This window comes from Eretmochelys imbricata, chromosome 10 (assembly GCF_965152235.1).
Source record: "Eretmochelys imbricata isolate rEreImb1 chromosome 10, rEreImb1.hap1, whole genome shotgun sequence".
Classification (NCBI taxonomy): domain Eukaryota; kingdom Metazoa; phylum Chordata; order Testudines; family Cheloniidae; genus Eretmochelys; species Eretmochelys imbricata.
The window spans coordinates 35469635-35611483 of NC_135581.1; the positions used below are offsets into that span (position 1 = coordinate 35469635).

General features: G+C 51.6%; 1 protein-coding gene across 2 annotated transcripts; it reads left to right on the forward strand.

Moving 5' to 3' along the window:
* Window positions 1-474: 474 nt before the first annotated feature.
* CAPN15 (calpain 15) lies at window positions 475-96087 on the forward strand. Of its 2 annotated transcripts, XM_077828152.1 has the most exons (14): window positions 475-596; window positions 24543-24843; window positions 25548-25587; window positions 71235-72717; window positions 80335-80543; window positions 81803-81986; window positions 84663-84886; window positions 86104-86229; window positions 87371-87523; window positions 89230-89391; window positions 90285-90514; window positions 91380-91525; window positions 92224-92402; window positions 92756-96087. In XM_077828152.1, exons 4-14 carry the CDS (start codon window positions 71257-71259, stop codon window positions 92931-92933), a joined length of 3252 nt encoding a protein of 1083 aa, XP_077684278.1. In that variant the 5' UTR covers window positions 475-596; window positions 24543-24843; window positions 25548-25587; window positions 71235-71256; the 3' UTR covers window positions 92934-96087. The 2 variants fall into 2 exon arrangements, with proteins under 2 accessions (XP_077684278.1, XP_077684279.1); XM_077828153.1 differs by lacking the exons at window positions 24543-24843; window positions 25548-25587.
* Window positions 96088-141849: the final 45762 nt, after the last annotated feature.

The window sequence follows — 141849 nt, forward strand, 5'->3', positions numbered from 1 at the left end:
CTGCGGGCAGCAGCAACCCCAAGTGAATGCGCGGGGAGGTGCCCAGCAGCTTGGGCTAGGAAGTTGCATCCCAAGCGCAGAGCACTATGGGACTTGTAGTTCCCACCTTCCAGTCCCCCGCTCCCATTCTCGCTGCTCCTCATCCCCGGCACCTCAGCCCAATGGACCGCCGCGGCCAGGAGGCCTCCTGGGTTCGGCGCTGTAGCCGCGGCCTCAACAAACCCACTGTCGGGGGTGGCAGTGTGCCCGAACGGACTACAATTCCCACAATGCTTCGCGTTCCACAGCAACTTCCGCTCCGGCTTCGCAAAGCCCCCTGGGGCTTGTAGTCTTCCTGAGCGATTCACCGTGACTCTTACGCTGTCTCCTCGACGTAGCCCCTTTGGTCCTCTATAGGTTGCTGCGCTACGGAGTTGGCGTAAGGCCGGGTTTCTGGACTCCCGGGCAGGCTCCGCTTGAGCTTCTCATTGAAGGGAGAGGAAACAGTTTCCGAAGCAGCTGGGAGCCGTGAAGGGAGAGGGTCAAAGTTACTCTGCCCGGGGGAAAGTGAGGGGCCCGGGGGACACGAGCTGCAGCCCAGTCGCCTCTCGCCAAAGGTAAGTGCCACCCGCGAGGGAGGGGCGCAGGGGCTGTGGAGTCCCCCGCCCCATGGAGCCGGGCCGGGGAGCCCCCTCTCTGGATCCGGCGGAGGGGACGACTAGGCGCTAGGGAGCGCCCCCCCCCGCCATGGAGCCAGGCGGTGGAGTTCCCCCTCCCCAGGGAGCCGGGCGAGTTTAGAGGGGAGGCAAAGGAAGGGGGCAGGGAGTCCTCTCCCCATGGAGTTTTCTACAGCTGGGAAAAGGGGATCCTCTCTGTAAAACCATTGGCTAAAAGGAGGGAGTAGTCAGCAAATGGGGGGCAGCCCTTCTACAGTCTATCTAGCTTTCTGAGCCCCGCCAAAAGAGGGGGATCCCCCAGCATTCTTACCCAAGTAGGAATAACCAGGAGAGAAGAGTGCAGCTGTATCTTGCTCTGAGCCTATCTAAGAGTGCCCCCCCCGCCGCCAAATGTCTAACTGGGAATGGAGAGTGAAGGGGCAGCGTGTGTGTGTGTTGGGGGGCGGGGGTGTTGTCCTGTCCTGTCCTGGCTGGGAATGGGTCCATAGGGTGTAGGAGACAGTGGGGGAAGAGGAACTCCAAGTGGTCCTTTTCCCTGGTTCTTTGTTAAATCACTTGGTGGTGGCAGCATACCTCAGACCAAAGACAAATAGAGATTTGTGCCTTGGGGAAGTTTTTAACCTAAGCTGGTAGAAATAAGCTTAAGGGGTCTTTCATGGGGGTCCCCACGTCTGTACCCTAGAGTTCAGAGTGGGGAGGAAACCCTGATAGGGGTGTTGTCCTGTCCTGGCTGGGAATGGGTCCATAGAGTGTAGGGGGCAGTGGTGTAGCTGGGGGTGTCAGGTTGGATCATTACAGACAGGGCAGTGGAGACTCTCTCCTCTTGTTGAAATAAGATGAAAGCTAAATGAACTGGGAGAGAGAAGGTTGCAGGATGGGTGAGATATTTGCTGCTTGAAACTCACTGACTCTCCTAATGGCCCAGAAGCATTTTAAAGCCCTCTGGAAGTTGGGACTGACAATCTTGGCTTTTGCTGGCTATTGCTAATTCACACTCACCTGATTCCTTGTTGGGCCCTGTGCTTTCTGTGCGTTTTATTCCTCACAGTATTTTGCTGTGGTTTGTTCTGCCTCTTGTAAATAACAACCACTCCCTTACCTGCCCAACCTCACCTGTTACTGCTCAGGGACCTGGCCCTGATGTGCTGTGTAGCAAGGGGACTGCTCTTTATAACAAACCACAAAGTGGGCAGAGCTACTGGGCTCTCTCTCTTCTGCTAACACCTGGTCACCTTGCATGAAGAGGAATTTTTAGCTGGATTGGCAAAGTAGATCCATTCTGAAAGCTGGACTGCCTCAGGTCGATGGGAACAGCTTCTTAATAGCCAGGATAAAATATGGATAAGAAAACCTGGATGCAGTCCCATATAGGAATATAGTCCAGTAAATATAGGACCAATGGGCAGCGCTGCTGAGGTTGTGGTTGTAATTATTGCTGTATAATAGTGCATATGATGAGCCTAAAATTATGCCTATCCCCTTAATATTTCTGACTTTATTTATAATTGGATCCAGATTGCTTAAAAAAAAAAGATTATAGGGCAGAAACAGAGATGCTGTGGAACCTTAGTGAATCCCTCCCAATATAATGAATTTATTTATTAACACTTTGCACTTCTGCGGTGCTTTCCAGTCCCTGAGTGCTTCACAAACAGGGATGAATTTAGCCTCCCAATCCCACTGAGAGACAGGGAAGTATTGTTCACGTTAGGTTATATCAAGGAAACGGAGACACAGTGTAGTTAAATGACTGCCTGGAGGTTGAACAGTGAATCAGTGGCAGAGCTAGAAAAAGAACCCAGAAATCTTGCCTCCCATTTGTACGCTGTAACTGCTAGAACAGGACTCCTGTCACTATCTGAAGCAGGGTCATGTGTTCAAGTGTTTAGGTGCTATTGCCTGTTTATTGTATCCACCTGTTGTCACCTGTCTCACATTGTAAGCTCTTCAGGGACTTAGATCTGTCTTTGTGACCCCTCGGTGTTACTACACTGCAAATAAGACTTAAATACATCACTGTAAGTCTGATACAGTGCATGTAATGGGCTCTTTCCTCTAACCAAAGCCTCTGTTATTTAAATAACTTTCATATGCCCTTCTTGCATTCAGACAATTGAGTTTTACATCTCCTCCACCTTGCTTAGCCCGAAAGCAAATTCCATGGAATGGTTATCCTGTGTACTAGCTGGTAGACAAGATTATACACATGCATGTTTGAAAATGCCTTTTTTTTTTCATTTCTACAACAGGAGAATACATTTGTGCTTGATATTCTGTAGGCTTTTCTCCGCGATATGCACTAGTGCCTGTGAATAGCCAAACATAATGAATGGTTTTCCTTAATGTACCTACTGCACATGCACAGGGATATTATCAACTGATAGTGGGAGACAGTAATGGTTTGTTCAGGAGTTACCAGAGGCCCTGCTATTAATGTGCTGAGACTTAAGGCTAGGTTGGGCAAAGTATAGACCAGAGCTGCCTTTTAATACAGACAGGGTGGTCCCAAGAGTCTTACGCATCCTAGGTTGCAATGCTACTTATTAATCTGAGTGACCAGATCACAGTGTAGCAGTGCATGTTGGGACCTGTAGTTCCTAGGGGTTGCCTGTTGTGTTAAAGGAAAATCTGGTTGCCATCTGTTCATTGTACGCATTAGGTGTGGTTTTTGTAAATGGTAACAGAAATCTATAAGGCCAGGAAATCATTTTCCTTTCATCTTGAGGCATGCTGAGGACCAGCTGCACTGAGTCTGCTGGGTGACTTCCTTTGCAGCTGCATTGTGGGACCCACTGGCACGATAAGCAGCATAATCGATTAGTTTATGTCTGAGTGTGATCCCGCACTGTTCAAGCCGATGGGAGTTTTCCCATTGACTGGCATGGGACCAGGATCGAGTCTGGCTTGCGATGTTAAGGGATCAAGAGTCCAGTAATGTATTGGGAAAAGTGACTTGCATCACCCCACTTCATTTGGGATGTAAACATTACCCTGTATTGAACTGATACTTGGAATCCCTGAGTACATATGAGATCCTAATGATCCTTATGAGTAAAAGTCTCTCATGCTTCACTCAACCTCTGTCAGAGCCTTGATCTCTTGCCTTTTGGGACACAAGGGGTGGCCCACCGTCCCCCACTGCTCCCCAGATGTTTGGGGGCTGAAAGGCCTTTGATTGCAGTGGTAGGTTTTTATGTATTTGTGTGTGTGTGTGGGTGGGGTGGGGTGGGGTCAATTCCTTGAGGTGGGAAGAGCAGTCTTCCCTATTCTGATGACTTATTGTACAGTTAAGGAGGGAGCCCAGGATGTGCCAGGTGCGTGTTGTCTTTGTAAATCTGAATAAATATTAAGCCACAGAAAAGTTTGAAGTACCACTAAAAGAGTCCGGCATACTGCTAAAGTCTGTGTTACTGAGGTGCTGGAGTGACCCATGTAGGCAGCCAGGTATCCCTGGTGCACAGACAGGCGTGAGTGATGGTACATGCTGGATTGTGTGCGCCAGACTTGGGCGTCCTCAGGACGCCCCATTTATCTTTGCTCTGAATTCCTCCTGCTTTGGGAGTTTAAGCCCAGCCCTCGGCGTTACCTCAGCACTGTTTGTCCTTGTGGCAGGCTGGAGTATGTATGGTATAATTGGCTTTGTCATGTGGAAAAGAATTCACTGGGTTTTGTCAAGAGGGCTTTGAGTAAGTTTGCTGGGTTGCTCCTCTGTTGATACAAGACTGTTGAAATCACTGGGGAGGGATATCCTCATAGAGTTGCCAGTGCCTCTCCCCTGAGTTATTGGCACCTACAAGCACAAGCCATATTCATATCCTAGAGCAGGGGTAGGCAACCTATGGCACGCGTGCCAAAGGCGGCACGTGAGCTGATTTTCAGTGGCACTCACACTGCCCAGGTCGTGGCCATTGGTCCGGGGGGCTCTGCATTTTAATTTAATTTTAAATGAAGCTTCTTAAACATTTTAAAAACCGTATTTACTTTACATACAATAGTTTAGTTATATATTAGACTTATAGAAAGAGACCTTCTAAAAATGTTAAAATGTATTACAGGCACACGAAACCTTAAATTAGAGTGAATAAATGAAGACTCGGCACACCACTTCTGAAAGGTTGCCGACCCTGTCCTAGAGAGAGAGCAGGCCAGATCTGTTGCTGCTGCAAATTGGCATAGGTCCACTGAAGTCAGTAGAGCGAAGCTAACTCTCACGTCCTAAGGATCTGGCCCCTCGCTTTTGGGGCATGTGGTTATTTTAAGTTAGGCTAGAAAAAAATGAATAGACATTTTTCCTCTCTTCTTTTCCATCTAAACCCTGTTCCCTTCTCTGCTTAGTCCTCTGTGTCCCATCATGAACTCTTGCCATGCATGGGGGCAGATGAGACCATTCTGAGCTGCTAGCATCAGGGCTCAGTATCACTTAGGGAGGAGAGGGAAAGGAATGGAGTTCAGAACAGTGATTGCTCTAAGCTAGTAGTGTTGGGCATTAGCAGTAGCTAATAGCTGGTCGATGGAATGAGGGGCACCGTGGCTCTGACAAGGACATGTGAACATGGCCTCGCTATGAGAATCCCCCTGGGTAAAGCAGATCCTGCTTGTAATGTAGTTCAGGCTGCTGAGTTAAGGTGTCCTCCTTGGTTTTCTTTCACTAATCCGCCTCCTTCCCCCTGCCATCCCAAATGTAGCTCCATGGGATGTACCTCTGTGAGGCTGGAGTGTATTGAATATGGCTATCAGGTTATACCAGGGATTGGCAACGTTTGGCACGTGGCCCACCAGGGTAAGTCCGAGGGCTGAGGGATTTGCTGGCTGCTGCTTCCCGCAGCCCCCATTGGCTTGGAGCAGTGAACCGCAGCCAGTGGGAGCTGTGATTGGCCGAACCTGTGGACGCAGCAGGTAAACAAACCGGCCTGGCCTGCCAGGGGGCTTACCCTGGAGGGCTGCGTGCCAAACATTGCCGATCCCTGGGTTATACTATATATGAGTCTTCATCTTTGCCTTGGACTAGAAGGGGTGGGGTGGAGCAGAACAGGCTCCCAGTACACTGAGTCCTGGGTAGTCTGGAGTGCCAATGCTTGTCTAGTGTTTGTTGATCACTATCGAGGAAGCAAAGGCAGGGATAGGGGCCTGTGCATAACTCTTGCCTCCCTCAACCTCTCCCACGTATTAGAGGCTCTTGCCTTAGTGGATGGAAAATGCCACAGAGGCTCCCTAAAGCTGCTTATTGTTCCTGAGTTAAAGGATGGCGCGGATGGGGTGTGTGTATTTCCTCACTCTCAGGGGAAGAGCAGCTGCCTCTGTTTTTGGATTGGAAGAGGGAGAGTGCACCCGGAGGGAAATTGAATCCAATCCAGAGAAGTGGGTCACCAGCAGCAAGGGGGATTTTTTCCCCTGCCTTTACATCGCAGAGGATTGCTGTCCTGTCAATAGCGCCAATATTTGACAGCCCAGATAGTGCTTTTATATTGATGTAATTAGCAGGCCCTGGGGTTTGTTGTTTGTCTCAGGGGCACTGTGCTTTTCACTCGAAATCACCTAAATACAACAGTAGGGACTGGAGAGCTGCTCCCGTGGGACAGGAGAGTGTCTGCGGCCTGTGCAGCACCCTTCGGGCTTTTAGAGGGTCAAGTCCATCGCCACTGAGACTTCTTGGTGGGTTTCTTATTGCCTTTGGGAGGAGGACAGCGTCTTGCTTCTTTTGGGACTGGCAGGCTGTTTCTGAAAAGCTTGAGATGATCACATTTGACCTCAGAAATCTCAAGCTGAACATTGGATCTTTCTACCTACATTTCAAAGTAATGATGATTTTGCCTGTGTATGCTCATTCCCATACAAATGGATCCTGCAGCGCTTTGCTGATGTTGTGTGGGTATCTATACATCAAGATATAAATTGCTTCACTCACCACTGAAATGCAGCTGATTCTGGGACAGCACGTAACACCTGGTTAATGGTGCACAGCAAAACCACGTGAGCCTTTGGAAGGGATGTGAGGAATACTGTATCCATGTGAAAATTCAGGCAGGCCAGATTGAATGGTCCAGACTGGAATTGTGCCAGGACACTGGGATTAATGGCTCTCTTCTTAAAAAACTGCTGTTGGATCAGCAAAGACCGCAAATGGTCAGGACATCTGTTTTTACTCCCTTTGTGAAAGAGCACCCCCTACTACCTGCCAGCGACATAACTGACTTGGAGGGAAGAGCGCCACCTACTGAATCCCAACCACCACTACCTGCAATACCTAGACATCTTCTTGCATCTAGGTATCAACCCAGCCCAGTCCTGCTTAGCCTATTGAGTGCTGACAAGATCATAGCAGGCCTCACTACTTTGTTTTCTGTCACACTGTTCTCCTGTCTGCTGAAAATCTGTCCATCCTATAAAATAAGTGTTACTTGGAAGCTAAATCATTAAATGCTCTGCCAGGTGACATATTAACTAGCTTGTTTTTGTGCAGCGCTGTTAAGATATGAAGCCCTATTATTCAACTTGAGGCAATTGGTTTCCTTGTGGTGGCAGGCAAGACCGTTGCGCTGTGCTGTGCACTTCTCTCCCTGTCGGCTCGGTTTTCTCGAACGGCTGGAGGATTGAAATGGACAAGGATCTTGCTCTCAAATTCTTGTCCATATCAGTTGCCCGCCTGCGCTAAGATCAGAGCAGACAGGCAGGGTAGTGAGACTGTGACATACCCACGTTCAACTTCCTGTGCCCAAGCACAGTTAGGAGGTTTGTATGTGCACACATGCTTCCAAAAGTGATGTGGAACCATCTATCCTAATACCATCACTTATGCTGCATGTTATCATCTGGCATCAATCTGAAAATGTCTCATTAACTCTGAGTTAGCGGCCATCTTCATGAGGAACAGAAATAAATAGTTTTGGAGCTGGAGTTGGAATGGCCTGAATATCTGGCTGTCTTATAAAAGATGTGCTCTAGGTCAGCAGGAACATACTGGGATTGCTTCAGGAATCACCGGATGAGATTCTATGGCCTGTGCAAGAGATCAGGCTAAAATGTTCGCAGTGGTCCCTTCCAGCCTTAATCTATGAACTTGTACTGGGCCTCAGAGTCTGGAGGAGTTTCTTGCCTGCTCAGTATCACTTTTAGCATGTCTTGTATACTGCTGGTTAGATGCTATTAGCAGTGCCTACATCCAGGCCTGAATTCATGCAGTGGGTCTGATTCTCCATTGCCTTGGCATCTGGCATCCCATGTGCCTGTGCAAAGTATCTGCAAAATACTATGAAATAAAATTCTCTGCTTGCCTGCGCTGATGGTTACCCACTTTGCACAGGTGTAACTGACAGCACAAGGTGGAAGTTAGGTGCAGAAGCATGCTTGTAATTTTAAAGATAAACTGTAGTAAAGTTTTGAGGGTTTTTTTTAACTCCTCCCCTCCCCCCCCCGTACAATTCACAAAGTATATACCTAAAAGTAGGTAGCCTTGTAGTTTTAACTCTTATTCACTCCACAGCCCTGAGCTGCAGCTGTTCTAGTGTCTCTGTGGGACACTGTGGCCACTCTGAAATGTAGATTAAAGGAGCCAAACAATTACAAACAGGGGTTCTTCGAGACTTGTCACAGGGCTATAATTTCTCATATGGTGTCTCAGCCCAAAGGAGACTGGGAGCAGGGCTGGGATAGGGTGGGTTTTATTAAAATCCATTGAGCTGGTTTAGAGATTTGAGAACATGGGGGAAATGCATCTTTTTTAAAATAGCTGTTTTTTTGCAGTAGGATAACAAAAATTAACCTTTAAACTTCAAAGCTTACTAGGTCTTAGTGCTCACAGGGGACAAGCGCATTTAACCTATTCAGAGGAATCTTTGTTCATAAATTTCTAGTAGATGCAATTGCTAATGACACACTGGCCATGCCGAATAATTAATGTCTGTTACTGTATTTGAACACGCAGGCAGTGGGACCATCCGGAGAGCCGGGTGGGCATGTGCGGATCCCTCCGGAGATCCTGCCCCTGTTCCTGATTGTAGGAAGCTACCCAGAGTCCGTATTGTTAGGATCCTGCTGAGTTTTCTAGGTGTCAAAGAGCCCTCATTGAGCTAGTGACAGCAGAAATGGTAACAGAACAGTGAGGCGACAGCCTGTTCTGAACGGAGAGCAAAAGTCTCTGTGTAACCCCTAACCACAACAGATAGGCTCCTGTCTCCAGGCAGGTTCAGACACTGATGCTGTAAGAAGCCCCAACGCCTTCTGGGAGTTGTAGTTCTGAAGAATCCACAAGCATCGTGAATGACTTAAAAATACGGAGTGTATTGTATGCATTGGTGAGGTGCTCATCAGCGTGGTATCTCGACAATGGTTTATTCATATATTCGTTTTCCCTCCATTCACCGACCCCACACCAGTGTCAGTTGGTGCTGATCCTAGCAGACTGTAGCCGTCATATAAATAACAGGCCAGATCCTCAGCTGGTGCAACTTACATACATTGATTATGGTGGCACTTTGCTGGCTTACACCAGCTGAGGATCTGGCCTATAGAGTGGAAACCAAGATCCAAGCCACTGGTTCACAACCTTTTTCTATTCTTATCATGGATGGCAGGAGGGGTTCTATCCTTTCTCTCCCCCTTCTCTGTATCCCCTTACCCCAGTACAGTCTGCACTACCTCCCCTTTTCCCTGTCTGTTTTCTGACTTTTTCCCCTTCACTCTTTGGTAATGCTCCCTCCTTGTATCAGAAGGCTCTGTGCTGCTGGGGCTGGGTTGCATGTACTCTTGTGACCAAAGTGGTGCTGCGACAGCCGGGGAGAGAACCTTGGCCTAGTGGGATGATGGCCTGAGCTTTGCAGCCTTATAAACTGGAGCTCCCCAGACAGTTGGCTGTGTCGGAGGCCATCTCCAGAACCGGTAGGGCAGGCAAGTGGCTTTAAGGAGCCCCATGCTGCTTTACCTGGAGTCACCAGCGTATGTGATATTTCCAGTTTGGGGAGCGGGGCCCACCAGTGGGACAGAGATAAGAAGCGGCAGGGGAAGATGGATCTAGGGTAATGCAGCTCTTACTGCTCCTTTGCTCCACCTGAGGAGTGGAGATGGGTGTGTTTGGGCTGGACTTGCGCCTTCAGTGTTGGCTTGGCTGCTTTTTCTCTAGAGGACTTCTTTCTTGGCCAGTCTCACATCCCAGTGAACTAGGAACATGGCTAAATTGGGCTTATCCTGATCTTGCCTTGTAAGGATCCCATTGTGATGGGTTTGGTCACAGAGACCCCCTTGGGACTGTTACCTGACGTGCTGAAACTACCTCTGAGCCTGTTTTCCCTGCCAACTTGGGACTCCAGAACCTGTCTTGTTTAGCCAGACACGCTACTCCGCTGCAACACAGACCCAGGGTCTGAACCACGACCCCAAAGCTGCAGACTTCAACCAAAACTGCTCAGCAGGTTTCCTATCTCCAGGACGCAGACACCCAGCTCCCAATGGGATCCAAACCCCAAATAAATCAGTTTCACACTTTATAAAACTTATACAGGGTAAACTCATAAATTGTCCACCCTCTATAACACTGATAGAGAGAGATGCGCAGCTGTTTGCTCCCCCAGGTATTAATCACTTACTCTGGGTTTAATAATAAATAAAAGTGATTTTATTAAGTATAAAAAATAGGATTTAAGTGGTTTCAAGTAATAACAGACAGAACGAAGCAAGTTAACAAGCAAAATAAAACAAAAAGCGCAAGTCTAAGCCTAGAACATTTAAGAAACTGAATACAGGTAAATCTCACCCCCAGAGATGTTCCAATAAGCTTCTTTCACAGACTATACTTCTTCTTAGTCTGGGCCCAATCCTTTCCCCGATACAGTTCTTGTTAGTTCCAGCTCAGGTGGTAACTAGGGGATTTCTCATGACTCCAGCCCCCTTTGTTCTCTTCTATCTCTTTTTATATCTTTGGCACAAGGCGGGAATCCTTTCTCTCTCTCTCTGGGTTCCCACGCTTCCTTCTAAAAGGAAAAGCACCAGGTTTAAGATGGATTCCAGTACCAGGTGACATGATCACATGTCACTGTAAGACCTCATTCTCCATTCTTGCACGGCTTGCCTGCACCTACCCAGGAAGGTTTTTGAGTAAACAGAGCCATTCAGAACCAATTATACTAGTTAATGGGAGCCATCAAGTTTCCAAGCCACCATTAATGGCTCACACTTTGCATAGTTACAATAGGACTTCAGAGTAATACTTCATATTTCTAGCTTCAGATACCAGAATGATACATTCGTACAAATAGGATGGGTTTCAGAGTGGTAGCCGTGCTAGTCTGATTCAGCAAAAAGAACAAGGAGTACTTGTGGCACCTTAGAGACTAACAAATTTATCTGGGCATAAGCTTTCGTAGGCTAAAGCCCATTTCATCAGATGCATGCAGTGGAAAATACAGTAGGAAGATATATATACACGTACAGAGAACATGAAAAAAAGGGGTGTTGCCATACTAACTCTAACAAGACTAGTCAATTAAGGTGGGCTATTATCAGCAGGAGGAAAAAAAAAACTTTTGTAGTGTTAATCAGGATGGCCCATTTCAAACAGTTGGCAAGAAGGTGTGAGTAACAGTAGGGGGAAAATTAGCATGGGGAAATAGTTTGTACTTTGTGTAATGACCCATCCACTCCCAGTCCTTATTCAAGCCTAATTTAATGGTGTCCAGTTTGCAAATTAATTCCAGTTCTGCAGTTTTTCGTTGGAGTCTGTTTTTGAAGTTTTTTTGTTGAAGAATTGCCACTTTTAGGTCTGTAATTGAGTGACCAGGGAGGTTAAAGTGTTCTCTGACTGGTTTTTCAATGTTATAATTCTTGACATCTGATTTGTGTCTATTTATTCTTTTGCATAGAGACTGTCCGGTTTGGCCAATGTACATGGTAGAGGGGCATTGCTGGCACATATCACATTGGTAAATGTGCAGGTGAACGAGCCTCTGATGGTGTGGCTGATGTGATTAGGTCCTATGATGATGTCCCTTGAATAGATATGTGGACAGAGTTGGCAACAGGCTTTGTTGCAAGGATAGGTTCCTGGGTTAGTGTTTTTGTTGTGTGGTTGCTGAGAGTATTTGCTTCAGGCTGTCTAAGCAAGGACTGGCCTGTCTCCCAGGATCTGTGAGAGTGAGGGATTGTCCTTCAGGATAGGTTGTAGATCCTTCATGATGCGCTGGAGAGATTTTAGTTGGGAGCTGAAGGTGACGGCTAGTGGCATTCTGTTACTTTGTTGGGCCTGTCCTGTAGTAGGTGACCTCTGGGTATTCTTCTGGCTCTGTCAATCTGTTTCTTCACTTCAGCAGGTGGGTATTGTAGTTTTAAGAACACTTGATAGAGATCTTGTAGGTGTTTGTCTCTGTCTGAGTGATTGGAGCAAATGTGGTTGTATCTTAAAGCTTGGCCGTAGACAATGGATTGTGTGATGTGGTCAGGATGAAAGCTGGAGGCATGTAGATAAGTATAGCGGTCAGTAGGTTTCCGGTATAGGGTGGTGTTTATGTGACCATCGCTTATTAGCACTGTAGTGTCCAGGAAGTGGATCTCTTGTCCAGACTAGTCCAGGTTGAGATTGATGGTAGGATGGAAATTGTTGAAATCATGGTGGAATTCCTCAAGGGCTTCTTTTCCATGGGTCCAGATGATGAAGATGTCATCAATGTAGCGCAAGTAGAGTAGGGGCGGTCTCTACACAAAAGAATAAATGGACACAAATCAGATGTCAAGAATTATAACATTGAAAAACCAGTCGGAGAACACTCCAACCTCCCTAGTCACTCAATTACAGACCTAAAAGTGGCAATTCTTCAACAAAAGAACTTCAAAAACAGACTCCAATGAGAAACTGCAGAACTGGAATTAATTTGCAAACTGGACACCATTAAATTAGGCTTGAATAAGGACTGGGAGTGGATGGGTCATTACACAAAGTACAAACTATTTCCCCATGCTAATTTTCCCCCTACTGTTACTCTCACCTTCTTGTCAACTGTTTGAAATGGGCCATCCTGATTATCACTACAAAAGTTTTTTTTCCTCCTGCTGATAATAGCCCACCTTAATTGACTAGTCTTGTTAGAGTTAGTATGGCAACACCCCTTTTTTTCATGTGTATATATATCTTCCTATTGTATTTTCCACTGCATGCATCTGGTGAAATGGGCTTTAGCCCACGAAAGCTTATGCCCAAATAAATTTGTTAGTCTCTAAGGTGCCATAAGTACTCCTCGTCCTTTTTACAAATAGGATGAACACCCTCAGTAGCTTATAAGCTTTGTAACGACACCTTACCAGAGACCTTTTGCATAAAGCATATTCCAGTTAAATTATATTTACACTCATAAGCATATTTCCATAAACATATGGAGTACAATGTCACCTGCTCCTTTTCTCAGCCCAAGGAGTGGAGATGGGTGTGTTTGGGCTGGATTTGCACTTTCAGGGTTGGCTTGGCTGCTCTTTTTCTAGAGGACTTCTTTCTTGGCCAGCCTCACATCCCAGTGAACTAGGAACGGGGCTAAATTGGGCTTATCCTGATCTTCCCTTGCAAGGATCCCATGCCTTCAGGGGACAGACCATTTTTAGGGCCTGGAAGCTTTACCCTGGATGCTGTCAGCTTGTCAAAGAGGGGAAGCCTCCAAGATATCCAGAGCTTTGTAGCTAAGAACCAGGACCTTGAACTGGGTTTGGAATCAAATGGGGAGAGGTCAGACTGCAAGGGGTACCTGTGTGAAATGCTCTCACCAAGTCAGCCCACTTTATGGACTGGATGGAGTCTCCTTGGCATCCAGCCTCAGGTGAAGAGTTGGGGTGATCCAGCCTGGGTCACTGAGGCCAGTTTTGGGGTATAATCTCCTGGCCACTTACAGGCATCTCTCACTACAGCTATCTGAGGAGTAGCGATGACCCGGAGGCTATGCACTGCCTTCACAAAAGAAGGATGAGGTCAGCCCTTCCACCTATTGCCTCTGGGTCAGTGACTTGGCTAGTTCCTGTCATACCCCCTTTTAGTCTACTGCTTGCACCCTGTGCCAGTGTGCCCCTTGGGCCGCTGCCCAGACCCAGCAGTGTGGTCTCCTTGCAACACATGCAGCAGCCTCTGTGATCACTTTCCGTTTGGTGTGAGCTGCAAACTCAACTCTTGTGTTGTGACTCCCGTGCCTTATTGTCATACAACTTGTTTTCCAGAGTGAAACTTTTCTGCCTGTCACTGGGTGTGGTAGCCACTACCTGAGAGAGAGAGAGGGCTGAGATGGAGGGACTACCAGTGCAGTGATGCAGCATGACCGCATGTCTAACCAGGCACCTGAGTGTTACATCTGGAGCAGGTGATATCTGAGCTGCTCTCTTTAATGGCACTCTGAGAAAATCTAGGGGGGTGGTCTTGGAGTAGTTGTGGATTCCTTCCCCACCCACTTCACAGGGGTCAGCTGCTGGTCACCTCTGCATTGTGCGTTTCTCTTGGAGGGAGACCCTAGCTATAGCAAGTACGATGCCATTGCTCGTGCTCTGGTCTGGATAGCCACACCAACTCCCTGAAAGCATCCATGTTATTTTGAAGTCTTGCCTTTTAGGAAGTCACCTGTTCCCCATGTGACCGTTTTCTTTGTTCATTGCTGCTGTGCTGGTTAAGTGCTGCTAAGGCTTTGTCTGAACACACTAGTTATACTGGAGTTGTGAAAGTGGCACAACTCCCTGTAGGGTCGAAACAGTTACACCAGTATAAAAGTGCTTACATACCCTGTATAGCTAGTCCCATTTTGGAAGGGGAATAAGCTGCATTAGTATACAGCTGCTTTATACTGGTATAACTGCATCCACACCAGGGATTGTACCTGTATAACTATTTCATTAAGAAATCACTCCGAACTGAAGTAGTTACACCAATATAAAATCTGTGTACTGGTCTACAGTGGTGTAGACCAGACTATTTGTACTTTATATAGAGGGGCCTGGGGTGCGTGTGCAGACATTTGGGCAGTTCTCAGTTATTCCGATATCTATCTTTTTAGGTTTGTTTCTGATGCAAATACCAAATAACAACCTACTGCCTGTAACGCTCATCTGACCTCTCCACTTGCTTGAGGCCAGTTCCGAAACACTGGCCCTCCAAAATCTAGAACAGTGAATTGGAAATAAGGACACAGTAAATGACTAGTTCAGGGAAACTCCAAACCCTGTAACCTGGAAGAAGGGTTCTCGGTAACTTTAGCTGGCTAACTTAATATCTGTAAGTCTTTCGTTCCCTGTATCATGAAAGGAGGCTTGATAAAGCACAGCAAGGGCTTAAGAGCGGCTCTGTAGACTGGGGCAGGGATGCGGTATGGATGCTGCACATAGCCCTCATCTCTCACATTGCAGGATAAGTTCTGTAAGCAAGATATTGCTACCTAGCTACCATAGGATTTTCTATAGAACCCATCACTCTGGCATCCAAGTGTTCCCCAGATGAACTATAACTAAATCTAGATCTGCATTGCCCAAGGGATAGTGTCAGAGGGTGGGATGCCTACTTCTTCCTGCTCCGAGATCTGGCTCTTCCAGTCCCTGCCTGATGCATGCTCCCTCTGGTGACTCTGAAACTCCACATCTTATAGCAGCTGTTGGCTGTGTCCTGTGTTGATGGGCTAGCCCTTCGTCCACTTATCTCTGTGGCTTAGCTGGCATGCAATTACATACACTCCCTTTACCCTGTGGAATATCTTCAGTTTTGTACAGTGACATGGAATGCAATGTGTTTTAAAACCTCCACTGAAATACAACCATACCTGTGATCACTCTACCCACCATGGGGTAGCCTATTAGATGGGTTAGAGGAGGGGTGGGGAAATAGATGCTGTATAAAATGTAGTTAAATCTGCTCATCTCATTGATGGGGGTGATCCTCGACTCAGGAATTCACTTCCCTGCTGATCTAACACAGCCAGCCTTTCATGACTGTCAGGGCACAGAGAAAGACCTGGTTCTTTATTCAGGCCTGCCTGAAAGAGCTGTGTAAACACGGTTTCTTTCGCGTAGTTTTTTGGTGAGTTTTTAGTTGACTTCATTCCTAGTTATTTCCAAACGTTGTAGCATTAAGTGACCGTAAGAGCAGCTGGTTCAGAAGGGGTGCATAGTTTGTAAATGGCAGTCAATACAGAGGATCTCTTCATTTTAGCGTCACTTTCATCTGGCTTTCCCTTGTTATTGCTCTAGCTGCTCCCCCGTTGATGCTGCTGTATGGAAAGATGGTGTCAGAAGCACTCATTGCACTGAATCAGGGAGATCTGATAAAGCGGGTCGAGTGAGGAGACAGTGCCTGGTTCTTACTCATGTTTATCTCTAGCTGTGAATGTCCAATAACAACAATCCTACCCTGCACAGGCTGGCACAGCCTCAGACGGGAGGATCGGCTCTTGACCAATCAACACTCAACTGTAGCAAGAAAGAGAAACTGTTTGTTTTCTGGCTGCAGGGGAAATTCAGAGTTAGGATAAATCTGTCTAAAAACAGGAAATTTGTGTGCATGTCATCCAAGAAGCATTATTCTAATGAGAGTCTCGCATGCTTTCCTTTCATGGAATCTTCTTGTTAGACTCCGATGCCTATTAAATATATAGCACATTTGTAGCACACAACATAAAGCTTCCTGCTTATAATGCAACTGTTCTCAATAGGCAGACTGTAAAGGTGAGGCAAACCACTGGGCTGACCGAGATGATAAAGGGTCTATTGCAAGGACTATAAACACAGAGGGGGAAAGGGTTCTGGAAATTTAGACCTGCTCTTAAATGCTTGCAGAGATTGGATGCTGTGGCCTGGCTTGTCTTTCTCCTCCTCCCCTAGCCACATGAGGCAACTGTTTAAACTACTGCAGTGTTGCTAATGAGACCAGCCATGCCAGCTCACATGCTATTGTTAACTCTGTGCTCAAAATCTATCCACAATTGGCTAATAAACTGGAAAATATGAGCAGCCCTATTGCACCTCATTGAAGTAATGTTAATTGGCTTAGTAGAGCACCGGGTTTCCACAGTGTTTGTTTTTTGAAATTTGTGTACACTCAGCCCTGCTTAATCTCAGTTGGCTTGCGATCTCAGTGCTTATTCAGATAAAATGAACTTCCTACTCATAAATCAATGACAGAAATGGGTGCTGGGATTAGTTGCCACTTAAAAGGACACAGTCAGCTGCTTTTCCGTAGTTTTTAATTAGGATTTTGATTCCCCTTTCAAATCTGTATAATCCCCTGTCTTGAAGTTTGTTAGGCATGATAGATTTACTGTACCTGATCAGACAGTTGCTCTGTCTAGCCCTGGTGTCCTGCTTCTAGCTGTGGTCACTGCTTTACTTTTCACCATGCTGTAGACAGAAGAGGTGGAAACTTCTTTGACCTTAGCAGCAATGAGTTTATGACATGAAGCTGGCTTGAAACTGCTATTCCTATTGCTTGTGACCTTTTTGTGTGTGTCATACCCTGATTCCACTCCCTCTGTGTCAATGTTGCAAAGTATTAGGAAGTGGTATTAAATGGAGCTCAAGCCAGCCTGGCTCTTGGCTTCTCCTCCCCCCACGACACCCCGAGATAGTCCAGAAACAAATCCCCCATGATCCCAGGTTATAGGGAGTTCAGATATGGAACTGAGAGATGTGGCTTTATTTAGTGGCATATGTGTAGCTCCTATGATGTTGTTAAAGGGGTGGTTTTAAGTATGTGGCTCTGATAATTGCCATTTAGTGACCCCACATTTGATGTACTCTGTAGAAAGGATCTTTCCTGGTAACGGGAACTTGGGTGCTCTCTTCTTGGCACATCACCACCCATAATAGACTCTGCAGGGAAAATTTTACCCTCCTTTACAGCTCTCTACAAGAGATATTTATCTGGCCCCCATTACTGTATTATCTGAACACCTCAAAATCTTTACTGTATTTATCCTTGCCCTGCCTCCCAGGGATGTTGCAGTTCTGTTGTCAGCTTCTCTGTGCCTTAATTCCCCCTCTAAGTGACTTGCCAAGAGCATACATGAAATTTGTGGCAGAGCACGGAATTGAACTTTGGTCTCTGAAGTCCTAGGCTGGTATTCTAGCCATGAGGCCATCCTGCTCACAACCCTATTGATGTCCCAGAGGTTGTACAGGCTGTGAGGGGGTTTGCACAACTTTGTAACTGATCAGAAACTATCAACAGCATTCAAAGTAGCAGCCGTGTTAGTCTGTATCCGCAAAAAGAAAAGGAGTACTTGTGGCACCTTAGAGACTAACAAATTTATTTGAGCATAAGCTTTCGTGAGCTACAGCTCACTTCATTGGATGCATGATACAGCATTGTTTACTGATGCACAGTGAGCTGGAGTCTGTCCTTTTCCTAGCTGTGCTGGCTCTGCAGGGTTAACTGGTGGAAACGGCAGTGAAAACTTTGTTTTTTGTCACCAAGGCAGCAGTTACATGCAGGGCGCTGACTGTACAAGGAAGTGTCAATTTCTACCTGGCCACTTTTCAATTGAACCGCCCTTAAGCTGCTGCAGCTGCCAGCAGGGAAGCCTATGGGGCTACCTATTGTACCACAGGACCATTCAGACCGGTGCCTGCATGCTGTCATGGCCATGAAGTCTCAGGGCCTTATTTCAGCCTCAAAATATAGGGAGGAGAGGGTTGAAGGTGGTGGCGTTTTGTTGCTTAAACACTTTCCTGCCATCCTAGGGAGGCTGTTTGCTTTCCCAGTCCAGCAGCTGTGACTCCCTAAAGGCATCTGAGGATGGAAAGGAACGTAGTTGTTTCCCCTCCCCCAGTGTAGCTTCTTATTGAAGTCCTATCCACATCCTCTGGAAACCCACACTGCTTCGAACCCCTATGGCATCTTTCAGCCCTGGCCCAATGGAGCCAAACGCCTACTTATTTTATTTACATTTCCCCCTTCCCATCACTCCTCTACGCACAAAATAGACACCCATGCACATATACATCACATGCCTCTGTAACATGTACTTGATTGCTGTGTGTGACCCTCCCCTTACCGTTATGATCCTCTTACACTAACACATACGCATTGTGTTACTCTTACACAGTCATACAACACCCCTTACACATACACCCCCTGTAGCTATACACTGGGTGACTCCATTACATAAACACTCTTGTGTAGCTATGCACAGCCTTACATACGCATTAGTATGACCCCCTTATATGCACACCCCCAGTAGCTTACACCCATCACTCTAAAACCCCTTACCCACACATCCTGTAACTATATACACATCAGTGTGTGACACCCCCCTCCCCCTTACAGCATACCCAGGAGCAGATTTACCATGAAACAAACTGTGTGGTGGCATGGGGGCCCCCAACAACAGCCCTCCCCCACAAAAATGCAGGAAAAATATCTGACAAACTGCCTTCAAATCCCAGCTGGTGGCGCAGCAGGGCTCAGGCAGGCTGTCTGCATGCCGTGGCTGCTGGCTCCACGCTGCTCCTGGAAGCGGCCAGCTGCTGCCATGTCTGTGTGCCCCTGGTGGGGGGGAGGAGGAGGAGGCGGCTCCATGCACTGCCTTGGCCCTGGGCAGCGCATGGAGACTCGCTGCCTCCCTCCCCCCAAGGGGTGCACAGAGATGTGCCAGCAGCAGGGCTAAGGCGGCTCCCTGCCCCCTCTGCCTCCCTCCCTCTGCACCGCTTTGCTCCCGGAAGCGGCCAGAATGACCTATGGTCCCTGGGGTGTGTGTGTCTGTCCGTGCGCTGCCCCGCCCTGAGTGCCGACTCCACAGCTCCCATTGGCTGGGAGCTGCGGGGGCAGCGCCTGCGGGCAGCGGCATGTGGAGACTCCCCCCCGTGCCTAGGAGCTGCTGCTGGAGGGCTGTGGGTGCCAGTTGCTTTGGGAGCCATGCCACCTGAGGTAAGTGCTGCCACTCCCAACCCTGTGCCCCAGCCCAGAGCCTGCATCCTTTCCCCACTCAAGGTACCTCACTTTATTTTAATTTATTTCTCATTACTTATAATAGAGGAGGAGGATGAAGGAGGGAAAATGGGGTGTGTGTGTGGGGGGGGGGGAGAGATGAGAGAATTGGCTAGGTCCCCAAAAATGAAGCGGCACACAGGGCCCCCCTAACTCTAAATCTGTCACTGAGCATACCCCTAGGAGCTGTGCGCTCCCTTACGCCCATCACTGTGTGAAGCTACATCTTGCAGGCGCGAAATACACCCCCTCGCTGCCCCCCTGGCATCGCGCTTTGTTTCCAAGGTGGTGCGCAGCTGGCCCTGGGGCCGGAAGCATCTGCTCCGGCTTGGAAACCGCAGTGCGAGCTGTGACCACTCGGACCCTGGGCTCAGCCTGCGAGCACAGCGTTGTGGGGCCAGCCCTGCGCTCTCCCGTTTCCTCCTGCCGGGTAGCGAGTCCCTTGCGCCGCGTGTCCGGCGCTGCACGCTGCTCTTCCCAGGAGAGGGCTAGACGGCCGGGGGCATCTCCCGTGCGAGGCGAGGTGGCCGGGCAGTTGCAGCTGCTATCCTAGGGCACTGCCAGAGGCTCCACCTCCTCCAGCCGGCACACAGTTTGTGGGGAAGAGGGTGCCCCCCCGCCTCCCTGCGCCCCCCGGGGGCTCGGAGCGGCTGCAGCCGAAAGGCGGGTGAGCGGAGCGACCCCACCCCGGGCTGGGCAGCGGCGGGAGCGAGCGAGGCGGGGTCGGTGCGGACCGCGCTGGGCTGTTGCGTTGCCCCGGGCGCGCTGTCTCCCTAGCGGGGCAGGAGCTCAGCGCGCCCACTCGTCGCTGGGAGCCCCGGAACGCTACCAGCCGCCCACCGGTAGCTCCGGAGCCCGCTTCGCTTTCCTTCCCGGGAGCCGGCGTGGCGACCCGAGCCACTTGTGTGAGCGAGAAGCGGAGCCTCGTGCACGCCTGGTCGGGATCGGCTTCGCAGCCGCGTGACCCCCGGAGCTGGCATTGCTGCAGCGATCCCGCCGCCTGCTGCTCTGGGCTGGCCGGAGAGTGCCCTTCATGGGAGAGCTTCACCCCTCGGTCCTCCCGCGCTGTGAGTGCCTGCCTGCCGGCTGGCTGGCTCACTTCTTCTGGAGGCTGCTGCTGGTGGCTTTGGGGAGGGATGTGTGAGCGAGGGGTGATAAGTGGGTGATAGAGGGTATGTGAGGGAGTGGTGGTAGGGGTAATTTACTTCCAAAAATCAAATCAGTTTGTTTTGAAAACAGTATTTCCGGAGCAATTAACTGTACCACTCCAAACCTAGTCATTACTGCACTTTAAAACCCACAAAGAAAACACATAGGTGCTTAACTATTATTCATTTCTACTAGCTAACCCCCCACCCCATTCTTCCTTGTGTTGCCCCTGTGTCCTGGAGCAAATGAAATCGATACAAGTACAAATAAGATCAATAGAAGAAGTGCCTTCTTCACTAGGAGGAAAAATCTGCTGTCCCCCGGCTCCAGATGTCCAGGAATTTCCTAACTAGGGAGTGGAAGCCTGTGTTTGTTTTCTCCCCTCCACCTGTGTGAAGTTTTCTGTGGCTTGCTGTATCACTTGCTAAATATATTTAACACACATTATTTACCCTTCTGTGTGCCCTCTCCACCTTTGGAGTTTTACAAATCACTGAATGCGAGATCCTTAATATTCAGCACTTATATTGCACTTTACCTGTTTTCACACTGCTGCAAAGAATTAACTAATCATGGCTAAATACCCATGTGAAGTAGCATGTAATTATTGGTTTCAGAGTAACAGCCGTGTTAGTCTGTATTCGCAAAAAGAAAAGGAGTACTTGTGGCACCTTAGAGACTAACCAATTTATTTGAGCATGAGCTTTCGTGAGCTACAGCTCACTTCATCAGATACATCAGATTCATCAGATATCTGATGAAGTGAGCTGTAGCTCACGAAAGCTCATGCTCAAATAAATTGGTTAGTCTCTAAGGTGCCACAAGTACTCCTTTTCTTCATGTAATTATTAGAACTTGCATTCATTTTTAAAAAACACCACTTATTTTTCTGAAGGGCAAATGGTGGGTTGGATTATTAAGCCATTCCCTGACCACCACTGTTCTAGACATGGGAGCCGGCATGAGTTCTGCATAAAGTTGAAATGAGGAAGCATCCGATGCTGACACTATGATCCTGCTCTTGCTTGTTTGCAAACTGGATCTCACATTTTTTTAACAACAGGGTTTCCTGTTGGTTAAAGGGAGGGCCATTCTTAGTGCTGAGGGGTCCAGCCCAAGATGAGGGATTTAATGCTTTGCCCAAAGCAATCCGATTTCACAGTGCTGACAGAAAAGTAGCCCAAATAGCGTTAGAGACAGCTCCAGCTTAGCTAGGTTATCCTGACCCTATATATAGATCTCTTCCTTCACCCAACTCCACCCACCACAGAGGTTTACTGAGTAGTATTAAACCAGGATTCCATCATCTCTGTTTCCCAAAATACATTTGTATTCAGGGTGGCTGATCAGACTTCCTGTAACAGACCTGGAGGGGCAGGGGAGGAGGAATAGGACAGGGCAGCAGTAATATGCTGGATGCCAGCTGCTTGCATCATTGCTAACTTGTCTTCCACCTAGCAGAGTCTGGGGAGTTAAAACTTGCATGTCCCTGAGGCTTTCTCTTATAGAAGGGGGAAGAGGAGTGGCGTGGCCTTTTCAACTTGGGTGAGTTGCTGAGGAAATGGTTTCAAATGAGACTGTTGAGTTGCTTTATCTGGTTGTGCAACTCTGTGCTCAGAAAGATTTTTAATGTTAGATTTCCTTCCCATCCTTTGCTTGTGTTTTAATTTGGTGAATCATTAGTGTCTGCATTTTTCTGATCTCGATTTCCCTCTTGCCTGTTAAAATTTGAATCCTGGAGGGGAAAAAAGTTTCAGCCTACCAGCCCTGTAGGTCATGTGCCAAACATTCTCTGTCCCTTCAGCTGTTTAGCCAAAGTGGCTGCTGGAACATATAGGAGAGTAGCACTGTTGAAGTTATCAACAGCTGAGGCAGATGCAAAACAGACCATGTCTCAAATCTGACCTACCTTTAAAATTATACTAATCTTAGGAGAAATGTCCTCTGGATGTTAAGTATCTTTCTTTGTTTTTTATTCCACCTCCCCCCACCCCCTGGAGGGAAAATATAACTTCTTACAACTTAACTACTCAGATGGCAGTTATTGAAGGAAAAAAAAAGGGACCATTTTTGCCAGTCCCCCAATAATCAATGAGTTTCTCGTGTTGGCAGCAATGTACCAGAGCCATGCTGCCTTTTGGTAATGCAGATGCACAGAATCTGTGCTGGCCAATTAGGGAGACAAAAATCAAGGAAGGGCAAAGAAATAATTATTCTCAGACTTTTTTTTTTCTTTAACCGATCATTACAGACCATAGAGAATAAAGAAGAAACCATTTAAAAGGTGGTTAATAATATCCATTTAATAACTAATGCATTTAGTTTTGGTGCTAAGCTTCTAGCAAAACTGCACCTGTTGCAAGAGCTCCAGTGTTCTGAGGTCTGCTATCCACCGAGACCTTTCTTGATCCCCTGGAACAATCCTGGGAATGAAAAACTGTATTTTACAGCCTTTGTTTCAGTCTTTTATTGTACTAAGCTGCTTCTTCATGAAGGTCTTCCTACAATTCATTCGCCTCTGCAAATCCTGGTGGGTAATTGAATAAGCTCTGCTGTGAAATTTTTCCCCCTCCTTGTTTCTTCTTTTTTACTCTGATAAATGTTCCCTTGATCCTTTTCCTTCTTACACAAATTCAGACTGTAAGATCTTTATTTTTCCTTAAGAAAAGGTGTGTGTCTGTGTGTAATATAATATAGTCTTTGAAGACCAAAGGAGAAAGTAAATGTTCCTATACTTCTATTTTGTGGAAGTTTGATGCAGTAAATTGTGAAAATTGGAAGAACAAGAAAGAAGAAGGGCTGCCCCTTTTTGTTGTTGAATGTTTGTTAGAAATCTAGTCTACCTGGAAGGGTGTAAATGTTTCACATTTTATTCCACTATGCAAAAAATGGTTGAGGAAAATTTACCAGCCTAGGCACAAAATCTGCTTGCCATCCCTTTTAGTATGATGATGCTGAAAAAAAGGAATGAAACTTTATTCCTTTAAAAAAAAAACCAAAAAACACCTCCTTGTCCTAGACCAGGGGTTCTCAAACTAGGGGTCAGGACCCCTCAGGGGGTCACGAGGCTATTACATGGGGGGTTGCGAGCTGTCAGCCTCCACCCTAAACCCCGCTTTGCCTCCAGCATTTATAATGGTGTTAAATATATTAAAAATGTGTTTTTAATTTATAAAGGGGAGTCGCACTCAGAGGCTTGCTGTGTGAAAGGGGTTACCAGTAAAAAAAATTTGAGAACCGCTGCTCTAGACAAACAGACAAGTCCTACTTTTCAGGGTTGACTTAATTGGCTTGTCAGATTTTCAGAGTTTGGGGCCTTCAGAAACCCTTTCTGTGCTAGGTGTTCCCAAGAGCTGCTGCTTCAGGTGTTGTGATTGGGACTCTACGGTTTATCCTTAGATTCCTTTATCTTAATGACAATCCTCTGTGCTTGGCTCTGCTCGGTTGTCTTACACCAACTGCGCTTCCTGGTGGGTTGGGAACAGTAGAGTAGGCGTCCACAGGCATTGTCAATCACACCCAAAGTACAGCTGGGTGTGGTATAGCTGCCCCCCAAATTTAGGGAGCTAGGAGTCTAGGGTATTTAGCCAAAGGAAGCCTTTATGAAACCACCCTGTGTCTCCCACCTCCAGATTGGGATGGACTGGCCTGTTAAAACAAAACCTCCCCATCCCCAATAAACTCTGGAACTGTCTTGTTCAGAGAGTTCATTAGCAGGTTTTGGGAATCCCAGTGGTGGTGATCTATATCATACCTTGTTTCTTTCTCTTCCTTTCCTTTCCTTTCCTTTTTTTTTTTTTTTTCCTTCTTTTGATCAGAACCGACCTCCCTTTCTACAGTGTTGGGATCTTTACGCCAGTCCATGCCGCAACACCTCGCCCCTTTCCACTGGCTCGGACCTAACCTAGGATAAATCTTGGCGTGATCTGGGTAGGGGGGAACCATGGGGAGCTCTGCCTCATCGCTGGCCGCAGAGACGGAGTCGGACCATGGCTTCACTAGCCCACCCTACCCGGGGCACCCGGTTGCGAGCTGGTATAGGAGTAGCCACAGTGGCCCTGTTTGGGAAAGTGCCCTTATAACACGGCAGCATCAGCACTTACAGCACCGGGCACGAAGGTAAGAAAGAGGGGAATGAGCCTGATTGCATACCTCTCAGCTGTGCCCTGAACCCAGGACAGTAATTTGGAGCTAAATTACCTTCTGCCCTGCTTGGCCCTGGTGCTGAGTTAGCTTTACTGAGGCCAGATCTTGGTCCAGTTGAAATCTGGGGCCAAATTCCTGTTGACATCAGTAGGGCCAGGCTGGGTCCTTTTTAAAGAGCAGCTGATGTCTCAAGGAAAACCTTGTGCATGTCTATCCCAAATTTCCCTGCTCCTTTTAATTGCAAAGCTGCCTTCATGAGAACGGGCTCTCGATTCCTTTAAGCATTGGCCCTGGTCCTGCTGCGTATGGCCCCTCTTCTTACTTGTGACTTCCCAACTGGTTGCTATAGAAGTGATGACGGTATCACAAATGGAGGATTATGACTCCAGGTTGGTGGGGATAAGCAGCAAGAGTCCATGAACTCCTAAGAGCAAGATATGGTGTTTTTGTGCTTCTGCCCTTGGCAAGAAATAACAAGAGGAAAATAAAAATCAGACACCAAAAACCAAACCGGCCTCAGAGACAATTACCTCCGAGGGGAACTTGTCCCACATCACCAATCCCCCCAGCTCCAGCGAGATCTGCAGATCAAACTGCAGCTGCAGCTGAATCACTATACGTCCCACTATCTTTTCTCCCCGTGAGCTGCTTGCAATTAAGATTTTTCCTCCTATTAGGTGGCTGGTGTCCTATATTTAGTCTCTTGCAGGTTGAGAGGTATGTTGAAAGCATCTAACAGTGTGCTGCCCGGGGATCCTTGGCTATAAAGGCTGCTGTGTTTTGTGCTAATAATATTTGAGCCTCTGATTAATGCTTGCTTTTTATAGCTTCTTGGCTTGTAGGGTGACTGTACCAGCCTGAGTCTGTATAGAGACTGTAGGAGTAGCAGCTTGCTTCCAAGCGTCTCTGAGCTGTTCTGGCTTCACTCTGAAAGTGTTTGCTGTGATGACAGTGTTTGTGTATGTCGTGTACCTGTCTTTTGCCCACTGCTGTAAACCCCAGTGAGTTTTTTTTGCCCAGCTTCGTGACATCTGGGTCTTGCTGGCACAGACACGGGGAGACCCTGGGGCAAACAATTTCATGCTGTGCTCGTTCGCAGCTTTGCCTTGGGTTTCCTATAAGCTGGCAACTGTGTAATTTAATCATTTGTTACCTTTGCTCTCAGCCATGTGACCAGATTCCCAGCAGTGCTCCAGGGGGCTTTAAAAAGGCCATGTCGTGTAGTCTGTGCCATTATAGCTGTGCCACCAGCCTCTGGGGATGGCCTCTTGTTAGCTTGTTTAGATTTCAAGTGTGTACCTTCTATGTCTGTGCAACAGTTGTTCTTCTCCCAGTTTAAATGCTTGCTTCTCATCTATACTGCATATCAGGGTTCTGAAACTGAATTTCCAAACCTCTCACAGGGGAGAGAAACAATGGCACAAACAACCGTTCATCCTCCGGCTGAGACTTCTGAGCGGCATACGCTGGAGAGGCAGGAGCCAGGGTGCGCCGGGCTGAGCCGGTCTGCTGCTCGTGGGCCTGCGTGATACGAAAAGGCAATGTGTGCTACTCTTGCAGAAGATCTGACTGATCTAATTCAGTGCAGCATTTGATCCATATTTTTGAGGACTTGAGAACCGGTGTGGTGAGGTGGTGCATTGTGGGATACTGGAGCATGGATGTAAATTTCCTAACTGGTCAGCCTCCATGGTGGAAAAGGTGTGATGGATGTGGTGCTCAAGAGGAGGAACAACTGGTTTCCAAGAGATAAAGCCGGTGTCTTGTTAGGGGAGCTGTATGAGAGCTGTGTGTATCCCGCTAGAGCAGGAGTACAGAAATAGCCCCCTTCCCCCACCACCAAAAAAAAAAAAAAAAAAAAGTAGACTGTGGCTCTAGCAGGCAGGAAGATCTCCAGTTGTGATCCACCAAGGAGTTCTTGCGTGGGAAGAATTTGCTTTTAGGCAGCAGTTCCAGAGCTAGGTTCAGAAGCCCCAGTGAAATTAGACAGTCTTTCAATCCATACATCAAAGTACCCACAGTTCCCATCTCGAGGCCTGTGGAACAACGATATTGAGCAAAGGCAGCTAATCTGTATCCAGAGCAGGGTGGATGAATACACTCTTCTAATAAATAAATAAATAAAACAAACCCGAGCAGACGGCGTCGGCTCTTAGAATCACAGAATCATAGAATATCAGGGTTGGAAGGGACCCCTGAAGGTCATCTAGTCCAACCCCCTGCTCGAAGCAGGACCAATTCCCAGTTAAATCATCCCAGCCAGGGCTTTGTCAAGCCTGACCTTAAAAACCTCTAAGGAAGGAGATTCTACCACCTCCCTAGGCTCTTGCCTTTGAATGTCCTATCCCCTGGAGCCCAGCAGAGCAGGAAGGAAGTACAGTACTGCACAGTCAATCTGAGGCTGGAGTGAAGTTCTAGGATTGACTTGATTTTGCCTGCTGATTTCCTGCCTGGGTACAGCCAGCTTCTGAGCTAATAATACATTGGTCTATGTAGTCCAGCGCAGAGCAAAGGACTCTAGCTGCCTTGTGTAATCTGAATGAACACTGATCTGTTTACTCAAAGAAAATTGCTTGGTAGGTGGTGATTGTGAGTAAGGTGTGGGGGAGAGCAGAGACTTGCAGTGTGGTGGGGAGGGAGGAAGAGGTGCCTTCCCCCTTTAGGGGTTTATAGGCTGGAATGAGGCAGGCACTGTGTTTAAAGATGCTGATCCTGCAGACTGGGTAGGCCTCATGTTTGGCATTCCTCTTATGCTCAAGACAGAAGGACCTGAAGGAAAGAAAAGGGTGGCCCAGTGGTTAGAAGGTGTGAGAAGGCCCTGCTCTGCGTAAGTTTCCTGTGTGATGTTGGGCAAATCAGTTAGCCTCTGGGCCTCAGTTCCCCATCATGGAGAGGGGGTAACAGTGCTGCCCTGCCTCCCTGGGAGTTGTGAGGCTGTGTATTGCTAAAGCTAGCGAGGTGCTGGGAGCTACCTAAGTGCCTTCTATAGAGTTTGAGTAACAGCCGTGTTAGTCTGTATTCGCAAAAAGAAAAGGAGTACTTGTGGCACCTTAGAGACTAACCAATTTATTTGAGCATGAGCTTTCGTGAGCTGATGAAGTGAGCTGTAGCTCACGAAAGCTCATGCTCAAATAAATTGGTTAGTCTCTAAGGTGCCACAAGTACTCCTTTTCTTTTTCTATAGAGTTGGAACCCCTGGGGTTTGAGGTTATTGTTCTGTTGTTGAAATCTCTGATTAGCTTGGAGTCACCTTTGCCTGTGATTTCATCACATCTTGGAAGCTAAATGGAGCTAGGCCGAGTCAGTCTTTGGGTGAGAGTTTTCTATGGATCATTTAGGTGCTGGTGTTGGTGGCTCGTTAGGGTGCAGTCTTCCATCAGTATTGAACTAGGTTTGGTCTTAGAGGGCTCGGGACTGTCTTTGCAGTGAGACTTAAGAGAGGTTGTGGTTGCTTGTCATGAATTCTCATGGCATTTTTCACAAAGAGAGGTAAAAAAAATTCTTGCTCAATTCAAACTTGGGTAATTGCATTCTGCCTCTCTGAATTCCCCCCTGTAATTGCAGACTGATATGGTACCTTCTGTACTAATCTGTTGCGTTGCTATGTGCTGTTAAATAGCTGATGTGTTATACCCCAGAGATGACTGTATTTTAGTGGTTTACTGGTGGCTCCTGTGTGTAGACACCTCATGAAGCAGTTTGGACAGATTTCGCTGTGAAAATGCATTTAATTTAACACTGAAAATTTCTTTTCGTCACCTGTGTTACCAATCTTCCTCTTTTGAGGAAGGTTGTGGTGAGACAACTCCTAGTTGAATCTGTTTTTTTCTGGTCCCCTCGACTGCAGCCAGTTTTGTTCTAGCCCATAGCCCCCAGGGCTCTGTGAAAAGCTGGAGCGGAATTCTGCAGCACAGTCTCTTGACTTTTCCAAGCACTGTAGAAATTCTAAAAATTCTGCTGCAGCATCAAATACATTTTTAAAAGGCTTTTACTGAATTAAATATTGGTGGCTCCCAATCACTGTAGGGAGCAGAGCATGACTTCTACTGAATTTTTGGCTCAAAAGACATTAGTAGTCAGACCACCACCCTTGCAAGGGAGGTGGTATTCTCTCCATTTTACAGATGGGGAAACTGAGGCACAGAAGTGGGGGTGGTGGGGGAAAGTGATTTATCCACAGACTGGGTGTGCCAAAGCCAGGATTAAAATACAGGAGCACTCCTGCGCTTCATCCACTAGACAACACCTCCCCTCCTTATGGCCAGTGATCATGCTGGCTGCTTGGCAAGGAGCTGGCTTAGCTGTTGTTAGTTAGCTGAGAGACAGCGACCTCTGCTCCTGCCAGCAGCGGCTTGGGCAGTGCTGTCACCTACAGCCACAAGCTGCTTCGGGGTTCTCTCCAGTCCTGCAGAGATCAGCATGGTCATCACCAAATCTGGAGCAGCCACAGTGGCCTGGCTAGCATTGGACAATTGGCTCTCCTGGGTGGGGTTCTGCAGGCTCTGTGCTTTTGCCCTCGCTGCTCAGCATGCCTACAAGGCCATTGGGAGTGTTAACAAGTGGTGAAGGATGGCTGTAAACTCTCCAGATTTCTTAATTTGCACATGGTGCCGTTAGCTGATCATTGATCTCAGCGGTGTTCTGCATATTAACCGGGGGAAGGCAGCCAAATCTCTGGTCCTCTCCCATCCTCTGGTGTCCCAGCACATCTCCATGCACTGGGTTACTGGGTGGTTTTATTTAGGGAGATTAGCAGAATTTATATTGGTCATTATTGAAGCTGGTGGGCTGTACCTGCACATGTGTGTCACCCGAGGTGGAGGTTTGGGGGCTGGAACTTTAGAGATGTAAATGGCTTTACCCCGAAAGGGCGCTGGGAGGGTTGGCTGGTCACACTATTCACACTTTACATTTGAGGCAGAGAGGGGAAGTGACTTTTCCAAAGTCACAGAAAGGAGTTAGGGCTTGGCTACACTTGCACGTTACACTGCAATAAAGCCTCCAGAGTGCTCTACCTTACTCCCCGTCCACACTGGCAAGGCACGTACAGCGCTCTAACTCCCTGGCTGGAGCGCTCCTTATACTCCACCTCCACCAGAGGATTAACGGCTATTGCGTACTGGGTGAGACCTGCAGGTCCAGTGTACACAAGGATTTACGTTACAGCACTCCGATTGACCTCTGGAAACATCCCATAATCCCATTAACTGAAGTGGCCTCTCTTGTCTTTTTTCAGAGTAACAGCTGTGTTAGTCTGTATTCCCAAAAAGAAAAGGAGTACTTGTGGCACCTTAGAGACTAACCAATTTATGCTCAAATAAATTGGTTAGTCTCTAAGGTGCCACAAGTACTCCTTCTCTTGTCTTTGTTGTGAACTTGGGAGGAATGTGGAATTGGCCCTTTCAAAGCTCCATGTAAAAAACCAAACAGCTAATGTTTGCTTTGAGTGAGTGAGAGAGAGAGAGGCGTGGGAAGGAGGGGGGGGTCTGTACTTACAAGTCAGTGTGCTGACACACTCTCAGCCCCCCCAAAACCCACTCCCACCCCCACATACACACAACACACTCCACCCCACCCCCTCCCCATTTGAAAAGCACATTGCAGCCACTTGAATGCTGGGATAGCTGCCCATAATGCACTGCTCCCAATGCTGCTGTAGATGTGGCCACGCCAGTGCGCTTTCAGCTCTCAGTGTGGACAGACTGGAGCGCTTTCCCTGGTGTGCTCTCCGAAGGCTGGTTTAGCCCAAAGCGCTCTACAGCTGCAAGTGTAGACAAGCGATTAGTGGCAGAGTCTGGGTCAGTCTTATGAGTTTCCTGGCTTCCATCCCATTTGCTCAGACCTTGAGCCGTGTCTCTGTGTAGGTAAAAATGATACGATCACTAGTTTGGGACATTTCTCCAGGTCTTGTGTAAATAAGCTTATATGGGAAATTTGGCTCTAATCGATGTTTTTGTAGGGGAATTTTTGTGTGGAGTTATGAGGATCTATTAGTCTCTCTAGCAGCCCAGTGGATTCTGGCCTGACTCAAACAGAGCCAAATACCTCATTCCCAGAGGCTACAACTGCCTACAGGGTGGCTCATGTTTTTTGAGAGCTCCCTCACCTCAGTTCTACATGGAGCAGGGTTAGACCTGCCAGAAGCTTTTTATTATTTCCCCTCTACTCTTTAACTCCCTAAACTCCCCTCTTCTCATCTCGTTCTCTGAGCCATTTAATTTGAACAGCACAAACCAGGGACTGTGCTGTGAGGTGGGAGGTTCAGTTAGGGATGTCAGGGGTATATTTCCAGAGCTTCTGGATATGAGTGGAGCCACTTCTGTGCAGCACCAGCCAAAACCGGTTTGTGCGCATGGGGATTCTGGAATTGGCGTACTGCTTCCAGGTCTCTCAGACTGGGCTCAGAGAGGCCCCGAGCTAAGATGCGGCTGGAGAAGACCTGGCTCTGGTTTGACTCATGATGTGTCTGAGTTGCAGCAGATTATGCTGCTTGTTTCCATGTGTGGAGCAGGGAAGAGAGACCCTGTCTCCCAAACCGTAATGGTACAGACATGGCCTGCGTGTCTCTGGACACCCTTCCTGCTCATGCTAGTCATGGGGCCAGGGTCTTCACTTCTTCTCTGCTTCCCTCTGGGCTGTCATCTGGCTGGGATCCGTCTGTAATGCCAGTACTGGGACACCCCCCCCAGCAGCGGGTGCTAAGTTAGTAGTGAGATGGGCACGTCTGGCTTAGCTCTGTGCGCTTCGCTGTTATTCCCTCTGGGAATCACCATGGTGTTGAACTTCAGCTGGGACTTGGTGGAGTAAGAGTGTTGCTCGTTGCCACGGATACCATCTAGCTGGGAATGCTGGGTTGTAACTCTCTGTGTGCCAGGTCTCTCTGAAACACATGGTGCTCGGGGTGACATCTTGGCTTCCTTGTGGCCCCCCAGCTGCTCCTGAGACATCCCCAGCCTTTCAGTCGCACCTGTATGTTTAGCACACAGGCAGCTTGACCCGGGCACTAGTCTGCAAAGCCTCTCGGTTGTTTAAATTGTTGCTATTTTGAACATGTTGCTCTGGAGCTGTGGAGAGCTCGGAGGACATACTTGGGGGGTGGGGCAGGGTTGTGGAGTCCATGCATGTGCACTATAGTGCTGGTGACTGGTGGTGGCGTGGTAGCTCTGGAGACTGATGTGCTCAGTTTGCCCACAAACAGGTAGCAGCAGCAGCAGCAGCACCAGGACAGGCTTCCCCCTTGTGCTGCCCTCGCAATAAGCCCGGGACAAAAAGGGAGTCTGGTGTCTCTGGCCCTGGTGGGGTGAATTCTGGGAAGGAGGATGCTTGTTCACTTGGGCCTCGACTGAGCCACACGTAGGTCGCTGAACAGCCCTCCAGGGGTAATGGAGTTCAGGCCCTACCAACCTGGGCGGGATTCCAAGCCAGGACCTAGAAGTGAAAAGCTATGTATCCTTTTTCCAGGGCAATGGAAGGGTTTTATAACTTTTCTTTCCTGTGGCCCTCCCCAGGAATCTGCATGTGGACTCAGAAAGTGCATGGTAAGGGCCAGCCCAGTGCAAAATCTAATAGCTGCATTTAGAGCCCATGGATTGGATTTCGAAAGCAAATATTGAGACCCTTTGCCTGGGCTCTGGCAGCACAGAGCTCTGCTGTAGTGCAGTAGAGAAAGCACAGCTGGCGTGTGTTTTAAATAGTGTTAATGTCAAGATGCTCACCATTGGTGTAGCAAGAGACCAGTGGCTTTGCCACTTCCTCTAGGTTCTTTCTGCACCCATCGCTGTGATATCTGATATCTGCATGTACACGCAGATCTGTGGCTGTCTCCCAGTCTGCAGACGCCTTGATGGTTTTGATTTACAGAAGCAGGTTAGCATTTTGTTGTGAATACACTCAGGTCCATGGTCCTGTCCTCATGATCCCTTCCAGAGCGAGTCCAGAGCTGTGGGCTGGTTATCAAGGAAGCAGTCTCCTGTGTGTGTGAAAGCTGCTCTGGCAGCTGGTGGGTCCCCCATGCCACTGGAACTGCTTGCTGTACCCCCTTGGGGAGGGGTCTGGAGACGGGTTTGGAGCATTCTGGATGCATTTCTCCTCATTGATACCTGGGCAAAAGTCCTTAGGGACTTGGGGGGCAGGGAAAGGAGAGGGGATTGGCGGGAGGGGGAAGAGCGAGCACTAAAAAAAGAGAGCTCTGTTGAGTCTCCCCTGAACAGCTCTGTTAGTTTCACTGCAAACTCCTCTGCTGCCTGAAAGGAAACAGGTTTGGAGCGGAAGTGTGGACCAGTATTTCAGGGCAGATCATCCCGAAGGAGCTCTTGGGCCGCCGAGAGACATCGTGCACAGCTGCCTCTCAGAAGTAACTATGGAATTAATATGCTGGCAGCAGAAAGGGGGAACCTGCTGAGCTCCCAGGCACAGTTCAGCCACTTCAAGGAAGGCAAAGGTAGGACGATTCCCCAGAGGTCATGCTAAGGGCTGGGGAAATAAGAGAGCCAATATTGCAACAGCAGAGTGCTGGGGAATGTCTGCCCCTCTGAGAAACTGGCTGTGTTAACCCTTGCACTCCCACTGCAATGTGTCCCGGCAGCCAAGGGTAAGGGTGACCGAATCGCGGGCTTTGAGGTGACAGCTGATCACAGCAGAGGTCAGGCAGGAAGCTTCTTGGATTGTTGGGTGGTTGTTTTTGCTTTGCTTTGAAGCATCAGGTATGGGCCGCTGCAGGAGGCAGGATGCTGGATTTAAGTGTGATCTGGTCTGACCTCACCTACGCTCCTACAGAATGGAAAGTCAGGTCTTGGTTAACAAGACGATTTAGAAGCCAACAGAAGAACATTTAAAAGGTAGTGATTTTTTCCCGCCCCTGAGTCCCTGGGCAGCTCATGGAGTGGGATAGAAGGGCTCTGTCAGAACTGCATTCAGCTCAACTCAAGCTTGTTTGCTGTACCTGGGGGAAACAGACTTCTGGGCCATGTCCGTTGCAAGTGGTCCATCTGAATCCAGGGTGAGATGGCCAGTGTGATGGGGAGGGCAACTGTTCTGGGGGTCGGGGCACAACAAGAAAATTGATCAGGACTGGGAGAATGAGGTGTCAGTGCTTTTGGAATGTAAAAGTCCTTGGGCTGTAGATTACATTGTGCATCTGTGCTCTGCTCTGAGTGAGGCCTCGCCGCTGCATTGTTCCAGACCTTCTTCCCTCTAGTGCCTAGCCTTCCCAGTAACTGCTAGGGCACCTTCCCCCAGGACTACAGCTGCCCAGTGACCCACTGCAAGCCTCACCAGGCCTCCAGGCACAGTACTAGCAGAGCACAAATAATGCAGCTGGTGAGGACTAGCTAACAGAACATCCCGTCATTCATGCCAGAAATGGTCTCTCTCTGCATCCCTGGGAGTGGAACTGAAGTCGGCAATGATGAGTTATGAAGAAACCAACTGAAGGGGGTGGGGGGGAAAGAGCCTGTGTTACAGATGGCTTGTACTAGGTGGAAGCTCTTCTCTGGTATAGCAGGTTATCAAATCCAGCAGCAAAGTGCCTGCAGCCCCCGACTGGAAGGTTACGCACACATTCACTTTGAGATCTGTGTCTTTGCTGGGCGGTTCACCCCAAATCTGTACAGGGTGTGGCCCTGGTGTTTCAGGGTGTACCCTACATGCCTCCTTGCCCTGCCGTTTACCTCCCTCCCACGCCCAGACATACTGACAGAGCTTCACAGAAAGGTACAGCTGTTGGATTGGTGCCAGAACCACGCAAAGTTTGTCCTGTGGAAGGCCAGCCTGACAACCTGTTGGGAGCCTGAGAGCTGCCTCTGCCTTGTGTACAATGGATCAGATTGCAGCCCCCTCATCTTCAGTGCAGTGGGTAAGACCCTGGAGACTACAGCTCCCAGCATGCAGTGCTCAGAGTGGCAGTGCTTGCTGGGCCCTGTAGTTTCCACAGGCGCCCGCCTTTGTTTTAAAGACAATGGGTGCACCAGTATCAGTTTGGTGTCTCACTCCCATTGACGGTTAGTGAGAGTTTGTGTCTTCGAAAATCTCACCGAATGGCTATTGTGGTCCCCCTTAGAGCCTGGTGGGAGCTATACATTGGTCTGCCCAGGCTGGATTGTGATGCAAGCAGTTTCTTTCCAGCTGACCCTTGGCATGATGAGAGTGCCTCCAGATAGCCATGCAGGCCAAAAGCAGAATGGCAGGAAAGCAGCAGCTTCTTTCCCCTGAGCCAGAGGAGGCGGTGTCTCCATTCAGACTACATTTAGGGGACTGAGGTTGTGTGCACAGACAATTCTGTGCTTATTCTGGTCCCTGTGCTGAGGGTCACGCAGCCTTGGCTGGAGTAGGGAGTCTCATCAGACCATAGCTGCTTGTTGTTAACATGCTAGGAAGCTGAGTGAAGAGTCTTTCACAGCTGTGTTGCCGGGTGGCTTTAGTGTGTGTCTGCAGAGAGGGATAGATTTAGAAGCACATAATGCTTCTGGGGGTGTTTAAAAAAAATAATTAGCACGAGCCCTGGGATTCCATCCTCTGGCATGAGACTGCTTGATCATCAGGATTGTCAACGTATTGACAGTAGCTTCCCCGGCCCCGAGATGCCATGGCGGTGGGTGAATTAGGCATGACGCAGAGCACGTGGACAGTACAGAATCTCCTAATGAGCAAATAAAATCGGGTCACGATGCTCTGGTTCACTGCAGTCATGTAGACACTTCCCACTCCCTTGGAGTGCGAGTCTGGGTGCTAGAGCCAGCCATGGAGGATGCGGGGGGGAAGCGTCTCAGCTTGCTCTGTGTGTTTAATAGGCTGTCTGCAAGTGCACTGTCCATAGTAAGGTGGCTGAGCGGTCACAGCAGTCGACAAGCCCCATCTGTCATGTGTAGTGTTAAGTCTCTTGCGGGCAGAATGCTGACTCTCTCTCTCCTTCGTCTGTGACCCATGGGCTGGCAGTGGTGCTGCTTAGCTTTCCCTCCCTCCCCTCAGAGTGTGCACATGCCGGCTTGTGCCAAGACTACTCAGGAGGGGGAAGTCCTTGGCAGGAGGGGCAGGAGATGTGCGTTTAAACAGGCTGCAGAATTTGACCTGCCTTAACTCCTTAATTGTGGAACTTTAAAAAAAAAAAAAATCCAAGAATGATGACGTGCCTGGATTTATTTAGCAGCTGTGTGCATGGGGGATGGGATGGGAGGGAGGACTGTAGGGTTGGAGGAGAGCTTGAGCTGTGGGGGGTGGGGTGGAGAGTGGAAAATGTGGTGATCTGGGGAGCCCAGGGTGAGGGCAGGCTGGTCAGTACACCACACAGCTGCCCGTGGCTACCAGTCAGCCGGGAGAGAGGGAGGGGAGCTGCAGGTGGGGGGAGCAGGCATTGTATAGTGAGGGGTGTAGTGCAGTGGGATTGCCTGGGAATCAGATTGTTCCTGGTGTGCTGTTTCTATGGCACTTGGCAATTAAGGGGTTAATTGGTTATGGTTGGACAGTTGGACAGCTGGATTCTAGCTATTTAGCTGCTAACTTGAACAATCATACTCTGAAGGAGGCAGTAAACAGTGTCAGAGTAGCAGCCGTGTTAGTCTGTATTCGCAAAAAGAAAAGGAGTACTTGTGGCACCTTAGAGAGTAACCAATTTATTTGAGCATAAGCTTTCGTGAGCTACAGCTCACTTCATCGGATGCATAAAGATGAAGTGAGCTGAAGCTCACGAAAACTTATGCTCAAATAAATTGGTTAGTCTCTAAGGTGCCACAAGTACTCCTTTTCTTTTTAGTAAACAGTATGTTGTGCTTAAAGTCTGAGTCCGAAGTTTTCCAGGATACAGTATAATTCGTAGGTGCTTAATTGGTAATTACTGTCTTACTGAAATATCACAGGAGTGAGAATTTCAGAGGCCTGGCTGGGGCAAGTGAAGGTTTTCTCCTTCTGGGTAGATACCCTGGGAGGCCAAGGGGGGCCATCTTTGCTGTGGGCATCCAGTGCTGATGTCCCAGAGTGAGAACTGAACATGTACAGTCCAGCCGCTGCTAACAACTCTGAGTCTGTCCCTGCTGCCCTTTCTGGTTCAGTGTAATCCGTTTAATTCACCTTGCTGTGCCTGAGAAACCAAAAGAGTGACCATTTTATAGGTGAACCACACAGCAAAGCTGAGCAGCCTGGATTTCTGTGCAGAATGTTCCCCTGAATCGGCAGGCACCGAGTAGGTCAGGGAATCCACATATTATAAGGTACAATTCCACCCCTTGATATCCTCTTGGTGCTTCCTGGCTCACTGATGGTATCCCATAATGCAGCATCCTGTGACATCACAAATACCAAGGACAGCAAGCAGCAAGAGTTCTGGCATTTTATGGTGCATTCTACTGTCCTCTTTAGTGAAGCAGGAAGTCCAGAGAGAGGGTTTCTGTCTGGCAGGCCCTGGGATCGCATAGACTAGTGCCCCCTCTTTACTGTGCAGGGTGCTCTGTGAAGCAGATATAGCTGAGGTGAATTTCCATCTTGGCTTTGCAACTAGCTAGTCAGCACCTCTAGCCCAAAGCAATATTTCATATCCTTGCACTAGCCCATTAGGATCAGTTAGCATGCTGGCCCCAGAGCTGCTGTCATCGGCACAGGGAAGAGAGGAAGCACCACAAAACCGGGGTCTGTTTAAGCACCTCCAGGAGATGCACAAGGAGGAGAGGGGAAGGCATGTTGGCTGATTAGCAAAGGATGAGACCAGTATGGATAGAAGCGTTTATCCTTCGAGCTTCTCAGAGGCTGTCACCAATGTAAGAGGTAGCCAAAGAGATGAACAATATCCAGTGGGCAGGAGTGTCACAGATATAGGAATTAAATGACCTTTATGGAGCAGCTGTGTGTATGAACTGATCCAGACTTAGTGAGCTGCTATCTGCAGATCCTATCCACTGCTGTGATCCCATCTGACCGCCCAAGCTAAATGGAATTGGGCCTGGTCAGTAGTTGGGTGGCAAACTGCAAGGAGGTGCTTCAGAAAATAGAACTTGGAAGCTCACAGGTGCCCTTGGAATCAGTCCCAAGCCACATCTACCAAAATGGTAGTGGGGCTGGATCTGACGAGGTGTAAAACTGTGGTCCTGACCGCTCATGGTCCCTTAAAGATCATGCAGCACTTGTGGGACCTGGGGATTTTGAGCCCCAGTGAGCTGACTACATTCTTGTACGGGAAATGAGACTCATAGACTTTAAGGTCAGAAGGGACCATCAGGATCGTCTCCTGACCTCCTGCACAACACAGGCCATGGAATCTCACCCACCCACTCCTGTAATAAACCCCTAACCTATGTCTGAGCTATTGAAGTCCTCAAATCATGGTTAAAGACTTCAAGTTGCGGAGAATCCTCCAGCAAGTGACCTGTGCCCCAAGGTGCAGAGGAAGGCGAAAAACCCGCAGGGCCTCTGCCAATCTGCCCTGGAGGAAAATTCCTTCCCGACCCCAAATATGGCAATCAGCTAAACCCTGAGCATGTAGGCAAGACTCACCAGCCAGACATCCAGGAAAGAATTCTCTGTAGTAACTCAGATCCCACCCCATCACAGGCCATTGGGCATATTTACCACTAATAGTCAAAGATCAATTAATTGCCAAACTAGGCTATCCCATCATAATTACTCTCTCCCTGAATTTTGTTTGATGTGGTGCTGTCAGAGCAGTCTGCATTTCACTGATGGTAAAGGGCTGCGGCTACCATTGAAGTCCAATGGAAATTTTGCTGTTTCAGTGGGAACATGACAGAGTTTAATTCTGCAGCATGCAGTGAATATTCCATGGGATCTGCCGAGTGCCCTCGACACTGGTTGACTTCTACCCAGGAGACACTCTCTGTGAGTTACTTGACACCTTGCAGGATTGTGCCCTCAAGTACCTTCCTGAATTAAGGCCTAAATATGTGTTTAACTTTGTCTAGCTTCCCTGGGGCTGTTCATGTGCTCTAGTACCTTTTTGCATCAGGGCTTTAGTTTGCATGTCAGTTAGTTCGTAGAGCCCTTTGCCACGCTTCTCCTAGGGGTTGCAGAGAAGTGTGCCGATGGGTGATGGAGAGATGTTGGCAGGGTTGCCCCTCGGCTGATGCAAGGAACCTGGGAAATATTGTACAAATCTCGGCATGGGCCTCTGTGTGCACCAGGGCATTTGATTGCATTCCCTGTGCCTGTCCGCTCACAGTGAGTCTGACCCCTGCAATGCAGTAAAAGCAGGGAGGCTTCCTGTTCGAGGTACCCTGCGTGTCCGTGTGAAGTGAAGCCAGGTATAAGCATTTCAGGCACTGGAGGCTGGAGCCCAACAGCTGGAAGTGCCTTGTGATTCACTTAGTGGAGATGTGAGTGATGGGAGCTTTGGAGCCATGCTGCCACCGCGACCCATCCACCCCCCTCCCTCCTTTTTCTTTGCTGACTTTATTTAGCAGTGCTGAAAATTGCAGCATAAATCCCAGCTGAGCAGCAATCCAGGTGGGCAGCCAACAGTAAATTCTCCCCCTCCCCCCCCCCCCCCCACGCTGGAGGACTGTTGCTGGGAACGGAGGCTGTGGGTGAGCACCTCAGCTGGTCCTGATTCCCTATAGAATAGAAACCCCTGGGTCTGTCTCACTATCCCAGCAGCTTGCCTCTGATTCTCCCCTCTGTGGGCCATCGAGCCCCCGTAACCTCATCTCATGACTGCCTGCGCAAGCTGTGAAATCCTTCCCTCTCGAATAAGATGCCTGTGAGGTGCTGTCCCAGTGGGAAAGATCCTGCATCTCTGGAACTGACTATGAACTCTTGACACCGAACTCCATAGGTCTGACTCTGTTTTCACTGGTGTAAATCAGGAGCTGCTCTCCTGTGTATGATGTTACATTATGTGGTACAGCATGGCCAGAGGGCAGCAGGAGAGTGTTAGAAGGGAGCCTTATTCCCTGTAGAGGGAAGAAAGTTTGCTATAGATTAATTAAAGCACCTGAAGCCAGTCACCTGATAACCCTCCCCCCCCGCCCCAAGATAAGAAAGTGTGAGACCCATGATAGTAGTGCCGGCAGTTTGCCACAATTAGTATAGCTTAGAGGAGAATCAGGCCCACGTTACCTCTGGCTAATCACCCATGTTGAGATGTTTCCTTGGACGCATGCCCTGCATGCCCCCATATAGCCCTCTCTGTCCTATAAGTGACAGAGCATACAGGCACCTCCGCCTGTGCTTTACAGTGCTTCGTGTTTCTTTGGCACCTTCCATTTCAGGATCTTAAAGCACTACACAAACATTAATACATCTTCATCACGGCTTCCTCTGGAGGTAGCTGAGCATCGTTAGGCATGTTTTACTGAGGAGGAAATTGAGATTCCAGGTCACCTGCAAGCTTGGGAAAAGCGTGCTTGTTTCTTTAAGATGAATGAAGAATGGTGGAAAACGGTGTGCGTGTGAGAGAGCTTTGATCAAGCTTTTAAGCCTAGAAACACCATGCTGGGCACATCTGGCTGTCCCCAGTTTTACAGGGAGACTTGTTGCAGCTCTGCAGGATGTTTGCTGAGAACGTTACCCTAACCGAAGTAGCCGTGGTTGACGTTCTGTCAAATACTTGAATATGAAGCACTCTGGCTCCAAATCTGTACTCATCCAGGATAGATGAGACCTACATATCTAATTAAAAAATGAACAAACCACAACCCTTCAAACATTTTTTGACTCCCTACTGGAGTCAAATCATAAAGAAGCAGAAAAGGGCACAAACCCAGTTTCTTTCTCTGTGGGCCACTTTTTAAGTGACTTGCCCAAAGACTCTGACTCCTTGCACTAACTGCAAGACCATGTGCTGGTTATTTAAGGGCTCTTTTGAAAAGGTTTCTCAGTGGGGTTGCTGGCTTCCCCCAGGGAGCCAGCCCACTGCTGGAAAGTGTGCCGCACAGTTTGGGTCAGTAGAGCAGCTGGCCCTGTATGGATCTTCTGTCTCCAGGGAAAGCTTTTCCCTGCTAGATTGCCAGCTGTTAACGACCCATGGCCCCGGGACGGAGAGGAAGCGTACTGCTTCTCTGTGCTAGTCTGATGCACCCGCCGAGTCTGCCGTGCCATGCATGGTGGCCCAGTCAGTCTTGTGGGGTGATGAAAAGATTCTCTTCGTGGAAGGCTGCCTCAGGATGCTGAAGTCAGGGGGACTTTGTTGCTTGAGGTTGCCCCCGGTTTCCCTAAACGGGGCCTCGCTCTGCTGCAGGCTACAAGTCAAGCTTAGGCATGAGGGGGCATGGAATTCATCGTAAGGCCTGGCTGCTTGTGCACAGCGTGCTGGGATTTGTAGTCATAGTAAAACTGGGGCTTGGGATGGGTAGATTTGCCCGGGGTGGTCGAATCAGCCCTGAATCAGACCCCATTTGTCTGCCCTCTGTCTCCAGCTCTGACCACTCCTGTCCTCGCAGCGTCTCAGTGTGAGCACAGCCTCTTCCCTCCATTGTAGGACCCCAGAGCTCTATGGAGAAGTAGCTGCCATAGCTGACGGTGGGAGGAAGCTCATGGCGGTGCCACAAATAGCAGTTGGCTGGTGAGAGTCTCCCTGGAGGGTCGTGTGTGACGCAGGCCAAGGCCTGGAAGCGAGTCCACCAGTCCCTGATCTAATGCCCCAGGCCCGTCCACTCAGGTGCTGGTGCCTGCAGTGCTAAAGGGTGCTTGAAAGTCTCACAGCCCCTCGCGTGCATTGAATTGCAGAAGCAGTTTGGTGATTTGTCCTTTTTAAAGTCCCTCCCCGCTGCCCTCCTTAATTGCAGTAATATACCATATGCCCATATGATTCAAATAAACTGGAGAGGCCACCCCGGAGCATCCAGAACTTCACCGCCCATGGAAAATTGGCAATAAAAGGAGTCGTGTTTCTGGCAGGGTAGGGGGAAAGCCCATAAAGGCGGCGTCAGTGGAACGAGGGGAGCGCTCTTAGGTCTTTTATCTCCCTGCTCCTGAGGGAGGTGCTCTCAGACCCACCAAGGTGTGTTGGCTGCCAGCTGGCTGGCTGGGCCACCAGCGAGCCGAGGACAAGCTGGGAAGGCAGGATGTGACTCTAGTGCTACGGAAAGGTGCCTGACTGACAGCCCTGGAGGGCTCCTGTGTCTAGGAAGCGTTGGCAGCAGCTATGCAGGCTCCCTGTGCTGGTCTGCTAGAGGCTGCAGCGCTGACCTGGCAAAGCTGCACCACCCAGGGAGAGTGGAGAGTTCAGGCTCCATGGCCCATCAAATCCTCGCTTTTTGCCGATTGAAAACGGGCAGTGGAGCGTCAGTTGTGTTCGTGGTTTGAGCATGGTGATGTCTGCCCATGAGGGCAGAAGGAAGGATGGCCTTTTGGGTAAGGCACTGGCCTGAGAGCCTGGAGATCTGCCTTTGGTTCCTGGCTCTGACACACACACACCGTTTGGCCTTGGGTGCATCTTGTGGTTTCTTGGTGCCCACCTGTAAAATGGGGTAACACCAACCTGCCTGTGAGGCTGAATTCAGGGATGTTTGTGAGGCACTCGGATACTGCCGGGTTACAGGGGTCTGGGCATAGCCCACTGGCTCTTCTCAAGCTGCATGCTGTTGAAGGCCCATACGTCCAGTGGGACATGGCAGCCAGAGGCTCTATGGTGTGGGAGGGGGAGTGGGAAATTCAGTCCCATTGCTGTCTGTTGAGCCTGTTCTGCTGCCACATCCCCTTGGTTTGTGAGCTAATCTGGCATTAGAAGTCAAGCAGTGTTCAGCCATCTCAGCATTTTGATGGTGGACTCGCAATCAGGGGATACTCGGTGGTGGTGGATAGGTAGCTGGTGTCTGCATCTGCTCTGAATCAATAATCCATCACAATGCTGGGGGGTGCTGTACAGCTGGCATGAAACCTGACCATGGGGGGCCTGACTAGCTGTGGCCATTAAAGGTCCCATGATGCATTTCCTGAGTTAGATGTGTTAAGCTGCCTGGAACTTGGCCAGGACACCAGGACTATGTAACCTTCCCTGCAGGCTTGGTTAGGTATAGCTTTCATCCCTTCCTGTCCTGAGCTGCTGTGCACCATTAAACAGCTGCGGTGCCTCACTCCAGAGGGCGCTGCATTTCCGGACTGAAGTAATTCCACAGTGCACGCCTCAGATGCTTGGGGATGAAACTCGCTAACCCATTTATCACTTAGCTGTGTCGCAGTTCTCGGCAGCAGCGTCCTAACAGTGCTGAGTGACGGCATCTTGGGGCAAGCACGCGCGTACAGTCAGCCAGCCCTCCATCCAGGAGCTGAGCTTTGCTATTGCAGTGGCTGGCTGGCATGTGTTACACCGGCAGTGCCACCATAAATCCAGGCCTAGCAGCTACTTGCCTCTCCACCTTGGGTTTGCTGGAGGAGGCGGGATTACTAATGAGTGCTGCAAGGCCAGGGAATGGAGAGCTGTTGTATTAACTTCAATGGAACATTTGGGTCCAAAGAGTCAAAGGTGTTAACCCAACCCTGTGTTAAACAAGGTTCAGAGGTTGGCATACAGAGAGCTGGTGCAAACACCGCTACCACTCCTTTTAACCCTTTATTGAAGAGCTGGAAAACCAGTGAAAGCATTGAAATGTGAAGTGTTAAGTAAGGCTTTCATTTTAACAGCGTCCCTTGCTCCCTTTCCCTTAGCTAGAGTGTGTCTTTAGAGGGGAAAAACCCCTTGCTTGATGGTCAGTTAGATGGTATTAAAAATGGTGATAAGTCCTTTTTGCCAAAGAGAGCGAGTTAGCTGAGATGGGCAGGAGCTGTTGTCATTGCTCTTGCTGTTAAACTCCCATCCTATTCCGTGACAGACCAAACAAGCCAAAAGCACACACGAGGGGGAAGAAAAGAACAGCAAGGATAGAAAATGCAGCTCCTGGCTCTGGCCTGCCTCGTTGTTGGAAGAACACACTCCTTGACCTGGCAAACTTGTACTAGTGTCTATCTCTTTAGGGCATTGCTTGTAGGTGCCTTTCTTACGGCAGTGTTGTGGCGTGTTTTGGCCAGGTAAGCCAGACTCTTACTAGGAAAAAGGAGAGGGATAGGAAAGAGAACACATACATGGAGGAGTGAGGTGGAGTGGCAGTCTCACATCCCGGGTGGTGGCTGGGATTTAGCTGAAGCTTGTAGAGGTGGCTATGTGATCTGGGTTCCTTTTTTGGCCCAGCCTGGTCAGGAAGAGGATCAGGATAATGAAGGCCCAGTGGTGTTGCGCTAGATTCCAGGCTACCAGGAGAAAGTGGGGGTGGAAGGCCTCATGGTAAAGCTCTCTGTAGTGGTTGTTGGCAGACAGCTGCTTCCGCTAATGTCCCCTACAAAAGTGTTCTCTTGTTAAGAGCTGCGAAAGAGAGTGGTGGGCAGAATAGCCCATCCCCTCGTTATTTTGTTCGCCAATTAGACCTAATTTCCGACATTTGGTTTGGACTAATTCAGTCTGTCTCCCTTTTTCTGTCAGCATTTATTGTTCTAGGTTGTTGTGACCTTTTCTGAACATCCACTTGCTTGTAAATTTGTAAATTTAAATTTCAAGGTAAATTTGTAGGCTCAGATATCGCAACGGAGCCACCAGTGTAAGGATGCTGTTGGTTCTGTCCCCACTGGGGGACAGTTTTTTGTGCAAAGGGGGGGGGGAATATTTTTTTCTTTTGTTCCTGATTCTTTTCTCTTCTCTCTTAATAATGGGTGAAGTTACATTGCTTACCACAGTGCAACATTTGGCCCAGTGGCTTCTGCCCCTCCTGCTTCCTGTGTGTCGGGGTAGAAGTGCGTAGGGTTTGTGGAGGGCTGGACTTGTGGCAGTAGCTTTTGTCAGAGAAGGCAGAGTCTGAAGCAGGGTTTAGCCACTTGTCAAAGTGAATTACTTCCCACCATCCCGTGGGTGGGAAAATGTTGTAGTGAGTTTGACAGCGTCTGCAGCAGCTGCATGGCCCCCTCCCTGCCCCCACCTCCAGTCCATGGGGAAGGCAGAGGCTGTCGGATGGATGCAGCGTGGCAGCAGCAGACAATTTTGCGCTTTGTTGCACTCATCTGCTAGCCCTGAAACACCTTGGGAAGGGATGGAGGAAGGAAGATCCAGGAGAGAGGAGGTGCTGATGGGAGAGGTAGGGGCTTCTGTGAGGCTAATTGGATCTGTCATTGCTCAAAACAGTGACGTCCCTTGGAGGTCAGGCAGACCCAACAATTTTCTCTTCATAGACACAAAGTAAGGCTACAGTTCCCTTCGATCAATTGCCAGGCCAGGCAGACCCATGGACATCAGGCTCCCCTAATCAGCAGGCTAAACCAAATCTTCCAGCACAACTCTTTCCTAGCAGCTGATGTGAGCTTGTTCTAATGCTGTGTCCTGTGGAAGGGCACTAGGATGTGTGTGACAGAGAACCCCGGTACCTAGTTACCTAGTCACAATGGTGTGAGCATGGTCTAGGAATGCTCATATTGTGAGCCCTGCAATGCAACTGACGTTTCCTGGCAGGGTCGCTACTCCCCTGCTCATGGTGGCTACATATAGAAATGTACATCTGGTGCATCCTGGATGGATGCTGTTCTCATCTGCCCTGGGATCACTTTCCCTGAAAGCAGCAGAGCCACTCCAGTGATGATATCCATAGAGACCACAGACATGTCAGCAGAACCCCATGATCGGTGGCATCGAATGCAGCTGGCTGCTTGCAGAGAATTGCCTTGAACACCTGACCCTTGCCCATCACTAGGAGATCATCTACTGGGGCACTAGTGCAGTTTGTGTAATGTACTCCAGTCAAAAAGCAGATCAGCTGGACTCAGGGAAATCTGGGGATGTCAGACACCACCAGAGTCAGCAGCCTGCTCAGCGGTCTCTTCCCTGAAAGAGAATTGCCAATATATGCAGCAAGAGGTGGTGTCATGAGCAGAGGCCTTGCTGTAGCTTCCTTTGGGACAGCTGGTCCTCTTGGAGGAAGGTACTGATCACCTCCAACTGCCCCAGGCCCAGTGCTTCCTCTGCAGGCCTTCTCCAGCCGGAAGGTCCCAAGTCCTGCTCATGTGTTGCCCCCGAGAGCACCACCAGTGGTGGCAAAAGCATAGCATTACTCTTCTTGAGTCATCAACCTGCCCCAGGGAGGCAGATGGCACTGTCTGGATCAAAGTCACTCTTGGTCTGCAGTTCCTCCCAGCAAGAGAGAGCCTGTTTGCACAGGGCAGGAAGTGCATCCGGCAGACTCCCAGTGGGAGGGGAGCAGTCTGTTGGGAGGTGGCCCAAGTCGTGCAGATGTTCTGGAATCCCAGCCTGGGAGCTGGAAGCACAAGTCTGTGGGCTGAGAGATCTGGCTTCTGTTCCCTTCTCTGCCGTTGACTAGCTGTGTAGTCATGGGCCGGTCCTGTTTTCACTTGATTGGCCTCTAACCCCACAGCTGGCCAAGCCTGTTGGACAAATTAAGAACCCTTGTGGAGCTTGCTGCCTGTGAGGTCAAGGCCAGCAAGAGCTGGCAGGCTGAGAGAAGGGCATGAGAAGGAGGAAGGGTGACTAGACGTCCCAATTTTTAGGTCTTTGTCCCGCGTCCATCGGTCAGGGCACCATTTGTCCCGATACTGTGGCTTTGGCCGCTCCAGCGGTTTTTTTGTTTTGTTTTGTTTTTGCTTCGTCAACTCTGGCAGCTTTTTTTTTTTTGCTTCCCCCCATGTGTCCTGATATTTTCTTCGTTTCATCTGGTCACCCTAGAAGGAGGAAGGCTAATGTGGAAGATGGAGAGAGGGGCTTTTGCCTGTCTGTGCCTCAGTTTCCCCATCTGTGGAATGGGGCTCATTCCCCTGGCTTTTGAGGCCTGATTTGTTAGGGCTTTGTAAAGCACTCTGGGTAGGCCAGATGTATGTGTTGCAGGGATCAAGAACCAGAGGATTCTCTATTGCTCAGGGACAGAGCAGGGGCTACGGAATTGCATAGTTCTCCGCTTTGGGTCAAGGCAGAAGCAAATGGAAAGGGAGATATTTGTAGGGTCTTATGTAGTGGTAGGAGCTGTGAAGCTTTGTGTCCACTGTGCAGGACAGCTACTCCCAGCAGGGGCGCAGGGGGGCTGCTCTGTAGAGCATCAGACACAGCAGGATTTCATAAACACAAAAGTATTCATTAAAGACAGCAAATAACTTGGAATTTCCATTTCGCTCTGGGAGGAAGGAGTTTAACGTCTTAAATCGGGGGCAGTGTTTTGCCCCTCAAAGTGAGGGGCTGTTAGTGCTGGCTACATTCAGGCCAGGTTGTGCAGTTTCCTGCACAGAGCTCTACCGAGGCCCAGTTCTGTCCAGTGTACCTCTCCCCTGAGCAGCTCCTGCTAGTCTCTCCCGTTGCTCCCCACACCCAGCTCTACTGCTGCCCCTCGTTCCTGATTGACAGCATCCCCTGCTATTCCAGACCTGGGCCTCTCTCGAGCATTTACCATCAGCTGTGCCCAAATTATATGCGAATTATAGGGAAGTCTTGTGTCGTGGCTCCGAGATCCACTAGGAAAAAGCTGAGACCTTGTCATTTAATTATGTCTAAATCTAGCATTGACTTTGTGGTTCTAGACGTGACAGGCCAGTGCATCAGCCCTCTACATCCTACCACATCCATTGGCTGATGCGGCAAGTTATGTGCAGTGCTGGTATATGCCAGGTGCCACATCCGGGCTAGCTGGAAGGACGGGTGAGTGTGTATCTGGAGAAGAGCCAGCTCAGTGACTCTCGAAGGTAGAAGGTTAAGATGGGCAATCGAGGAGAACACGCAGGAAAAAGCCGTGCGTCCCCAACCCCCAAGCTATGCAAGCCTGCGCCAAGGGGAGGAGTTGCATCCTTGGCTGGAGTGGAAGGGACACCTCTCCTTGCTGTACCAACTTTCCGTGCAGCTCAGCTATAAATCAGAGCTGATGGAGTCTCCCTGGTGGGCCTCTCCTGGCATGAATGAAGGGCTCAGAAAGGAGTGCTGAAACCTCGGTCAGCAAGAGTGATATCCTTCAGCACCCCCAAGCTATTCGTAATGCTGTTCTGAGAGGAGTTAGCCGCATCACGTAGTCTTCACTCCTCTCCTGGTAGTGCCAGGCTCTGTGGTGCTGTTCCTGAGGTTTGTGCCCTCTTAGAAGGACAGAGATTTTTGATTTAAAAAGCTAAGATATAGAGTTAATTAGTGTAATTAACTTCCCAGCTCTGAGAGGATGTCCACAACATTTTCTATGCTGGTACTGATTTCCGTTGGCTTCCAGTATGTCGCATTGTAGCTTAGCCATAGCTGGTATGTGGAGCTGCTCTCTTCCTTTCAGCACAAACTTTCCTGATACCTGGCAGGGCTGCTTTTACTCCATTACCCTGCCTGGACCAGAGACCCGGATTCCTGGCATTCTGGTTACCATGCCTGCGTCAATGGGCAAGAAAGATGGTCCTAGCTGTTGTGTCTTGTAGGGGGGTGAGAAGTAGGTGTGTGTGTGTGCATGGTATATGTGTGTGTGTGTGTGGAGGGGGGGTTGCAGTACACCAAGTAGAAGATGCTGAGAGGTATTCAGTGGGACATGGAGAACTTGGGAGGTCGGGGCTTAGCAGGGCAGACTTTGGCGGGAGAGGGGCGAGGGGAGGGGAGGAATTTGACAGGGGAGAAGGGAACTGGGGGGGTGGAGAAGACATGGATGTTGTGTGATCAAAAAGCCTGGAAGAGAGGTGAGCGGGTGGTGCTGAGGGAGATGAGGTGATGGGTAGAGAGAGAGAACATGATGGTGGAGAGACTGATGGAGGAATGTTCAGCAAAGGCAAGGGCAGCCAATTTCACAGTCAGGAGAACTGATCGGGGTGAAGGTCAAATGTGGGGGCAAGGGAGAGGACATTGCAGGCACTAGGGATGAGGGTGGGAGAGCCAAGTGTCTGTCAGAGAGGAAGGCTGACGGGAAGGGTCAGGAGGGCATTGGCTGACCACTGCCCCGATGGGGAGAAGATAGGACTGCAAGGGGTGGTGTTTGAGGGGGTGCCGGAAGGGATTGGAACTCCAGGCGCAGGAGAAGAGGAACCTAGGAGAAGCCACCAAGAGACTGAGTGGCGTCAGTGGCTGAAGAGTGAGGGCTAGGTGTCATCCACTTCTTGCTGCAGTACTGCCAGTGTCTCAGCCTTGTGCAGCGTGGGCTGGGTTGCCTGAGGAGGATGGAGCAGGGTATTGGGGGGAAAAAAAACATTCAACATATCTTCTAGATTTTCCTGTACCTTGGCTCTGGGATCTCCACATCCTTTCTGGAGCCTTGGGGACTCTCCCCATTGTTCTTGCATACTAACCAGCCTCTCTGGCCCCTTTTGAGCTCCTGCATCTCAATGCCCTTTGGTGCCAGTCGATCCTCTGGAAGTATTAGGAGTTGAGTGGTGTGAGCATTTCACCCCCTGGGGCTCTGCGTGTGCCAGCTCTTCAGCACTCCCGACACCCACCAGAGCCCAGGAGCACAAATCCCTGGCGTGCCGTTGCAGCTGGCTGCCTTTGAGCATAGCCTGCCTTATTTTGTGGCTACCAAACTGCAGATCCCTTTGTAATGACTTTCCCCCTCCACTCAGCCGGCTGCTCACTGCCATGGCTACAGGAGGGAGGAACATGTCATCTGATTCACTGGGTCTTGTATTAGCTGTGTCCTTCAAAGGTGATTTGAGGAGGCAGAGGATCTACAGTGTGGTGAGAGAACAATTAAACCCCATCAGCGCCAAAACTTCCTTCAGACAAGAGCATCAGCATCCTACGCCCCGACTTCAAGCCAATATACTCTCCAAACCCATCAGCCTTTGGGGGTGTTTTGGTAAAATTCTGTATGGCTGTTCTTGGGGGTTACATCAGCTACAAGATTGTCCAGACTTTTACTCTGTCCTTGGGTAACTGGCAGCTAGTTCTCGGAACTCCCTCTGGCTGTGACCTGTGAAATTACAACGTTCGGAAGTCACACAACCTGCTGCCAACGGCAATAGCGGACTGCGTGTGGAGCTCCAGAGATGGCCCCTTGTGCACAGGCAGCCCATGCTACACTCCAGCCTGAGGCCCCTGCTGTAACCAGTATCTTCCTGTACTTGGAACAGGAGATGCTGGTGTGCTGTGATCGGAGCTTGATCTGAATCCTGTTGAAATCAGTGGGTCTTATCATTGACTTCGGTGGACTTTGGATCCAGTCCTTGGCCCCACAGGGGCAGAGCTGTGGAGTTTTTAGTGGTGCCTTCTTTGTCTGGAGGTCCCTACCCTGAAATAAGCCTAGAGCTGTTATTTAATATTCTCCAAGTGTGCACCCGAACATACAGTCTCATATGTAAAACACTCCTCAGAATATGCTTGATCCTCCAGGCCCCATGAAGGGAAAGGCTCCCTCTGATGTTCTCTGGAGTGAGACTGCCTCAGGACTGGGGGGATGTGGACACTTCACCATGTTGTGGAATATCCCACTTCCATCACACACTCCAACAATGTGATCAAGCTCTGTTTTTTCTTTTTAGTCCCCCCCCTCCTCAAAAAAATCAACCCTCCACAAAGCAATTCAATGCAAAAAGCCCATTATGGTTCCCACAGCAGTCATAACTTGGCAAGGTGGCACCTATGTATCAAGGTTTTAAACTGAAACAGTGATCTAGTGCTACCCAGTAGGGTAACCCATAAGGGCCCGAGGCCAAGTTACAGTTGCTGTAGTAAAATGGCTTTGCATCTCTTGACTTTATCGACCAGCTTCTCAGCTGGTGAAAGTCAGCCCAGGTCCTTTGAAATCCAGTGAAAGCTGGCTGAGAATCTGGCCCCTCATGTTTTCAAACCTCAGCTGTAACGCTGAATCAGCGCATGTTCTTTTTCATTCTAACACACGTGCTGCCGTTGGCTCTCATAGTTTGGGCTCAGATCTTCATTTTCAACCCTGGGAGCTGTCTTACCTGTTTTATCTAATGATATTTCTGCGGCACCAGTCACCACAGGATCTAGCAAGGGAGTTCTGCCCTCCCTCGTAATCCTCCCCATTTTCAGTTGCTCATAAATTTGTCAGACGAATTCCTTTTGAGATGAAAATTTCTATGCCTCTTCTCAGGCCAAATATTTGAATGTTATTTCTTTAAAATGTAAACATAACCAGCTGAACCAACTTTCCCCCAACTTTCTTAATAAACAAAACAACTTTCCCCCTTGTGTTCTGACTGGAATTTTTGCTCTTCCATCACAAATGGAACAAAAGTTGAAGCTAGAAATATACGACTGGTTCTGTAGCCTGCATTGTGGGCCTGATCTCTCAGGTGCCAAGTGCCCTTTAATCCCATTGGCTCCAGTTGGATTTAAGGATGCTTGGAACCTTGCAGGATCGTGACAGTGGAAATTGTTCAAGTTTTGGTGCATTGGTTCTTGTCATTTTAAAGTAGTCAGCTCCTGAATTCACACGCACTAGGTTTTCTATAGGATTTTTTTTCCAGGTGCCCTTTAAAGAACTATCCTCAGGGATGCATGTGTTTAAGGGTCTACATTTTAGGTGCTTTTGCAGAGCCAGCGAATCTTTAGAGAGATTTAGGCCTTGTATACTCCCCAAAGTCGCACTGATTCAACTAAATTGGTGCAGAAACTGGTGTAGTTCAATGAGGTTCTAATCCTGGCTCTGCTGGGTGACCTTGGGCAAATCACTTCACCTTCCTGAGCCTAAGTTTCCCCGTCTGAAAAATGGAGATGATAGTACTGCCCCACTTTGTAAGTGCTTGGAGATCTACTGATGAAAAGCACTAGGTAGAAGTTGGTGCTGGTCAGTGCAATCTGCTGGTGTGCACACTCATAAATTGCTCTACGGTTAGTTCCTCACTGAAGCTAACTCTATAGATAAGGTGCTGTTGAACCCTTTATGAAAATGCAGCCCCCGCTATGCACAATTTGACCCCATCAGTTTGTGCCCCAAATGAGTTAAATTGGTGCAATTTTTTGATGTAAACAGGCCTTAATAGTGCTTTCTCCTTATTCCCCTCTCCCTCCCTCCCCTCAAAACTTTAGGGAAATTAAATGCAAGAAGCCTTGTGCTAATGCAGCATTGAGCTTGAGAAGTCACGTATATGGAGTCCAAAAATGACTGAACTTACATAGCAATGGTAACTTGGCCGCACTGAAAAGCTGTTAGGCTGTAGCTCTGACTGCAGAAATGTCTCTCTCAGACCCAGCGAGTGAGGTTTGGTTTATTCATTCTATCAGTTGGATATAATTGGTCTCCATGCATTTTTTTAAAATATTATAACTAGAAAAGCCCAAGGATCCAGAGCCTGACTGCAAATCTTCCCAAAGCTGTTATGATCTGGGATCTTGATACAGATGCTTTAATCATGGGAGAGATTTCTGAGTGCGCCCTCCCCCCCCCCTTTCCATTTCGTATGAAGCTTATTGCATCTGTCAGTGGTTCCAGTGAAGAATGTTTGAAATCCCTCTCTATTAAAAGAAAAACATAGAATCCAGATTCCCAAATCAGACTCTCTCTCTCTCTCTAGAGGTACTGGTACCGCCCCTATTACAGCAGTATCTATGCACCTTGCAATCTTTAACGTCTCTCTCCTCCACCTGCCTGTGTGGTTGGGCAGGACTCTTGTCCCTGTTGTACAGATGGGGAACCAGGCAGAGTGAGACTAAGTGATTTGCGCAAGGTCACGCAGCAAGTCTGTGGCAGAGCAGGGAATTGAACCAAGGTCTTAAACTCTCCCCACTGGATATCTTTCCCATCTGCCATGCTTTTTATCATGTTACATCCAGGATCGCGCAAGGAGTGGGTGAAATGACTTTCCCTTTGTGTTAAGAAGAGAATTCTTCACCATAGGATTTTCAGCCCAGATTTTATATATAATCCGTGACAAGACCAACTGTTAGCTGAGGATGGACTCCTGACTTTGCACACCTCCTTGAAATAATTTCTGGGCTGTCTTCATTCCTTTCATACCCCTTGGGATTGTGCCAGTTGCCCCAGATGGAGATCTGGGTAACCTTTTCACTTGTGAGTGAGCCTTTGAAGATTACAGTGTCTCGACATGTCTGTAACTGCACAGCTCACTGCTAGCTAAACCGGTTTCCTCCCAAAAGGTAATTGCTTCAGTGTCCTGAGATATTAAGACCAATTAAAGGCTAACGATGCACATCTTAGTTTTTCTCATCAGGCAGACCTTAAAAATTGAGATCCCGCTTTGGTGATTTTATGGGAGAAATAATAAAATCCTGGATCTCCTCTGTGTTAGCTATTGGGTAGGAACATCAGAGGCTGTGCAGTACTCTAGAGCTTCAGGCTACAGGGAGGTCGGAGAGGAGACCCCCTTTCTGGACACTTAAAACTTGGTGCCAGGCTTAGAACTCCAGGGGCTGTATTTTCAGATGCACTATAACCTCTACTAGATCCTGCTGTCCTCCCTCTACCTGCAGTGCAGAGCTTAACTGGCTAGTAAGGGATTTCCTAAGTTGGCCCCTTATTCTGGCCCTGGTGCAGAGGCCATAGCTAGGAAAAGGCAGTGTGGTTGAAACTCTGCTATCCTCTGCGTGTCACTGCCTGGCAGAATGGGTCCTTGGGGTGAGGTGAGGGGCTGCTCACCCCTGCTAAGTTGCAGTGCAACTTAGAGCAACCCTTGGGCTGCTCTGATTTGTGCTAGGGCAAGTGCTTGGTCACAGCTGAGGACTCGCCTGCTAGTCTCTAGAATGTCACCTACAGTTCTGTGGATGCAAATAAGTCATCTTTAAACATCTGCTGTCACCAATCCAGGAGCTAGACATCTATAACTTGATTCTCATTAGGGTGTTCCTGTGTTTGGGGCAGGGATGGGAAGAAGTTACCTTGATTGCTCCTGTATTCTGAGTCTTTGCATGGGGCTCTACCAGCCCCGGTGTGTGTTAGGCCAACCTCAGGGCTTCTCATGTTCTTCTTTCCATGGCCTTCTTGAGCAGTGGGGAGTGGAGAATACCCCTGTGCAATGCACTCGAGCCACAGTCCTGTGGTCCATCCTCTATGCTGGGAGTTGGCACTAGGGTTTCTGTAGAGCCTTTGCCCTAGCCAGGAGGCCCCCTGTGTAGGTGAGGGTCTTGAACAGCCATTTCCATGCCCTGCCAGAGCAGTGTAATGGGGCCTTAGTATGAGCATCCCGCCCTAGATTCCATTGCTTGCAAAGCTGCAGGTACCCAGTAGAGGCAGATTTAGAAACTTTGCCCTAAGGGCCTGATCCAGCTAAGCCACAGTAGCTGGATTGTGCTGTAAGTGCTTAGAAAAGTGTTTTCGTTCCATATTTCAGCAGAGTGCTTTCCAAAGCCCCCAGCTTTCCTGTTTGATTAGAAGAATGGTGAGTGAAAAGTGTAGGACGTGTAAGAAATGCTTTATGGAATACAGCAACTGATGTAAATTGGTGCCCAAAACACCGCAGTTTACCATGGGTTCTGTGCATTATTTTGCTAGTGCCAAAGTCTCCTACAAAATAAACTCCCAGTGTTCTGAGTCTGTTTTTATTACAGGGTTCTCATTGATTGGGTTCTTATATTTTGACCAGAAATCTTTGCTTAAAAGTCACCATCCTCAGTATCCTCCAGTCTGGTATATTTTGTGGGATTCCACAGTATGTTTACTGATATGTATGCTACGGCAGAGCTAGTAGAGCTAACCTTACTAGGGCAGAAAGGCTGCTAAACTGAAGCTGGGGAGGGATTGATACACGATCTGGAGTTAGGCAGTTTGCGTCTGTTGTAGGCTGTTGGGCGTGTGTGACATGAATGCATTAATGGTCCTTTTAATACCGCTGCCCCCTCTTATAGTTTGCCCTCCAAACGTACACCTTTGCCCATTCTGTAGCCGCAGAATTGGATTTTTTACACTTTTATATTTTGATGAATAACCCTCCTACTCCCATGTCCTTATTAAACTCTGCAAATACAGTCCTCATGCTTCAACTCATTCACAAGTTATTACCAGTGGAAAGTGCCATTTTCAGCACATATGCATTCGCACTGCTTCAGTAAATGGCCCATAACTCTGTCTCTGCTGCATTCAGGGGAGTGAAACTTCTGGAAGGACGGGGGCCGGCTGGATGAGAGTTTGGCATGAAGGACTAATGACCTGACCCCTGGTAAATTTCTTCCCCTTCTGAGCTGCTTTCCTGGGAGCTGGTGGCTGGTTTGGCCTAGGCTAACTCCAAAGATCAGGCAGGAGTTGGAGAAGGTAAACATTTAAAATAAAGCCCTGGAGCACTCAGTTAATATTTCAGGAACAAGAAACTTTTATTTCATCAAGAGGATGCATTTTGTACCCCTCCCCCCTTTCTACTGGACCGAGGGAACAAAGGAGTAGCCTAGGTTTGCAGTGGTTCAAACCGCAGCCCCATCCAAGCTTGCGGTTGGTGTGGCCACACACAGTGAGACTGCGGTTTCATGAAGCAGGTGTTTTTCTTGCTCAACCTTTCAGCAGCATGGCAGTTGTACCAATGCATGCTCGATTCCTGCAGCACCTGCTCCAGTGTACCCAGCCCAGTGGCTAGAGCAGGGCGGGTTCGGACTGATGGGTAACTTCCAAATGCAAGGTTCTGTGCTGTAGGGTGGAGTAGAATTGGCCAGACTATTGGATCTGCAAGATTTGTTGGCTTCCTGAATGGGCCAGGGAGCAGCTGTTGTAGACAGTGGAGTTAAACCTGGCAGCCAAAGTGTTACAAACAGTGCCTTAAAAACCCCTGGGATAACAGGCGATGTGAGCTGTGAGCTCAAGGCATTCCAGCCCCAATAGCTTTTCACCTGGTGTAGACAGAATCTGTACCTCAATGGGCCTGAGTCTCTCTCCACTTGAGGGACAGGTAAATTACTATCCCTGTTTTGCATGGGGAAACCGAGGCACATGCAAGCAGAGTGACTTGCCCAGGGTCACACAGGGGAGTTAGTAGCAGAGCTGGGAGCTGAACCCTGGCCTTGTGATCTCCCGTCATTGGCTTTAGTGCCCTTTCCCTTACGAATAAGTCTGTATGTTTCTAAAAGTCCTTGGGGATTTACGCTCTATAAAATTCCTTTGCAGAAGTACAGTACTGCTTTAGAGGAAGGTGGAGCACTACTTGACTTGGCCGGTGGCTCAGGAGTCAACTCTAGGAGCTTCAGGCCCTTGAGTGCTTTCCAGGGGATGAGGATGGCTCTGGGGATGATGCTGAGGTTGAGAGAGACTCAGGCCTGTCTACACTATGACTTTAGGTCGAATTTAGCAGCATTATCTCGATTTAACCCTGCACCCGTCCACACAACGAAGCCCTTTTTTTCGACTTAAAGGGCTCTTAAAATCGATTTCTTTACTCCACCCGTGACAAGGGGATTAGCGTTGAAATCGGCCTTGCCGAGTCAAATTTGGGGTACTGTGGACGCAATTCGACGGTATTGGCCTCCGGGAGCTATCCCAGAGTGCTCAGTTGTGACCGCTCTGGACAGCACTCTCAACTCAGATGCACTGGCCAGGTATACAGGACAAGGCCCGCAAGCTTTTGAATTTCATTTCCTGTTTGGCCAACGAGGCGAGCTCACCTGCACAGGTCACCATGCAGAGCTCATCATCACAGGAGACCATGCAGTCCCAGATTCGCCAAAGAGCTCCAGCATGGACCGAATGGGAGGTACGGGATCTGATTGCTGTATGGGGAGATGAATCCGTGCTGGCAGAACTCCGTTTGAAAAGACGAAATGCCAAAACATTTGAAAAAATCTCCAGTGGCATGAAGGACAGAGGCTACAACAGGGACCCGCAGCAGTGCCGCGTTAAAATTACAGAGCTCAGGCAAGCCTACCAAAAAACCAGAGAGGCTCCAGTTCAGAGCCCCAGACATGCCACTTCTATGATGAGCTGCATGCCATTCTAGGGGGTGCAGCCACCACTATCCCAACCCTGTGCTTTGACTCTGTCCAAGGAGTGGCAGGCAACATGGAAGTGGGGTTTGGGGGCGAGGAAGATGATAGCTCACAGCAAGGAAGTGGAGAAACGAGTTTCCACAACAGCCAGGATCTGTTTCTCACCCTGGACCTGGAGCCAGTACCCCCCAAACCCACCCAAGGCGGGCTCCTGGACCCTGAAGGTGGAGAAGGGACCTCTGGTGAGTGTACCTTTGTAAATATTATACATCATTTAAAAGCAAGCATGTTTAATTATTAATTTGCCTGGCATTCACGGCCAGTACAGCTACTGGAAAAGTCTGTTAACGTGTCTGGGGATGGAGCGGAAATCCTCCAGGGACATCTCCATAAAGCTTTGCTGGATGTACTCCCAAAGCCTTTGCAAAAGGTTTCTGGGGAGGGCAGCCTTATTCCGTCCTCCATGGTAGGACACTTTACCATGCCAGGCCAGCAGCACGTAGTCGGGAATCATTGCAGAGCAAAGCATTGCAGCGTGTGGTCCTGGTGTTTGCTGGCATTCAGACAACATCCGTTCTTTATCTCTCTCTGTTACCCTCAGGAGAGTGATATCATTCATGGTCACCTGGTTGAAACAGGCTGGTTTTAGTAAGGGGACATTCAGAGGTGCCCGTTCCTGCTGGCCTGTTTGCCTGTGGCTGCACAGAAATCTTCCCCACTGCTAGCCACGCGGTGGGGGGAGGGGGTGAAGCCATTATCCCAGAGAATTGGGGTTGTGTGTGTGTATGGGGGGGCAGGGTTAGTTGGGTTTCTGCTGCACATGAACCTGGAAACTGCAGCCCCTCCTTTTAAATTGCCAACCCATTTTTAATGGGCAACCCAATGGCTACTTCGTATGGGAAATAAGGGTGCTGCCGTTTGAAGCCATTCCCACATGTTTTGAAAGTTAAAGAAGCCAAAAGACTGTGGCTTACCATGGTTGCCTGCAAGCCGAATTCTGCTGCCTGGTCCTGCGTGTGTGATCTCTCACACCAAACCGGCATACCCTCAATAAGAGGCAAAATGCGACCTTGTAATGAAAGCACATGTGCTATGTAACGTTAACAGAAAGGTTTAACGTGAAAGAGTGTACCCATTGTTCTATAAAATGTGTCTTTTTAACTACCACTCTCCCTTTTTTTTCCTCCACCAGCTGGATATGTTTCTCCTTCCCAGAGGCTAGCGAAGATTAGGCGAAAAAAACGCACTTGCGATGAAATGTTCTTTGACCTCATGCTGTCCTCCCACACTGACAGAGCACAGCAAAATACGTGGAGGCAGACAATCTCAGAGTTCAGGAAAACACAATATGACCGCGAGGAGAGGTGGTGGGCTGAAGATGGTAGGTGGCGTCAGCTTGCTGAAAGAAGGCAGGAGTCAATGCTCAGGCTGCTGGAGGATCAAACTCATATGCTCCAGCGTATGGTTGAGCTGCAGGAGAACAGACTGCTGCTACAGCCCCTGTGTAGCCAACCCCCCTCCTCCCCAAATTCCATAACCTCCTCACCCAGACGCCCAGGACCACGGTGGAGGGGCCTCTGACCACCCAGTCACTCCACCCCAGGGGATTACCCAAGCAACAGAAGGCTGGCATTCAAGAAGTTTTAAAGTACTGTGTGGCCTTGTCCTTCCCTCCTCCACCACCCCACCTGGGCTACCTTGGCAGTTATCCCCCTATTTGTGTGATGAATAAATAAAGAAAGCATGAATGTGAAGCAACAATGACTTTATTGCCTCTGCAAGCGGTGATTGAAGCGGGAGGGGAGGGTTCTTAGCTTACAGGAAAGTGGAGTGAAACCGGAGGGGTTTCCATCAAGGAGAAACAAACCAAACTTTCACACTGTAGCCTGGCCATTCCTGAAACTAGTTTTCAAAGCTTCTCTGATGCACACCACGCCCTCCTGTACTCTTCTAACCGCCCTGGTGTCTGGCTGAGCGTAATCAGCGGCAAGGCAATTTGCCTCAACCTCCCACCCTGCCATAAACGTCTTCCCCCTTACTCTCACAGATATTGTGGAGTGCTCAGCAAGCAGTAATAACAATGGGAATATTGGTTTCGCTGAGGTCTAACCGAGTCAATAAACTGCTCCAACGTGCTTTTAAACGCCCAAACGCACATTCTACCACCATGCTGCACTTGCTCAGCCTGTAGTCGAACAGCTCCTGATTACTGTCCAGGGTGCCTGTGTACGGCTTCATGAGCCAGGGCATTAAGGGGTAGGCTGGGTCCCCAAGGATAACTATTGGCATTTCAACATCCCCAACAGTAATTTTCTGGTCTGGAAAGTAAGTCCTTTGCTGCAGCTTTTGAAACAGACCAGAAGTTCCTGAAGATGCGAGCGTCATGTACCTTTCCCGGCCATCCCACGTTGATGTTGGTGAAATGTCCCTTGTGATCCACCAGTGCTTGCAGCACCATTGAAAATTACCCCTTTCGGTCTATGTTCTCGCTGCCTTGGTGCTCCGGTGCCAAGATAAGGATATGGGTTCCGTCTATCGCCCCACCACAGTTAGGGAATCCCATTGCACCAAACCATCCACTATGACCTGCACATTTCCCAGAGTCACTACCCTTGATAGCAGCAGCTCAGTGTTAGCATTGGCTACTTGGATCACAGCAGCCCCTGCAGTAGATTTGCCCACTCCAAATTGATTCCCGACTGATCGGTAGCTGTCTGGCATTGCAAGCTTCCAGAGGGCTATTGCCACTTGCTCGTGAACTGTGAGGCCTGCTCTCATCTTGGTATTCTTGCGCTTCAGGGCAGGGGAAAGCAAGTCACAAAGTTCCTTGAAAGTGCCCTTATGCATGCGAAAGTTTTGCAGCCACTGGGAATCGTCCCAGACCCGCAATGCTATGCGGTCCCACCACTCTGTGCTTGTTTCCCAGGCCCAGAATCGGCGTTCCACACCATGAACCTGCCCAATTGACACCATGATGTGCACATTGCAGGGGCCCGTACTTTGTGAGAAGTCTATGTCCATGTCCTCATCACTCTCGTCACCACGCTACAGTCCCCTCCTCCTCGCCTGGTTTCGCTTTTCTTGTAGGTTATAGTTCTGCATATGCTGCTGGATAACGTGCGTGGTGTTTATAGTGCTCATAATTGCCGCGGTGATCTGAGCGGGCTCCATGTTCCCAGTGCTATGACGTCTGTGCTGAAAAAAGGCGCGAAACGATTGTCTACTGTTGCTCTGACAGAGGGAGGGGCGACTGACAACATGGCTTACAGGGTTGGCTTACAGGGAATTAAAATTAACAAAGGGGGTGGCTTTGCATCAAGGAGAAACAAAATGGCCCTCTCAAGGATAGAACTCAAAACCCTGGGTTTAGCAGGCCGTTGATTTCACGGAGGGAGGGAGGAGAAAATGAATACAAAACAAATCTGGTCTGTTTCTTGTTTTGATCCACTTCATCTGTCTTTATACATCTTGCTGGCAGCAGACGGTGCAGTACGACTGCTGGCCATCGTCATCTCCTGGGTGCTCGGCAGAAGACGGTGCAGTATGACTGCTGGCCATCATCGTCTCCTGGCTGCTCATTAGAAGACGGTGCAGTAGGACTGCCGGCAGGACTGAATCTCCATGAGACGAAACTTAAAAGGGAAATGACCTGGCTGAGTCACTCCCATGTTTGCCCAGACACCCCTAACCTCACCGAGGTCGGTTAAAAGAACGCCCTGGAGTACGTCAACGATGGCTACCAGTCATACTGCACTGTCTGCTGCCAAAAGGCAATGCGCGGCTGCCGTTTAGCAATGCAGTACCACGTCTGCCAACACCCAGGAGACATACAGTGACGGTGAGCTGAGTGGGCTCCATGCTTGCTGTGGTATGACGTCTGCTCGGGTAACCCAGGAAAAAAGGCACGAAACGATTGTCTGCCCTGGGTTTCATGGAGGGAGGGAGGGAAGGGGGGGCCTGATGATATGTACCCAGAACCACCCGCGACAATGTTTTTGCCACATCAGGCTTTGGGATTTCTACACAGAATTCAAATGGGCGGCAGAGACTGCGGGAACTGTGGGATAGCTACCCACAGTGCAACGCTCCGGAAGTCAATGGTTGCCTCGGTACTGTGGACGCACTCTGCCGACTAAATGGCAGACAAATGCACTAGGACCATTTGTGTGGGGGCACACACAATCGACTGTATAAAAACGCTTTTCTGCAAAACCAACTTCTATAAATTCGACCTAATTTTGTAGTGTAGACATACTCTTAGTAGGATCTTGCCCACTTACTGGTGCTGCCATCCCTGGTGGTAAAACAGAGCTGATCTCTGAAGTCAGCAGAGATGTGGGCAAGTTTGAGTACAGTGAAGCCAAAGGGTAGCTGGCTCGAGCTCGAGCTGGAGCTGGGCGAGTAACCCGTGTATGAAGCAGCGCTTGTGACATCACAATGGGCCTTCCTGGAAAAGCAGGATGGCATTGCTCGGCTGCTGACCTAGAAGACCTGCTTCTCTCGGGAAATGGGCTCCCCCTGCCTGGTTCTAGTATGAACAGCTGTATTCAGGCAGCAGTGACTGGCTTCACAGCAAGTCCCCAGCGCAGCTGGGGGCGCAGGTTAGGAGGTGAGTTGGGTGCGGAGGGTGGAAAGGAAAAAGGAACAGCTTTCTTGTATTTGGGTGGTTCTTTTCATGTTGGGCAGCCCTGGCAGTCAGCGTCTAGTTCTGGCAGGGGCGGGGTGGTTGGCTGTCTGGAACAGGCTTGGAAGTGTTGGGATAATGGTCGGACTCTTCCTGCCTGTACTGTAATTTACCAGGATTTGATGAGGGTCCCTGCTTGGGACCTGTCTCATTTAGACAACAGTTCTTTTCTCATCAGGTGTTGGGTTCACGGTGGGAAGGGTATAAAATACTTGCCAAACCATGTTTTGTGGCATGCTAGCAGTGGGAAAACCCCCTGGCATTTCATCCTGAAGACAGGAGGGTTAACTCTGCATTAGATTATAAGTGACGAGAATTTGTTAATCTTAGTTTTGATGCCTAGGGTATGGCCAAAGTCTGGCCTGCACTTCAGTCCTGACCTCGAGCCACCTATTTCCAATCTTGGGTGCGTATGGCTTGTTACCTGATTGACAGCATCTCCTGCTTTTACAGTCATGGGGTATCTCCCAAGAGAAGAGACTGTCTCTTGGGCCTCCTGGGTGGGGCTTTTGTGAAATGGCTGTGGGGCCACATTGAGATCCACGTGCCTCAGAGCTGTCCGTGCTACCGTTGTGGAGCAGTGTCTGAGACTGGAAGTATCAGTGAATGCAAAAGGGTTGCTTTTGCTGTGCGCCGTCTGTCTGTCAGGGGCAGGGATAGCTCAGTGGTTTGAGTATTGGCCTGCTAAACCCAGGGTTGTGAGTTCAGTCCTTGAGGAGGCCATTTAGAGATCTGGGGCAAAAATTGGGGATTGATCCTGCTTTGAGCAGCGGGTTGGATGAGATGACCTCCTGAAGTCCCTTCCAATCCTGATATTTCTATGATTTGTTGCTACAGGAAAATCAAGTCAGATAGCTTCTGTAAAGAAGCTTAGTGCTTTTCTTGCGTTGTCAAGCAGGAGGATTTGGCTGGAATATATTGTGTATTAGAGAATTCCGAGTTTGCACCTTGTTAACCAGAACAATTGATTTTTCCACTAGAGAGAACTGAGACAACAGGTTTAAGGGCTTCAGATCTTTTGGAAGAATTTTCTGTAGAGAGAGGGCCTGATTCTGGTGACCCTTGAGCTGCTGTAGATGGTGAATAACTCTGTTCCTGTCAATGCAGTCACTCTGGGCTAGTACCTACATAATGGGGACCATTGTGTGTTTTCACTCTGATGCTTGGATCTCCTCTCTCTCATCACACTGTACCAAAACTCCTTTAACCTGCCAGCAGGGGGCACTTCTAGATGGGGGGTGGGCATGGCTAGCACCCTTCACATGGGAGAAACCAGTATGCATCTGCTCCATAATGCACAGCTGGTGGCAGCGTGCCAACCCGTGGCTTGCTCATTTCCCTGCAAAGCAGCGGTATAACGAAGCAGTCCCCTGTCTCACCTTGTTTCTTGCTCTTTTTGATCCCTGCTCTAGTTAGGCCTCCAGTCTCACTGTGCTGTAAGTCCCCAGGGAAGGGCCCTGTCATCTGCCTCTTGCCTGCTGGATGTTACTACAGAATAGGGATGGCTAATACAGGGGTGGATGCTGCCCCTTCAAGAGAGTAAGAGTCTACTTCCCTCTCCCATCGGACCTGTTGTCCTCCTCTTTTTCGAGTAGATGAACGTGGTGGGTTGGGTAGCAAGGGCTGGGAACAGCTGATGTGCCAATGCCCCTCACTTCTCAGCTGCAGGGGGGTGAGGACTGCTGTTCCAGCCTCCCCCTCTGCCCCCCCCCCCAATCCTGCTAGCAGCTGTCAGTACTATCCGGATGCTGCTATTCTAGTCCTGCCCCACTCCCCCAACTCTGCCTCACCAGCAGCCCCCTAGCTTATTCCAGCCCTGGGCCTCTCTCACAAGCATGCCAAAGGTGGTGATGGGCAAATATTCACTGCCAGCTTAACAGAGGCCACCAAACTCGTCACAGCCGAGAGCCAATCAGGATGGGAGCCCAGCTTTCCAAAGGGGACTGACTAGTGCTTTCCCCTCTGCACCATCTAGCCCGAGTCATCTTGTCCCGTTTAGTTAAGGGACAGATCAGCAGAGGAACAATTGTAGCTCTGTAATGGGCTCTCCATTCTCTCTCCCTGTACATCTGGAAATGCTCTGGACTGCCTCTTGCATGGGGGAGGGGGTGGTGCTCGGCTGGAAATTCCAGCTGCAGCGGTCTTCTGACACATCCGTGCCCTTGGAAATGTTATTGGAAGGGAAGCCTCCCGGAGGCAATGGCACACAGTTTTCCCTTCAGTCCCATGTCCTGGAGCTTCCGCAAGGAGCCTCTGCCCCTTCAGGCAGGTTCAGTCTCATGGTTCCTTTTTCTTTGCTGCTATGAATGCCCTTTCTGCCGGCCCACATCTGATCTGGGATTCGTATCCCTTTTGCTCTCTTCCCCAGCATCACTTGAAATCTGCCCGTGGGAAAGCGCTAAACCAGTGGTTCCCAAACGTTAACAGCCTGCGAACCCCTTTCACTAACTTGTGAAATCTTGTGAACCTCCTCCCCCATTACAAATTAAATATTTCCAGGGATTTAAGTTTAAATTTCCTCCACACTCCGCAGGGCTGCTGGACCCCGCTGACCGCCCCGGTCAACTGAGCTCCACTGAGCTCGGGCTGCAGGTCCCGCTGACCGCCGGGGCTTGAGCTGCCAGCCCCAACTGCCTGGCCCCACTCTCCCTGGGGCTCGGGCTGCCAGCCCCGTGTGGAGTGCTGGGGTTTGGGTGGCCGGCTCCCCTGCTCACGGGGTGGGGGACGGGGCTTGGGCTGCCAGCCCCAAGTGCCCTGCCCTGCTCTCCCTGGGGCTCGGGCTGTCTGCCCTGCAACCGGGTCCCACCTGCTGCCTCCAATGCCCTGGGTCCTCTGGCCGCCATGAGTGAAATTTTTCTGGCGAACCCCCTGTAACATTCTGCAAACCCCCAGGGGTTCGCGAACCCCAATTTGGGAGCCACTGCTCTGAAAGCAGCTCCCAGACTGTATTGGTTCATGTACCCCCTTCTTGCAAGCCGGACTGTGACATGGTTGGTGGAACCTCGAGCTCATACCACCTGCACCTGGCAGCTTGGGAACTTGAGGCGGTGTAAAGCACTGCAGCGATTGTTTTCTAAGGCCTGCTCTACATTTAAAAATCAGGCACCCTGAGCGCAGTAGGTAGGTGGCTGAACCCTCAGTGAAGGGCAGCTAGAATTTTTCTGTTGACTTAGTGATCCTCTCTCGGAGAGGTGAATTCACGCCATCCAGTGGAATGCACCAAGAGAGGCCAGACTGGGTCAGACCAATGGTTCATCTAGCCCAGTATCCTGTCTGCGGACAGTGGCTAATACCAGAGACTTCAAGGGAATGAACCGACCCGGGTGATTATCAAGTGATCCATCCCCTGTTATCCAGTCCCAGCTTCTGGCAGTCAGAGGCTAGGTACACGCAGAGCATGGGGTTGCTAACAGCCATTGGTGGATCTGTCCTCCATGCAAGTTGGGAAGTTGTGCGGGTATAACTGAGTCAGCTCGGGGATGTGACTCCCAAGCACCTTCATACCAGTGTAAGTGCATTCGCACGAGGGGGTTGTGTTGGTTAAGCTCTGCGGTGTAAAGTGGTACAACTGTGTGGTGTAGGCCAGGCCTTTGCATGCAGCTCAGCGCTTCCCCAGTTGACCCATGGGGCCTTTTGTGCATTCTCGACCATGCCACAGGACGTGGGCTGCACCTGCTCACCAGAGCAGTGGCTGGAGTGCAGGGTTGCCAGCTGGCTGGTTTTTAACCAGCGTGGCTGGCAACTGGCAAGGCAGTAGAAAAACCAATGAAATGTGCCAGTTCCTCGCCCTCTCCCTTCCTTGCAAGCTGTGCATACGCATGTCCACGCCAGTGGCCATGCAGCAATTTTGTAAGTGCCGTGTGCTGCTGTGCATGCTGGACCCTTGGTGTGCTGAAACCACAGCAGCTGGGGCTCTGGCTCTTCTCAGTGCCAGGGAGGTGGGGTGGATAGACCTGAGGCTTGCCAGCAGCAGGGGTAAGGAGCAGGGACTGGGGTGTGGGAGGCAGGGATTCCTAGGAGGGGATGGTTTGGGGGGTTCCCTCAAGGGCAGGCTCCTGGGAGGGGTGGGTGAAGGAGCTCCTGGGCTAGGGGGTCAGGTTGATTGGGGAGGCTGAGAGGGGAAGAGGAGGGTCAGGCTGGGGTCAGGGATGGGAACAGCGGCTGGTTTCTCTGTGACTTGGAGAGCAGGGTCAGTGCTGATGAGGACTGGTAGAGTGGGTCAGTGTGTGTACGGGCTGAATCAGAGACAGACAGGGTGGCCCAGGGCAGAGCTCGTAATTAGGATCTTCTCCTTGCAAAGTGCTGGTGCCCTCAGCTCCCATTGGAAGCAGCTAGGCCAGAGCATCCCCCAGTTTGTCTGTGATTTAGCGGAGCAGGAATTCGTTCATCTGATCCCCACCTCCTCAACTTAACCAGACTGACTTTTGCAATGGGCACTGCGCTTCTGAGCAGCTCAGTCAGTATTACTGATGCCCATTCCCCTCCCTTTTTGGCTTAGGTCGTAAGCAAGTGGGCATTTCCCACCTGGCCGATGCGAGGGCTGCTGGCATGGTGAATATACCACCAGTGAGACTTTAGATACATGTTCCCTTTTCTGAGCCAGGCCCCTTGTGATGAAGAGGAGAGTGGACTTGGCTGTAGTGTAAGTATAAAGGAGATTTTTTTAATTGAGAGGACAGACCTGTTGAGTCCTGTGATTTAGATGGGAGGTCTGCATAGTGCGTGGGATCTGTTGTTCAAATCTTTCCTTGCACCGGTGCCCATGTTCACAGAGGCTAGCAGGCTGTCGTTCTCCTTGAGGCAGTAATAATAATGTATTGCAGTGCCAAAGGATTGCAAAGCACTTTGCCAAATTTATAGAAAAGGCTAATTTTGTCCACCACTGAAATGCAGCCAGCTCTGGGGAGGAACTTGGTGGCTGGTTAACACCCCACAGCAGTATTACACAATGCTGTAAGGCAGGAATGGAAGAATACTGCCTTCAATCAAAACTGCAGGGGGGACTTCAGGCACAAGAAGCAGAACCTGGGGTAACCCAGAGTGAAGTTTACTTAGGGCATCAGGGGTTCTAGCCCTGTTCTTCCAAGAAGTTCCATAGGCTCCTGTTCCTAGTTAGGGTCCCTGCATTTATATCCCACCCATGTCCCCTGTCACACACAGGTCTGGATTCAGTCCTGAGCTGGTGTGGGAAAAGGGTGGCCTACTGATCATGAACCCCACTGGCTTTCCTTGAAGGTCTACCATCAAAGTATGACCCTGCAGCACTTGAGGGGCACTCCCCACACTCACCCAGGTGAAGAGCAAAGGTAAAAGTTTCTCTGGGCCTGCAGCGTGCTCGTGAGAAGGGGATGTTTGTGGTTTAGCATCTTGGGCTGGTAATGGCCCAGCACCAGAGCTTGGCTGTGGGCCAGCCTGGGCCCTGTTGTGCAGATGCTGACAGACGTGGGATGCTGCCCCATTTTGGGCATGGGGAGCGTTGAGGTGCCTAATCTGTCTGTGGCCAGTGTATGACAAGAGATCCATGCGGATTCCTCTTCTCCCTCCTCATACCTGATATTTGATGGTCCCTGACTCTTGTAGCCTCAGCCAAGCGGGGGGATACAGCAGCGCAGGCCTCTCCAGTGACGTGCCACAGCAGGGACGGGCTAATTCAGTCTCTGCAGCCCAGTCCATCTATGGCTTCTGTGCTGAACGTGGCACCAACTGCAGTGGTGTGTTGGCGGTGTGGCTGCAGCTGCCAGCTTCATTTATGTATGTAAGCTAACAGCTGTCAGGTGGTGGTAGCCTCTGGTTGCTACTAGCACCCCAAGTCCATGTGATCGTGCTGAGCTATCATGTGGACGAGGCGCTGCACTGAGACTGCTGAAGCTCATTCCACTGGTGAGCTGCAGCAGGTTTTGCACTCGGTTGTTCCCAGGTGGCAGCTGCGTGTGCTAAGAGACTCCTGTGTGTTGCACCGGGCAGTAAGGAGCCAGCTGATTCCTTGGTGTTGCGTCCTTTGGGTCTGTGGTTTGCTGAGTGGTGACTGATCTTTGTAAACCAAATTCCCTGTCCTCCCATGCCCAGCCTGGAGGCGAGCACAGTCAGTTTGTCTCATTTGCTTCCCCCAGAGTTGAGAAGTGTCTGTGAGGTCAGGAAGCAGAGGGAGGTGGCCACAGAACTGGGGGAACAACTGAATTTTCACATACTTGTGTGTGTTACAGGAAGTCAGGGGGCTCCAAAGGGGCCCACCCATGCAGATCAGAGTATGAAATGAGGGTCAGTCAGTCGCTCTGTCTGTCTGTCTGCGTGTACGCACATATCTTAGGGGCAAGGACCATGTCTCCCCGTGGGTTTGTACAGCCCTTACACTGCAGCCCTCATCCTGATTGAGTCAGTTGGCTTCAGCTACAGTACAGAGACTGGTAAGTAAGTGTGCGTGTGTGTGTGTGTTTGCAGGTGTGTATCTGTATGTGTAGAGCACACGGATGGAAATAGTGGGTAGAAATAGCTAGAGTGGACTCCAGTAAGCTGGAGACTTGCATGAGAGGCTGCTGATCATCTCGTGGTAGCTCACAGCTGTATGACTCAAGGCAGAAGAAAGGAAAATCAATTTTTATATTTCACCTTGTTATGAAAGTTTCCTGAAATAACTCCAATAAACACATGGTAAAGTACAAACTATTAAAGAGCATGATGTGAATCAGAAAGAGATTTTGCGCGGGCTCTCAGAATTAATTTGAGTCTCTGAGAAGTATTCTCTTGGGGGGTTGGGAAAATCCAGTAGAAGAGATGGCAAAGATCATAGCAGCCCTTCTGGTGGTAGTGGGGTGTGTGTGGGGAGGGGGCTTCCCACTCTTGGTTACCTGGCTCTCCATTTGGGAGTGTCACTGTTAAGTGGTTGTTGCCTTGTCTTCCAGCGCTGGTGAAGACAGCTGTTTTCATTTGCATGTGGGCAGGAGGCTGTGTCTCTTCCCCTCCTGTGTGGCTCTCATACCCTGTTGCATGGGTTTGTTGCCTCAAGACTCAGTTGTGGCAAAGTGCTCAGTTTGGGGCTGTGTTTGTAAAGTGCAGCTGTCGCAGAAGGGTCTGGGCTGCTCGGGAATTAGGGCGCTGTGCCGGGGCACAATGGGCTTGCATTGGCTACTTGTAGATATCTGGGCTGAGTTGAAGGTGTTTGTACTAACTCCTAAAGCTCTGGGACTGCCTGGCTGCCCTCACTCCCCATGCTGTTCTGCTGCAGCTGAGATCAGTAGGAGCACTGGAGCTGGGAGCCAGAGGCGCCTGTCATCCAGTGTGAGAGCCCCTCAGGTTTGGATCTTGCTCCTGCCCTGTGGCCCAGAGTAGCTGGAACTTGTCAGCCCTCAGAGCACGCTGCAAAGCTCTTCTTTCCAAGGGAGAGGTGCTGCAAGGAGGTGCTATTTAGCGGCCTGAGATGTAGCTTCCTTTGCTGTAGAACTGCTGGGTTTCTCTTTGTGAGCCTGATCATGAGGCCAGACCTGCACAGGTGGACCCTTGTGCTGCACTGATCCCCAGTGTGGGGGAAGGGGTCTGCCTTGATGGACCTGATGGCAGGATCAGGGTTGTTTGCTGAGGGCCCACTGGGCTTGGGTGTCATAGGGTGACCCCAATCCGGCGACACAGATGACATGGTCCAGCCATAGAAGGAGCTGAGTCTCTCTCAATGCCCAATTCAAAAGCCTGCCTCTAGGCGTAGCATACATGCAATAACCTGTAAAACCCTCGTGATTAAACCATTCCATTAATGGGTCTGTCCCTCTCCTCTTTCTGCCTTTTGCTCCGGATCACCCACCTGATTGCTCCCAGAATCACTTCCTTCCCACGACTCTTTTTCCGTAGTCCCACACCTGGCCTCCTTCCTGCTTGGGCCTCCTACCCATGCTCAGGGGACATCCCTGCAGGACCACCCCTTGGGCCAGGGCTCAGCTTCCCACAGCCCTCTGCTCCAGCCTATCGCATGGGGGCTTCCTGCAGCGTTCCACTCCCCCAGGGGTCCCTTGCCTGCAAGTCCATCCTCCAACATTAGGCTCAGCGTCCCATACGGAGGCGGGTTCTCCTAGGGGCCTCTGCACAAGCTCCCCTGAAATTTGCCAGGGCATCCCCAGCTCTGGCCAGTCCTCACCAACAATGTTCTTCACCTTTCAGTCTTTGCAGTGGATCCCTGGCCCAGCTCTCCTCTGCTGCTCCTGTGTCTTTCTCAGGCAGCTCTCTCCTGCCCTTTCCTGAGTTACCCCAGGTGCCTTCTCTTAATACACGTTTAGGAGGCAGCTGACCAGTCAGGTGTACGGGCCATGCTCCCCTTTCAGGGGTCCCATCCCCTTGACACAGATTGGGATTTTTAATCTGTCTTTTTATAATTTTTCTGTTTAGATTTATAATTTGTCTAACCTTCAAATCCCTCCCGTGAATGAGGAAAGAGGCAGGAAGTTCCCATTTCAGCCTGATGTGCTGACCTTCGCTCAGGCTCTGGGGTGAAGGGTGCTGTGGCTGGAGTGTTGGCACGGACCCTGCGTTTTCTGGCGCTTGTTGGTACATTGCTACTCTGGTGGGTATACATCTGACCCTGCATCCCTGCTAGGGGAGACGGTGTTTTTTTCCGGCAGAAAACACTACTAGTGCGATGGTAAGGCAGAAGGATTAATCTCCAAGCGTACAGCTCCGAATAAAGGCTTCCCCAGCATTGAGGGAACACCCAGCTTTGCATAGGCTCAACGTTTTACCAAATGTTTCTGTACTAAAAGATCTGACAAAATCTAAGATCACTAGCAGTGTGTCCATCACTTCATTTCCTTTTCCAATGAAAAGTGGTTTGGGTTTGTTTTTTGCCTGGTTAGGATTTAAAGCTTCCCTTGCGGTGTTACATTGCAAACCTTGTAGCAAGTTTCTCCTGTGCTACTAGAAAGAGTCTGAGACTAAAAGTGAAACTGGCTAGTGCCACAGTTGAGTAGTGGGAACAAAGCAAATACTCACCATTCAGGGTGAGATATAGATTAGATTTTTAAAATGTGTTCAAGTTTTAATAAGCTACATTGTTATGAATTACCCGGGTAAGAACATTTGTTTCTTTTAAAAACTTGATTTTTTAACCAGAGTGTCTTTTTCTTCCCCTTGCATGTCTGTCTTACAACAGGGTCTTCTGTTACATGATCACTGTGTCTGTCTGTAAGTAATCCAGATATTCACCTAAGGTGAATGGACACAGGTGCGGTTTAAACTAATCAAGTGTAAGCTGGAGAAAGTTGCTTTAGAAAAGCCGCTTGGAGGTATGGTATTAACATACTTGTCAGCCTGTGCTCCATGTATTTCTCTACAGTTCTAGGCCAAAGCACTGCTCCTGTGGGGTAGAGTCCGGAGTGCAATTGAATCTGTGTTGTGTTGCCTGGTGCCATGTGATTATTCAGAGAATTCCCCATGAAGGTTCTGCTGATACGTGAAATCTCGGAGTGATAAGCAAGAGGGAAGGGATCACTTCCAGGTCTTTGATGCATCCACTGAGAGCCTGGCATTTCCTTGGCAGGCAAGGGTGTTCCTCTGTCCAGGGAGGGACCACAGGCATTGCACAGCATTGGATTGCTGCCTTTCTGCTGCTCCTCAATTTGTTTGGTAGGAAGCCAGGTTGGTGCTGTGCGCTTGGAGAAACGGGTTGTCAGTGCCAGAGAAACCAGTCCCTAGTACGTTGGGTTCCTGTACATTCCCATACTGTAAGCAAGGTCCTGTCTACATAAGCATGTGAGCACCTTTCTAGCAGGAGCTGTGGGTGTTTGGTACAGAGGTATGCACACTTTCTTCCTGGTTGGTGCAGAGAGAGCCTCCTAGTCCATCCCCTACCAAGAGCCCATCAGATGGTAGCTGGTTCGAGGCTCCTTTGCACAGAGTTCTAGGCTCTGGTGTGTTCCTTTGCTCCCCTCCCTGCGCTGTGGGTTAGTAACGATCTCTTCTCCTGCTCTCTTGCAGTCACACCCACTCTCCTGGTTCTATGGCTGCTGTGCGGGAGTGGTCCTGTACCCGCTGCACATTCCTGAACCCAGTGGGCCAGCGCCAGTGCTCCATCTGTGAGGCCCCCCGCCAGAAGCCAGACCTCAACCACATCCTGCGGCTCAGCGTGGAGGAGCAGAAATGGCCGTGTGCCCGCTGCACCTTCAGGAACTTCCTGGGCAAGGAGGCCTGTGAGGTGTGCGGCTTCACGCCAGAGCCTGGGCCTGGCGGCTCCCCACTGCCCATCATCAATGGCATCCTGCCCAAGCCCGCTGTCCTGGTGGAGCCCAAGGGGATCGCCACCGAGGAGGCACACAAGGTGGAGAGCAACAGCGAAGAGTCTGGGGGGAAGAGCCCTGACGAGGCGGAGCTGGAGGATGGCTGGGCCTGCCAGCGCTGCACTCTGCACAACACCCCCATGGCCACCTCCTGCTCCGCCTGTGGGGGACCACGCAAGCTCTCGCTACCCAAGATCCCCCCGGAGGCGCTGGTAGTTCCCGAAGTCATTGCCCCAGCTGGGTTTCATGTGGCCTCAGCTCCCGCACAGCCCGGTGTTGCCACAGAAACCCTGGACAGTGACCCTGTTGCCATCCAGAGCCCGGTGATCATGGACCAGGACGTTCAGAAGATGCCAACCTTCAGCCCCTTTTCCCCTGGCCTCCAGAACAACCCTGTGCCCAGAAGCCGCAGGGAGGTGCCACCCCAGCTGCAGCCACAGGTGCCTGACGCCTCTCAGCCCACATCTGGGCAGAAGGGGTCTCCGCAGGGCCAGGCCAGGGCACCCCCTGCTGCCCGCTTCCAGGAGCTGCTGTCCAACAAGCGGCTGAGCGTGCTGGAGGAGGAGATGGAGGTCAGCCCGTCCCACTGGCAGTGCAACACCTGTGCCCTGCTCAACTCAGCTGGGTCGAGCAAGTGTGAGACCTGCAGTGCTCTGAAAGGCAGTGACACTATCGACCTGGCGGGGGACTCGGTTCGCTTCATCCCCTGCAGCCCTTCCAGCCCTGACTTCACCACCTGGGCCTGTTCCAAGTGCACCCTAAAGAACCCCACCCTGGCGCAGAAGTGCAAAGCCTGTGGTTGTTCCAAACTGCACGGCTTCCAGGAGCATGGAGCGCAGGGCGAGCCGGCCCCCAAGTGCTCTGACTGTGGCTCCGACAAAGGGGGCTGCACCTCCTGTGGGAGCAAGGCCCCATCGGCCCGGAAAATGGCCCGCCTCTTCCCTTCCCAGCCGCCCTTGGTCCAGGACAGCCCGAGCCAGTGGTCTTGCCCTGCTTGTACACTGCTCAACGAACTCAAGGCAAAGCACTGTGCAGCCTGCCACACCCCGCAGCTGTACATGACACAGCGCAAAGGTGCCAAGCCGCTCAAGAGGCGGGAGAGCATGGATGCGGAGAAGCGGCGCCAGACAGACGAGGGGGAGGCCAAGGCCCTGTGGGAAAACATTGTGAGCTTCTGCCAGGAGGTGAGTGCTTGCCAGGCCCTTTAATACCCCGCAGCCTTACTCTGCCCTCTGTGCCCGTGCTCCTCTGGCACTCTGCATGGCATGTGGGGGGAATGAGCTGGTTCTGAGCCATTGAGCCTGGCATCTCTCTGGCAAGCCCAAGTGGTTAGAATCATAGACTAACAGAGTTGGAAGGGACCTCTGGAGGCCATCTAGTCCAACCCCCTGCCCAGAGCAGGACCAATTCCAACTAAATCATCCCAGCCAGGGCTTTGTCAAGCCTGACCTTAAAAACTTCTAAGGAAGGGGATTCCACCACCTCCCTAGGTAATGCATTCCAGTGTTTCACCATCCTCCTAGTGAAAAAGTTTTTCCTAATATCCAACCTAAACCTCCCCTACTGCAACTTGAGACCATTACTCCTTGTCCTGTCATCTGCTATCACTGAGAATAGTCTAGATCCATCCTCTTTGGATCCACCTTTCAGGTAGTTAAAAGCAGCTATCAAATCCCCCCTCATTCTTCTCTTCCGTAGACAAAACAATCCCAGTTCCCTCAGCCTCTCCCCATAACTCATGTGTTCCAGTCCCCTAATCATTTTTGTTGCCCTTCGCTGGACTCTCTCCAATTTCTCCACATCCTTCTTGTAGTGTGGGGCCCAAAACTGGACACAGTACTCCAGATGAGGCCTCACCAATGTCAAATAGAGGGGAACGATGACGTCCCGCGATCTGCTGGCAATGCCCCTACTTATACACCCCAAAATGCCATTGGCCTTCTTGGCAACAAGGGCACACTGTTGACTCATATCCAGCTTCTCGTCCACTGTCACCCCTAGGTCCTTCTCTGCAGAACTGCTGCCTAGCCATTCGGTCCCTAGTCTGTAGCAGTGCATGGGATTCTTCCGTCCTAAGTGCAGGACTCTGCACTTGTCCTTGTTGAACCTCATCAGATTTCTTTTGGCCCAATCCTCCAATTTGTCTAGGTCCCTCTGTATCCTATCCCTACCCTCCAGCGTATCTACCACTCCTCCCAGTTTAGTGTCATCCGCAAACTTGCTGAGGGTACAATCCACACCATCCTCCAGATCATTAATGAAGATATTGAACAAAACCGGCCCCAGGACCGACCCTTGGGGCACTCCGCTAGATACTGGCTGCCAACTAAACATGGAGCCATTGATCACTACCCGTTGAGTCCGACAATCTAGCCAACTTTCTACCCACCTTGTAGTGCATCCATCCAGCCCATACTTCTTTAACTTGCTGACAAGAATACTATGGGAGACCGTGTCAAAAGCTTTGCTAAAGTCAAGGAATAACACGTCCACTGCTTTCCCTTCATCCACAGAACCAGTTATCTCATCATAGAAGGCAATTAGATTAGTCAGGCATGACTTTCCCTTGATGAATCCATGCTGACTGTTCCTGATCACTTTCCTCTCATCTAAGTGCTTCAGAATTGATTCCTTGAGGACATGCTCCATGATTTTTCCGGGGACTGAGGTGAGGCTGACCGGCCTGTAGTTCCCAGGATCATCCTTCTTCCCTTTTTTAAAGATGGGCACTACATTAGCCTTTTTCCAATCTTCCGGGAGTTCCCCCGATCGCCATGAGTTTTCAAAGATAATGGCCAATGGCTCTGCAATCACATCCGCCAATTCCTTTAGCACTCTCGGATGCAACGCATCCGGCCCCATGGACTTGTGCACGTCCAGTTTTTCTAAATAGTCCCGAACCACTTCTTTCTCCACACAGGGCTGGCCACCTCCTCCCCATGCTGTGCTGCTCAGTGCAGTAGTCTGGGAGCTGACCTTGTTCGTGAAGACAGAGGCAAAAAAAGTATTGAGTACGTTAGCTTTTTCCACATCCTCTGTCACTAGGTTGCCTCCCTCATTTAGTAAGGGGCCCACACTTTCCTTGGCTTTCTTCTTATTGCCAACATACCTGAAGAAACCCTTCTTGTTACTCTTAACATCCCTCGCTAGCTGCAAATCCAGGTGTGATTTAGCCTTCCTGATTCCATTCCTACATGCCCGAGCAATATTTATATACTCATCCCTGGTCATTTGTCCAATCTGCTCAATTTAATCTTCCCTTTAGGTTTCTAGCCCTTATGGTTGCAGAGGATACTTTCACAGAGTGACCCATTGCAGTGCTGTCTGCCTGAGTCTGCAGAGAGCCCAAAACACTAGTTCTGAGGTGTGTGTATTGCCCAGTTCTACTGAATGTGTGTTCACTCTGAAACCTAATGATGTTATAAAGGAACATTATTATTTGTATTCTGGTACTGCCTAGAAGACCCAGCTGGAGACTAGGACCCCATTGTGCTAGGTGATGTATAAACAGAACAAAAATGGTTCTTTCCGCAGAGAATGTATAGTCCAAGAATAAAACAAGAGACAAAAGGTGGATGCAGACTGATAGCAATAATACCACTTTTGCCAACCCCAAGAATTTAAAAATCTGTGACTTGGAGCCTAACAAGTCATGATATGGACTTAAAAAACATGTGGTTTTAAAAATCATTCATTTGGAGCTCTTATTTGCCATCTGGCTTTTTAACCTTTAGGGTTCACATTCTTAAGCTTCTGTCTGCAGCCAGGAAGGCTAGGCATTTCTTGATTTGTTTTTGTTTTTAAATGAAAGCTGTAGTTCTGTTGTTTTCATGTGACTCCAAGGTTTTAGGGCTTTAAGAAAAAAAACAAACATGAGATTTGCCGTAAGGGTTGGCCACGCTGCAATGATTTGCTCTGATAGGATGCTTTGATGGCAACCTTCATTCATTGCTTCTACTAAAGAAGTCTCTAATCTCTCCTGCTTTCATCACTGTAATGTAGGCGCACCTGATGGAGAAAGCATCCAGCTGTTCTGGGCTAGTGGGAGGCACTGTTACCTAGTGTTAAGAATCTTAGACTGGGACTTGGGAAACATGGGTGTCACTCTTGGCTCTGCCACTGGTTTGCTGGGTGACCTTGGGCAAGTCACTTTCTGACTGGTGCCTCAATTTCCCCATCTGTAAAGTGGGATAATGATACTGACCTCTGTGTAAAGCACTTTGAGATCTACTGATTAAAAGCACTATAGAAGACTTGGGCATTGTAGCTTTTATTGCGGGTGGAATCTGGGTACTATCGCTCCCTTTTGCTGGTGAGGAATTCACCTCCATCCTCACTCAGCCCTGCTGGGGTTTCCCCCCTACAGCTCCCCACTGAAGATTATTGACCACCGGAATACTGACTCTGAATACAAGGCTGTAGAAAATTATGGCCTACATTTATTTTTATCGGCGCCCATCTTTGCCAAGGCAGCTGCGCACCTTTACATCCATAAGGCCCTGACTCAGGAAGGTATTTACAATGGGCCTAACTTTAAGCAAGTGACTTTGGAGGCATTGGGGCTACTGGCATGTTAAGTGTGTTGCTGAATCAGGGCCTAAAATAGTCAGGTAGAGAATAACTCACCTCATTTCCTGATGGCTAATCTACACCTGATCAGACAGAGAGGTCTAGCCCAGTGCCCTGCGGCTCTCCAGACCCCAGAGGCACAGCGAACTCCCTCTGGCCAGCTGTGAAGGTATTATCCCTGAAGCTTGCAGCTAGATCAACCCACCTGATCAGAATTCCTGCAACAGGTTGGAGGGAGAAGCTTTACAGGATCCTGCGACCTGAAAGAAATACACCACGATGGATAATTAACAAAGCAGTAAACCTCTCGTCCTCTCCAGATTTCCCCCTCTTTCCTGTTCCTCTCTTTTTGTGTGCTGGGTCTTGATCTGTGCTCCCACCATAACAGCATGAGAGATTCTGCCTGACTGAATTCATTCCCGCTCTGTGCCTGAACTTAAGAGGAGGTTAAGAGTTCGATCTGCTGCTGTGTTTGATAGTCTTAAAGCCATGGCTATGTTTTGTACAGACCGCTGCCAGAGTCTGGACTCCGGACTGGATGGACCATTGCTCTGTTCTTTTGTGGCAGTTCCCATTTGGACTAGCCCCAAGCATCCGAAATATATGGAGTAACCTCTTAAAGCCCATTGATGCTATTTGCATCAGCAGTCTCCTCTGATGGTTTATTCCATATGTTAGTAGCCCTCTGAGCGAGGAAGTTCTGCTTGAATTAACTGCTGATGGCGTTCTGCTCTTGTCTGTTTTGCTTGTACATTTCAAAATGTTTCTCCCTGGGTCTGTGTATTAACCAACACGGCCCTGGCTTTATTCATTTTTAGCCTTGTCCTCCTTCTGTGTCCCAGAATGGAATAAGATTTAATCTCCCCACCTACAGTCTTATTTCTGCTCTGCCCCCTTAGGCACAAAACTCGTTCAGGTTCTCGCATTTCTTTTGTCTCTTTGCCTGGCATTGTTTCCCCTTCTCATTTCTCTCTCTACCTTATGCTGTCTGGATCCCCTGATCCTGTATCCCTCCCTCCCTTTCTAATGGTAACACCTGGCACTAATAGAGCACGTTCTGTTTTAAAGCACTGCACAGACACTGGGGCAGATGCTCCGCTGATGAAAATTGTTAGAGCTCCATCAAAGTCAGGGAAGCTGTGACAGTTTTACACCACTCGAGAATCTGCCGTGTTGGCTAATTCTCATTCCCTCCCCTCTGGTAATCCAGCAAACTGTTGTACAAAGGGGGAAACTGAGAAACAGAGCAGGAATGACTTGCCCACAATCATGTCCAGGGTGTGTGGACACAGCAGCTGGGAGGTGTAATTCCTAGTGTGGGCTGCAATACACACGCCAGCTCTGCTCGAGTACCCTCCTGCCCAATCCTTGATATGTACTCTGGTGGCAGCTGGTACCACTGGGGCCCACTGCTGCTGTAGAAGCTAGCCCGTGATGCTCTAGACCAGATCAAGCACCGCATCCAGAAAGGCAGTTGGGTGGGAAGCCTCAGCGAGCACGAAGGAAGGGGTGGTGACCGGAACCCTGAGCGCCCGACAAACGGTAACTGCTCCAATTCTGATGGTATCGCTCCTGGTCCGGTGATGAGGGTGCTAGAATGAGAGTCAGGAAAACAAGGTTCTGTTCCTGGCTCTGACACATTCATTGCTACCAACCTGAGCCTCAGTTTCCCCACCTGTCCAGTGGGGATACTGCCACAGACCCACCTTTGTACGTGTAGTATATCCGAAGATGTTGCTGGTTTCAAATAGAGCACAGGCTATTTGCTCATGAATTTAGTCTCTGACTGTGTGGCGAGCTCCCCTCAGAGAAGACTAAGGAGGCCCTGGGACTTCTCTTGTTCGATACAGATGAATATTGTAAGTGTGAAACTTGTCAGTGGGAAAAAACCCTCTGCAAAATCAGGAAGGCTGTGAACAATTAGGAAACACTAATTAAAGAAATGAGCAACCCAACTCCCACAGTGATTTCAGACTGGAACAGGAGCCAAGAGAGCTAGCCCCATAGATCAGGGGTGGGCAAACTATGGCCTGCAGGCCAGATCTGGTCCGCCAGCTGTTTGAATCCGGCCCTCAAGCTCCTGCTGGGGAGCAGGGTTTGGGGCTTGCCCCGCTCCACACAGCTCCCGGAAGCAGCGGCATGGCCCCCCTCTAGTGCTCCAGCAGGGTCGGGAGCTGTGTCACATGGCTCCCGGAAGCATGCCCCACCCTCTGGTTCCTATGCATAGGAACACCCTGGGGCCTCAACTCCGCATGCTGCCCCTGCCCCAAATTCCACCCGTGCAGCTCCCATTGGCCAGGAACCACAGCCAATGGGAGCTGCAGGGGCGGTGCCTCTGGACAGGGCTGCATGCAGAGCCGCCTGGCTGTGCCTGCACAAAGGAGGCAGAGAAGGGACATGCCACTGCTTCCAGGAGCCGCTTGAGGTAAGTGCCGCCTGGAGCCTGCACCCCTGAGCCTCTCCCTGTGCCCCAACCCCCTGCCCCAGCCCTGATCCCCCTCCCGCCCTCCGAACCCTTCGATACCAGCCCAGAGCACCCTCCTGCACCCCAAACCCGTCATCCCCAGCCCCACCCCAGAGCTCGCACCCCCAGCCGGAGCCCTTCCCTGCACCCCACTCCACCATCCCAGAGCTCCTCCCACACCCTGAATTCCTCACTTCTGGCCCCACCCCAGAGCTCGCACTCCCAACCAGAGCCCTCACCCCCTCCAGCACCCCAACCCCAATTTTGTGAGCATTCATGGCCCGCCATACAATTTCTATTCCCCGATGTGGCCCTCAGGCAAAAAAGTTTGCCCACCCCTGCCACGGATAGAGAACCTCATTTAAATCTCATTTGTTTTCTATCGTAACAATTTGATTTTTCTTTAATTTAAAAAGATTCTGGTTTGTACCAGCCAGTTGTAAACAGTCTGAGTAAACGTTATTTCTCCTCTGTCAGGGGCTGCTCCCTGAGTGTTAAGACAACAGATACACCAACAGTTCTCTAGCTGGCCACAGGGTCTCCCAGAGTAGACCTGCACTTCAGCCCCCAAAATGCTTCTTTCTTTATCTCTGACACAAATGCTTCAACCTAGCCCTCTTCCTGCACAGTCTCTCGATTCCCAGATCCTCCTCCTATGGATGCACTGGAGACCCTCCTAGTGATCAGCCCGGTCTGGTTCCCCCTTCCGCGCAGAGTGCAGCGCAGGTGGAAGCAGGCTGGGCCTATAATAGGAAGGGAATTGGATGGTCTGGGGCTGAGGCAGCAGCCCTCTGATTTTTATCGCTGTTGTCTAACCTCTCTGCTGCATGTGTCCTTGGTCAATGGTTCCTCCCCTGCTTGGCCTCCTCAAGCTGAGTGCTTCTGAGCAGCCTGCAGCTTCCATGACTCAGACCATAAGGGAGCAGCTGGCAAAGGCTCCTTGATGGCACAGAGCAGTGAGCGTTCAGAGCATGGTTTAGAGTAGAGGCTTCCTTGGAGGTTTGCTGCTATTCTTATCTTCTCCAGGCCCCGGTGTGCGGCACATGGTGAGAGACAGGCCCTGCCCCCAACAGCACCCAACCTAACTCACCAAGATGAACACGGTGTGAGAAAGGCAGGGGTATCAATCCCACTCCACAGCTACAGACTGACTGACAAGCCCATGATCACACAGGGAGTCTAGCAGAGTGGGGAATTGACCCCAGGTCTCCTCGTTCCTTAGCCACGAGACTGGTCTTGGGAGGGTGGAAAGCAGTTGTGGTTCCCATGTGTTCGTGGGGCTGCACATTCCTTGGGGTCCAGATATGAAGAGGTGTGTGAGGGCGAATTCTTGCCCTTTGTGAGATAGCCCCTGACCCATGTGGAGAATAGCAGGATGGTCCCTTCAGCCTGGCTCAGCTTCCTGCAGGGGGAGCTGCAGGGACCCGCTTCTTCCACGCTCTCGGAGGTGCTCCAGTCAGCAGCAGCCCTGGGAAAAGCCTGCTGAGGTCTAATGCTGCTGTGCCCTCTCCACTACAGTCTCCAGGCACCGTACTCTGAATGCCAGCCTTAGGGGAGCATTTGAGGTGCCACCCTCCTTGGCAGCAGCTCGAGGGCTCAGCCTCCAGTGTGTCCTACCCTCCCAGCCAGGGCAGTGGCAGATACACCTTGGCTCTTCCTCCCGGGGGGTGTGGGGAGCCAGGAGTTCCCTGCCATTGGAGTTGCGCTGATGGGAGTGTGGGGGGCTGTGCAGACCCGCTCCTCCCTTACAGTATACTTGTGTTTGCAGAACAAGGTCAACTTTGTGGATGACAGTTTTCACCCAGGGCCCAAGGCGGTGGGGTTCCCTGATGGGGACAGCGTGCAGCAGAGGGTGAAGCTGTGGCTGCGGCCCCACGAAATCAACTGTAGCATCTCCAAGGACTGGTCAGTCAAGTGGTCAGTGTTCCGGACGCCCCGGCCCTCGGACATTCTGCAGGGACTCCTGGGAAACTGCTGGTAAGGGCTGATAGCACTCCAGCCACACCGACCCTCTCTTGTGTTCACACAAACACCCCTGTGCCAGCTGCCATCCCTCATCCCATCACGGACCCCAGTCTCCTTCATCTACCCCCTACATCCACTGCTATCCCAGTCCCTAGTGTGCCCTCACCCCTCATTATAGAGCCAAAGTCTTCTCTCCTATTTAGTGTCTGCATCCACAGATGAACTCCTGAGCCCCATTCCTGATCTCCTGCTAGACAAGTTCAGACAGGGCCGCCGGGATCTGTCCCACTCCCTTGTGGTCTCTGCCCCTCTGGCGTGGCTGCATGTGCATGGCTGTAAGATGACTTGGGCATGGCCAGGCAGGATAAGAGCCAAGGTCCTTCACGCTCAGTGTCCTGTTTTACGGTGGCCAGTGCTGGACGCTCAGATGACAAGGCAAGAACCCCGCAGTAGCAGATGTGGGATAATTTGCCTCATCCTGGTACTTAATAGCTAGCAATTGGCTCAAACCCTGAAGCACAAGGTTTAACGTCCCTTCCAGAATGGTTGCTGATGAGCACTTGGCATGTTCTATGCCATCTACATGCGCGCCCCCTTGACTTGGCAGTGAGTGGCTGGGTTAGGTCAGAAAGCCTGCTCTTTTCCTGGTCTCTGGAGCTGCCTCGTCTCTTTCCTCTCTGCAGCCCATGGGGAACGTAAAGCAGAGTTTTTCGGGTGTTGACTCTAGGTGGAGGGCACTCCCTGCTGGCAGTGCCAGGCTGTGTACTCCTGTATGCTTAGCCAACCTGGACACCATTCTGCTATTCTTCCTGGAAGCAGAAAGCATGAAAAGGGCTAATCCATTGGGCAGGGCCAGTGCGCAAAATACTCCTTGCCCCACAGGGCAGGATACAGCACAGGGGCCAAGCCTGCTGCAGCTGGAATCCCTGGCAAAGCTCTCGGGGCTGGGCTGGCACCTCGCCCACCCCAGCCAGATCACAGGTACCCTGTGGCTGGGGTGTCCCGCAGCCGGCTAAGAAGGCAGGAATCCAGCTGGAGGGACCTTTCTATTCCAAGGGTCCAGCTAGGCTGGTGGGATCCAAGGGCACGTCTAGCTAGCTCCTGGCTCCTCTGTAGAGCAGGCACAGGAATATCCCCAAGGTGAATGTTCTCTTCCGCCGCCCACCTGGCCCTGTGCCCCCTCTCAGCTCAAGGCCGTCTCTCCATACCAATGCCGCAGACGTGCCTCCTCCAGCACGGTTCCTGAGGCCTCTTGTCTGGTCTCTCCCCAGGTTCTTGAGCGCCCTGGCGGTGCTGGCAGAGCGGCCGGAGCTGGTGGAGAGGGTGATGATCACGCGGACTATGTGCCCAGAAGGAGCCTATCAGGTGCGGCTGTGCAAAGACGGCACGTGGACCACAGTGTTGGTGGATGACATGCTGCCCTGTGATGAGTGTGGCTACCTCCTCTTCTCTCAGGTCAGCACCCCCTCCTCCTGCCTTGGCAACCATTGGCCACTGGGTGGCCGACAGGAGGGGTTGATGTTCCATGGGTGAGCGGGTGGGGAGCTCTGACAGGCCTGCAGTGGGACAGAGAGCGACGCAGCACGAATAGCCCCTTCCACCAGGACATGTAGATCAAAATCACAGGGCTAGGGGGGATGCTGATCACAGTCCACCCTGTGCCTCGCTGTTGGCTTGGAGTGGGTAATGGGGAACAGTCATGGTTCCACGGCCTGCTGTGGGGTGAGTTTCTCCCTTTATTACAGTGGTTGCAGGCGGCGCCTGTGTTAGACTGCCAAGCTGTCTCCATTGCAGCCTCCTTGGGCCTCACGTGCATGTAACTTGCTGAGTTTCCTTCCTCCCTTCTGCACTTACAGACTCTTCTGTTTTTTAAGCATGAGCCGTCTTCGAGCCTTGGGATGGGAGAAAAGAGGGCCCCAGTTTGAAGCAGGGCAGGGCCCCGTTCTCAGTGGGGACTGCCTCCGTTAACCTTTGCTTGGTTTGAGGGGGGACGTTCGACATAAATACACTCTGAGCAATTGTCAGATCGCTTCTGGGCGTGCTCAGCTGGCATCTGCTTGGATTGTGACTGATTAAAAAAGGCTCGGCCCCTTTGGGACATCACTGCCTGTTCTCCCTGCCCAGTCTGACAGGCCCAGCGGCTGCTTGCTGGGCTCATTTGCATGAAGGAGATTGGAAGTGTCCTTTCTGAAACACAGGCCGGAAAATCCTCTGGACAAACCGCACTGCCTCAGTGTCAGAGACCCGAGAAAATCAGGGGCACAGAAAACAGTGTGGGTCTCTGCTTGGCTGGCAGCTTTCTGCAAATCCTCAGCATTCATTTCAAAATCAAAACAACCGTGGGCCGGATTTCTGCAGGCATCTGTTCCAGCTCCCCTGTGAGTGAACAGAGATATATAGGAAAGCCAGGGCACCATTAAAGGGAAACTAAAAAGGGGGGAAATACATCTCTGTGCCCAGCTTGTGCCTCCTCATGAAGCACAGAGAAGGCTGGATAAGAATTACAGTTACATATTTATTTTCAGAATAAAGTGTGTTTTTATTTTACCTTAGAAATATTAAGTAGGGCCTTCCCTGAGTTTTTTGGAGGTTTCCTTGCAGGTCTTGCGTGTGGATTGAACTTTCTTTGGTCTTGGGTGGAAGAGCAGAATTGAACCTTTAAGAAAAGGAATTTTTCTCTTAGATGTTTTGTAGGTGTTGGAATTTATAAGCGATAACCAATGTGAACCAAAAGCCTGAGTTTTAAAAAGTCAAAGTAAGAGCAGCATCAGGGCCCACTTGTATAGGATCTCAAGCAGAGATAAATAACATTTTTGTAGGGCAGAGAGAAGGGACTTTTAAAAACAAAACACAAAAGCACTTTCAGGCTTTCTTTGTAGATCACAAAGAAGCCTCATTCTTCTCCCCCATCTCAGAAGGTCCCACCCCAGTCACCTCCTCCTGGAATGTCACCTTTCAGTCACAAAATGTCATGCAATGTGGATAATCCTAGGGTGCGCTTCATCTGTTGATCTCAAAGCACTTTACCACTGTTCCTGCAGCATGGTGTTAGCTCAGCCAGGTTGCATGTAGGCGGTGTTTTCTGTTACTTTTTGAAATGTGTAACTTAACATCTAGCCCCAACAAGAGACATGCCAGATATCGCTTCAGTCACTTTGCTGTCATCTGCTCCGCCTCTGTTTTTTATCTCCATGGGCTGTAAGCTCCTTGGGTGGGGAGCTGCCGTGTGTTTGCCAAGTGCCTCACTCATCTAACAAAGCGCCTGCCCTAGGATTATTTATTATGTGTATTGTGGTAGTGCTAGGAGCCCCAGGCATAGACCAAGACCCATTATGCTAGGCGCTGCACAATCAATCATACAGGCTGTGCCATGTGGCTAGTGCTGATGGAACCTTTGCAGATTTCTAGTTGTATTCACGCAGTCATTTGCATTTATTTATGAATATATAATCCGCGTAACAATGCCACAGCCTAGCACCATAATAAAGCAATTTAAGGGAACGCTCCTCCTGCGAAGCAGCCTCTGTCTAATTACTTCTTCCCATTGTCCCTGCACTGCGGGGGAGAGAAGTTTGCTGTTGTGTCTCTGACATCTCTGAGCTGTCACCTATTTGTCCTTGAAGCAATCTCGTCTCTATGTTGTGTGAAATATAATTGGTTCAATCTGCAAATGCTCTGTAGTCAGCCTAATCCATGGGGCTGGCTTTTGGAGGGAGTGGGTATGAATCCAGACATTCAAGGCTCATTTGAAATCCCCTTTTCTTATTAAACATTCCTAAATCCAGATTTACTGGGAAGTGGGACCATTAGCCTGCGTTTGAAAACCTGTCCAGATACATCTCTGCACCACATTGTCGGCAGAGTCTTCACAGCTTCTTGGGTCAACTCCAGCATGTGGTGGAGGGAGTGATGCCACGGGAACAAGATGCTGGTCAGATAAGATTCATTCAAAGGCAGCCACTCAGTAACTCACCCTGTGGCCTCCTCTGCGTGATCTTTGCAGGGTGGGGTCAAGGAGACGGGGGGAACTTTCGCGCAAAGGTCCTGGCTTGCATGAATGTGAGTGCGACTCTGTGTAGCTGGCTTCACGCCTCCATGTGCTTGTAACCCCTGGTTCTCTCCCTTTCCCAGGCCCAGAGGAAGCAGCTGTGGGTAGCCCTCATTGAGAAGGCTCTGGCCAAGCTGCATGGTTCATACTTTGCCCTCCAGGCGGGGCGCGCCATCGAAGGCCTGGCTACGCTAACCGGCGCCCCCTGCGAGAGCCTGATGCTGCAGGTCAGCTCCACTAACCCTCGCGAGGAGCCCATTGACACTGACCTCATCTGGGCCAAAATGCTGAGTTCTAAGGAGGCTGGGTAAGACGAGGCGGGAGGGGTTCATGTTCAGCTGTCAGGAGCATAGAGTTGTAAAAGAGAGTCTAGAGTGGCAGCTCTTATTCATAGAGAGCACAGAAGAGAGGCTAGAGTGTCAACCCAGGATGCAACCTGCCCCACTTGGCAGCCCTGATAAATGTTGGCAGCAGGGCCCTGGGCATAGTGCTAGGAAGTGACTTTCTCCTTATTCGTTTTTGTACAGAAAATCCAACCCTGATGAATTTCGCTCCCATAGTTATCACCAGACTGGGTTGCATTTTAAATGGCTGATTGTTAACCTGATGATTCATTTGATGTTTTTGCTTTGCTTGAGTTTTGTTTTCCAATCTTCTATATTATTAAGGCCCCACCCTTGCATATTCCCCCACTGGGGCGTAACGTTGCTGCAGTGAGAAGTGAAACCGGATCTGTGAGACTAGAAGAAGGCAGGGTTCATTTGGATCTGCGATGAAGGGCATTGGGAGATGCAGGGATAAGGGAGGGAAGTTAGGGTCCTGGATGGCAGGTTGTGTTGAGTGCTCGGAACTGGCGATATTTCCCTCTGGCAGGGGAGAGTGGAGCCGGGATCATTAAACAGACCATATGCGATGCCCAGGGTTCTGCTGCACAGTCGGTTGTCTGCCCTTTTCTTTAATAGTGTGATGCCACCTGCAGAGACTACAGAGCCCAGCATGCAGTGCTTCTCTGTGTCTGAAGTGGGGTGTCCAGTGGAAGCTCTAGAGTGCAGCACGCAATGGTCTATAACCTGCTCCAAGCAGACCTGAGTGCTGTGTGCCAGGCCAGTGGTCTCAGCAGGCACCATCTACATGGGGTGGCTGCAGTCTGTTTTGCTGTATGCCCGGCACGGGCAGCCCTAGCCCTTGGCATTGCCAATGGGGCCTTGGGCTGGGGCAAAATACGGGGAGACCTGGGGAGCTTCGGGACAAAGAGCCTGGCTGTGGGATGAATAGAGAGCGAACGTTCCTGAGAGCAGAATGTGTGACTGGCACTAGCAGCCGTGGGCGGGGCCATCTCCTGGCTGGCACTGAGCCGCCTGTCACTGAACCAGGGGAGCTCCTCTTGGGATTAGAGAATGATTGTCCCTGGCTCTATGTCCTTATGTGGAGGGGAAGGGCTAGCTCCCAGCCTCTCCTTCCATCCCTGTCAGTGCCACACGGCCTGGCGCCAATCTCCTTTGTTCTCCTCCCTGCCCATTGCAGGTTTCTGATGGGCGCCTCCTGCGGCGGGGGCAACATGAAGGTGGATGACGCAGCCTATGAGAGCATGGGCCTTCGCCCGCGGCACGCCTACTCAATACTGGACGTGCGGGACGTGCAGAGCCGCAGGTGAGCCGGGCCACGGTGCACATGGTATCGTGTCGCCAGTCCCCTCTGTGCTCGGGAGGGTGGGGCCAGCAGCACAGAGCCTGGAGTGTTGAGGCTTTGCCAGCCCCCTGCACCTGCCCAGGGGTTACTGACAGAGCCTTGCTCTAGCTGGGTTTGTGGTGTCAGTGTAGGGCCGAGCTGAAATCCCGGGGAAATGGAGTGTGGGTGTCATGTGGCTGAGGATGGGGGTGTTGGGTTAAGGGGCAATCTGTGCTGAATGGCCCCCCTGCAGGCCTTGGCCCCAAGGGGACTCCAGGAACCCCAATAACAAACATGGCCAAGTCTCCACAGTGGAATCCCTTGCTCTGTCCCTTGGTGTCACACAAACTGGTTTATGCTTTGGGGTGCTGCTGTGCTGTAGGCCACCACCCCCAGCGTCCTTGCCTGCTGTATGCTGGGTGGCCCTGATCTAGCTGGGCTAGCTGTCCCTGATCTTTACTGGCCAGGGGGGAGGGAGCTGCACAGAAAGGTTCCCCACCTGCCCCCCTGATTTTGTCTGTTTGTCTGGTACAAACAGGCCAGCCTCCAGCTGAGGCTGTAAGGGCCTTGGGGTGGGGCTGCTACCTGCGCTGGCAATATGCCGTGCCACTTCCTCATCCTCACTGGCAGAGATGGGGAGGGGTATGCTATGGAAGGCCTGTTTTCAAAGCTAGCTCAGTGCGCTCAGTTTGGGATCTCTTTAATGGCTTGCCTACATCACACCACTCTGCTGCTTGGTGCTGCCGTGCAAGTAACCTCTGCTAAGTGCAGCTTAAGGACGGTACTTGGGTTGCAGCAGATACATGATGGAAGGGCACTGGTGGAGTGTGGGGGGCCCAAGGCTGGGATAGCAGGCAGGGGGCTGTGGGTCTGGACTGAGGTGCACTGGCAGGGCAGAGCTGTGCCAGGATCCCATGGGTGGGATAGTGGCAGCTGTTTAGGATCTAGGTGCATTGGCAGAGTGAGGACAGGAAGTTACCTTTTTTGCTGGCTCACCCTTGGGGATGGGGGAGAGTCTCGGGAGATGAAAAATGTCTAGTGGGTTGTAGCTGATGAGCGCAGTAACTATGCCCTTCGCCCGGCACTGCTGTGATTCTGGGGACTGTTCCCTCTGTCCCATCAGGCTGCTGCGGCTCCGGAACCCCTGGGGCCGCTTCTCCTGGAATGGCAGCTGGTCCGACGAGTGGCCTCACTGGCCGGTGCACTTGCGTCACGATCTGATGCCCCATGGGAGTAGCGAGGGCGTCTTCTGGATGGAGTACGGCGACTTCATAAGGTAAAGCCGAGCAGGAGGCTCCCCGTGTGCCAGCACCTGGGGGCTGCACTGGGTCCCCCTCGCCCTGCTGGGCTCCGAATTCCTGGCCTCGTCATTATCTGTTATAGGACAGGAGCTGGGCAGTTCCCCCACCGGCCCTGTCCTGCCTCCCCCTGGGACTGAATCTAGTGAGAGCTCCAGATCCCAACATCCCTGGGCTCATATCAGACTGTGCTGCCACCTGGACTGAGAGTCTAGCTTCAAAAAAAGCCAAGCTAGGCAGAGCTTGGCTGAGTGGCAGCTGGGGCTGGGAGGGTACCAAGGTTTGCATGGGGTAAATACCTGGGGCGAGGGAGGTGGCTCAAAGGGAAGGAGGAGGGGAAACGGGATGAAATTACAAAAGGGAAAATTTAGCCCCTAAATCAGGAAAAATCTGGCTGCTCCTGAGCTCTCTCAGAGCTTCCTGAGGGGCATGGGGGAAGCCGTCACTTGGGACAGGACACAGCTCTGGAGAAATCCTGAGGGCTGAGTCCTGCCCTGCTCCTGGGCTCCCATGTACTCCACAGCAAGGCAAGGCCGGGGCCTGTGGAGAGGACCCCTGGGTTCCCATGACAGCCTGGGGCTGAGGCTCACAAGCATGGGTAGTTGGGCACGAGGTCAGACATGGACAGATACACAGACTGCATTAAAATGCCCAATTCGGAGTCGGCAGTAAATGCTCCAGGGGCTGGGAGGCCTCTTAGCTAAGGCAGTCCTCGCTAGCCCCTCTGGCCAGGGCAGTGCGGCCGGCCAGCCCCTGTGGCAGGGGTCTGTGTTGACTCCCACCCGCGATCCCAGTGGGTCCGGTATGTGATGCAGGGTCAGACCTGGCCAGTGTTGGGATGAGGCAGTCCTGCCAGATGTGCTGCTGGCGATTCGTGGGCCCAGGCCAGTGGTGTGTGCCACCTTAGAGGAGACTTGAATCCGAGCGCCTGGTTGTTTGTGGGCCTCCAGGGCCGCAGGGGCAGGGCTGGCAGGGTCTGGTGCAGCGCTGGCTGGGCTGTGCCCGCATCACCTGTCCCTTGCCAAGCCTGGTGCTTTGGCGCCACCTAGTGGTGGTCAGCGTGCTGGTGCCATCTCCTGAAGGAGGAATCCTCTCCTAATATGCCTCTAGCCCCTCAGGGTCCTTTGAGGCCCCTGGGCATGGGGGCAGGGCCTGCACTTGTTGGGAAAGAGCCATTTAATTCCCTCCCCCCCCCCCTGTGCTGCTCTCCTTTATTTCTGCCCCTTCCTCCCTCTTTCCCACCCGCTCCTTCCACGGGAACACCAGGGGCTGGGGAGCCTAGGCCAGGTCTCCAGGGCAGTCCCTGTAGCACCCCCTGCTGGGCAGCACAGCCACCCAGGGCCACCCCATTGGGCTCGGGCTCCAGCCTGGGAGCCGTGCAAGGAGAGAGGCTGAGCGTGGGGGTGTGCTGGCCAGGCGAGTCTGGCCCAGCCCCTGCTCGCTGGGAAGCCCCCCTCCATTGCAGAGAATGTGGGTCGCACCATGCTGACCCACCCGCAGTGCGGCTCCTGTCTGTGGGTAGCCATCTGCATCCTCCTTGGAGGCACTCTGTTGCCCAGCGGTGGGTAGGGTGGGGCTGGATCCATTCACCAAGGCCCTGGTGCAGCCTGAGTTTGCAAGCCCCAGCTCAGCCATGGCTACCGTTGCCTGGGACTGACGCTGGCTTTGGCCCCGCTCCTGGCAGATACTTTGACTCGGTGGATATCTGCAAGCTCCACTCAGACTGGCATGAAGTTCGGGTGCAGGGCACCTTCCCCAACAAGGCCAGCGGACCCGTGACAGTGACCTCGCTGACGGTGCTGGAGCGCGCTGCGCTGGAGTTCGCCCTCTTCCAGGAGGGCAGCAGGTGAGGCAGGAAAACCAGGTGTGGCACTTGGGCAAGGAGCAATGCCTTGGATCCAGTTCAGACAAGCAGTGCAGGGGGGAACAGGTCTGGGAGCCAGGAGTCTGGGATTCCGTTCTCAGCTCTGCCCCTCGCCCCTGGGTGACCACAGGCAAGTCATTGCCATGCTCTGGGCCTCAGTTTCCCCTCTGTAAATGGGGATAGTAATCCTGCCCTGCCATTAACACGTGCAAAGCTCTTTGGGATCCTTGTTCGAGTGATGCTGGCGACAGGCCAGCTGTTGTTATTCCCTGACTGCCCAAAGCAGCCTGGGCTGGGAATTGTCTGGACCTTCCCTCCTGGGACTGGCCTGGGAGGCGGCTCTGCTGCGATGCCTCGATGCCGCTTACTGCGGATGAGAACAGGGCTTGGCAGGAAGCTCTCTGCCCCATCTGCCGGCGGCGAGTGTAAAGCACAGGCTTGGTGCAGGAGACACATGAAGGGGAAAGATCACCAAAATCTGCCTTGGGTTTTATTGTAATCCACTGATACCAGCACCCGGGACCCGGGACCTGCCTGAGCTGGGTGCAAGCAGGAGGGGTTTGTATCCGGCAAAGGGCGCCCAGGTCAGCATGGGGAGCCTTTCTTGGGTACACGCTTGCCCCCTGAATCCCTACTCTGTATGACAGAGCTATGCCTGTAAAGCACTCATGTTGCTGCTCGGGGGTGCTCCTGCCATGCTTTCCCCAGGCCCAGCTGGTGGATCTGCTCCACTCGCCTGTCCTGCTCACGGCAGCACCGCTCACCTTGGCCCGTATCCCCCGGTTAGAGCCTCCCCATCCAGGGTGGGCAGGGGCATGGCTGGCTCAGTCCTGACTTCTTTCCTCCCCTCCCTTCCCTCCCCCCCCGCCGGGCAGGCGCTCCGACACGGTGGACAGCCACTTGCTGGACCTGTGCATCATGGTGTTCCGCGCCACATTCACCAACGGAAACAAGCTGAACCTGGGCCGGCTGGTGGCCCACAGCAAGCGGGCAGTGAAGAAGTTTGTGAACTGCGACGTCATGCTGGAGCCGGGCGAATACGCTGTCGTGTGCTGTGCCTTCAACCACTGGAACGCCCCGCTGCCGGGCACGTCCTCTGGCCAGGGTGAGGCCCCCGGTGCACTCCCAGCTGAGCACACCAGCCCACTGAGCGTGCCCTGCAGGGAGGGGCTGTGGGACCGGTTGTACTGTCGCCTCGCTCCTGTGCTGCAGGCAGGGGCTGGGGGGGACAGTGGTATCTCCCCCTGGCTTTCCCCATTGGCTGGGCATGTCCCTGCAGCTTGCCCTGAGGGGCTGTGGGGTGGGTTGGAGAGGGAAGGCAGCTTGGCGAGAGTCCAGGTCCTTGTCTCTCCAGGATTGCGGCCCATCTCCGTTTCATGAGACACAGGCGATCTCACGGGGGAAAGAGGGCCACCGTAAGCACAGCCCACCCAGCCCTTCCCCAGCCTGGTACCTGCAGTTACCTGCAGGCAGTCACCTTAGCAGGCAGAGGACTAGCAGGGCTGGCATTGGGAACTCGGTGCCAGTTCCCAGTGCGAGCCCTGCTAGTCCTCTGCCTGCTAGGCTGGCCCTCCTAGGAGCTCCCCCAGAGCCAGCCGTGCCACCAGTTGGCAAGTGAGTCACCTCCAATCACTGCAGACAGACTCAAGAATTCCTGTCTTTGGGAATCCAAACTCCTGGGTCCTGTTCCAGGCACTAAGTGACTGGGGCCAGTAATACCGCTTCCCCGTGCCTCGGTTTCCCCTGTCCGGGGGTGACTAAGGCCTGTCCCAAGGGGGCTGTGATGTCAGTGGAGCTCAGTGAGGTGCTGGTGAAGGGAACAGGGTGCCCTGGGCAGCGTCCTGTCCCAAGCAGCAGGAGTTGAACTGGAATCTGATGGAGGAGCTGGACGAGTGGGGAAGCACGGGCAGGATGGTGGGGGCTGGAGGGCCTGGCGCACCCCCACATTGAAGCCATCTTTTTCTCCCCAGCCTCCAGCCCCCCCGCCGACAGCTCCAGCTACATCCTGGCCATCTACAGCTCCCGCCTGGTGATGGTGGAGCAGGTCGAGGCGCAGCCCACCACACTGGCCGACGCCATCATCCTGCTGACCGAGAACAAGGGCGAACGGCACGAGGTGGGTGCGGGGCCCTGCTGAGTCCCAAGCTGCAGGCAGACGGGTCGGTACACACGGGCTGCCCCAGGTCCGTCTGTGCTGCAGCCTCCCTGCCCGGGGAGAGGGATGTGCGCTAGTGGGGCTGGAGCTAGTGCACTACAAATAGCCAGCTGGCCCCACTCGCCCCTAGCTCACCGCTGCTGCTGGCTACGGAGACACCTCCCCTGGGTCGGACTGGTGGCTCTTGCTTGTGGCTAGAGGGGGTCTCCCCTTTGCTGCAGCTTCTCCGTCCCTCTCCCACAGGGAGCCTGGCTCAGCTCAGTGGTGTGCCCTGACCTCTGGGGGCCAGGTTTCCCTGCCAGGTGAGTAGGGCGGGCTGGTGGGAGGGCAATACCTGGCTGGCAGATCCCACAGGTACCCTGCTTGGGTGCATGGGGGTGTGAATGGGCTCAGTCCCTGGAGAGCAGGGAGGGCAGGGGATGGGGACACAGGGCATCCCTGTGCCTGCAGGATCATCCCTCCCTTGGGTGCTGAGGTGGGAAAATACTGGTGATGCAAAGTGAGGGCAGATGCCTTGGATGGCTTGGAGTGAGCAGGAGAGGCCGGCAGCTCCCTCTGGTTGGCTGGGTTCCTGTTGTGACGGTGGGCACTGACTCTGTGGCTCTGGCGCAGGGGTTGGGAGGGGCCTGCCCGTCTGACCCTGCTGGTTGTCCTGGCAGGGCCGCGAGGGGATGACCTGCTACTACTTGACGCATGGCTGGGCGGGGCTGATCGTGGTGGTGGAGAACCGGCACCCCAAGTCCTACCTGCACGTCCAGTGCGACTGCACGGACAGCTTCAATGTGGTGTCCACGCGGGGCAGCCTGAAAACCCAGGACAGCGTGCCACCGCTGCACAGGTGAGGGGACACCCCGGGGAATGCCAGGAATGAGGCTGCCATGTGGCAGGCCCAGACTGCCGGCCCAGGGCTTGGCCTGGCGAGGGGATCTGGTGCCGCCAGCCTGACCACAGAGACCCCGATGAGGCAGGGGCTGGTGAGGGAGTCCAGTACCTCCAGCCCAACCACAGAGCCCCTCTGGGAAAGGGGCTGCCGAGGGAGCCTAGCTGCTGGCCAAGCCCCCGAGCCCTGTGGCCCTAACAAGGCCCTGCCATGAGGGAGCCCCACGTAGGAGCACGTGTCTCTCAGCAGCTGCACCCATGGGCAGAGAGCAGGCTCCGGCTGCACCCACACTGATCACTCTCCCCCTGCAGACAGGTGCTGGTGATCCTCTCCCAGCTGGAAGGCAATGCTGGCTTCTCCATCACCCACCGCCTGGTGCACCGCAAAGCCGCCCAGGCCTTCCTCAATGACTGGATGTCAACGAAAGGGACCCACAACCCGCTGCTCACCCCTGAAGTGGCGGGGTTGCACGGGCCCCGGCCGCTATGACAACCAGCCCAGCCCTCCCTGCCCCTCTCCTGCTTCTGCCTTCTTGCTTTAACCAAGGCCCTGGCCCCGGCTGCTTCGGGCTGCTTCCCGACCCGGCGGTGCTGAGCCACCAGGGGGCAGTGCCACAGCATCCCGCCAAGCGCCTTTCCCTCAGGGCTGGGGATCCTCCCCCGCTCCCCTCCCTGCCTCCGCACAACCCCTGTCCGCCAGCGCACGCACTTTACAGGGAGCCAGCCGGGGCGGGGGCAGTCTCAGGATCCTGGCCCTTCCCCCGCCCCTCCAGCGCATGCGCTTGGTCTGGAGGAATGGCCACCAATCGCCAGGGCAGCCGGGAGCCTTGGCCAGGCTGGGGGAGGAGAACGGGGGCGGGGAGGCAGGTTCCTTCCCAACCCTACGGTCACTCAGGACTCTGCTCCCTCCGCTAGCGTCAGGCACCTGATGCTGCAAAAAACAATATACCTCTGACTGACGTCTGTCCGTCTGTCTGCGCTCCCTGCCACCCGCCTGGTACCGCGGGGCCCGGCTCCGGGATCGCCCGCCTGGTCGCTGTGGAAGCATGGCTGCAGCAAGCTGGTGGGGCCCAGTGTAGCCGGCCTTGGGCCCTGCCTTGCCCTCCTGTCGGCTGTTTGCCAGCCAAAGAGAATTGAGAGCTAGTGTGAGACCGAGCTCCTGGCAAGGACAGAGGAAGCCAGGGGGCCAGCCCAGGCGAAGTGGGCTCACGTGGGCTGTTGGGAAGGTGCTGCTGCTTTAAATGGCCATGGGTGCATGGAATCGCCTCTGCCCGGCCCGGCCTGGGGCACTGGCATCTCTGCCTCCAGCTGCATCTCATGCCAGCGGCTTTGCAGGAGGCTGATGGCGAATATCAGGGAGAGGAAGATCAGGCTGGGAATTTACATGACCCACAAATCTGGTAAAAGTTGCTGGCCAATGGCCTGATCTCTGAGCCCCCAAACCAGCTCTGGGTAAAGCCTTATGCCCCAGAGGTTTCTGGGACTGGTAGTTTTTTGTCCCATGGCCTGCAGGGGGATGTTTGTCCATATTTCACCAGGGCAAAGAACAGTGTTTGGGGGCAGCCCCCTCCTGCAGCGGGCAGAACAAGGCTGCTCGGAGCTGCTTTTTCCCCTGGGAGGGGGGCGGTGATTTCTTTTGAAAAGCAGCTGTTAACGTTTTACAAAGCGTCTTTTACCAAAATGGAGTGAAATGGCCCTTTTCTTCGCTGCATTATGAGACACGGGGCATGTGTGGGATTCCAGCCCCCTCCCAGCGCCCGTGCTCAGTGTGTGCGAGGAACACATGTGTACTATGCAGTACTGGCCGTAGGGAGCAGTGTTAGGAGAGAAGCCATGAGCTGTGCTGGAGAACCATCCCCTGGCACTGACAGTCCAGCCTTCCTCAGTGCGCCTCTCGACCTGTGGCACCGCTGTCCCAGCTTTGGGAGGGCTGGTGCCGGCGCGCAGGGAGACCAGCCAAAGAGACGGCCTGACTACAGGCTGTCTGGCCTGATCCTGGCCTGCTCTGCACCAGGGAAGCCAATGGAGCTGCCCCTGCACAAAAAATTGAGCTCGACTGATGGTTCAGTGCAGCACATGGCTGGGCCCAGGTGAAAGGCGCAGCTGGAGCAGGGATTCTCCAGGGCTGTCAGTGTATGGGGTGGGTACAGCGTAGTGGGTACACCAGCCAGCACTGGGGCTTGGACACAGGCTGGGGGCTGAGCAGACTTGCGCCCCTCCCCCATTGTTTGACAGTTTTGCCATGCACTGACTTTTCTTTTTTTAAACGATCATTGCTTTGAACGGCCAGTCAAACCCCAGCTAGCTTAGTCAGGGAATCCCTGCCCCACAACTACCCCACTCTGCAGGGATCCCAGAGCTGCTGGTGGGGCAGGGGGTTCTGCCTAGGCACCTTGTGGGTTTTCAGGGCAGAGGGAGCAGGGGGTGAGGGTCACGTCCAGAGCAGAGGCAGTGAGTCTGGAGCGGCAGCAAACGCCTTGTGCAGTTGACGTCGTGGGGCCCGTTGGAGAGCATTGGCATGGGGTGTCATGGGAGTGACAGTGCAGCCCCTGGCCACTGGGCGCTAGCAGGAGATCCGTGCTCATGGCTGATTAGTGTAATGGGCCCAAGACCCCCAAGCTGCCACCTCTGCATGTGGGATTCTGAGCTAGCCAGGTCCCACGGCAGATGAGTCCACTCGGCTTTGTGCAGAGCGTGACTCCCCCAGCTCAGCAAAGCCTCTCTCCCATAGTAGGCCCTTTGACATGAAAATCTCAGGGCGGTTTTAACTCTGGATTTAAGCTTTGCACTAAACTTCCCCCAAAGGCTCCTGGGAAATGTTCTGTGTTTTTAGCGAGGGGGAGCGATGCTCAGATGGAATCAGCCCTAGCTCAGCCCTGGAGCTGCCTGTTTCATTTACCTGCCCTGATTAACATGATAGTTTTCGGAGGTCCTGAAACAGGCACTCAGTCCCTAGGCATTTAGGCCCCCGGTGTACTCCGGGTTCAGATTCTCCAGCAGAGATGTGTGCTATGGTGAGGCCTGCACAGGTAGCTTGCCAGGCTGTCCCCCGTGAGCAGCGTCTCACCCCCTGAGAGATCAGCTGTGCTATAGAGACCCAGAATGGAGGCAGGCTGGCGTTCTGCTGGGCACCGAGGGGGTTGGCAGTGCCAAGGCTTATTTTGATCCCAGGTTTCCCCTCCAGGCTGTGAGCGTGGGACAATTCTCTCCTCCCTTCTGTTTTTATGGTCTGCACTGTGCTCCCTGGGAAGGAGGGGGGTGGGAATGGGGGAATCTCTGCTGGGAGGGATATTGCCCCTTCGTGTGCGCTGCCTCTCAGACCCTGCTGGCCCCCCCGACGTCAGGGAGCAGCTGAGCCAAGCTCTGTTATTTGTAGTTTTTATTCGTCGAACGATGTGTTCTGTTCTTTCCTTTCCTTCTTTGGACGATTCCGTCCTTTTCTTTTCTCTCTCTCTCTCTTGTTTTTTCTCTCTCTGAGCTGTGAATATTTTTAACCCTGTAAATACGGTCCAGCTCTTACGAAACACAGGCTATTTTATCAATTGTAAATCAGATCTGTAATCCCTGTATGATACGAATTAATCCATGGGTGGTTTTCAAACTCAGGTTCCAATGGACCAAATAAAGTTTTGTTTTTTAATTAAGCCACTCGTTTACTCTGTTGTTATTTGTGTAGGTCATTTTCAGTCATACACTTAGAAGCCCACGCTGGGAAGCAGGGTTCTCTGTGTTTCATACAAGAAGTGAAATTGAAAGTTCAAAATGAAGAGGAAATGATTTCACGCAGCACACAGTTAGCCAGTGGAACTCATTGCCACAAGATGTTACAGAGGCCAAGAACCTACCAAGATTCAAAGAGGGACTGGACACATCTAGGGACAACATAAGTATCTAGAATTGTTATAGTAAACATTAAAAACTAAACAAGAGTTTGGGGAGGAAATATAAACACTCATGCTTCAGGGCACAAGTCAGCCTCTCCCTAATGGGGGTCAGGAGGAAACTTTCCCTGAGAGTTTGTTATCCCATAACTGCTGCTGCAGGGTTTCTCCTATCTTCCTCTAAAGCAGCTGGTACTGCGGCTGAATGCTGGTGTAGGTGGAACCTTTGTCTGAGTTGTTGTGGCAGTTCCTACAATTCATCAATTTTATGGTGGTTCTTCCTCAAATTTTCCAAATCCTTTGAATTCTGAACTTTAGTTAACAAATCCATGGCCTGCTGGGATGGCACAGTGTGTAGGAGGTGATGTGGCTGGGTGGGTATGGCACTGTCCTGAGAAGCAGGAGAGGCAGGTTCTATTCCTGGCTCTCTGGGTGACCTTGGGGAAGAAGCCTGCCTCGCTCTGTGCCTCGGTTTCCCAATCTGTATAAAGGGAATAATGACAACTTTGTAAAGAGCTGTGGGCCCTAGAGAGGTGGCAGGACATAAATGTTATGTGGTATTATAACTGTGCTGCACCCTGTTGTCACTCGAAACCTCACTGCAACAAAAACGACTGAATTTGGATCCGTCCTGCCCTGAGCTGAGAGAGAATTCCTGATGACTAGTAGTATAGGGCCTGTGCAGCAGTGCTAATTCTGTCCACTAGAGGGTAGCAGTAACACACCAACAGCTTGCCATGTCTGTTATTTGCTGTGTTCCTTAACTGGCCCATGGATCAGGCCGGCAGCCCCGTGCTGCTCTGATTCTTTGAATCCTTGAGAAATCTTGGACCTGCTGCATCGTAAACAGTCCCTGGGCCGACAGAATCCTTCGCAGGGGGAAGTGGTCACTGCAGCAATCATTGTGTGGGTGAGGGCGATATTACTGCTTAGACCAGCACATCTCCTGGCCCGTGGGACGTGCTGGGAGCAGGACCTGTGCTATTGAGATCTGGGATGTTTGCATTCATTACTGGCACTGGGGATGTAGTGTGCTGTATGGCTGGGCGTAGGTGCTCGAACTGGGGCTGCTCATCTTTCCGAAAGCGTGAGGGGTCCAGAACTGGACACAGGACTCCAGCTGGGGCCTCACCAGTGCTGAGTAGAGCTGGATGATTATCTCCCGTCTCTTACTGACAACACTCCTGTTAATTCACCCCAGATTCACATTAGCCTTTTTTTGCAACTGTATCACATTGTTGACTCTTATTCAATTTGGCATTCACTGTAACCCAGAGATCCTTTTCAGCCACACTACTTCCTAGACAGCTAGTCCCCATTTTGGAGCTGTGTATTTTATTTGTCTTTCGTAAATGTAGCACGTTGCACTTGTCTTTATTGAATTGCATCGTGTTCATTTCAGAGCAAGTCTCCAATTTATCGAGGTCGTTTTTGAGTTCTAGTGTGGGCGACCCCTCGCAGCTGCGTGTCAGCCATGCATTTTGTAAGCACGCGCTCCACTCCGTCATTTGTTATTTAATGAAAATAGTGAATAACATCAGATGCAGGACTGCCCCCGGTGGGATTGCTCTAGCTATGGTGGCCCCCATTTGACAGTGAACTATGCTTTTAATACGGTCTTTCAAACAGGTTCACATCCATTTTAGAGTAATTTAATCGAGACAGCATTTCCCAAGATTCCTTATGAGAATGTCCAGGCTTCCTGGTTTCCAGCAGCTTCTTTTCAGCTATCCGCCATTGCCACTGCGGTAAGGGGACGTAGTTCGGCAGTGCCACCCACTCACACCGCGTCGGAATCTGGGCCCAAGGATCTGCGTAAAGGGTGAGTTATAAATGGTGTGGGTGTGGATGGTGTTCCTAACCCCAACTATTCAAGAATCCGGAGTCAGGCCTCAAAGTCATGAGATTGATTAAAAATCATGAGCTTTAAAAATAAAACTGGGGCTCATTTTCTTTGTCTTCTGGTTTCCTTCCCTTTCGTGGGTGGTTGGGGCCTGTTTTAAACTTGACAGTGTTTGTTTTTAAATGACAGGTGGGATTTTTGCCTTTCACTTGAATCCAGGAGCTGGGGCTTGAGGAAAAAAAACATCACTTATTGTGAGACTCATGATAAAATTGCAAGCGTTAGCAACACACTGTGTGTGTGTGTGTGTGAGGTGAGAGAGAGAGCGCGTTCCTGCATGGACAGAAACAAACTGATTTAAATCCATAATGCCCCAATTCCTGCAAACGTCTCTGCCCTATTCCCAGCTGGACTGAGTTACCGAGAGATATCTTGGGTGGGGCTAAACCTTTCTGATGCCATCATGGAAACATTGGTGAGACCCTTCCTTGCTGCTTGGGCAGTGCATGAGCTAGTCCCTGGCTAGGAGCTGTGGAAATACAATGTCTGTGCAGAAATCTGTTTTGAGACCAGCCAGCGAGGGGCAGAGTAGTCACAAGAAATACATTGGCCTGAGTTGAGGCCTGGTTCTCTCTCTAGGATACCAACCTGTTCTGCAAAAAGAAAAGGAGGACTTGTGGCACCTTAGAGACTAACCAATTTATTTGAGCATGAGCTTTCGTGAGCCACAGCTCACTTCATCGGATGCATACTGTGGAAACTGCAGAAGACACCACATACACGAAACAATACCTCCTCCCACCCCACTCTCCTGCTGGTAATAGCTTATCTAAAGTGATCACTCTCCTTACAATGTGTATGATAATCAAGTTGGGCCATTTCCAGCACAAATCCAGGTTTTCTCACCCTCCGCCCCCCCCCCCCCAAACTCACTCTCCCGCTGGTAATAGCCCATCCACTGTATGTGGTGTCTTCTGCGGTTTCCACAGTGTGCATCCAATGGGATGGGCTGTGGCTCACGAAAGCTTATGCTCAAATAAATTGGTTAGTCTCTAAGGTGCCAAAAGTCCTCCTTTTCTTTTTGCGAATACAGACTAACACGGCTGTTACTCTGAAACCTGTTCTGCCTGAGCCCTGTTGGACTGTCCCAGGGTTTTCCTTTGGTTGCTGGGGCAGGGCGCTCTGTTCAGTGCATGTCCCCATGTCAGCAGTGCTCAAGGGCTGTCACAGCCCACCAAGCATTCTTGCCCCTTTGCTGTCGGGTGGGGTGGCCGTGGGAGCAGTGGGCAGGTGGTGGGAAATCTGGACTAGGCATCCCATTTGTGGGTCTTCATTGCATGTTCTCTACCCCTGCTTCATGGATTCTCTCTGGCCAGGGGACTTGTCTGGCCCCCATAGCTGAACACTTCCCAAGCCGTAGTGGAATCCCACCCCACCGCCTCCTACTGTGCCCCCTCCCCCCTGTGGATCTTTGCCCAGCCCTCCTGACCCATACTCTGCGCAGCGGGGCCCAATCCTCAGCTGCAATGAGCCAGGGTGGGTTCTGAGCCCTCCCCAAACTCCAGCCATGGGCATCTTGGCCCTGTGCGTTTCACTGAAAGGTGAAGCTCCCACCCCCCGCCCCGAGGTGTGACCATGCCCAGTAAACGGGGTTAACCCGTGGCTACGCTGGGGAAAAGGGTGGGGTTTTCTGGCATACGGCAATGCTGGGGGCCTGGCCCCTTGGTATTCCAAGCCTGCCCTCCTGGACACCAGTTTGCAGCACTTGTGGGGTGCCAGCCCTGCAGCCAATCACTGCCCCCAGCTGGAAAGGATGAGGATCATTCCAAGTCTTGATACGGACCATTGGACCAAGATTCCTGCAAAGCTGCTGCCCACCTCACACAGGCTGTCTGCCCCGCCAGTGCAGGGGAGCCCAGGGGATGGAAGAACTTGAGAGCTGCCCTGCTGGCTCTGACGCTGGCCCATGCCAGAGCCTCAGGGCGTGTACAGAGCAGGGCAGTTATGGGGTGCCATGCCTGATTTCTGGCACCCAGAGGTTTAGGGACACCTAGAGTGTGGGGTTGTGTCCCTGCCCATCTTGGCGCATAGCCATTGATGGACCCATCCTCAATGAACCTATTCAGGGCTTGTTTGACACCCACCTCCCTGTTAGCCTTTTGGCCTTCACACTATCCCCTAGCAATGAGTTCCACCGGTTGGCTGTGCATTGTGTGAAGAAATACTTCCTCTTCTTTGTATGCCACCTGCAGCCTATTAACGTCAGAATGTGAGTAGGGATGTGTCATTCACCCTTCCCCGCAATACAAAAACCAGTGTAACTCAGACGCACTGATCCGCCCTTGGCAATGTCAGAGCGACCTAGCAACCAGGAGGTCTGGGAGCCAGGCGAAGAGTGGAGAGGTTCCATGATCTCTCAGCAGAGCAGGACTAAGTGGAGGCAGCACCAGCTACTGTCACTGGGGAGAAAGATCCCGGGGTCACACATCACTGGCTGGCCAGCTCTGCCCCTCATCCCCCCCTCTGGGGACTGTAGGATTAACGTGTTCTTGGGAGCCAAGGGCTTGTGCTCTGATGGGAGGTTCAGACCCAGGGAGTTCTGTGCCCTGAGATGCCAGGCGGGGAGGGAGGCAAGAGCTGCATCTCACTCAATGCTACGCTGCATTTGGCAGCTTGTCGACTGGGGCACGGACAGCACCGTGGCAGGCCATCTGGTGCTAAGAGCAGTGTGCAGTGGGGGGAGGGACTCAGCTGCTTCTGCATGGCTACATCGATCTTGCAGAGTTCCTCCACCATAGCCAGTCTGAAGCCCATGGGCCTGGCCCTGGGACCACCATACCACCTCGGCCCCGGCCACAGGCTCTGAGCCACGTTTGGAGCCACTCCTAGGTTCCTGGGCCTACCAGGGCCTCCAGGAGCTGGGATTTAGCAGGTCATCCTGCTTTAATTGAAACCGGATGTGGTGGTAAGGGTGTTGAGGGGTCATCGGTCCCCTGGTGATGGGGGATCCCATGGGGAGAGGGGTCAGTTAGGGGGCGGGAGAGGATGGTAGTGATTCATTGCGAAAAAGCCGAAGTTGTTTGGTTCTGCGGCTTCCGAACAAACAGCTAGGGGAGGGGAAGGGGGAAAGGAAAATGTTGCTGGGGGGATAGACAATTTTGAAAAAAAGCCAAATGTTGCAGAGGTGTTTATCTTTGAGACCAGGGAAGGGAAAAGAAAAAGTTCCCCGTGATGCATTTTGCGCAGGCCCACCCGCAGCGTCCCACGCCCTGGGGGGGCGGGCAGGGCATGTACCAGCGCCGGTTCTAGAGCAGCAGAGTATGCGCGTGCCCCGCCATCTGTACCGGCCCAACGCCCCCGGGGGATAGTCACGGTTTTGCCCCAGTGCACAGGTGGGGTGTTGAGGCCCAGTGTCGCAAAGGGAAATCACGGGGAGTTAGGTGCTGAAATACTTCGGAGGATCTGGACCTGAGTGTCCAAAATCACCTAGTGACAGAGCCGGGCATTGAGTCCAGATCTCCTGAGTTCCCGGCGAGTGTCCTACCCACAGGGCCATAGACCTATACGGTGAGAAGGGACTGCAAGGGTCAGCTAGTCTAACCCCCTGCCAAGATGCAGGATTTGTTGTGTCTAACCCATCCCAGACAGATGGCTGTCCAGCCTCCTTTGGAAAACCTCCAGCGAAGGAGGTTCCACAAGCGTCCGAGGAGTCTGTTCCATTGTCCTGCTGTTCTTACAGTTAGGAAGTTTTTCCTGAGATTCAGTCTAGATCTGCTATGCTCTAGTTTGAACCCATTGCTTCTTGTCCTGCCCTCTTTTTTTTATGGCAGCCTTTCAAGTATCTGAAAACCGCTGTCATGTCCCCCTCTTAATCTCCTCTTTTCCAAAGTAAACATCCCCTGTCCTTTAAGCCTTTGCTCATGTGGCTTAGATTCCACCCCATCTTTGTTGCTTGCCTCTGGATCCTTTCCAGTTTCTATACACTGGTGCACAGACAATGCATGGGGATGGGGGGAAGAGGATGAAGGGTGTCACAGATTTACTGCTTGGCTTGTACTGAGCATGCTCAGTAACACTGCTGAAGCCAGCTGCCCTCATTCTGCTCCATCCCCCCACTATTGGCAGGCCTGGGCTGTCTCTGCATTGGTGACCAAATCGGGACACAATACTCCAGCTGAGACCCAACCAGTGCTGAGTAGCACTGTACTATCACCTCCCGTGACTTGCACGCTATGCTGGTTAATGCAACCTACAATTGCACTTGCTTTTTTCGCACGTTGCTGACTCATGTTGAGATTGTGATCCACCACATGTCTCAGATCCTTTTCAGCAGTGCTGCTGCCATACCAGTTTTCCCCGTTCTGTATTTGTGCATTTGGTTTTCCTTCCCTAAGCGTAGCACCTTACATTTGTCTTTGTTGAATTTCATTTTGTCGCCTATAGCCCAGTTCTCCCAGTTATCAAGAACCCTCTGAATTTTAGATCTATTCTTCAAAGTATTGGCAACGCTCCCTGCCCCAGCTTTGTGTCATCTGCAGATTTGATCAGTCTGCTGTCTATACCTACATCCAGATCACTAATAAACATGTTAAACAACACTGGCCCCAGAACAGATCCCTGGGGAACCCCACTTGAGACCTTCCTCCAATCTTACATCATTCCATTAATACTCTTTGTTTGTTGTTTAACCAATTTTGTATCCACGTAATGGTAGTTCCGTCGAGCCCGCATATCTCCAGCTTACCTATCAGACTGTCTTGTGGGCCTGTGGCAGAAGCCTTGCTGAAGTCCCGGTATTTTATGTCCACCACATTCCACCTATCCACCAAAGCAGTTACACTATTTCAGGTAAATCCATGCTGCTGCTAGCGATCATCCCTTCATCCTCCAGGTAGTTGCAAATGGAATGTTTCATACATTGCTGTCGTAGTTTCCCAGGTACTGAGGAACCAGGCCTGGTTCCTCCTTTTCCCCCTAGATGGGTGCTACATTAGCCCTTCTCCAGTCTTCCAGGCCACCCTTCCCTCCTCTGTCTCAGCCTGCCAGTGGGACTGCCCTGGGCCTGGAGCCTTTACCCTTGGGACCCCAAGGGACTAGAGGAGGGGCTTTTGGGTCACTAAATCCCCTGTAAATAATAAAGCACAGCATGTGGGTGCACCGAGTGCAGCACTACCCAGGTGAGAACTGTCCCCAGCCACGCGACTTGCTGCTTTCAGCATGGCCCAGAAGGCAGCTCCAGAGAGCCAATTGCCCCAGCTCATCCCTTTGTCAGTCGACTGGAGTCATTGCCTTCGGATCTGAAGCCAGCCAAGTTACGCCAGCCGAGTGGGTTCAGGGCTGGCTCCACGCTGAAAGAGTCAGAGGCGTTTGGCTTGTTCTCCACCTGGCCTTCTACCCCACTGGCCATCAGCACAATGCCTGGATTTTCCGTGGCACTAACAGTGCCACTCCGCTATGTGCGTGAAAGGGGATGGACTCGGGGGGCTGCTAGGCCTTTGCAGCTCACTCCTCTGCCCCTGGTTTTGAGCGTGCCCCCAGAGAGGACTGTGCACCCTACAGCTTGTGGGCTCTGACCCACAGCTGCCTCTGACACCCACCGCTGAGCAACATAGCGCCAGGGGACTTTGCCCTCATTACCCACCCATTCATTACACCTGGGCAACACGTGGCTGAGTGCTGCGTCTGTAGCTGTGACTCACTGAAAGGCCTGTTGCCTTGTCTGTGCACTGCTGCTCTGAAGTTATTAATAGAGCAAAAGAAGCCCCAAAAGTGCTAATCAACCCCCCTGTCGGCTCCTACAGTGGTGTGGGGGGTGCAGCGCATCGCTGGTCTTGGGATAACGTATGGGTGTGTGTGTGAGTAATGAACACTCATGATTGCCTGGGAGGTAGGCCAAACCTGCTAACCACATGGCATCGACGGGGAAACTGAGGCAGAGAAGGGCTGGACCTTAGCTTAATCTATAAAGGCATCCAGCGGCACAGCTGGCATTAGTACTAAACACTAGCGCTGGGCAAGTACCTGATTTTTCAGTTCACTGGCTGTTCTGAAAAAAAAAAAAATAGAAGAAAGTTTTCATTTCAGGTTGACTGATCCAATGTGCAAAGTTTCAGAAAGTTTCAGTGAACTTAAAATTAAATAAATAAATTTTGGTTCATAGGAAACATTTTCTTTTTCTATTCCTGAGTGAGTTTTTAAAATGTTCTTTAAATTAAGTTGAAGAAAGTTTTGAAAGGAGTCGTCGTTTCAAATTCAAAAAACAGGGTTTAAATTTTTTTAGAATTCTTTTTTAGGTTTTTTCCCCTATCAGAACAATTTGGTGAATTTGACCCCAGTTTTCCAAACTCATAGATTCCAAGGCTGGGATCATGGAGGCTGACCTCCTGCATAGCACAGGCCAGAGACCTGCCCCAAAACAATTTCCAGAAAAACAGCCAGTCTGGATTTAAAAATTGCTAGCACTGGAGAATCCACCATGAGTCGACCCTTGGTTAATTGTTCCAGTGGTTAATTACCCTCATTGCTAAAAATGTACACCTTATTTCTGATCTGAATTAATCAAGTTTCATCTTCCAGCCTTCAGATTGTGTTATGCTTTCTGTGCTAGATTGAAGAGCCCATTATTAAATATTTGTTTGCCATGTAGGTACTTATGGGATTTTCATTAGCAGTGATGAGGGGGAGGGGTGGTCCAGCACTGGCCTAGCCGGGGGATGGGATATGCATTAGCAGGGCTGGGAGGGAGAGGTTACTCAGCACTGGAATAACTGATGGGATTTGCATTGCCCATCTATTTTGGACTGCATAGAGTTCTCATTTATAGCCCCTAAGAGGCTGAATCCCCCTCCCACAAGGGTACAACAGGGTGTCCTCTTGTTGACTGTAACAGGCAAGGTAGGCCTGGCCCCCTGAGATGGGCAGGATGCCCTCTACCCCTGAGAGCCTAGGGGAGGAAGGGAGGCAGCCCAAGGCCTGGCCTCACGGTCAGCGGGCGAGCTTTCCACCTCGATGGAGGCAGCAGACCGCGCACGCCAGCTCCCAAACCTCTTTCTTGCCTGGGGTGGGCACCTTGAGAGACCAGTGCGGCGAGACAGAAGGAGAGAATTTCTGTCTTTCTTAGAGCAACTTGTAATAGATTTTCCAGGCAAAACAGATTTGCAGTGAGGAGGCCTTGTCACAAGCCATCAGCCTCAGCTGAGAAGAAACAGATGGAGAGTTAATTTCGGGGGGGCAGGCGCAGCGTCTCCTCGGCTTTCCCGCCTTTCCCCATTGCTTTGGGGCCTGGCTCTGGTCAGGAAGGGACAACTTGGAGAGGGAGGGAGTTATTATTTCAACCCTTTGTTCTCCTCAGCTGCTTCCCCTCCCCGCTGCATCCCATCAGCTTCCTGCCATCTCTTGCTGGGGCATACAGGGCAGTGTCAAATACAGGGGGAGGAGTGAAGGGGGGACCTGTTGGATGCTGCCTCAGTGTTCGGCCGTAGACCCTAGTGCTATGTTGGGGCATGCTCTGCAGCCACCTACCCCCAAGGTTCAAGTTGCCCTCGGCTTCCTTAACTCACCCCACTCCTCCACCAGCTAGGCCTAGCCTCTGTCCTGTCCCTTGGTGAAGAGAGGAGACAGGCTGGGGTTAGTAAGGCTGAGTAAAAAGGGGGATCCTTTACTGAGGCTGCTGGATGCAGATCCTGTGGTTCTCTCTAGTTCCGGGAATGACTAACGCAGCCTGTCGCTACAGCCTGACCTCCGTCACTTCCACCCTAGCTGCATCCCCCATTTGTTTGAGAGTCCATTGAGTTTCTGTTCTTGGCAGCGTGGGTGGAAGGTGTGCGGGGACTGCAGCCAGCAGTAGCAGTGATGGTGGCTTTGGGGACAGTCACCAAGAAAATGATGGTGGCTGTGGCTGATGCCTGTTACCAGCAGTGCTGGCAGCTAAGGTGCGAATTATATGGGATGGCCTGAGCCTTTCAGGGGGCTCCTGAATTGGGGCATTGTCTCCCTGCCACCTAGGATGTTACCACTCCTCCCAGAGCACCCTCACTGCACTCTCTGATTGCTGCACTGCTTGCTGGGCTCCCTCTGTAATATTCCCCCAGGCTGGTTTTCTCTGGAGTCTTAATTCCGATGCCAGACCAAAGCAAAATTGTGGTGATGTGAGAGGATTTCCCTTTATTGTAGGTATGGTTATTAGCAGAGAGAGTTGAAAGATTCTTGGTGCATTATATCCCCGGTTTGGTTGGTGCATCCTCATTCTCTTCTTCCCAAGTTTCTACCATAGCGTTTTCAGATGAGGGGACCCTTGCCAACTGTTTGCCTTGATTCTTTGCCATCTCTGTCCTGTGGTTGGTCACCAAAGGTCACATGATGGCACATCTGCTCCCTTACTGGATGACATACAACACAGGGCTAGGAATGAGCGAGTAACACACTTTCTGATATAAATGTTTGGACAAATTCCCATTCATAGTAAAATGCAATATTGGGGTTAGCTGCCTTTTAGGGGCCCTAAGCCTGACTACACAGGTCAGAGTGACCACCACGAGGCAAGTTAAACTAGCCAGGGCTACACTGGATAATAACCTGCTGTTGCTAGTGGTGGGGATACCTGAAAAAGGGCTATGGCTGATGGACGACCCCAAGACCGAATGGAAGCCACCTCCATCTAACCACAAAATCAGCTGCCCCTTTCAAACCTACTGCTAGGCTAAATCTTGAGGGTGGGGGACGTGAAAGGGAAGGTTTGTCAGGAAGAGCAAGGGAGGGTGGTTGGAAGCTGGTCGGGCCAGCCTGTGACAAGCAGGATTTCAGGCCTGATGCATGTTGAGAGGTAGGTTCAACACAGGTAGCTGCTGAGCAAAGCTAAGTGACCGAGACAGATCCTGACAAGGGCAACTCAATGCCGGAGACCCCCAAATAGCTCTCAGCACTGTGACAGGAACAATACAGGAATGACCAGATCTGGATGTCAAGCTAGAGAGAAGTGGGGTGGAGACAAGAGGGGGAGAGGTGCTGTGTGGCGCTGGAGTCGACTTGGGGGGCCCCAGACTGAGGCACCTGAGGGAGGTGTCCTGAGCCTGGATTTAAGCTGAGGCTGCTGTAGCCATTGGCTGTCGGCCTGGCCTGGGCAGCTCGTGCCCCAATTCTTCTGTTGAGCAGGTCCCCCAGGGCCGGGATAGTGAGAGAGCTGGGGGTCAGGATTATGGGGCACTGGGTGAGCTGTAGAGGTGCAGCTCTGAGACAGAGGGGTGTGGGAAATTGCCTTTCAATGAGCAGTTGACCAATTAAATAATAATTATTTGATGATTGAACCTGTCTTTAAAATGAGGACAGCACCCGCTGTCTGGCCTGAGTCTCCCTTGTTGCTGGCAGTCAAAGACCTCTGCCTGGAGATATAGAATCATAGAAGATTAGGGTTGGAAGAGACCTCAGGAGGTCATCTAGTCCAATCCCCTGCTCAAAGAAGGACCAACCCCAATTAAATCATCCCAGACAGAGCTTTGTGAAGCTGGGCCTTAAAACCCTCAAAGGATGGAGACTCTACCACCCTCCCTAGGTAACCCATTCCAGTGTTTCACCACCCTCCTAGTGAAATAGTGTTTCCTAATATCCAAACTAGACCTCCCCCACTGCAACTTGAGACCACTGGTCCTTGTTCTGTCATCTGCCACCACTGAGAACAGCCGAGCTCCATCCTCTTTGGAACCCCCCTTCAGGTAGTTGAAGGCTGCTATCAAATCTCCCCTCACTCTCCTCTTCTGCAGACTAAATATGTAGGTGACCCTCCAGCAGTGCACCCAGCCAAGCACTGGATTCCCTCAACAGCAGCAGCAGCAGCTTCTGCTATTGGTCGTCTGCATCTCTAAGGTGTCCATCACTGCAGTATCTGTCCGGCTTAGTGCTGACTTCTCAAGAACACAGACACTGGCAACACAAAAAGAAAAGGAGTACTTGTGGCACCTTAGAGACTAACCAATTTATTTGAGCATGAGCTTTCGAGAGCTACAGCTCACTTCATCGGATGCATACTGTGGAAACTGCAGAAGACATTATATACACAGAGACCATGAAACAATACCTCCTCCCACCCCACTCTCCTGCTGGTAATAGCTTATCTAAAGTGATCACTCTCCTTACAATGTGTATAATAATCAAGTTGGGCCATTTCCAGCACAAATCCAGGTTTTCTCACCCTCCGCCCCCGCCCCCCCAAAATCACTCTCCTGCTGGCAATAGTTCATCCAAAGTGACCACTCTCCTTACAATGTGAATGATAATCAAGGTGGGCCATTTCCAGCACAAATCCAGGTTTTCTCACACCCCCCGCCCCCACAAACTCACTCTCCTGCTGGTAATAGCTCATCCAAACTGACCACTCTCCTTACAATGTGTATGATAATCAAGGTGGGCCATTTCCAGCATAAATCCAAGTTTAACCAGAACGTCTGGGGGAAGGGGTAGGAAAAAACAGGGGGAAATAGGTTACCTTGCATAATGACTTAGCCACTCCCAGTCTCTATTTAAGCCTAAATTAATAGTATCCAATTTGCAAATGAATTCCAATTCAGCAGTTTCTCACTGGAGTCTGGATTTGAAGTTTTTTTGTTTTAAGATAAAAAGAAAAGGAGTACTTGTGGCACCTTAGAGACTAACCAATTTATTTGAGCATGAGCTTTCATGAGCTACAGCTCACTTCATCAGATACATACCGTGGAAACTGCAGCAGACTTTATATATACACAGAGAATATGAAACAATACCTCCTCCCACCCCACTGTCCTGCTGGTAATAGCTTATCTAAAGTAATCGTCAGGTTAGGCCATTTCCAGCACAAATCCAGGTTTTCTCACCCTCCACCCCCCACACACAAATTCACTCTCCTGCTGGTGATAGCCCATCCAAAGTGACAACTCTTTACACAATGTGCATGATAATGAAGTTAGGCCATTTCCTGCACAAATCCAGGTTCTCTCACTCCCTCACCCCCCTCCAAAAACCCACCCCCATACACACACAGACTCACTCTCCTGCTGGTAATAGCTCGTCCAAACTGACCACTCTCCAAGTTTAAATCCAAGTTAAACCAGAACATCTGGGGGGGGGGGGGGGGAGGAAAAAACAAGAGGAAATAGGCTACCTTGCATAATGACTTAGCCACTCCCAGTCTCTATTTAAGCCTAAATTAATAGTATCCAATTTGCAAATGAATTCCAATTCAGCAGTTTCTCGCTGGAGTCTGGATTTGAAGTTTTTTTGTTTTAAGATAGCGACCTTCATGTCTGTGATTGCGTGACCAGAGAGATTGAAGTGTTCTCCGACTGGTTTATGAATGTTATAATTCTTGACATCTGATTTGTGTCCATTTATTCTTTTACGTAGAGACTGTCCAGTTTGACCAATGTACATGGCAGAGGGGCATTGCTGGCACATGATGGCATAAATCACATTGGTGGATGTGCAGGTGAACGAGCCTCTGATAGTGTGGCTGATGTTATTAGGCCCTGTGATGGTGTCCCCTGAATAGATATGTGGGCACAATTGGCAACGGGCTTTGTTGCAAGGATAAGTTCCTGGGTTAGTGGTTCTGTTGTGTGGTATGTGGTTGTTGGTGAGTATTTGCTTCAGGTTGCGGGGCTGTCTGTAGGCAAGGACTGGCCTGTCTCCCAAGATTTGTGAGAGTGTTGGGTCATCCTTTAGGATAGGTTGTAGATCCTTAATAATGCGTTGGAGGGGTTTTAGTTGGGGGCTGAAGGTGACGGCTAGTGGCGTTCTGTTATTTTCTTTGTTAGGCCTGTCCTGTAGTAGGTAACTTCTGGGAACTCTTCTGGCTCTATCAATCTGTTTCTTTACTTCCGCAGGTGGGTATTGTAGTTGTAAGAAAGCTTGACAGAGATCTTGTAGGTGTTTGTCTCTGTCTGAGGGGTTGGAGCAAATGCGGTTGTATCGCAGAGCTTGGCTGTAGACGATGGATCGTGTGGTGTGGTCAGGGTGAAAGCTGGAGGCATGCAGGTAGGAATAGCGGTCAGTAGGTTTCCGGTATAGGGTGGTGTTTATGTGACCATTGTTTATTAGCACTGTAGTGTCCAGGAAGTGGATCTCTTGTGTGGACTGGACCAGGCTGAGGTTGATGGTGGGATGGAAATTGTTGAAATCATGGTGGAATTCCTCAAGGGCTTCTTTTCCATGGGTCCAGATGATGAAGATGTCATCAATATAGCGCAAGTAGAGTAGGGGCTTTAGGGGACGAGAGCTGAGGAAGCGTTGTTCTAAATCAGCCATAAAAATGTTGGCATACTGTGGGGCCATGCGGGTACCCATAGCAGTGCCGCTGATCTGAAGGTATACATTGTCCCCAAATGTGAAATAGTTATGGGTAAGGACAAAGTCACAAAGTTCAGCCACCAGGTTAGCCGTGACATTATCGGGGATAGTGTTCCTGACGGCTTGTAGTCCATCTTTGTGTGGAATGTTGGTGTAGAGGGCTTCTACATCCATAGTGGCCAGGATGGTGTTATCAGAAAGATCACCGATGGATTGAAGTTTCCTCAGGAAGTCAGTGGTGTCTCGAAGGTAGCTGGGAGTGCTGGTAGCGTAGGGCCTGAGGAGGGAGTCTACATAGCCAGACAATCCTGCTGTCAGGGTGCCAATGCCTGAAATGATGGGGCGCCCAGGAGTTCCAGGTTTATGGATCTTGGGTAGTAGATAGAATATCCCAGGTGGGGGTTCCAGGGGTGTGTCTGTGCGGATTTGATCTTGTGCTTTTTCAGGAAGTTTCTTGAGCATATGCTGTAGTTGCTTTTGGTAACTCTCAGTGGGATCATAGGGTAATGGCTTGTAGAAACTCGTGTTGGAGAGCTGCCGAGCAGCCTCTTGTTCATATTCCGACCTATTCATGATGACAACAGCACCTCCTTTGTCAGCCTTTTTGATTATGATGTCAGAGTTGTTTCTGAGGCTGTGGATGGCATTGCGTTCCGCATGGCTGAGGTTATGGGGCAAGTGATGCTGCTTTTCCACAATTTCAGCCCGTGCACGTCGGCGGAAGCACTCTATGTAGAAGTCCAGTCTGCTGTTTCGACCTTCAGGAGGAGTCCACCTAGAATCCTTCTTTCTGTAGTGTTGGTAGGGAGACCTCTGTGGATTAGTATGTTGTTCAGAGGTATTTTGGAAATATTCCTTGAGTCGGAGACGTCGAAAATAGGATTCTAGGTCACCACAGAACTGTATCATGTTCATGGGGGTGGAGGGGCAGAAGGAGAGGCCCCGAGATAGAACAGCTGCTTCTGCTGGGCTGAGAGTATAGTTGGATAGGTTAACAATATTGCTAGGTGGGTTGAGGGAACCATTGCTGTGGCCCCTTGTAGCATGTAGTAGTTTAGAAAGTTTAGTGTCCTTTTTCTTTTGTAGAGAAGCAAAGTGTGCGTTGTAAATGGCTTGTCTAGTTTTAGTAAAATCCAGCCACGAGGAAGTTTGTGTGGAAGGTTGGTTTTTTATGAGAGTATCCAGTTCTGAGAGCTCATTCTTAATCTTTCCCTGTTTGCTGTAGAGGATGTTGATCAGGTGATTCCGCAGTTTCTTTGAGAGCGTGTGGCACAAGCTGTCAGCATAGTCTGTGTGGTATGTAGATTGTAATGGATTTTTTACCTTCAGTCCTTTTGGTACGATGTCCATCTGTTTGCATTTGGAAAGGAAGATGATGTCTGTCTGTATCTGTGCAAGTTTTTTCATGCAGTTGATAGATTTCCACTCCATACGGCTAAATGCAGTGCCTTGCATAATGACAGGTTTCAGAGTAACAGCCGTGTTAGTCTGTATTCGCAAAAAGAAAAGGAGTACTTGTGGCACCTTAGAGACTAACCAATTTATTTGAGCATGAGCTTTCGTGAGCTACAGCTCACTTCATCAGATACATACCGTGGAAACTGCAGCAGACTTTATATATACACAGAGAATATGAAACAATACCTCCTCCCACCCCACTGTCCTGCTGGTAATAGCTTATCTAAAGTAATCGTCAGGTTAGGCCATTTCCAGCACAAATCCAGGTTTTCTCACCCTCCACCCCCCCACACAAATTCACTCTCCTGCTGGTGATAGCCCATCCAAAGTGACAACTCTTTACACAATGTGCATGATAATGAAGTTAGGCCATTTGGATGACCCAACACTCTCACAAATCTTGGGAGACAGGCCAGTCCTTGCCTACAGACAGCCCCGCAACCTGAAGCAAATACTCACCAACAACCACATACCACACAACAGAACCACTAACCCAGGAACTTATCCTTGCAACAAAGCCCGTTGCCAATTGTGCCCACATATCTATTCAGGGGACACCATCACAGGGCCTAATAACATCAGCCACACTATCAGAGGCTCGTTCACCTGCACATCCACCAATGTGATTTATGCCATCATGTGCCAGCAATGCCCCTCTGCCATGTACATTGGTCAAACTGGACAGTCTCTACGTAAAAGAATAAATGGACACAAATCAGATGTCAAGAATTATAACATTCATAAACCAGTCGGAGAACACTTCAATCTCTCTGGTCACGCAATCACAGACATGAAGGTCGCTATCTTAAAACAAAAAAACTTCAAATCCAGACTCCAGCGAGAAACTGCTGAATTGGAATTCATTTGCAAATTGGATACTATTAATTTAGGCTTAAATAGAGACTGGGAGTGGCTAAGTCATTATGCAAGGTAGCCTATTTCCTCTTGTTTTTTCCTCCCCCCCCCCCCCCCCCAGATGTTCTGGTTTAACTTGGATTTAAACTTGGAGAGTGGTCAGTTTGGACGAGCTATTACCAGCAGGAGAGTGAGTCTGTGTGTGTATGGGGGTGGGTTTTTGGAGGGGGGTGAGGGAGTGAGAGAACCTGGATTTGTGCAGGAAATGGCCTAACTTCATTATCATGCACATTGTGTAAAGAGTTGTCACTTTGGATGGGCTATCACCAGCAGGAGAGTGAATTTGTGTGTGGGGGGTGGAGGGTGAGAAAACCTGGATTTGTGCTGGAAATGGCCTAACCTGACGATTACTTTAGATAAGCTATTACCAGCAGGACAGTGGGGTGGGAGGAGGTATTGTTTCATATTCTCTGTGTATATATAAAGTCTGCTGCAGTTTCCACGGTATGTATCTGATGAAGTGAGCTGTAGCTCACGAAAGCTCATGCTCAAATAAATTGGTTAGTCTCTAAGGTGCCACAAGTACTCCTTTTCTTTTTGCGAATACAGACTAACACGGCTGTTACTCTGAAACCTGTTTTAAGATAGCGACCTTCATGTCTGTGATTGCGTGACCAGAGAGATTGAAGTGTTCTCTAACTGGTTTATGAATGTTATAATGGACATAAATCAGATGTCAAGAATTAATACAGACTAACACGGCTGTTACTCTGAAAACTGGCAACACAGATTAGTTGATGCTGAGGCTCTTTTTGATGTCATTTTTTTGCCCAGCCACTGGTGGATTGCAATGCCCAGCAGATGTGCTTGGCTAAATTTCTGGGAATTCCACTTGTCCTGGACTAGGCACTGCTTGGAGACTCACAGATTCATCATCCAGCACTGAGGAAAAGCAAAAATGCTCCATGAGCCACCAGCGATCCAGAGACCCCAGTTTGAGACCATAGATGCTGTCTGAGCCTTAATGACCTCACATTCAAGCCCCCATCATTACCAGTCAACAGACAAAACTCAGAGCTATAAAAGGTTCTGTAACCGTAATGGTAACATTCGCAACCAAAATAGCATGCTGATTTCTTTGCCCCTGGCAGACAGAGGTGTTGCCAAGTAGAGATGGGTGAATAATGGAGTTTTTGGTTCACTGGCAAGAAGTCAGAAGAAAATTAGTCTCAGATCACATGGAAAGTGAAAACTTTTCAAAAGTTTTGAGGAATTGAAAAGTCAAAAAAACCATGTTTGGGGTTGAGTGAAATGTTTCATTATGACAAAGTGGAAAGGTTTCATTTCCATTATGACCATTTTTAAACATTTTTGAATTTTCAAAAATAAAATTAAAGGAAATTTTGAAATGAAAAGTCATTTCAAACCAAAACATTGAAATATTTCATTTGAAAAATGTGAAGATGAAACGTTTGCGGTATTTCAGAATTGTTTTGGTCGGGTATTTGGCAAATGACCAGGTCGGTGAAGCTGACACAGATGCGGGAAATGTTTAGGTGTTGCTGGATCTTCATTTTGTGCCAGAAAAAAATTTCACGCCAAATATTTTGCCCGGCTCTATTGCCACCTGCTACGTCTAAAGACTCCTTTAAAAAATCTGCCAGGACAAACAAACAATGTCTGGGTTTTTCCGTATTTCTCCGCCAGTATTTGTACAATGGCAACATTTTCTGATTAAAGAGCAGTGTGATGGCACCCGGTGGCCTCAACGTCCAGCTCTGTTGGCAACTCCCCCTTATACAATATAAATATATTATTCACCACTGCACAGTATCCTGCTTTGCAGCTCAGGGGCGGTGCATGACCCTACCAGCTGTCAGTTCACACAACACATGCTGGGGAGTGACCGTCCTGGAGCCAGATCATCTGGGGCTGTACAATCAACAATTGGCCACACCAACAAGCTCCAACACCCTGCTCTGGGTAGGTCTAGTACCTCCCCCTCTGGTGGCTACTCTGCAGAGAGGATAAGAGCCTACTCCTATTGCCAGAGAGGATCAAGTTACTTGTTTAGCTGAAGTTCTAGCCCCAGTGGTGGTAATTAGATTTAGAAGTAGGAGGCCTCCAGGGAAGTGGTGCTGGTGAGTCCATAGACGATGTCCTTCGCTCAGAGTCAGCTGGAGTCAAGGCCAAAGCTGCCATGAGGAAAGACCTTTAAAGTGATTTCTGTGGAATTGTTAATCGCCCTGTTGGCCAGCCTGGTCCTGATTTGCCTCGTGTGTTTTCACACATGGACCTGTAAAAGGCAGTGGCTTCTGATGCAGGAGCTGGGATTGGGGCGTGGCCACTTTCTTCCCATCATCCTGTAGGGCAAAGCCTACATGTGTCACTGCCCTGCCGCAGGGCGTCAGCCCCTGCAGAGAGGCTGGGGGCAGTCCCCGGGGTAGGGTGTGCACTGCTGCATCTCCAGGATAGCAGACATTCTGGTGCTGCTGTGAGCGGATCCCATTGCTGAGAGTGCCCTGCCCCCATCGGCATGACCTCGCACGCACCATCACACTGGCGGGGGTGGGTTGCATGTGTGAAAAACGGCCCCCACTGTGTCCCCAGCAACTCCACATGAGAACACCAGATAAACCCACATCCGGGTCTAAATTGCTACCAGGCAGGGGACGATGCTTCGGAAAAACAGCACTGGCTGGCTTAGAACCAGCTGGCTCACCTCCCCACCTGCTCCAGTGTCAGGGGCCAGCTGGGCAGGGGCACAAAGGCAGGTGTTTGCCGCAGGGCTGTGGGCAAGGGGCATGGATTGGGGCAGGACCTTAGTGCCGACAGTGGAGGATCCCTCCCTTGAACCCTGGCAAGGCCAGGAGGTCCTGGAAGGCGATGCCTGTGCTGGGTGGGAAGGGCAGGAAGAGCTGTGCGGCAGTGGTGACTGTGACTGGGGGAAGGGCACCCTGGCTGGGCGCAGTGCATGATGGGAGAAGAGCACCATAAAATCGGGACAATACTCGGCCTGTCTACACCCCCCCTGAAGGGGGTGCAAACCCCATCCCCACCCTGTGCCTTGGCAGATGTGCACCAGGGTAGCCTCAGCGGCCCCTCTCCGTACACACGCAGCCGTTGAGCTAGAAGGCTTCTGGCCGCCTGTCAGATGCTAGCACCAGTGCCTCATCTGCGGTGGGTTCTGCTCCCCCTGAGCAGAGCCTGTTTCGCAGTCTCCCTGCCTTGCTGGGTGGGAGCCAGTGACGGCCAGGCCCCGTGGCCAGTTTGCCCCGTTCAGGAGAGCGTGGGGCCGTGTCACCGAGCAGGGCCTCGCATACGCTCTGCCTCTTTGATTGCATCTGACGATAATGGGAGCTGCTGGTGAATATTTTATGGCTCCCACAGGGCAGATAGAACATATTGTGCATTTCACGCCGCGGAGCTCCGCTGAGACGAAGGCACGCTTGAAAAGAACAACCGGCGGGGTGGGGGGGTGTCAGTGTCTGGGTGAACAGACAGGGTTTGCAAGGGGCCTTAGCACCTCCCCTGCCCCAGCCTCAGTGTGGTGCTCTGCAATGGATGATGCCTCTGTGCCACCCTCATGAGATAATCCCTATGCCACCCCAAGCCATCTCCATGCCCCCCAATACCTCCCATGACTCCACATGTGATATTCCCTGTACCATCCCCCTGTGTTACCCCCATGTGAGACCCCCTGTGCCAATGTGATACCTGGTGCTGTCCACATGCACCATCCCTATGTGACATCACCTGCATGTGATGCCTCTGTCAGTATGGAGGGGTGGCGCTGGCTGGGCAGGGTGGGCATGGGCACGGCACCTCCATGCTCTGGGCACTGAGCATGTCTCTGGCCAGGATCTTGCCTATGAAACCCCAGCCAGCACAGCCAAAGCCTGGTGACCGAGGGGTGGGGGTGGGGAAACTACACATTGCTCTCCCCTGGGATCCCTGTCTCTGGACCAAGCCACCACCCCCCCATACCCTGGGTCCAGAGCAGTCCAGGCCTGCTCATATGCTGGACACCTTCCAGCCACTCCAACAAGGAGCCAACCCCCTCTTGCCATGAAACACTTCCCACTCAGAGACTCCTTTGAGCAGCCCCCCTGCCCCTGCCCAGCTGCTGGGGAGGGGGGCTCTGTGGAGCAGGCAGAGTGCTTTGCCTGGGGGCTGCCTGCCGCGCACTCGGCCCCGTGCACATGCAGCTGGGCTGGCTCCGTGGCTGCCTGCGCCAGGGCCTGGCTTCAACCTTGTCAATAATGCAGGCTGCTCGCGGCCGGGTTAATGGGCCTCTAGGCCGTACGCAGCTGCCAGTGCCTCCACTCCCCGGCAGGAAAGATTCCAGCTTTCAGCTTGGCCTCTTCCCCTTCCCCCCGGACCTGGGCCCTGCTCTCCTGAGCTGCTGGCCAAGGCACCCCGGCTCAGGTCTCCTCTGGGCCTACAGTCCCTGTGCCACTGGTGGTTCATGCAGCTCCTTGCACACAGCAGGGCCAGCAGGATCAACGGCCCAACTCACACCCCATCTGAGCTGGTTCCAGCACAGCCCCCGAAGGTGTCACGCCCAAGGGGATGTCCCTCCCTTGAAAGCCAGTGCTTTCCAAAGACCCCGGCTCCTGCTGTGGGCACTGACAGTGTAAATCCTCACAGGTGAGCGTGTCAATGCCCCAGCCCTCCCCTGGCTGGCCTCAGTGTCCAGGGCACAGCTCTCCTGTGAGGAAGGGGGCAGAGGGTGTTATGAACCAGCAGGAAGGGCTGGCGTCTCTGGAGTGGGGCCTGGGAAAGCTGCCCACAGGTGGCTGGGCTAAGGGATTTATTGATGGTTCTGCTTGCTCATGCATCACCTGCCTAGCATGGGGGCGGGGTGGGCAGAAATGACCAGGCAGGTAATTACCCCTTGGAGGGAAGGGGGCAGTGAGGTGACGCACTGGTAGCACTATGCTGCCTGAGGCACAGAAGTAGAACACCATGCTGGTGGGATGGGAGTGTCTGCTCAGGGGCAGCCTTAGCAGGAGCTGCGGGTCGGGATTGAGGGGCACTGGCAAGGCTGTGTGTGGAGGAACCCAGGGCTGCGGTAGCAGGGGCTGCGGGTCGGGATTGAGGGGCATTGGCAGAGCTCTGTGTGTAGGGGGCCTGCCCCCCCAGCTCTGACAACACCCCTCAGTCCTGACCCACAGCCCCCCGCTACTGCAGTGCTGGGCTCCACCTCCTGCACACGCCATGTACCTCAGACCCCTGACCTGACCCTCTGCCCCCAGGTCTGCCAACGGACTCCAGTGCTGACCATGGCACCCCAAGGCCCTGGTCTGCCAGAGCTGCTCAGAGAGCGGACCTGGGAACAGCTGCCATTGCCGTTTAGCCACCTGGGCAAAGCCCTTCCTGGAGTGTTTGTGTGTGTGTGCACATCGCACCCAGTCATACGCAGGACATGTGAGAGGCCTGCCCTGCTTCACAGTGGGGTGCCCTCCTCATCGCCACCCACTGCTGCTGAGCCCCTTTGCTCCTCTAGCACCTGGCCGCCAAGGATCTGATGCCCGTTCCGCCATTAATGCCATCTCCCACTGCCCCTGGGGAAGAGCCATTCCCTCCATTGTAAACTGAGGCGCAGGGTGGGTGGAGTCTTGGCACCTGCAGGCTGTGGTGACACACAAATTAAAAGCACCTAGGATTGGCAGTTTGGATGGCCAGACAGAGGTGACGTGCCTAAGGCCACAGATCACGTCAGGGGCAGCGCTAAGAAGGAGAACCCAACAGGCCTGATTCTCAGACCATTAAACCCCACTCCTTCCAGGTGCTGTGACTAAAACCCAGTGTCCTGACTCTCAGTCCCCCATGCTCTACCCCACTCTCCAGAGCTGGGAACAGAATCCCTGCTGTAATCTGAGCCCCTAGCAGAATCCCTGCTAGACCACACTCCTGCCAGGTAATGTGAACAGAACCCAGGAGCCCTGACTCTCAGCCTCCAGTCTAACCACTAGACCCCACTCCCCTGACTTGTGAACAGAACCCAAGAGTCCTGACTCCCTTGCCATGGCTCTGATGCACTAGCTCACACTCCTGCCAGTGGATGGGAATAGAACCCAGGAGTCCTGATTCCCAGCCCTGGCCCCTCTCCCCATCCTATCTTGATTGGGGTCAGTTATTGCGCAGATCTGAGGCTCCAGTGACAGAACTACTGGAAGCGTTTGCAGAAGGGCTCGTTACCTGCTGGGGTGGCTTGCGGAAGATGGGAATGCCAGAGCCTTAAAGTTGTGGCTGCTCTGGCACTCCTGTCTAGCAAGCAGGATGTCAGTGCATCCAGCAGCATTTCCTCCCCCAGGCCAGCTGATGCCCAGGGAGTTTAGGTTTAAACAGAAGGTCTGCCTGTCCCAAGAATCTGCTCCTCATTGCCAGAGTCAGCCAGGACTGCCATGGTATTGAAGAGGGCTGGCTCACTTGCATAGAGATTGTACTGAGCTGTCACAAGGTAAGTCAGGTGGGTGAGATGTGAGGATTTGGGGGATCTGGCCGTACAATGTGTGAATGCTGTGTGAGCTTAGGAACCCTTTGCAGGGAACTTTACCAGACCACAGATTCCGTTTTGAATGTGCAGCCCCCCTTTGCTTTCTCCATTGGCTGGTTGCCTCCACGACGGACTGAAATGCCCAAGACTGGTGGCAAAGGGTTGTTGATATTATGTGCTCTCTAATTGCAATAGATGGCTTCCATCAGGAGAACTGGTTTAGCAGAAGTTGTCTCGGTAACAAAGTCACCTGGCCAAGGTCTGTGATCACCTGAGAAAGACATCACCTGATGGGGGGCCTGAAAGTTATAAAAGGCCAGGAGTTGCTCAGGAGCCATTTTTAGTTCAGTTCAAAAGGAGGGAGATGCAACCCAGCATGTAGGGGCCTGAGGAGGCAGGGGCCCTGCCTACCTGAACACAGGCGGTCACCCAGGCTTCCCAAGGTGAGCTGATGGGGGGGTGGACATGACAGGTTGTTGTGTTCTGTGGGAACTGGCCTCTCCTGTGCTGTATCTGTTACGTAAATGAGTGATGGCGTTCGCTCCTGAACAGAATGGCTCTCTGTGTTGTATGGTTACACTGACCACGGCCCCCCTGAGAGAGTTAGACTAACCCAGAAGGCTCACGTCTGCGAGAGGCTATGTTTATGGGATGAGGTAGCCGGACAAGCAGGGTCCAGGTCTCAGGAGGGGGTGGGGGGGTGCAAGATAGAGGGTCTGTGCCCTGAGTTCCCAAGACTGCGGGAAATTCCTGGGCTCTTTTCAAGTTTAAAACACCTGGGGCCCAGCGGCTGGGTTCCCTCACAGTGTCTGGGGAGCAGTTGACAGGGGGCGCTTGTTGGGGACCTGTGACCAAGGGGATGGCTGCTGAGCCCCTCTGCACTGTACCCAACCTGTTACATAAAGGGCTGTGCAGTAGGTGGGAGCCCTGGCTACAGCCCTGCAGTGATGGGCCCCGGGTACAGTGCGAACAGGGCTGAGCCTTTTAAAAGCCTGTGATACTAAATTCCCGCTTCCCCAGGCTAAGGTGGGGGCCTTTGTCTCCCTGCAGTGGGAGATAACAGCGAGTGGTGTATGGGGCTATTGCTGCCAGAGCCGTACGGGGCTCCCCCTTTGCTTCAGGTAGCAGAAGGTTGGGTGCCTGGTTCTATCCCCCGAGGGGCGCTGGACCACACAGTGCAGCTCCGGCCTGGCTAGTGCTTTACTGGTGCTTGGGGAAAGAGGGGCTGAAAGCGAATGCTGTTCTATGGCAGGAATCACAGTGAAGAGGGGCCAACCCATGCAGCTTCAATCGGGTGCAGGCTTTTAATTGTGGAGCCCTTGCCCAGTGAGCCCTGTTGTTCATGCCCAGGTGGGTGGGGAGGGGGACCTTGCTTGAGCCCTGAGGAGAGCGGGAGGGAGGGGTACATGATGTCTGATGGCAATTGTCCCTTTCAAAAAGAATGGCCCCTGTGTCTCCTGCCCCGCAGTTATGCGGCTGTTCAGTAATAATGTTACAGCACCTTCCAGCTGAGAATCCCATTGTGCTTCCTCAGCATCGTCGTGCCCCAGGAGCCAGGTGGGGAAACCGAGGTGTAGAGAAGGGCAGTGACTTGCCCATGATCCCAGGCAGAGTTGAGACATGACCCCCACTAGACTGTGCTCTCTGCCCTTCAGACTGAATAGTCCCATTGGCTCTATCATCGCTCTGTCATCACCCTCGCCTGCTTGACATTCTTTGGGGTCTGATCCTCCCTGCAAATCCCCACCCCCATCCCTCTGTGACATTCCCATTATCGCTCATCTCAGGGCAAACATCACAGCCCCTTGGTGAGAGCAAAAGCCCCATTCCCAGCCCTCAGATTGTTAACTGTGGGGGTGGGAGGCAAGCTGAGTTTACAGAGCACTAACCTGCTTGGCTGGATAGAAGCTCAGGGCCCAGAGGCCCTGGTGAGGTTACAGCATAGGCATCGACTCCCTGGGTGCTTCGGGGCTGGAGCACCATGGGAAAAAATTAGCCTGTGCTCTGCACCCACCAGCAACCAAGCTCTCCCCGCCCACCCCGAGCATGCCGCATCCCTGCTCCTCCCCCTCCCTCCCAGTGCTTCCTGCCCCTGTGCCGCCTAACAGCTGTTTGGTGGCGCTTAGGACTTTCTGGGAGGGAGGGGGAGGAGTGGGGATAAGGCACGCTCAGGGGAGGAGGTGGAGAAGACGCAAGGCAATGACAGGTGCTTGGGGGAAGGGAGAGGGGTAGGGACGAGAAAAGGTGGGGCCAAGGGCGGGGTGGGGTCGAGCACCCACTGGGCAGAGGGGAAGTCGGCGCCTATGGGTTACAGCATGGTTCTGGGAGCCCCTGATTCATGTCACCATGGGCAAATCATGTCATTGCCCTGTGCCACAGTTTCCCCCTCTGTAAAATGGGGTTGATGACCAGACACAGTAGCAGAGACATGAGGCTTAGTCGAGGTTTGTGCGTGCCATGGAAACCTCAGCTGGTGGGTGAGGGGCAGCAGGTTGCTATTGGTTGTGTTGTTACCACCCAGTGGAGTTAATAGAGGAAGGTTGGGAGGTCCCCATGTCACGGGGTTCTGGAGCCGCTGGGCCAAAGGGGCTGCCTGAAGCTGCTAGAGCGTTGGGCTCTAAGCGAAGAGGTTGCCAGTCTGGAAAGGGGCACAGGCAGCATCTTGCCTTCCTTTCGTTTTTTCCTTTCAAAAGCAGCCGGAAGAGGGATGAAAACCGGGCCCTGTCCCTAGCAAACCGGGGGCAGTTGGCCGTGCTGCAGCTGCTCCAGTTGCATAGCCCAGGCTGTCATGGGCTCACTAGCGAATCTGAAAGCAATTAAAGCCATCCTCAGTGCTAGCTCCAGGCTGGCTCCAGGCTGCAGGGAAGCTGCCACAACAGATCACGCAGCGTGTGCTGCTATCCCGAGGAGCCAGCCGCAGCCAGTGCGCTCCCTGCCTCCCACCTGCCTGGCGGGGGGATGGCCAGAGCCCCCCATGCTGGTGGATCAGCGCTTTTCAAAATGCTCTGTCACACCAATGTGGCTACCGCCGCAGGAGAGGGGGCCGGCCTGGCACGGAGCCTCGGGAGGTCAGGCCGGGGATCATGGGCCTCAGGAACCTGCCAGAGCTCACGAGAAGCTACAACTTCCACAGACCAGATGAATTCTTGTTGTGCCCCAGTGCCATACCCCCCCTCCCCCCATTCACCACCCTGCCGTGCCCACTATGTGCACTCTGTGCTGTCACTACCAGTGTGAGCCTCTCAGGGCCATGTCCCCATGTGTGTTTGGGCAGTGCTGGGCACAACAGGGTCTCGATCCTGGCTGGGCCTCTGGCTGCTCTCAGGGTATCAGTCGTTACTAGACATGGATGGGCTGCCTGCTCCTGGCCACTCGCATGGGTCACTCAGACGGGTGCCCACCCCAACCCCTGCCCAGGGTGTCAGCTCCTTCTGGGGCACAAGGGAGTCAGATCCTGGGGTTCATGGCAGGGACGGGAGCTGTGTGGTTCAGAACAAAGGCCCCCCAGTCTCGCCCCCCCCAAGAAAGGAGAGCCTGAGAAGGGCCCGGGGTAGGGGGGAGAGGCCTGAGTTGTGAGCTCCTCCCTTCCTGAATGGCCATGGAGTCCCTCCTGCACTGGGGGGCCCTGAAGAGTATGACCTACCCCCTCACACCCCCTGCATTCACCACCAGTGCTCCCCATGGAGACTCGTTGGGGCAAGGACCCAAGGACCCAACGAGCTGCACTGGTGCTGCTGAGGACCTGGCAGTCTGCCCCCTGCCCTCAGTCAAACCCTGTATACCCCCCAAACCCCCAGAGAGGGGCAGGTACCCCTGTATACTGCCCAACACCCCCCCCAGAGAGGGGCAGGTACCCCTGTATACCCCCATCTCTGACACTCCTCCGAAAGGGGCAGGTACCCCTGTATACTCCCCAACCCCACCCCCAGAGAGGGGCAGGTACCTCTGTATATCACCCTCTCTGACACCCCCCTCCAGAGAGCGGCAGGTACCCCTGTATACCCCCAAGACCTCCTCAGAGAGGAGAAGGTACCCCTGTATACTCCCCTCTCTGACACCCCCCTCCAGAGAGGGGCAGGTACCCCTGTATACCCCCCCTCGCCAACACCCCACAGAGAGGGGCAGGTACCAAAGTACACCACCGCTAGCACCCCAGGAAAGGGCCGGTAGCCCTATTACCCCTCTTCAGAATCTCACACCCCGAGCTGGGCAGTTACTGCCCTTCGACCAAAGGGTCTCCCTTTCCCTGCGCATGACACTACCAAAGATGATAACGGTATTTAAATGAACAGTGTGATGCCCTCTGCTGGAACATCTTGGAATGGCTCCAGCGCGTGTCAGAGGCCTGGCTCTGCTAACAGCACCTGGCAAGCCTCCTTTCACTCCAGGGACCTGTGCTTTGGGAGCAGGAGGTCTTGCGTTGGGTCCTATCCCCCAGTAATTCCTGGAGCGGAGCTTTTAGAAACGCTCCCAATATCTCACCTTCCCTAGTGTTCTAATGCCCAGCAGCTACCATCACACTATGGCCCCACCCTGCCCGCTTGCGCTTTGGGTTTTCCAAAAGACCCACTCTGCCAAAAGTGGCCAAGCCAAGTAGGGAAGCTGCGATGGCTCGCGTCCCTTTGATCGCTGCGTTTGCTCCCTCAGGTGCGTTTAGCTCTCCTGCCTTCTGAGGAACCAACATCTACAGCGCCTCAAGGGCCCCTGGGAGCAGGAGCCTCTGACGTGCGTTGCTGTCGCACCTGGAAAAGAATCGTCCTTCCAACAGCCTCTCTGCATTCACACGTCCCGCGTGAGCTCCCCAAAGGGCAGCCGCAGCTCTTGAGGTGGCGCTGCTCTGAGGTGAGTGTGGGGTTGGCGGCACCATTGTCCTTGTGCACAGAAGCCGCCAAACAAGAAAGGAACATCAAGGCTCCCTAGAGCACTGTCTCTCTCTGTCTGTCCAGGCAGCATCTGAACCAAATGCAAAATGGCATCGGGCTAGGAATGGAAAGGTGAGTTGCTCATAAAACAAAAGCTTAACAGTGAGATCGCTCAACACACTATGAAAATGTTGGGATACACGCTAATGACTGCAGAGGACAGGCAGTGTTGCCTCATTGATAGAGCACAGGCCTGGGAGCCAGGAGACCTGGGTTCTGTTCCTGGCTCAGCCAGGTGATCTTGGGCAAGACATATCACCACTTAATGCCTCAGTTTCCTCATGTGTACAATAGGCGTCATGATACTGGCGTCCTTTGTAAAGGGCTTGGAGGTCTATGACAGAATGGTGCCATATGAGCCCTAGATATTAATGCTGACAATACCGCAAATCAGCCTGTTGTAGTCTTGACCAATCACAACCTCCAAAGAGAGGCCTTGTGGGAAGGACAGAGGGTGCATCAGTGAAAAGCAACACTCTGATTGGCTGGAGGCATATTTAGTATCCAGGGCTTTAACTGGTCGATTATTGCAGGTGTGGAAAGAATCAATGGGGAGGTTGGGAGTGTGGAGACAGGGCCGACTCCAGGCAGCAGCAAGACAAGCAGGTGTTTGGGGCGGCACATTTCTAGGGGCGGCATTCCGGCGCCGGCCATGCCGCCCCTAGCTAGAAATGTGCCCCCGCCGCCCCAGCTCGACTCCGCCTGCTCCCCTGAGCGCGCAGCTGCTGCTCTGCTTCTCCTCACTCCTTCCCAGGCTTGCCACGCGCCAAACAGCTGTTTCGCGCGGCAAGCCTGGAAGGGAGGGAGGAGAAGTCGAGCAGCGGCACGCTCGGGGGAGGTGGCGGCGGTGAAGCGGAGGCGAGCTGGGGCGGGGAGCGGTTCCTCTACCCCCTTCCCATTACTTCCTGCGCTCCCCTCCTTGCTCACCTCTGCTCTGCCTGCTCCCCTGAACGCGCTGCCTCTCCCTCTCCTAGGGGGGGGAGAAGCGGAGTGGTGGCATGTTCAGGGGAGCAGGCGGAGCAGAGGTGAGCTAGGGCGGGGGTTGTGGCGGGGGGGAGCTGCAGGAAGCAATGGGGGGAAATGCGGCACGCTCGGGGGAGGAGGCGGGGCTGGGGATTTGGGGAAGGGGTTGGGAAGGGGCGGAGTTGGGGTGGAGCCAGGGGTGGGGGGGGGCACAAAAAAAAAGCAGGGCCGGCCAAAAATTTTTTTGCTTGGGGTGGCAAAAATCCTAGAGCCAGCCCTGTGTGGAGGGCAGGGAGACAACCCCAACCCAGGTCCTGCTCTGACGGGCTCACTGCACAGTGAGGACAGACCATGCCCTGGAACTGGCTCCTGCTCCCTCTTGAATGGCTTAGGTAGGAGGGGACCCCCGCTACTGCCTGCAAACCTATTGCTGCATCCCATGCCCCAAACAGGCAGCTCCTGACAGGGGCAGGGAGAGGGTCCCATAGATCTCAGCCCACCCCTTTGCTGCTGCCGCCCAAGTCATCTGCCCTACAGAAGACTCGGTGCCAAGGGGGAGGCGAGACACATGATACCAGCACTCAGAGCGTTAGCCTCACGGTCTCTACCAAGGGCTTGATTCTGCAAAGTGCTGAGCATGGGGGTCCTGGTCCTGCACGGGGTTAACTGTATCATTGTAATCCTTAGCTCTTCTACAAGAGCTGAGCTGCGGATCTCCGAGCACTCCCCAGAGCGGCCAGCATCATTATTCCTACTTCATAAAAGGGGAACTGAGGCACAGGGCTGTGAAGTGACACGCTCAAGGTCACCCTGCAGGCCGGTGTCAGGAATAGAACCCGAGTCCCAGTCTAGTGCTCTGAGTAGGCCCGTCGGAGTCAGCCTGGCTGTGTTTCGTGTGGAGAGGGGCGCTGCCACGTGTGGTGCTAAGGAGGCATTCCCTGGTTTCGTGATCTCTCAGAGCAGGCGTGTGAGCAGTGCTGTCACAGTGGCAGTCCAGGCCTGACTGAGAGCATCCCTGGATGATGGCTTCTCTCCCTTCCCCTGTTGGTCTCTGGTTGCAGTCACTAAGCCCTCTGAATTGAACTAGGAGTTAATAGCTCGGCTGACTGACAGGTGAGCCAATCCCTAATTCAGCAGCGCACTGTGTCGGAAGGGAGGCTGCCATGCTGGGTATTCGGCTGAATGCCAGTGGTTTGGAGGATGTTGCTCTGATCCCCTGGGCCACCTGTGGTGTGTTCAGCCGCGTCTCTCTCATGTCTTAGTGGGCTGAGGGTAAGAGCAAGCACCGAGCCATTAACAGATGCACCAATGGCAGAGCCCGTGGATTGTTCTCTGTTCTAGCTGATCGTCTGACTTAGGTTTTTCTCGGATGCTGATCGCCGTGGTTCTGATGACCAGATTTTCAAACACCAGCTTGGTCACCTGCGCTGATCATTGGACGCATTCCAAAGTGTGTCCTTCTCGGAGAACTGGTGGCTGCTCCAAGGACACTGGGCCGACCTCGGCTCAGGTTCAAGGATGTTTTCAAGAGGGACTTGAAAACTTAGAATATCGCCACTGCAAGCTGGGAAGACCTAGCAAGAGGCCCCACTGATCTCAGTGCTGTGACAGGGAGGCAAAGAGGCTGAAGAGAGGTTCTTGAGAGAGAGGAAAGGGAAGAGAGTGAAAAGTGCAGCCAGCCTCACGCTCTAGTAGTGCGCCGGTTTCATCCTCTGGCCCTGTGCTTTACACCTACGTTATCGGTGGCAAGGACAGTTGCTCAAGAATTGGACTTAGCCGCCCGCCTGTGATGCTGCAGCATGACCTGCAGGAACTGGTCTGCTCTGGTGCTTATGCTACGGGACAGAGGTGTCTCTCCATTCCATTTGTTCAGCACCCAACACAGGGAGTTTCCCTTGGTCTCAAGACCTGCTACTGGATGCTGAGCACTTCTGAACAGCTGGCCACTGCACTGACATGGCCAGATATTCAGAACTCATTTGAAAACCGGGCCTCTGTGTGGCTGGTTCATGGCAGGGCTGGCATTGCTGTAGGACAAGATCTTTATTATTCATATGAATGGCTAAGCCTTTTTTTACAAATCCTGCTAATCTCTCTGCCTTGATACCTTGTGGCAGTGAGTTCCACAGGTGAATTATCTCATCTCAAACAGGACTTCCTTGGGTGGGCTTAAATTTTTTTTGTCACTTAATTTCAGTTGCTTCCCCCTTGTTCTTTTATTCTGAGAGGGTACGCAGGGGAACCTGACTGACCTGCCCTACGCTTTCCATTATGTTATGCATCTCTGTCTCATCTCCTCTTATTTAGCTTCCCTCTATACTAGATTGTCCTTATCTTTTTCATCTCCTCTCTGTGGAGGCTGCCACAGATACGGGTCTAGCTGTATGCTGTCCCCTTGCTGGGCTCCCTGCATTCACCCTCTCAGGCCTTTCCCTATCCTGGGCTGGAATTTTACATCTGTCCCCCTCTTTGATGGGGCCCAGGGCTACAACTGTGCTTACCCAGCAGGTCTGACTGGGTTCACACACTGGCTGTTCCCCCTTTGGGAAGCTGGGACCAATGGTGCCCAGGGATCTGCCAGACTCCTTAAGCCCCAGGATTGTTTATTTTATCAGCAGGGATGCAGCATTTAGAAAAAAAGGGGATTTGAAAACAGTCTGCACAGCTCTCTGTCTGACCTGAGGCATTCCCATCCCCTGATGGTAGGCCTGACTTTTCCAGAGTCCCTGCGTGGTGTTGGGTACCCCTGAATGACATCCCCATCTCGAGTGCTCCTTTCTAAATCTGCCCCAGTCCTTCAGATCTCTGGGGTGGGTGAGCCATCCCCTGTCCTGGCATTGTCTCTTAACAACCCTCAAGAGGCTTCTCTTGAGCCACTCTTTCTGCATCCAACTCATTTTTCCTTTCCGCCCTTCACTGCATGGACCCCAGTATATTCAGACAGCAAACCACCCAAGAGCCAGGGTTCAGACACTGTGACAGAGCAGCAATATAGCTGCCCCCAGAGGGGTTTCCACACACACACAAACACTGTGGTGCTTTGTCTCCCTTTGATGTCTAGCCCAGGTATGGATGTTTCTGGGGCTGCTGCCCCCAGCTAGTTATAACTGGCTCAAGCTGTAGAGACTCATGCATTTGATCCTGCGGTCTTGGCCTCAGTCCCCGCCCTTGTCTTGCTGAGGGATGTTTCACCCCAATGTGATTCCCTTTGCCATCCTTCTCCTGGGTGTGTCACCTAGCTTTGTTCCCATGTGGCCTGCAGAAGCCTCCCACTAGTTGTGCGATGAATGTAAACCTGGCCAGCTTGTGGCTCACTGCTCAGTTTCGGATCATTAATAAATGTCTGCACCCAGTACCACAGACACTCATTGCTGTTCTTTGTTTTCTGTCTGTTTACATGGCCCCATCACTGTAGCACCGGCCAAGCCTCAATGACTTGTTACCATCACACTAGTCCCATGAAGCAGCAATGGGTTTAGCCCCATTTTATGGATGAGAAACTGACAGTCATGGCAGATTAGGTGATTTGACCAAGGTTACAAGGGAATGGGTGGCTGAGTGGGAAATTGAACCCAGCTCTCCTGTGTCCCAGCCCAGTGCTGTAGCCACTAAGCCACCTTCCCTCCCCTGCTATCCCTTTTCTAATCCAGGTAGAACTTTACAAAATGGAGTGAATGAGCAAGGGGACGAGTGAAGAGCGGACTGGGGAGAGGGTGTATGTTGGCAGGATGTTTATTATTGGCTAGCAAGCTTAGTGCCAAAAGTGAGCCAACCGGCCATGCAGGGGGAAGAAGGGCTGGGGGCTTGCCCGTGGAATTTCATGTTGGGAGCTAAGGAAGATGGTGCCTAGATGCTACAGCGATGGGCACTTTAGGCACCATCATCCTGGATTAATGCCTCCAGCAGCACTGCGTATAGGGGTTCTCCAGTAGTGCCACGTTTTCAAATGGCCTCAGCACCCATCAGCTCCCGGGGTTCTCAGCGGAAGAGACTTCACCATTGTCCTCAGTGGGAGCTGCGGGGCTCGGAGCTCTTCTGGCCCCGTTGTTCGGGTGTCTAAGGGCCTTGGCTGCACTAGAAGATTGTACCGCTTTAACTGCGCCGGTTTCATTTGAGTGGTACCACCCACTGGTCTGGATGAAGTGATGCCAGCAGCTATTGAGAATACTGGTGTTAAGCCAGGCCTGCACTAGAACCATCTGTGGGTGTCGTAATCCCAGTTGTGGGTGTTAGGGTTTCAAGCTTTCATGTCAGCGTAGGCCCCAGTGTCGATGGAGTTATACCAGCAAAGCAGTCCCATGGGGGGTATAGCTTAGTCCATCTGGGGACATGCTACCAATCACAGCATTTTCTGCTAGTGTAAGCCTCGTTTCCGCTAGGAGGCTTTGCTGGGAGCGCTACACCAGCGAAGTTTCTTGGATCTTAGGCCATGTCTACACTCCAGAATTCTGCTGGCCCAGCTGTGTTGAATGGCGGGCAGAGGGGTTTCCTGACTGACAAAGCTGTGCTGGCAGCCCCCAGTAGAGATGCAGCTATGCCGGGAAAGCTGGGCTTTTACCAAGCTAGTTTATTTCTGTCCTGGAGGGTGGTTTTACTAGACCTGCACAAAGCTCAGCTTTGCTGGGATGGCTTATCCACACTAGAAGCGCTTTGCCTGTGTCATACCCGCAGGTCCTACACTGGTTAAGGCAATGTCTACACTTGGAACGTTGGGGACACTCTGGTGTGTTCAGACTCAGGCTGGAGCCCGCCACCCTGTCTAGGCTTCAGAAACCAAGCTCCAGCTCAAATGTCTCCACAGCTATTTTTAGCACTGTAGCATGAGCCCTGCAGGTTCATGTCTATCGAGCCAGGCTCTGAGTCTTGCTGCCAGGAGTTTCCGCTTGCTGTGGAGACATGTCCCAGGAGCGTTGCTCATTGCGGCAGGTGCGGCCTGTTGTGTTTGTGGCTGACCCACTAGTTTGACCTTTGGCCCCCATTGTTGGCTTTAGCAGGCTGGTGTCCCAGACTCTCTGAGTGCCGTGCTGCACAATGGGCGCGCCTGCTCTTGTTTAATCACATCGCAAGTGATGGCTCATATAAATCAGTGTGAAACACCATATTGGGTGCAAGTTCTGTTTTCAGTCAGGAGCTGGCTCGTATTTGTTTCTCGGCTCCAGCACTGTGTTTTAGGCTGGCTCTGTGTGATCCCCCAGTCTTACATCTCTAGAGGCTATTGTACTCCCAGGAGGAATATGTCTTCACAGTTACAGGTTCCCAGCTGCATTTGCAAGGGAAAGCCAGAGAGGGAAGCACAGACTTGCTCTCATGGGCAGCAGGTATCATAGGCCAGGGCAGGCTAAGCCTCCCCTAACCCAGGCTGAGGCCCTGCTCATGTTCTGCCCCAAGGCCCCGTCCTTGCTCCCCTTCTTCCCCGAAGTCAGTGGGGGCTCAGCTTGAGTCAGCAGCCTGGAGCTTGGGGCCTGCCAGCAGCCTGAGGTAGCTTAGGAGTCGGGCTGGTGCTTGGGCCAGCTGGTGGCCCCGGGGCTTGGAGTGGTGTTTGGGCCGGCCGGTGGCTAAGGTTGCCATCTTTCCAATTTCTGGAATTTGGACACCCCTGCTTCACCCTCTGCCCCTAAGGCCCAGCCCCATGCTCCACCCCCTCCCTCAAGGTACTGCCCTCCACTCACTCTCCACCCCCTATGCCTAGCCCGGGGACTGCTGCACTCTCCCCACTCCACCAGTTATCTGGCTCCTGCTGCACCTGCCCCCCAGCCCATTCAGCCCCTGTCCCCGGCAGCTGGGCCTGGGCTGGGGGTGGCCTGCTGCCACCTCCCACGGCCAGGCTTTCTCTCAGGCAGCCCAGCTGTTGCACTGGACAGCTGGACTGTCACGCCGACCCAGAGCGGAGCGGCCAGAGGGAGAAGTAGGTGGTCCCTCCCCTTCTGCTCCCCGGCATGTTTCTGGCTCACTCAGCCTCTGACCCTGGCAGCCAGGCCCGGGTGGGGAGCAGAAGGGACAGGACTAGGGGGCTGGACCACATGACTTACGAGGAGAGGCTGAGGGAACTGGGGTTATTTAGTCTGCAGAAGAGAAGAATGAGGGGGGATTTGAAAGCAGCCTTCAACTACCTGAACGGGGGTTCCAAAGAGGATGGAGCTTGGCTGTTCTCAGTGGTGGCAGATGACAGAACAAGGAGCAATGGTCTCAAGTTGCAGTGGGCGAGGTCTAGGTTGGATATTAGGAAACACTATTTCACGAAGAGGGTAATGAAGCACTGGAATGGGTTACCTAGGGAGGTGGTGGAATGTCCATCCTTAGAGGTTTTTAAGGCCTGGCTTGACAAAGCCCTGGCTGGGATGATTTAGTTGGTGTTGGTCCAGCTTTGAGCAGGGGGTTGGAACCTAATATTGGACACTTCCAACCCTAATATTCTATGATTCTATGACCACCCACTTCTCCCAATAGCCACTCCACTCTGGGTCAGCGTGAGAGCCCGGCCAGCGTGGTGGCTGCCTGCGAGAGAGAGAGGCTGGCTGCGGGAGGTGGCAGTGGCAGTTGGAGAAGGACAGAGCCCTTCTCCCCACCCCGGCAAGCCAATCTCGGGGAGCACTTGCCCCCTGCATGTCCCCCTATGTGTCGCCCGTGCTCCTGCAGGTGGCAACTGGACTTTTGGTGTCTGGTTAGTGCTTCTTTCTGGTCATAAACTGGACACCTGGCAACCCTACCAATGGCCTGGGACGTGGGGCAGTTTGGCTGGGGCTCCTCTGGCCGTGGGAGGGGGTGGGTGGGCTCGGAGGTCTGGCAGTCGAAGCGGGGTGGGGAGAGTGGGGGGCTCCATCAGAAAGGGCAGGGACGGTGGCTAGCCTCCCTGAAAGGGTTCTTCACCCACTGCCCATGTCAGCAGTGTCTGCATTTGAAGCAAGCATCTGATACAAGTTCTCCAAGGTTGGAATAGTCAGGCCATGTACCGTGGGACACCCACTTTGCACGGGTGTCTTTGCTCTATGAAGCAAAAGAGACTCAGATGCTCGGCATGCAAGAGGAACTCGTCCTGGTGGTGTGGCTACATCGTGCAGCTGTAGGTCTGTTATCCACAGGTTAGCATGGATGCAGTGGGCCGGATCCTGAGCTGGTGTCAATCAGTGCAGCTTTATGAGGATCTGGACCAGGCATTGGTGTTCTTGTCCCCAGCCCCGCCCCACTGTATGTCTGAAAGCCATGCCTGTAGTGTGCTCTTCCAGGATTCAGGCTGGTTCCTCAAAGTGTGTAGGCTCTAGGTCTGTAGGGTGAGCTCCCTTTGACTTATGCTTAGAAGTGGCCCTGAGCTTCATGCATGGCTGGCGCGCACTCTCTCTCTCTCTCTCTCTCACACACACTCCCTTGTCCTCATCCCCCTCTCTTCTGGCTGGGGCTGCCTGGAGTCTGATAAACTTGGTACTGCACCAGTGAGAGGCAGCATGGCCTAGTGGGTGAGGCACTGGATTAGCACTCAGGAAAACTGGGTCCTATTGCCAGCTCTGCCGCTGACCTGGGGCAAGTCCCTTCCGCTCTCTGTGCCTGGTTCCCCTCTCACCCTCTGTTCAGACTGTAAACTGGTCAGGACAGGCACTTTCCCTCGCTCTGGGTATGTACAGCACCTAGCATCATGGGACCTATGGTACTGGAACAAATAGTGATCCTATAATCTGCAGATTGTAATTTCCAGGGACTTGAAAGAAATGGCATGAAAATCTGCAGAAATAAAACAGAACATATGGTCTGTAGATTCGATGATACCTTGCAGGAAGTCAACAAGACTGCAAGTCTGGGGGGTCAGCCACTCCCAAAGGTACAGCAGCTCAAGTAACTGGGTTTGATAGTAGAGGATAATGATAAACTCCACATCGAACTGAGAGACGTGGACTAAATGGAGAGCGGTGAGTGGTGCAATCTGTGATAGAACGCCTGTCCAACTGAAAAGTGAGATCTACAAGGGGCCTGCACTTGGGTATGGCTCCAAATTCTGAGCACAGAGGAAGAGACAGGAGCAGAGCTGGAATACGGGGGCGATGCAAATGTTAAGATGGGTGCTTGGAGTTACAAGGATGGCCCACGTTCAGAACGAATGAACTGGGGGAAGCGTGAAGGTGGTACCAATTATAGAACAGTGGAAGGAATGCAGCTTAGCTGGTTGGGCATTTGAAAAGAAGGTTTGAAGAATGTATAGGGCTGGAAGCCCCAAAACTAAATGGATGGATGGATGTCATGCAAAAGGGTTTGATAAACTGCAGAATTTCCAAGGAGCAGCTTCAAGACAGGGGAATGGAAAAGAAGGACTTGAAGAGCTGACACTATCTAGAAGAATTTCCAGAGACTGTCTGGAGCCCAGACCTAGCTGGGGTCAACATACGAGTCCCCAGTACAAAGCTTCAGAGCCTCTTTGGGACTGTGGATGCGCTAGTGGTTCATCTAGTCCAGGATACAGCTTCTACCACTTCCTCCCCAGCCTAGTGGATCCCACCCGGGAAGCAAGCGCTCTCTGTCACTCAGGTTCATCCCACTACTTCTCAACTGATCCCCTGGGGGCCGCCCTGAACATTCTTTGTGTGCCTTGGCGTGTACACACCCTGCAAGTATCTGGAGCTCTCGGGTCCCCACTTTGCTGCTGTTTGGCCAGCAAATCCATACGAACGACGCTGTAAATGCCTAACTCACTTCCTCCATGTTAGCCATCCTAGTGACTCAGTGGATCATGGACACAAGCATTTGTAGGTCTGGGGCCAGATGGTGCATGGTGGGTGCTTTAGAAACTGGCCATGAGCATCTCACGGGGCGGGGCTGAATGTGGAGCACTTCAGAAACTCTGGCCCCATTTGTGAATGCTGAGGCCATGTACATCTAAATCTACCCAGAGACGACTGGTACCTGCTGGTAGCAGGAGTGCAAAATTTAAAGGTCCCCCCTCCCCGAACAACTTGAGTCACGCTCCCCCAGGCACACTCCCCTTATCCTCAGTGGCCCCTCCCTACAGCTCCCAGCTGTTTGCTGCTGTCTCTCCTCATGGCAGCAGCGTGCAGCTCGCCAGCTCCAGGAGCTGCCACGCAGGGAGGGGGCCCAGATGCGGCTGGCAAACCCTGGCAGAAATTGGGGGGGAAGGGGCACGTGCTCCCCCCGTGTCACCTCTGAATCTACCCCTTTGCTCTACCTCTCTCTTTGGCAGGCCCTCCCTGCACTAGGCCTCTTGCAACATTTGCAGACCCAGGGGCTGAGCGCCTGCCATTGCAACCCAACCTGCTAGTTCAGGATCAGCTCTGAGCCCTAGTTGAATAAAACAACCCCAAAACCCCAATCTTCTCACCGCGGCTGGGAAGATCCAACCCAGAACCAGCCAGAGTTCTAACCCCACCTCCTAAAAACAGCAGCATATGGCCCAGAACTGCTGGTGCAGCTGGCTGTGCATTTGGCCCACTTTCTCTTGCCCCAAAGATGGGGGGGGGCAGAGGAAGTGGGGCTTGTGAGCTTTGCCCACCTTGCCTGGCATTTGCGGTTTTTTCCCCCCTGCACTAACCAGTTAAGCAGAAGTTTGCCGGTATGGAGGCTGACCGTTTTCTTGAGGCACATTTTCTGTTTTTTCACTTGTGAAATATTTCTGTCAGAACCAGTTAATGTACAAATTAGCAGCGGTGGTCTCTCTTACGTCTTCTGACTCACTAATTTGACAGGGGGTGTTTTGTCTGTGGAGCAAACTCTTGACAGGCAAATAGCAGGTCAGTAATCGGGGCTCACCAGCCAAGGACCCGCAGGTTAGCACCACCGGCGGGGTGGAGAAGGCGGGGGGATGGGGTAGCGATACACAGCTGGGACAATTAGGAAGCTGCAGCTGAACACACTTCGAGGCCAAGAAATGCTAGGGCTGCAGTCTCCATTCGTTGGAAAGGTGAGTCCCCCGTCCTCCCTCAGTGGCTCCTTCTATAAATTCCTGGATGGGTATTTCAAAGTCCCTTTAAAAGTTGGATTCATCCTTTTAATACAGTGACTGCTAAGCGGCATTACGTGCTGTGTAGCCGCCGGTGATTGGAGGAGAACGAGGGCATGCGGAGCTAGGATGGATGGTCCCAAGGTCCATCAGAACTCTGCACCCGGGTGGGTTCCCCTGGGCAGCGTCCGTGGGGCTCTGAAGTCTGGCAGGTCGAAGGCTCCCTCGTCTGTTAAGTTACTCAGGCGAGGAGAAGCAGCAGAATCAGGTGCACCTGGAACGGGGGTCAAAAGGGGCAATTGCCCCCCTGCCACTGGAGAGGGCCCCCAAACCCATGGAACTTGTGAGAGTGGCATTGTGAGCTGGCGCATGGGGTCGCTGTGTAACTGAGGGGACCAAACTGAAGCAGCGCTGCAACCCTGTGGGCCAGGTCACAATGCCCAGGGTGGGGAGCCAGGCCCATCCCCGTGGGATAAGGGGCACCGCTGCAGTGTGAGGGAAGGATGGGCTCACTCTCTAAACTCGCCTCCCTTCTCCCTCCCCCCCCCGCCCACCTGGGCCCTTTCTTGTCTCCATGGTAATTTTTTGGAAGTCCAGGAGAGGCCTCAGTGTCAGGCTTGGCCTGTGCTGCGTACATCTTCCAGGCGGAGAAGAACCCCAAACTGACCGTGTGGAAGAGGCTCTGGGGCCTGCGCCCTTTTCCCCTCTGTAGCGGGGGTTCTTCACCTTCACCAGCCCTTTAGAGAAGCTGGCAGTGGCCCCGCTCCCAGAGCTCATGGGGTATAAGAGCCGTATCGTACCTGGCCCATCCTTTAAGGACCAATCCCGTGCCCTAGGTGGGTTACCTCCTTAGCACTCTGAACCCCTGCTGGCTGGATCCGAGCAGCCTCCTCTTTGCTAGGCCACCACACTAGCAACCTTGCTGCAGCTGTGTCTACACAGACCAGCAAGGGGATAAAGGCAGTGGTTACTGGGGTGAGGCAGGCCGGTTTGTGAGGGGACCCTGTGTGATGAATGTGGGCACCAAACATTCACATACACCCCGAGGTGACTCAGGCCCAGTACAACGCCTGCACCTGCTGGCTCCAGATCCCATAACCTTGGAGGCAGTGCGGGAGATGGCAGGGCAGTGCCTGCTTTCTAACCACACTCCCCATCTCTCTTGGCTGGCGGGTGGTGTCTCCATGGTTCATGCTGATTAGTCAGTCCCATGATTCCATTTGCCAAAGCTCTGTGTTCCAGAAAGACCCAAGACGCGCCCGCTGGCATGAGTTCAGGATGCTGCTGGGCACGAGTGAGGCTGGCAGACACAGGTCATACTGTGTGACATTGTCTTCGCTGCCTCAGTGATGTATGGGGCAAAGTGCCTCCGCTCATGAGTACTAACTTTCAATGAGATCCATTTTCACCTCTGCTGGTTCACAGCCTAGGGATTTTGCACACATGACTGGGGGTCAACAGCTCCCGGGCTGCAGCCAGAGCTGTGCCATGGGCTCGTTGTATGACCTTGGACAAGTCATTAGTTGCCCCTGTACCTCAGTTTCCCCATCTATACAGCAGGGATAATAATGGTGGTCAACCTCAATGGACTTGGGTGGTTTGACAATTAATTAGTTAATGTTTGTAAAGTATTTTGAAGTTGGAAAGTGCTAAATGCTGCTTTTGTTGTGATTTCATTACCATTTGTATAGGTTATAATAATTAATATAAGTAATTTCATCTGGTAGAATCAGTCCATTGCTGCCTTTGTTTATTTATTTGAATTAATTAGCTGAGAAGGTGCCGATCACACTTGCACACAAAGGCAGGATTTTAAAGTAATACATGCTGCATTGACCAGTGTCAAACCAAATGTGATCAGCCCTGCTCTGGACTTCAGCTCTGCTCAGTTCTGTACCCCACAGTTGGTGCCTGAAGCAAACACCTCATTGAACATGGGCTTTGCAACAGATTTTAGCTCTGTTGGAGCAAGCAGTGGGAGGCAGAGTCCGTTGCTGAGGGACATTCACTGAAAATGCCCCAGAGTGAGAGCACACCAGCTGATCTCAGCTCTGGAGCAGATTGGTGGGGTGAAAGGCAGGGCTTGAGGTTGACAGGACACAAAGGGCCAGATCCTCAGATGGTGTAAAGCAGTGAAGCTCCATGTCGTTTAGGAGAGCTATAATTTACAACAGCTGAGAGTCTGCTCCAAACTGCATGGGGCTCTACAGTTCAGTGTTAACACCTCACCCTGCAGCAAGAAGTGACCGGGGTGCCAGCACATGCTTTGTAGCATGAATGTAGCTGATCCCTAGGGCTAGCATTGCTAAGAAGGGGGCTGCTGCGGCTGCATCAGTTGTAGATTCAAGATGGTCCTCGGGGGTGGTGCAGCAATCCAGGCTGAAGGCCACATGGGGACAGGTAGCTGTAGCAAAGTCCGCATCAGAGAGAAACAGTCCCACCCGTTGTGCCAAAGGCTGATACCATCAGGGCAACTGGGTGTTGACGCCATGTACGAAATCATCATACAGAAATATTACCTTGTGACCACACATCTCCAAGCACTGTACAAAGGATCATTTGCCCCATGGGAACACTGCAACACAGAGCGGTGAAGTGACTTAGCGAAGGACACACACTGGGTCAGTGACAGAGCTGGGATTAGAAACCAGTAATAGAGTCATAGAGATTAAGGCCAGACGGGACCATTATGATCATCTAGTCTGCCCTGTATAACACAAGCCAGAGCATTTCAGCCAAGTTGCCAGCTGCATCAAGCCTATATCTTGTGTCTGAGCTAGAACCCACTCTTTAGAAAGACGACCAATCTTGATCTGAAGACTCCAAGTGATGGAGACTCTTCCTCATCCCCAGGTAAATTGTTCCATTGGTTAGTTCCTCACACTTAAAAATTGGTAGCTACTTTCTGAATTGTCTACTTTTAGCTTCCAGCCACTGGATCTTGGGATGCCTTTGCCTGACAGGTTACAGAGCCCTCTAATACCTGACGAGGGTATGACGAGATAACTGGCTCTGTGGATGAGGGGAAAGCAGTGGACGTGTTGTTCCTTGACTTTAGCAAAGCTTTTGACACGGTCTCCCACAGTATTCTTGCCAGCAAGTTAAAGAAGTATGGGCTGGATGAATGGACTATAAGGTGGATAGAAAGTTGGCTAGATTGTTGGGCTCAACAGGTAGTGATCAATGGCTCCATGTCTAGTTGGCAGCCGGTATCAAGTGGAGTGCCCCAAGAGTCAGTCCTGGAGCCGGTTTTGTTCAATATCTTCATAAATGATCTGGAGGATGGTGTGGATTGCACCCTCAGCAAGTTTGCAGATGACACTAAACTGGGAGGAGAGGTAGATACACTGGAGGGTAGGGATAGGATACAGAAAGCCCTAGACAAATTGGAGGATTGGGCCAAAAGAAATCTGATGAGGTTCAATAAGGACAAGTGCAGAGTCCTGCACTTAGGACGGAAGAATCCCATGCACTGCTACAGACTAGGGACCGAATGGCTAGGCAGCAGTTCTGCAGAAAAGGACCTAGGGGTTACAGTGGACGAGAAGCTGGATATGAGTCAACAGTGTGCCCTTGTTGCCAAGAAGGCCAATGGCATTTTGGGATGTATAAGTAGGGGCATTGCCAGCAGATCGAGGGACGTGATTGTTCCCCCCCATTCGACATTGGTGAGGCCTCATCTGGAGTACTGTGTCCAGTTTTGGGCCTCACACTACAAGAAGGATGTGGAAAAATTGGAAAACATCCAGTGGAGGGCAACAAAAATGATTAGGGGACTGGAACACATGACTTATGAGGAGAGGCTGAGGGAACTGGGATTGTTTAGTCTGCAGAAGAGAAGAATGAGGGGGGATTTGATAGCCCCTTTCAACTACCTGAAAGGGGGTTCCAAAGAGGATGGATCTAGACTGTTCTCAGTGGTAGCAGATGACAGAATGAGGAGTAATGGTCTCAAGTTGCAGTGGGGGAGGTTTAGGTTGGATATTAGGAAAAACTTTTTCACTAGGAGGGTGGTGAAACACTGGAATGCATTACCTAGGGAGGTGGTGGAATCTCCTTCCTTAGAAGTTTTTAAGGTCAGGCTTGACAAAGCCCTGGCTGGGATGATTTAATTGGGGGTTGGTCCTGCTTTGAGCAGGGAGTTGGACTAGATGACCTCCTGAGGTCTCTTCCAACCCTGATATTCTATGATCCCCTACTGCTGCTTCTTCAGAAAAGTCCCCTCCTGATTTCCATTGATAGCACCAAGACACTGGGGGCTAGAGGAACCCATGGAGTGATGGCACTGGTCTCTTGGAAGGAGATACATTTGTGGAGGTGTCCTACTTCCATGGTGCCCACTCCTGATGATCTCTCCATTTTGAGATCCGTGAATCCTACAGATACCTCAGCTTTGATATCTCACCCCTGCCAGTCCAATGTGCTGCTAATGCACATCAATCTAGCCTGCGCCCCCTGCTTTATCAGTGCTAGCATCCCATGTGGATCTGCTAGTGCTTCTGAATGCCAACTCATAGCTCACCCACCCACTCCTACTATTCCAGTCCTGCCTCCTCAGCTCTGCCAATGCTCCTCAACCCTGCCCTGCAGCCATAGTTATTGAGGAATTAGACTGCTGTTGTCACTGTGTTCTTTGCCATCCCTCCAGACCTGGACCCTCACAGCCCTCTTGATGCACATCAGTTTTGACCTGCAATCTCTGTCCTCCTCCACCCCTGGCTTCTTGCTGTCATGGGTCCCTACACGGAGGCCCTCAGCCCGAGGAACATGATCACCACCTGTCTGCAAACCTGCCGCCTTCTGCTGCGATCACAGAGCCAGGCACTGCCGAGAGTCCTAGAGCTGTGACACTGACCCTACCGTGTCAGGACCTCTGAGTGCACACGCTTCACAGCACACCTGAGGCATGCTGCTGCCTGGCATGGTGCCACACCTGGTGGTTTGAAGCTGCTGAGACACGCACGCAGAGAATAGATGCTACCCTGTGCAGTCAGCTGTGAGCCAGCCAGAGATACTAGCCAGGTGAGACATACAGGACCTAGGCATCCAAGGGAGGGCACCATCGCTCCCGGGTAGGTTTCTCCCTGGCCTGGCCTTGTTCAGGGTGTAAATCCCGAGTGCTCTCCCCTCCCCAAACACCAATGAGTTTTTCTAGAGCAGAACTGCCATCAGCCCGCTATGGGACAGCAGAACATCAGAATGGCCATACCGGTTCAGGGAAGTGGTCCATCTAGCCCAGTAGCCTGCTTCTGACAGCAGCCAGTGCCAGGTGCTTCAGAGAGAGCGAGCAGAAAGGCAATAGTCAAGTGATCCACCCGTCGTCCACTCCTGGCTTCTGGGAAACAACCTAAGGACAGCCAGAGCATGGGGTTGCATCCCTGCCTATCTTGGCAAATAGCCATTGATGGACCTATCCTCCAGGAACTTGTCTAGTTCTTTTTGAACCCAGTTATACTTTTGGCCTTCACAACATCCCCTGGCAATGAGTTCCACAGGTTGATTGTGTGTTGCATGAAGAAATACTTCCTTTTGTTTGTTTTAAACCTGCTTCCTATTAATTTCATTAGGTGACCCCTGGTTTTTGTTATATGAATAAGTAAATAACACTTCCTTATTCACTTTCTGCGCACCAGAATGATTTTAGAATCATAGAATCATAGAATATCAGGGTTGGAAGGGACCCCTGAAGGTCATCTAGTCCAACCCCCTGCTCGAAGCAGGACCAATTCCCAGTTAAAACATCCCAGCCAGGGCTTTGTCAAGCCTGACCTTAAAAACCTCTAAGGAAGGAGATTCTACCACCTCCCTAGGTAACACATTCCAGTGTTTCACCACCCTCTTAGTGAAAAAGTTTTTCCTAATATCCAACCTAAACCTCCCCCACTGCAACTTGAGACCATTACTCCTCGTTCTGTCATCTGCTACCATTGAGAACAGTCTAGAGCCATCCTCTTTGGAATCCCCTTTCAGGTAGTTGAAAGCAGCTATCAAATCCCCCCTCATTCTTCTCTTCTGCAGGCTAAACAATCCCAGCTCCCTCAGCCTCTCCTCATAAGTCATGTGTTCTAGACCCCTAATCATTTTTGTTGCCCTTCGCTGGACTCTCTCCAATTTATCCACATCTTGTAGATGTGGGGCCCAAAACTGGACACAGTACTCCAGATGAGGCCTCACCAATGTCGAATAGAGGGGAACGATCACGTCCCTCGATCTGCTCGCTATGCCCCTACTTATACATCCCAAAATGCCATTGGCCTTCTTGGCAACAAGGGCACACTGCTGACTCATATCCAGCTTCTCGTCCACTGTCACCCCTAGGTCCTTTTCTGCAGAACTGCTGCCTAGCCATTCGGCCCCTAGTCTGTAGCGGTGCATTGGATTCTTCCATCCTAAGTGCAGGACCCTGCACTTATCCTTATTGAACCTCATCAGATTTCTTTTGGCCCAATCCTCCAATTTGTCTAGGTCCTTCTGTATCCTATCCCTCCCCTCCAGCGTATCTACCACTCCTCCCAGTTTAGTATCATCTGCAAATTTGCTGAGAGTGCAATCCACACCATCCTCCAGATCATTTATGAAGATATTGAACAAAACCGGCCCCAGGACCGACCCTTGGGGCACTCCACTTGATACCGGCTGCCAACTAGACATGGAGCCATTGATCACTACCTGTTGAGATTTTATAGATCTCTATCATATTCCCTCTCAGTTGTCTCTTTTCAAAGCTGAAAAG

Excerpts from the sequence above, each read along its gene's own strand:
- CAPN15 (XM_077828152.1), top strand. The coding sequence starts at position 71,257 with ATGGCTGCTGTGCGGGAGTGGTCCTGTACCCGCTGCACATTCCTGAAC. Across the intron at positions 81,987-84,662 it reads GCTACCTCCTCTTCTCTCAG|GCCCAGAGGAAGCAGCTGTG; the intron begins GTCAGCACCCCC and ends TCCCTTTCCCAG. Across the intron at positions 89,392-90,284 it reads CTCTTCCAGGAGGGCAGCAG|GCGCTCCGACACGGTGGACA; the intron begins GTGAGGCAGGAA and ends CCCGCCGGGCAG.